Source organism: Aythya marila (assembly GCF_965140915.1).
Source record: "Aythya marila genome assembly, chromosome: 3".
Lineage (NCBI taxonomy): Eukaryota > Metazoa > Chordata > Aves > Anseriformes > Anatidae > Aythya > Aythya marila.
The window spans coordinates 8030356-8155047 of NC_139044.1; the positions used below are offsets into that span (position 1 = coordinate 8030356).

The window sequence follows — 124692 nt, forward strand, 5'->3', positions numbered from 1 at the left end:
TATCACTTAAAGAGTGGGAGCAAAACAATTTAGACTCATGGAGTGCTTACGAAAGAGATGTACAGTAGCATTTACGAGACAAAAAAAATAAAGACTGAAAGATCATGCCATTTCTTGAAAAGCATACTTGGCAAAATGTGAGCGGTGTGGCAGGTGGCTTCCTTTCCTTACCAGCCTGAGACCCAAGAGGAAAAGCAAGTTTGGCGTCTTCTGGGCTGCCTGTCTTCTAAAATCTACTGTACCTCATGGAAGTGGATTAAGATACATCACAAACAAAGAAACTATGAAAAAAGTAAGGAAATTATATGGTTCTCAGCCAAGGTCTTTTCAGAATTCACCACAAAAGACGCATCTGAAAATAATCTTTAGTTACAAAAGTAAATTTATTATTAGTTCACTTTTACACAATTCTTTTTACTCATGTAGCAATTTATAAATAACTCCCCGTCAGTCACCACAGCTGGGGACAAGTTTGAAGTTCGAGTTGTTTATGAAGTTACAAAATTAAGTACATTTTACCTGTATGTTTTTGAATAGCATGGAACAACACACTGGCTGTCATTCAGTAAGCTCGTGTAAAATGAATGCTGCAGACTTCCAGGCCAGTGTAATTACAGCACCATGGACTGCGGATTTCTAAGCAACAGAGGAGCGAGCCTTAGTAACGCACGAACCGGCATGTTCAACTGCTTGAACTTCAAAAGCAGCTCAGAGAAGTTTGTGCTTCCTAAAAAGATCATAGAACGAAAGAAAATTATCGCATACTGGTGTAACACTTGCCCAGTAAAGGAACTAACAAGACAGTAAGAAGAGTCAGCCAGGGTTCATAGTGTATTTCTGGAGATGTGCTACTAATTTTGTTGCAACGCGAGTCAAAAAGTAAGTTTTTATAACAGAATTTTAAGAAATGCTGAATTTGATTAATATGGCCAGGAACTCCCAAAACAGAGGTTTATAACAGGTAGAGAGGACACAAAAAAAACAGGATTTCCATGAAGGCCTTTTGACCTGAACAGATACCCAGTCACTTGACCAGAAAAAATTCAAGAGGAGATGCCTTAGCCTGGATGTTCAGTTTGCCATGGCCTCCACAGGACTCCTGGGCCAGGGGCTGTGGCTTTCAGCAACAGATTCCTTTCACCACTGAGGTAGTGACATTCATTTCACACCCCTGAGCAAGCCACAGAGTTCCCCAAATCAAAGCCCAGCTGCATTTCTTTTGCAACCTGAGAAACCAAGTCACTCCTGAGGCAAGCGGAGGCGGACTGGTATTTCCCCAGGTTGGACTGATGGAGGGCAAAAGAAAAGCTGCCTAAGAAAGGGCCCAGGAGTTCTCTGCATCCCAAAATAGATTACCATTGGAAACCTGGAAGAAAAAGTAATCGCTATAACAAGGTACTTAGAGGAAAGAGATTTAAGGACATTCAGGACATGGCTAGCCTAACAAGAGAAATGCTTTCCCCTGCCACAGGCTGTCTTATCTGGTTCTGCCTGTGAGGATATTGTTTCCTGTAGGCCAGACGAAAGCCAAGACTTCTTCATATTGGCTAGTTCTGGCTCCTCCACTCCTGCATAAAGACTCTACTGTCTATTTTCACATTCAAGGCAATTAACCAAGAGTAAAAATCAACATAGCAGCTTTCAAAGGAAACGCCCACTGTCACCTAACTTACAGAATGTACTCCATTCAGAATACAAGACCAAACCCAAAAGCGTGTGTCTACGTAAGTTCAGAGTGCTGTCTCACACTCTGGCCTTACCTTCCAAGCCTCCAGCTGCCAGCTGTCCTGGTGTTGGGACAGAGTGGTAAATGAGGAAGCAAGCCAGCATGCTCAGCTGAGATTCATCTGTAGGCTGCCCGCTTAAGTAGGAATGCAGGGAGACGTCCCCTCCAGCTATAACACATAAGACATGCTGATGAAATTTAGGGAGCATGTGAGGGTGGTAACAGAAAAGACTGACAACAGTATTTCATCAGGAGGAGCCTGCTGAAAGAATCTCCACCTCCCCACAGAAGGTGGGCTAAGAGTTTGTCTGTAAACCTCTTTCCTTCTGCCATGGCCAGCTTTTATCCTACACCCCCTATGTGCTGTGGTCATCCCTCACTCTTGCTCCCAGAAAACTCTCCCAATGAAATACTAGGAAAGCATTTTCCCTGCATAGCACAATAGACTTCAACAGTAATTAAACCTTCCGTGCAATATAGCCATCATGCATAATTCGTAATATCACTAGATTTTTTTTTTCAAATTGCAGTATCACTAAGCAGCCAGAGAACACTTCAAGCTTTTATGCTTTTTTTTTTTTTTGTGGCAATATTTATGAGAATTAAGGAACAATGGTTTTGAGGGCAGTAACTGAAGCTTATATTAACAATTCTATCTAGCCATCTGTGAGGCAAACAGATTAAAACAATCCAGTATTTCCCTGACTGACTTCCAGTAGCAAGTTAAAGAAAGCCTAAGCAATACATTGGTAGGCAAGATAGGAAAGAGACAGTTACAAAGCAGCAGTACATGAGCATGACTTTAGATCTCTTTCTGTAAACTGTTACTGAAGTCTTCCCCTCAATTCTGAAAACAAAACTTTTGTCTCAGGTACGTGATACATCTTCCTAAGGCTAAAATACAACGCAAAGAAGTTGCTTTATGCTAACATCCATTGGCACTTCAGTTATAATAATTTTTCAGTACTTTTGATGCAAAAGTCAACCTGGGGCTTTGGGAATACAGATCAGTAAGAAGACAAGAATGCTGAATTGTGACCGCAGCTGTAGGATTAAAGTCATCTGCTCTATACCTTGAAGCCACTGATCCAGAGTGTTATCAATAGTGCACTTCATCACAGGCAGAAATTCAGAGTTCATGAACAGTCCTCGGTTTGGATTCCTTCTCATCCTCTCCTGGTGACTTCTGGAACTGAAAAATTCTAACACCAGCTTTATCTGCCACAGCTCAAATGTCTCAGACATTTCTCTTCTTTCTAATCTCCTCACAGCCTAGTAGAGAGGAAATACAAAGTGACTGTGAGAATAGGAACTGGAGGATGAAAGAAATGTTGCTGTCATAAACACAAAAGAAATCCTAAACACCCCTCAACTCCAGGGGCTCCCCTTCTGAGCACCTACTTAGAAGAGCTGCCAGCTAATGTTTCTTGTTTACACAAGAATTACTTATAGTTTTCGCAACCTTAGACTATTTTCCAGTTTGCTTTTAAAATTGCTGCTGTCTCCATGTAAGCTCATTAACATATGCCCTGTTCTTCCTTTCGGTTCTCTGTAAAAATGCACGCAACAAACAATACTCTTATGCCTAAGCATAGTTAAAATAAATAAATAAATAAATAAATAAATAAATAAATAAATAGTATTTACTCCACCTGATCTATTGCTATGTATGTGGGCAGCATCTCTGGATTTTCTTGGGTAACACACTCATAAAGAATTGAAGAGAAAAGATCCAGGATTTCCTGTTTCTGATAAAAGACACATGTTTTACAAAGTGCACATGCTAGGTACAATTTATTTCAGGTTCTTACATTACTTGCATTTCCTTCCATTAAAGTTAACCCATGCACTAACATTCCATAAATTAATGATAGCTAACAATGCGACACAGCTTGCTTTCATTCTCATGCTTATTAAAACTAGGCATAACACAGTTGTATTTTACTCCATCCCTTAAGCCATTTTGTGCAGAGAAATACAGTGCAAACCCCTAACCCTTCTGGAGTGACTCCACCTAAATGCTGCAGGACAGCAAACAGGGCTCTGGGTATTTGTTAAACACATTCTGCAATGAATGCAATACAACTCTTATTTTGTAACTTCATGAACCTAACCAATGGAAAAATAACAACACCTACAAGATTAACACTGTTCTGCATCTTTGAACTGCAAAACATCCCTTAGAATATTCCCCATCCCCACTACCTGAAGGACTAATTTCTGTTCTTCTCATTTAAACACAGATTTTTCCCACCTTTTGTTCATGAAAATGAGAAACTGTGCTAGTCCACATCTAGACATCATACCTGGCCCATGTTCACAGTTGGTTTGCAAAAATAATCAGCGAACGAAAACAAAGCAGGATCAGAAGTGAAAGCTGAAATTGCTTCTGGCTAAAAAATAGATCAAAACATACTCTTAAATTGAACTTTTTGGTTTATCACACAAATGAAATAGCAATTTATACCCATCCTTTCCTTCCCCAGCATTCAGTTGAAAAAACTGCAACCTATGTAAGGCATATCATAGCCAAAATCTGTCCAACACTTCTGTCTGTCCATGACAAAAATACATTTGCATGGTTGCTCTTGGCCTAAGCTCATCCCATGCCCTGTGAAAGACACTAGACTTCCTCTCCCTCAAGCAAAGCAAATAACTTAAGTACTCGTAACCTGGCGGCAGAGCTCTCTGCTGGAAATAAGTAACACAGCATGACCTGGCTGTGCTTTCCTCAGCCTTTCCAGAGGTGGCATTCCCATTTCCCTGCCAGCCTGTCCTCAGAACACACCTCTGAGGTGATATCACTTTACTGCTAGACCTGTTTTTAACAAAGTTTTACCAGCTTTCAGCTGTATGTGCCACGCTGTCTGTGTTAGTAGAGGTCTCAGTGTTGCCCTGCACCAGCCAGAGAACTAATTTGGAAGCCATACCTTGAATGCTCGAGCTTCAGAGTTTCGGTGGGTAACAGTCTGTGCTAAGAGACTACGCCAGCCCATTGGGTCCTCCTTGTACGAGAGTTGCCCAGCTCTCAGCTTCACATATAAGATGCCACCCTTTGAAAGAATCGATCTGAAATAACAAGGGGGTTTACTGTAAACTGACAGATGTACATAATGAGGCAGACCTGCAAAAGAAATATGAACTCCAACAGCCCAAATATGATAATATCCCCATTCATACTTTGCCCTGATTATTTAAACTTGTGTATACACAGAAATTTTGGTATCTTCAGGGGAGGGCTGCTATTAAATTGTGATGTGGTGGCAGGCAATGGTGAAGAAAAACAGGTGAGCCCACTGATAGAAGGAATATAATTTCCTGAAGCCATTGCTGCTTCTTGTTGGACTCTTAAAGGATAAATTTTCAGCACCAAGGAAAACCATGCAAGTTGGCATGCCTTAAGGGCTTTAAGGGCATGCTGTGACAGTGAAGAAGTCCTTCCTCAATGTGAAAAAAACAACAACCACACAAAAATCCCCCCCCACTCACATTCCTGACCAAGCCTACAAATAGAAGCGTGCAGCAGTTCAAAGTTACACTATTGCAAAGCAGCTGCGTGTTCACCTGATTTAGCCTATCAGTTGCACCATTAACTGTAGGCACTGGCATCCCTAAAATAACTGAATTATCTGTATTGAAACTAACTGCTTAGCATAACAACACAGCAGCAACTCACATGTAATAAGATATGAAAAAAAGATTTCTCACACATGCATTTGCCTCCAAAACACTGCTAGTCAGATCCCTACCATTTTAAAGGGCTCAGGACATGACAATACTACCAGTGTGGTGACATGAGAGGACAGCTGACAGATTCAAAGCATCTGGAGACCCAGAGAGCAGATACTCCGAAAATCAGCAAGTTCCTGTCACCCACACTGCTTTCTGCTAGGGCAGTAGAGGCAGGCTCTTTTTGGACACACAAGTGTTCAACCCAGACGGACAAAGCTGACTTTTGCCAGCTCTGGTGCAGTAGATGAGTCAGTATGTGCCCGCTGATCTGGAGGACTCTGCACTCTGCATCAGTTCTGTTTGTTATCTTTAAAGGCACGGACCAACAGCCGCTGCATTGTAGTGCCTAATTTAATCTGAATGGTGGCAGTTAATGTAACTAGAACAACCATGCTGCTGATGAAAGATGCAGCTGGCTTCTTCTGTACTACTCACAGCGACAAGTTACACTGAAGGCTGCTAAAAACACAAACATGAGAATGATTTTACTCACAGATACTGTATTCCGGTAAAATTTCTGTTTTTCACAGTTGCCCAATGGAGAGTTAACATGCAGTAAGCAGCGCTTTGTATACTTCACGTAACATCAGAAAAATAGTATTTCACAAAGCGGTAACTGCTAGCTAATTACTGTATCAACAGTCTGGGAAACATGACATCACATCAACTCAAAACTAAACTAAAACTATGAGATTAAGATGGTTTCTGGTACTGCTCAATCCTGCTACCAATATCTGCGGTTTTTACTATCAGGTTTTCCCCTGCCCTGTTTTTGCATGAATTATTCACATCAACAGGTGAAACCAACTACGCAGTTTCTTTCTTCACTTGTACTGTCAAATGAACAACAGTGAACCGATCAAAACCAGACTTCTTTCCAAACCGTAGGTGTTACAAGTATGGGAGTTTTGTATTTTTTTTTTTTTTAATTACTACAAATCCATTATTCAGTTAAGCATTATAAATAATACTTACTTTAGATGATTCGTTCCCTTGCTTAAATCTATTAGCAATTCCCAGTACCGTGGTCCCTTCACTCTGATCTGTCAACGCAAGCATTTTTATTACTAGGTATAACCAGAATCATAAAAGTAAGGGTTTTCTACATAAGCCTATAGTTCTTTCTCTGCCATTACAAGCGGAAATGCCCTTTTATCGTGCTACCCACCCTGAAAACACAGAAGTAAGAGGACCTAGCTTTGTCTCTCCTACAGTGAGACCTCCCAGCACAGGGAACTCCCTGCTACAACAGATCTTGAAAATGTGATGGTCAAGACTGAAGAGAAGCATGAGGCACAAGACAGCACACGCCCTCCATAGCAACATAATTGTCTTCTGAGCCACTGCTATAGGACAGCTTTGCCCAGAGTCTGGCTATGGTTGGACAGGAAATCAAAGAAAAGCCTCAAAGTGTTCCTGCAGAAACAGTGTGCAGCACAAAAACCAGGTGATTAAATTCCTCATTAAACAGAGACTTTCTTTACCTGCTTCAGTAAGTGAAGCTCTGGAAGAAGTGTGGGTGCCATCAGCTCCTCAGTGGCTTCTGCATACCACTGCGTGCCCTTCAAAATGCCACCAGGATTCATGTATTAGTAAAGATTTTTGCATGAAAAGAAAGAAAATGCAGGTTTCACAACAACTCTGTTGCAGAGGTCAGTCAGTTTCTGTTGCTGAGCTCTGAGTAAATACATGTCTTAGCATTGCCTTTTATGTCACAAAACCTAAGCCTAAATTAAAGATATATTTCCCACGGGTGGATCAATACATAACACCATGCAAATCAGTCACACATCAATTGAAATTCAAAGGTTTGAGAAATAAACTATACTATGAATAGGGGTATCCTACAGCAAGAAGCAGAACCTCAGCATCTCTGTCTGCCCCACAGGGGATCTGCGCTGCAGTTCTAGTGTCAGCAGAATCAGAAGTGGGCTTTTAAAAACACAGATGGCTCCAAACACCTCTGTGCCTTTGAAAGTCCTTCCTCTTTATAAAGATGAGAACTGTGTCCCTGGGTCAGTTATTATACACTTGACTGTTTGAAGACTTTGTGGTGCCTTTTACTTGTCCTGTATTCTGCTCCCAAGATGTCATCAAAGCACATGTAATGCGTGAGTGGGCTGAACACAGCCCTTCAATTATTTGCCTAAAGAATCAGGCTCATCTCCACCACAACTTGAAAACAAACCCAAGACTGCTGGCCACAACAATGAAAATAGCACAGCTTTGGTGTATCAGTTTTCGGTTGTCTCCCACACCTTCTCAAACGCCTTCACTCCTTACCTTGTATGTAACCTCTATCAGTGCATAACAAGGAGTGTTTGAGTCCACATCAACAGGTGTTAAGAGCCTTGGTTCTGCCGCCAGCACGTACAAGTGACGCAAAGCCTGAAGATGATACCTGTGCGTGGGAATAGGCAACTCAACGCTGTACAGTACAGGCATGGAATAATCCCCAAATACCAAACCACACACAGCTCAATAACCCCATACAGCTGTTGAATGAACTAAAGCGAAATTTGAAGTAATTGAGTAGGTTTAAAAAAATTCTTTAACATGGTATGCTTCAGCTAACGGGATGCGATTTCATGAATCTTAACTATTACTTATTAGGCATCATAAATGAACAGATTTTGTGTGATTTATTATTTTTTCTGCTGAGCAAACTAGAAAAGCCAAGTCATAGTAACATTGGGTAGAGGCCTCAGGAAACCTGCCTGCATTTCCTCACTCATCAACAATCACTACCATTGTCTTACATCTTCACTTACCTCTCTTTTTTCAATTTTTATTTTAAACCTCCAAAAATTTATTTACAGACTAAATAATTCTAGAGGATTTCTCCCTGTATAACGTCTATTGTAAGGAGATGATTTTGCTTGAAAATTAAGGAAATATAAACCATAGCAAACCCTTACCGATTGTCTGTGCTGTGAACAGGAAAGTGAGGGTACAGAGCGCAAAGGAGAGCAGCAATTGAAGAATTTGAAGTGCTCAGTGAATATCTGTTGAAAAACATTATTAGTTTTAGTCCTAACAAACACTGGCCAATACCACAGGTGTTCAAAATATTTTCGTCTCCTGCAAGAGGGAAGGACAGTAGCAAAGTGCAGACACGCAAGGAATTCACAAATGTGTTCCCATAGCAGGCAAAATAAACATGTAGCAGTAGGAAATAAACACAAGCCAAAAGCATTCCTATGGCATTTAAGTAATGCAGTATCTAGAAGACAAGAGTTTAATTTGAAATAGAAAATTCTTTACGAATGGGCATATTGTTTAAAGCAAAACAATAAAATACTAAATTGCACATTGCTCCAGCTTCCTCAAGAAAGGTATATTCTTACAGAAGTTCTTGCAGAATCAAGAACTGCCTTTGGAAATGGCAAGTTACCTTCCTCCTCCCAGAAAGAGAAGCCCCAAAGCCATGTGGTGAGCCAAGTGGAATCCATAGTTCATCTCTCCACCCGTCTTCTTGTGCATGAAACGGCAAAGCTGAAGGACTTTCAAGTTTCCAGAGCCAGCCATCACCATTGCAAGAGAGAGCAGCAAGACACTCAGGCATGTTTCAAGATTATAGTGACCTGTCTTCATGTAGAATAAGGAAGGCATTATTACATTTCTGTGGTCAAACGCACACTTCTGGTCCATCTAATATGCTGCTTTCTACCCCAGAGTTCGAAAACCACACTCCACAGAAAGGAGAGCAGAGAACCAGCAAAGTCCTTAACAATAATGATTCATATCCCTGCCACATTCTATAAATAGCCTGTAATACAGAGAAGCAAAAGGGATGTTTTTGTTTGCATTAAGGCTTCAGCCGAATGCAATCAAAGTATGTTATGCAACAAAGCCTTCTTTTAATTGATAGAAAATTTGAAAGAACTTACTATAGAAGCTGTTGGTGCTGACAAACATTTCAGGAAATCTGTTGCATATTTGTACTGGAAAGAAAAGAAATGCTTACTAAATAGAGATACAAAGGATAAGCTACAGCTCTATGGGTTGATGGGAAGAAAAAAACGCTCTTACCAAGCAGTTAAATGCTGCCAGATTTTCTGAACCAGCAAATCGAAATCCCAGTGACAAACATGCACCAGCAATGATGTAGACATGAGCTTGCCTAATAAGCAACATAAACAGGAAATGACTAAATGTTTCTCTTTTTTCTTAATCTGAGTACGCATCACAAACTTATTTTATAATGAGAGGGAGAAAAGAAGAGAGGGAGAAAAGGAGAAAAAAAACAAAGACCCCTGCATTACAGAAAACAGAGAATAAAATTCCCCAAATATCAAGGGAGAGATTTCTTTGATACTGGTATCTCTATAAAAAGTTCAGCTGTGTTTTATCAGAAGTAGAATTTGGCTTTGTACAATCCTCCTCTATCTGCAACTGATCTTTTACATGTTACTTACGCCAGTGTTTCTAAACTCAGGTCTTCAGATGAAGGCAGCTCTGTTGCATGAAGAGATATGCTGTTCTCTCTTATGATCTATAAAAAAGCATAAAAGAGAAAAAACAATTCAGAGGAACCTCTCTAAACACTCTAGGCATTGAGGGTTCATACGTGATACAAAACAGGTTTATTTCAAAGGAATATAAAAGCTAGTTTTTCTGAACCAGCAAATCTTCCAGCTTTTCTTCCACATGCTATTGCTCCATTGGACTGCTGATCCAGAACGGACACCTTTTAATGCTTGTTTATCTGGTTCCTTAGATATTTCTAAAGCAATGGCAAGGTTGTGTCAGAACTGTGATATTGCTCATCACAGGATGAGACCTTGAGAGGCCAGGGAGTCCATCTGCATCCTGTATTTCTGATAGATATTATCTAATTTGCTCTTAAAAACTCCATGCAACCTATCTTGGAATATAGCTGAGCTCCCTATTGAAAAATTTTGCAACTGGCTTCTTGTCCAGTCAATATGGAGTACGGCCCCTTTTTTTGAAGAGCCGCATCCCCTCTGCCATGATGAGACGGGAGTCTCCTATAGTGGTTCAGGAATCCAATGTAACTATCATCTCTGTCATGTTGGTATCAAATTTAAAATGCGTCTCCATTATACTCTTTGGCCAAATAGCACCTGAAACACCTCACAGGATGGGAACTCTGGTAGTCTTTGGTCCAAAGCCACTGCTCAAAGGAAGGCCTTTCAAAGCTAGATCAGGTTTGGTTGGGGCCTTATGTATTTAGCTTTGAATAACCTCAAGGATGGAGATCCCAGGCTTCTCTTCTTATGTCTGACCACCCCCACTGTGAAGGCTTTTTTTCCTTACATATAATCGGAAATTCCCATATTCCAATTTGTGTTTATTACATTCAACCTTTTTGCCTTTGTTCAGTGGCCTATGAAGCTTTATCTGGCCTTAGTTTGATAAGAGAATAATGTGTGGACTGTTAGCCCAGCCCACTCTCTCTTAAACCAAATTAAGCTTCTTATATGAAGGAAATACTGCACATTAACATTCATTTTATTGTGCAGCTCATGTTACTAAAGCAATGTACACATGTAGAACAATTCAGCAAGATGAAAAATCGGGAAGTAAACACTTTAAGTGTAAATACCTACTTGAGGCACGTTGCTGTTAACCCACTTGGAATTGGGCAAGATGTCATCCCACAAAATCAGGCATCGAGCCAAGGTCTAAAAAAAGTGATAAAGCCAAAACATAATACAAATACATGAATATTATTTTTAATGTACTAAATGCATCCAGAAATACAGACAATCCAGCTACCTATTAGCAGCTCCTTCACTGTTTCTCAGCCTTTGTATCAGAAACAACAAAACAGCTTTTATTTTAGAATATAAAAATTCTGCTTGTAGACAAAAGAACCACAAAATAAATCCTTGCAAGTTCTGTTTCTTTAGCTGGCAAAATGAAATAAAAGCACATTATGTACTTATAGCAGATGCTGAAGCCTGACTTGTTTTTTCTATCTGTGAAATTACTTTCGGAAAAGCTACAAAAAGATTTATTAAATGTTTCATTTAACACCATGCATAAAACTTATCCTTCAAATATTTCTCATTAAATTCTGTCTCATTAGCACAGAACGAGAAGTGAGCTGTCTTACTACAAGCAGAGATTGTTTGAACGTGTAACTGGCTGACAAGTAAGAGACTCACTATTTATATAAAGGGTTCCGCATGACAGGCATGTGGGTTGGATTTAAAAATTAAAGACATTAAAATAAGAAACATTTTTAGTATCAGCAGACTGAGAAATGCAAGAAAATAAAATCTCACCCTCAATAAAAGAAACTCTGGTTTTACAAAGTCCAGCAAATACATCGTATCTGGTGCTTGAAGCCAATCAGCAATGGATCTGCAGAGCACAGTAAAGGAACAGGGTTTCCGGATCATATTTCAGCAATGCACAAAACTGAGTGAGCCACACAAAGCAAAGCCAACATTATGGCCCTTTAAACTCCTGTCACAAGTTACTGCAAAATGTTTGAGTAATTCCAAGGTTAATACCTGTTATTAGTCTTTAGGTAGATCATTGCAAGTGCTAGTGTGGCACCAGGACAAGTAACGTCCACATTTATCGTGTCTCCCTCCTGTGAAAACATAATGCATACTTTCAGACTAGTTGATTAGGAAGGCAACAAACAGCCTGCAGGTGATGTGAATAAGCATTCCAAGTCACTTGGTTCACTGAGACATAGACATTTGTAGACTTCTAAGCTACCAATGTTTTCTGTTTAGATGAGCGCAAATCAGCAACACATACCTTAATTTGATAACTGGGAGACTTGTGCTTCTCTCTGTGCATTCCTGCTTGGAACCGCCTGTGGCCCCCAACCATGTACTGGTAAAGCTGCTCGGGCACATTGAGGTCGGACATGCCTATCAAATTACTGCCGTGCTAAGGAGTGAAGAAGAGAAGACATAATATGCAAGTGCCTTCCTATATGAGGTAAAAAAATCCATTCAGCCAGAGCCAGTTGCAGGTCAACGATGAAACAATTCTCATTACCCCTGTCCCAATATATAATGATTCTTCTACTAATTGCAGTTGAAATGAAAAGGAGGCACTTACCCCCAGGCAAACCATGCCTAAGGCTAGCCCAGATGCAAGTGAATAGGACTCTCTGTCTGTGCAGTACTCCATTTCAGGTCCAGGCGGACGTCCTGGAGAAAAACAAAACAATAAAATTCATCTTTTAAAATTCCAGCTAAGTAAACATTGTCTTATTAAGCATTACACTTCTAACAAAAATTAGAAAAAAAAGTCTATCCCTTCAAGAAAATCAGGGAAGTTCTCCGTGGAATTACAAACAATTGCCACTTAACCCATCCATCACCAAATGGCAAACCTCTCCAGAAGCAGTATGTATTGCTAGAGGATATGGTTGGAGTTCAAAGACTGTGAAAATGCCATGTTACAATTACATATACTTTGAAGATCTCTGAACCTATCCAAATGTCGTCAGCGCAGTTCAAAAGCTGTTGCTAGAAAAGACTGCACATATCAGATTACCAAAAACATAACAGATATAATCTCACCCTTAAAATTTATTCAATTCTCTATTTAGTAAACCACACAGTCTCTTAACTAAAGTTACACATAAACATGAACAAGAACATAACTGTTAGAAATAAAATCAGAAAAACTATGCACAGAATGATGACATAATTCAGGTCAGAACTTTACTGAATCAGTTCTCAAAGAATGCTGTTTGGAAAGCCTTAAACAACAAAACTAGGAACAGGAGAATTTATGAAATGACAACTGTACTTTCACCAACCTAGCGAGTCAAAAAGACTGTCCTTACAAGAGGCAAGTGGTTTTTCCCACCCAGTGACTTAATCTGGTTTCTACAGTGACAGTTACTTCATAGCAGACCTGAGAAACATGGGAAGCACCAGATTTGTTGGATGAACAGTGCACAATAGGTCTGCTCAAGTGCTATAGAGGGTCAGGACTTTTGCAGAAATCTATGGCATCGGGATTGGAAGGAATACATAGTTACAGAAGTCCTTCTACCAAATAACTGGCAGCCCCCAGAAGCTCCAAATCAGTTCTATTCAGACAAAACTTCCATATAGAATAAGCATATAGATCCAGAACTAGTACTGTTAGATTTCTTCTACTGAATTCAGTGAGTGCTCTCTGCTGTACCAACACACAATTCACAGTAGCTTCTTTTCCTTTGAAAGAAAAAAATGGAGTTTGGGAAATGGGAGGTGCCTACTGCTGTGGCAAAAGTATAATTAAAAGAAAAAATATGTTAATGCTTTCAGGTCCACAATGCATCGTGGAAATCATGCATGTGTTGTGACTCTCCCAGCCCTCATCTTGTTTTTTTCCAGCGTTAGCACCCACCTATTTCAGCCAGCAGAACTTCAGCTGTGTGCCTGTGAGCAGTGCCCTGATAGACAAGGCCTATTCCTATCACAGCAGCCACCTGCACATTGTGGGGGACATCCAGCTCCGTTGAAGTCGGTGGTAGCAGGGCAGGTATGTGAATACTCAGAAGCCGTGTAATAGCCATGTCCATTGTGCCCAGCTTGGCAGCAGAAACACCAAGCAACAGTCCAATACTTGTCATCTCGTGGCCCTAGAAAGAAAACAATTATCAGCAACCAAAGAAAGCAGGCATGTTCAGAAAAGGAAAGACACTTGTCTCAGTATCTAATACAAGTCTTACATTCTTCAATATACACAGCTGCTGAACTTTCTGAACCAACTCTTCAGGAATAATGAACGCTATCTGCTATGGGTGTAAGGGTATTTCCCAGCTCTAAGATCTTATTACAATCCAAACTGAAATTCTTACACAATGAACTGCTAGGCATGGCTATAATGCAGGTATTTAGTTTCCAAAAAAAATCCCCACAACATTTGGGTTGTTCTAAAAAGCAAAACCTGAGGGTTTTGCTTTAAGAGGACCATATCTCCCTCATAGTCCATTATCAATTCCTCCCAACCACCAACCATATGTAACATTTATTCTTGTTTAAGCTTTAAAGGAAATAGATACAACTTCTAACAATTTAAGGTGAGATTTCAAGAGCACGTATGATTTTCAGCCTTTTAATATATGTAAAATCTCAGATCCCTAACTCTAGCTCATGCACAAAGATTAACAAGAACTTTTTGATACAGACTGAGCAGAGGAAATTCAGACCATTCACCTACCCAATAAGCTGTACATCATCACAATGTGGAAATATTTAGTGACAAAACTACTGAAAAACCTTTAATCAGAAATGAAGTCCCATACTGCTAACATTAACAAAGCAATTTGAATACTCACCCACGCCAGGAAACTTCCATCTCAGTGTTTCAAAGAAATTTGCTGACTCCTTTGTTTGTTTGCTTAAAGAAATCAATAGGTTCAGATATTTCTCTGTTGTTTATGAAAGAATAACTCACCTTTGTTAAATAGTCATGTATATTGAGTGTGGCAAGTTTTGTGAGATGTCCATTGAGACCCAGAGCCATGAGGAAGCCTGCATATTCATTTGCTAGTTCAGCAATTTTGGGCTTGTTATAGACAATCCAAGCGGAGTCTATCTGTGAAGCAGGTGCTATCTTCAGCCCAGCAGCCACCCCATTGTGAAAGCTGGCCCAGCAAGCCATGTTAGGAGGCACGTCGATGTTCCCACTGTTCAGATCTACAGTAGTGTTCCTAGGAGGAGCACGGCCTGCACATAACAGAATCATTAAAAGCAATTAGGTGAATCCAAATCCCTTCAGAAACAGCTCTCAACTTCAGCAGGGTGCCAAGTGAAAAACACTGACAGCTTGAGAAGTAATACTTCTGATCCGAAGACAGCCTTGAATATTTTCGGGCATGTCAGATGATGAAGCACGGTATACTAGATAAACCAGCAATGAGGACTTTGCAGTATCTTCATCCTGTATGACCCCAGCACTAAACAGCTGCACATTCTTGGGCAATTTATTTCCCCTCTCTTCACTTGTCAGAATGTACCTGATTTAAGGTCTGTATTAGAAAATTACATTGCTCTTAACAATTCCAGAAGCAGATACTAAAGAAGTGGCAGATTCAAAACAAAAAGGGCTACTTCTTCACAAAGTTCATTTCTGCTATGAAACTTTTTGTGGAAAAGCACAGAAGGTGCTATAAAATTACAAGAGGTTCAAAAAAACAACGGGGTAGCAACTGACAGACATTCCCTCACATTCTGTTAAATACTGAATTTCTTCAGAAGAAAAGGCTGAGCAACGTACCAGTTAGATTCAGCTTAGGGATGGGCAACTGCTCCGTTGGAACAGGGTGATATGAGAACAAAGTGAACATTCCTCGTCCAACAGGCAGTGCCATCGTTCGCTGGCACAGCTGTAGCAGCCTGTTGGGGAGATCAAAGCAAAACTGAGCCAATTGCTTAGTACATAAAAATACTCCAAATAAATGATATAACATGAACCTACAGACACCAGGCACTGGACAGACTTTTTTTTTTCTGTCTACAAGACAGCATGTTTTCTTCATTTTTTCAGGTTATACTATGGAAGCAAAATCTCTGATCCCTACGAGGTTAATCTAAACGATAAACTTTAGCTGCCATGATTTTGAAATTTGCCTCTGTTTTTTCCATTAAAGCTAGGTGCTAGCTAAACAAGTCCATGCTACAAGTTAGCAGCCATCATCAGAAACGAGGTGAAAGGAGAAAGCAAAACAAAGTTAATTGCCATATGCGATCTTGCTATGACTAGTGATCACATCTAGTAATAACCTGTGTACAGAATTAATAATGTACTTCCAGGAATGCTGACCACAATTTTCTATGACTTACTCTGGAAACACTTTCTAGACTTGTTAGATTACTCAGCTTGTTAAGTCAGAGAATAACTCGATGCATTCCTTTAGTTTTCTACTTCTGTGGAGTGTTTTGCATGTTAATGATATTCTGAAGTTTGTCTTTTGTTGTTGTTGCCTTGTTTTGTTTTTTAAAGAGAATCTTCTAAGACCCCCAAAATAAGTGAATGAAGAACCAGAACAGGATTCATTGTGAGGTGACTTAGCTCCAAAAGGAAATTTCAAGAGAAGGATGAAGCAGTAAACTTGCTTTCTGTAGAATTAATTAGGTCCCCCAACTAAAGTCTTGCTTAGACCTAAGATTAGCTCCAAACAAAGGGCTTTCCAGTTTTACATAGGGGCTGTTTTCTACAGATGCAGGTTATCTACAGAATTGGTCCTGTGCTTATATTTACTACTTTATAGGTGGAGAAAACACCACAGTCTGCTTTCAAACCCCAGCTGATCTCAACATGCTGTCTGGGGTTCGAACTAACAATCTTTTCCTATATGCTGCTCCAATCTCAAGAGCCATCCAAATCAATACAGCACAGTTTTGGTGCACAATGAACTTCAAAGTCCTGGATTATAAAATACAACCCTCTTCTGTATGTCTCTCACTCATGCCTGCCTACTTCAATGCTCAATTCAGACTAAAATACACTGCACCATTTGATTAGACAAACTTAACTTTAAGCCACCAAAAATATTCACCATTTTTCACCTGAGTGAAAACCTGCTAGAAACAGACAGAATTCTTTACCGGTTTTCTTTTTCTTCTATGTATTCATGGTCACTAGATTCTGGCATCTGCACTACGTTGACACGTACAGGACGGGCACTCTGAAGGAGTCTGCGTACTTCCTGCACTCTCAAATCCTCACTCCATATTAGGGACATGACTTCCTCATTCATATCATTCATGCCATCCTCATCTTCTTCTGATTCGGCTCCAGAGGGAATATCAGAGGACAGCACTGGGCCCACAGACTGCAAGGGAAAGAAAAAAAAAGTCATTTTCAGCAGTGCATATGTATATTGCTAACCAGCAGAAAGCCATCAAATACTAGAATAACAACCTGAATGCACTCAGCAAAATTAGCTGCACTGAGCTGGGTGTTATAAATAGAACGGACTGGTATTTGCGCAGTCATGAATGACACTGTTCATACGCTCTTTACACTTATTTAGAAGGCCCCAAGGACTTCTGAACATTGTAATTGGCTATTTTTGCACACTTAAATGGGATAAATAACTATCATGTCAGAAAGCAATGACATCTCAAATATGTCAAAGCTTTAGCAAAGGCTGGCGAGCAAAGAACCAGAAAGTGGAAGCTTGAAGAGGTGACTTAGGAAATTGTGTTCTCTTACTTTCAAAAATATTTCTTGTTTCAGAGCAGTAGTTGTAAAGGGCTTTCCCCTCCCTGCCTACACAGTTATCTATGACGACTGAGAAAACAAGATTTTTTTTTTCTTCAAGTTCAGTAGTGAAAAACAGAAACATGGATGAGTGTTTCAATGTATATTAAAACAGAAGCTAAGCTCCGAAAGGCACAAATGTAGTCCTTGGTAACAACGTCCTTTTTAAAGTTCCACTACCTACTGACCATTAACCTGGCTGTTGTTCTAACTATTCTGTTCAGGCACATGCTTTACTGTTACATGTATAATCACTGATGTCTTCATGAATTAGGTCTCTAATTTGGATTTCCCTATCCTCCCATCCCAATAACTCTGGGAAAAGCAAGCTACTTAATAAAATAAAAATTCTGCATGGCAGTGAATTCCAAATGTTTGCTGCTGTCAGTCAACCTAGTTTTCACTGCAGTACCAGAATGTTTTCTGAATTTGCAAAGCAGGGCTGTATGACTACAAAATACTGAAGCATTTCATCGCTTCAAAGCATCATGGAAAACCCCTTTTTCTCTGCAAGATTTTAAAAATCCTCATTTATGCCTCTGTTCCCACCAGTTTATTCATATCACACAAGCAGTGCACAAGACCACCACCAAGAACAGCAGGGATAGAGTACGTCAGGATGCAACAGTGTATGCCCACAGTCTGCTTGACCTACAGTTGCTCCAAACAAGTCTGTCACTCTGCATAAAGCACAATTCTTTTTTTTTTTTTTTTATCTTCACCATGTTCTGCAGAACTAAGCTTTCCTGCAGAATGTAGTTTCCTGACAAAACAATTTGAATGTCAACCCTAAGATTAGTCAGCCTCTCTTTTCTATCATTTCTATCTTCCATGGATAAAAGATTCGCTTAAAGTAACAAGGCAAGTATCGACACAAATATTGATACCATAAATCTAAAAACAAAATGCAAAATATTTCTCTGAATTGGTTGTTTTTCCCGTTCTATACCTCAGAATTTCAGCAAGCTAAAGACAGAGAATCACATAGACTAGATCAACCATGGGGTCTTCCAAAGGCTCACTGTAACACATGACACCAGGACTGCAAGTAGACTAACAGCTGATGAATGAAAACCAATTTCTTCTGATAAATATGCACTAAATCTCAATACATAACTGCACCACCCATATAGCCAGCGTCCGTTTTGAAACAGGAAACTCCACCCTGCCCTCCTGAGAAATGACAAACAATTTGGTGTTTGAAGATCACTTTATCCTTTTAAGGTAACACATATTCGAGGCATTGTTATAAAGTAAGTGATAAAATCAGATTTATCATCATTTTAAGATTCAGCACTGTTATAGCTGGGCAAAAGTTCACTAGCAGAAAATAAAATGAATTTTTAACGAACTCTGCCACATCAGATTTGAACATATAGCTTGTTTACTTTTCTTCTACATGAGTAAAAGCTTTTAACTTTTCTGATATGCACTTAGTCCAAAATTCCCTGTTAAAAAAAAAGTAATTTTAATATCACTTCCTAAGCTAAGACAGCAAAAATTATCTTGACCAAGATGTACTTAAGAAGGTAAGTCCCTTTACCTGACTTCTGAAAAGACTACGGATAATCTCTTTACTACTATTAAGTGCTTTTATGCATGGCACTAGCCTTTTTTCAAGCAGAGTTTTGGATTCCACACTGTCCTCAACAGCAAACACTTAAGTGAGTTACAACTCCAAAAGATGCTACTGATTCCCACCATCAGAAGAAAATGTTTAAAAGAAAAACAACCAAAGGCACACTTTTTTCAATTTACTTCAGGATACAAGTAACTAAGCCCTTTTTAAGGAAAAAAAAAAAAAAAAAGAAGAAATATGAGAAGTGTATTTCAGAAAGCAATCCAGTTCACCCAGCAAAAAGGGAGACCCCACCTATGCCAACTCAAGAAGGAGCCAGACTGACAAATACACATTTCATTCTCCCTGCACCACCGTTGTTCTGATGGCAGGGTCTCTGGATGTAGGGCCAAAACCTCTCTAACACCTTTTAAAAGGTGCAGCCATTTTGGAAAGGAGGAAGACAAAGAAGCAATCAAATTAGGAGTTAGACTTGACGATCCTTGTGGGTCCCTTCCAGCTCAGGATATTCTATGATTCTAAATTGCTCCGTAGGCAAAACTTTTGAGCACTATGCTTAAATTAAGTTCAAAATCAGTTTTATTGACAGTTACCACAGCTATGCATGTACTCTTCCTGTGCCGGATGCTGTTTTTTATACTGAAACCCTTGTATACGTGTAAACCCTGCACTGCCCTCAATTTTGATTGCTGCACCTTCCACATACCATAACCTACATCCCCAAGCATCAGCAGACGGTGGAGAAGTTTTTGAACAGAGTGCTCTGCCCAATATCTGGTACCACGAAATCCATTTATGCCCATACTCACAGATTTGCCCTTTTGCAAGTTCCCTTCACACGCCTGTTTGGACAGATCCTGGCGCCCAATCAAGAGACAAACTGCTTCTGGCCAGTCCGAGGCAGGCTGCTCCCGACAATAATATATGGCATCTCTAATAGGAAGAGCTACACCAAACGGCAGAGACTCCAGATCTCTTAAGGTGAAACCTTAAAATTAGTGAGAATAAAAAGAAATTGTTTTACCAAAACTAAACAAAATGTTTTTTGTACCTATGCAATCGTGAGACTTATTTACAACTGTTACCATGTCACACAATGAAAAAAGCTGCTCTTACCAACATTTGTCATCCAAATAACTAACTTCTCAGCCAGGCTAGAAACAGATGTGCTGTGTCTGAAACTACATCTGTAAAATAATGGAAAATAAAGGATTAGCCAATAAAAACTAGTCAAAAATTCAGCAGAAAGACAAAAATTCAGAGTTTAAAATAATATTAAAAACCATACCGACTGTCATCCTGTTCTATTTGCTGTTTTCGTTGTCCTAGGAAAGACAAAGCCATATTACTCCCATGTTCTCCAAGCAAAAAGGACAGCATGTAACAAACACAAGACACTAGGAGATATTGTGATGGCATCAAAGCATCTTTACCTGATGTAATCTTGTACAAATAATGGGAGGCTTCATTAGATACAGCGCTCTCATCACCAAGTATGTACAAAGCCACGCTCTGGATAGGAAAAAGACACCATAATACAGAGCCACTTAGTTTGCAGTTATTGCTATACTGCCTATCAAAACAAGCAGAAGTTAACTTTAATCTTAAACAGTGAGATGGGATTATTATGAAAACATCATGAAGTAAAAGGTTGAAATAACAAAGAAACTTCTATGCTTTAGATTTCTAGATTCAAGTTTGGAAACATAAACCTTGAAACAATTAACTGAATTCTCCCTAATAGTTGTTTCTAAGGTAAAAAGAAAAAGATATTCAAAACAGGAAACTATATTCCTAACTGTCTTTCCCATCTTTTTCACACTTCATTTATTTTCTCTTGGAAAATACACACATTTTCTACGAACACCACTCTTCACTTTCAGTTTCCCCCACCTCTTGAGTATTGGGTACTGTGTGGAGGCTCTGAGCAAAAAGTTGCTCCCCTTTCAAAGCAGGGTGCACTTCAGCTATTTAATCAGCAAAATCAAAGTGATCTGTCACCGTTTACTTTTTGAAAAAGCAAGACAAGCTGGCTTGCCAAAGGCAAAATCACATCCAAGTAAAAATCTGTTATGATTATATCCTCAAAGATCTTCTGACAAGCTGCATTACCGACATGCCAGCTCTGACCTCTGCATAGGCAAGTCAGGCAGAAGTAGAAAGAAAGATGGAGTTGGACAGACATGGGTGCTAGGCTGAGGAAAAGGCTCTATTGTTCCCCTGAGTTCGAGGGCAGGGGCAAATTTTAAGTGAAAGCATCAGCACTTTAAACAGTCTTAGTGTTGCTGCTTCCACCCTGCACACTTTGAAGCAGAGGACAGGCTGAATCCTGGAAGCTCAAATTTGAGACTGCAACTAATCCTGGACACTTGGATCACAGCCTCACCACTCTGTTTTTCTCTTCAGCCACCTCAGGCTCAACATCGTTGCTCCAAATCCTGCATTGACAGGTTTTCTCCATAAACACTTAGTGAATAAGCTGTCAAGGCTGTCTAGAAGATAACATCAGCACTAATAACTACTCATGCAGCTAAATATTTATGTTGATACATGCCCAAGAGAAAAGCCGGGAAATTCTCACTTACAAAATACAGTTAACTGAGTTACATTATTACCTTGCACATGCCACTACTGCAAACCACAAAAAAACGTAAGCAGTGAAGCACAGGCCACGCACCCTGCACTCATGAACTCTTCTTCCCAGTCTGAGACACCTCCTCCCACCTGCTAAAACCCATCCACACCCTTCAGTATTAAAGTGATAAAAGAGAAGATGGGACTTGCAGGGAATTCTCTCCACTAAAAGCTTGTTAATCCCCCTAGAGAGAGGCTGACACAGTTATCTTGCAGGGATACTAACAAAATCTCCTGCAGACAGATGAGGTCTACATAGTACAGTGCAGCATCCCTCAGAGATGCTCAGGTGTCCAAACAATACAGCTACAGTCACGATCCTCAGCAGAGTTATTTATCACAGGCTCAATACTGCTCCAGTAGGCTCTAATTGCTTCACGTGGTATGATTAAACCCTTCATTATTTGACTTCCCATTAATGGCACTTCACTCACATAAAATTAAGCAGCTGGGGCAAACTGTGGCCACAGTGCTGCTATGCTGACAAAAGAAAACACATCCTCTTTGCCAAAGTACATACCACTACTACCAGTTTGCTCCTTTCACAGATTCCTGGTAAGTAAGGATAAGGCTGCACTCCTTCTCCCTTCAGACAGGAACTCAGCCACTGAAAGATACTTGGAGGCTCAGCAGAAAAAAATGAGGGATGGTGCATGAAACCTGTTTGGACTTAATCATATGAATAGTAATGACACTGAGTTCGTGGCAAATGCACAGAATTCTCCACTATTCCCAAAGCAAGCCCTACAGTACTTCTTTTGTACAACTAGAGAAACACAGCATTTCACCAAAACACTACAGATCATATCTGCCTCCTGTTAGATGGAAGTTTATAGCTAGACAGTAAAAAAAGCACAAGACACCTTTCTGTCTTTCAAGAAAATAAAATCTCAGCCCATAGTGAAAAGGAATGTAACTTTCAAAAGCCTCAAGGGAACAGTCTTGTAATTCAACAACATTAAATTGCTTAAGTGAGAGAACAACTTAGCTGTAACTTCTTTGCCTTCCCTGTCCACAAATATGAGCAGCAAAGCCTGACCAATATTATGAGATTATATTTAGGTCAGGGAAAAACAGTAGTTTGTCTTACGTGACTAGCAAATTTCAGCTGGTAGTACACTAAACAAATGCAAAAACAATATATGTCCTTATTTTAGCTTTTCTGACTGTGCTTTTAGCTCTGATTAAGTTTTTATGAACTATAAACTGCGAGTCTGCCAGCCTACAGACACTTTTCACAGTGGAGGCACATCTCACTACCAGGCTTTTCTACAGCTCTCTGCTAGCATTTCTCAGCAAGCCTAAGCTAGGAGTTTTCTAGAATAAAAACATCATTCCCTCCCAGGTCTTTGTTCTGTGAAGCATCTCGTGGAGGCACCAGTTTGTGGCTATATTGTTCTAATTTCAAACTCACCTTGATCAATTATGCAAGTCTGTCTGGAGCTTTTTACAAGGGCCGGATAGTCTCTGTAGTAATAATCTATATAAGCTTCAAGTTTTAAGTCCCTGAAATGAAAGAGATGTGAACCACATTAGAAGGAACAACAAAAAAACAAACAAAAAACTGACCTACAAAATCTGTTGAGCATACTTCCTCACTCTCCCTTTCTTGTACCACAGGGATAAAACCCAACTACCAAGAACTAAGATTTGTGAATCATGCTGATGATGGCAAGTAGCAAGAACTATACAAGAGATTTGCTACTGGAAATATCTTTAACCATTATTTATTCATTTTCTTCAAAAATATGAGAAGTCCATCCAATTCCTCTTTTAAAATAAATAAATAAAACATATACAGCCATCATCGAGAGACAATGAACAATATACAATATCTGTGATTTGTCAGTTTGGCATACCTGGCCAGCTGAACCAGAAGAACAACAAGTGAACGAATTCCTTCTCCCATTAGACTATTCAGTTTGAGCTCCTCATAGATCAGGTGAAGAACAAAGAAAATAGCAGGAATATGGGTAAAAAGGAGGGTTGAGGAATCCAGGCTAAGGCTCTGTAAAAAGTCATCCTTTGGAGCTGAAACTTCCAGAGGGTCCAATCTCAAGGCTTTGGCTACAGGATGAGACTCAAAATTCCTATGGTAATCAGAGCTCAAGAGGTATTCCCAGTCCTAGATCAAACAAACAGGAGAAAGAGGCAGAGGTTCAGAGAACAAAAACTTCCAGCAAGTGAACTCCAAAGCACCATTGCAGAAGAAGGTTTTCCCCTAAACCAATACAAATGTAATTGTTCTATGGTGAATGTGCCACACAAACCCTGCAAGCTATGCAGCAGCAAGATTCAAGTGCTAAGTTACATCCTTGTTTGTTTTTTTCCACCTCTAATACATTAAAGAAACAAAGCCTTATACGTAAGAGAACATAAAAACAAAAAGCTGATTTAAAGTGCCTTTTTGCACCAATAATTCTGTTCATGACACATCTTCCTGAGTATTTATGCCATTCACCCAGTGCTCCCAGTCTTCTTTGCACCTCCCCTATCATAGTACATCAGGCATTAGATCTTACCTTTTGTTTCAGGCAGACTGCAGCCTGTAGCCCCATGGGCTCACTGAACTGTCAACACACAAAAAACTAATGGCATGACTGAATCACCGTAGCTTATAAGCCTCTTATAGTGGAATGCTAGTAAGTCTCATCCACTGCCTGCGTAAGAAAACTTCCTATTCCTGCCTAGGCAAAACTCAGTGAATCAATCTTCAACACTCTACTGAATTCAATGAGAATCGGTGCATTCAGTGAAGTATGTAATTTGATGCCCCTAGCTTGCTAAAGGTGCTGAGTGGACAGGAGAGTAAGCCAACTTTATTTTAAAGGCATAAAGAATCTAGGAGACAATTGACATTGTCAGGAGACTGCCCGGGGTTGCTTTGTAATTCATATTACATTCATTACTGAGTCCAACTTCTCTGAAACTGGGACCCTGACAAGCAAGGTCACACGATACAGCCACAGCACAGGGCAAAATAACTTTTCTTCCCCCAAAGGCTTGTAATCTTGGGTGAACTCAGATGAAATGCACTACTCAGGAGTTCCCCTGTTTGCCTTTAAAAAACAAAACAAAAAAAACTCAACCCCCTCACCCCTGCAGCTTTTATTTGTAAAAGAGAACCATTTCTTACTTCATCTGACCCTGTTTCTGACGGCCTAGCCTTCTTTGGAGCAATAACTGGTGAAAGCGATCCTTCAAAGTCAAGCTGTAAGAAATGAGAAGACCAAAAGTAGCTCAATATTAAAACGTCCAAGGTTGCATAGCTAAATCACCAATTGTATTGATACTTTGTTTTCACATAAAACACATATTGCAATTAGATTTTTTTACACAGCTAGTTAGTCTAGTGTATGGTGCATGAACTTCACAGTTTGACTGCCTAACACCTGGTATTTACTAGGACAGATGAAAAGGTAGGGATGAGCCAACGCTAGCCACATGGGTATACTGTAATTCCTTTAATTTCAGCAATATACATATCCCTGCTTTCCCCCCCCTCCACCTCCTGTGAGTGCTGCAAATGTACTTGCTAGCAGAAAACTCACAGAAAATTCCAAATAAATTCAGTGAAACAGCTAGAAAAATAGAACTTTAAATGCTGCCAACTGCTGGGAAATTGCAGGGAGAATCTTCTTTAAGAAACAGGAAACAGGAATTGTGATCTGTGCTTCTAAACAAAATAGATTTAATATGGGTTACTTGAAACAAATGTTTAGTGCATCAGTGTTAGTTATGAAATGGAGTAAAATCTTCATAATTTATTTTCACCTGACCATTTAGTGGTAAGAATCTTACAAGTATCATGATAAGCACAGACTAAAACGTATACCTGAAATTTAGAAATATAGAACTGATTCATCGTTTAAAACAAGATACAATCTACTTTTTACTTCAGTGTCTCTCTAACCATTTCAAACCTTGAAGAATTACCAGTAGTAGTAACCTAAGCTAGGAAAACAAACATACACGCTTGCTTACATTACGCGTCCAGGCCAGTCTCTCTGTGTTATAACCCATCATATTCATGAGACAAGTTACAAATAAATTCCATTCTGAATGATAATTTGGTCCTCCTGGAGCATTATAAGCATTGTACCACTTGACAAGCATCTGTACAGCTATTTCCTTGGGCAGGATAGCTTTGACCCCTTGCAGACATCTTTTCACTGTTGGGACAGAAAAAAAGCAAAAGTTAGGCCAGTTTTCCATCTTACTTCCTGATACTACTCATCCAGTCAGTGCTAAAAATCTCTACAGTTCTTGGACCTACTTTTAACTTTCTGGAAACTGTTTCAATAAAAGCCACACCACACAACCTTCTGTTCCTTCAGTTCAGGTTAAACACAGCCTCTCTAATTCACCACACAAAGCCGGGGGGGAAATGTCTTTTTGCTTATTAATGAAACCAACTCGTGTCTGAACTGACATCTCAGCCTCAAGCAAGAACATAAACAGTAGAGAATAAAGCAACTTAAAGAACACAGGAAGTTCTAAAAGTGTGGCAGGTGAAACACTAGAAGTAACAGAACATAACTAAATAAATAGCAGCAGCTCTACAAGGTAAGCTAACGGTGATTGGAATACATGGTACTGAATCACTGTAGTCTAAGCTATGCATAAACTACTTCAAAAAAGAACCCTCAAAAATTATGCAACATATTTCATGTGACAGATTCTGACTTGTACCTAGTTCCGAAGTGGCAATTTCAGGAATTGTAATCCGAACCATTGTGTTATTGCTAAGTTCCTGAAAAAAAAATAAATGTAAGAGTTGAATTACAAGATGTATCTTTAGATAAAGCTAGGGTCCTTTTTCATCAGCTCAGAACTCATTTATATATTAAGCATATTCCTAACTCTTGGGTATTTGTTACATTTAAGATTTGTGACCTCATATGATAGCTACATGAGACACTTGAAATGAATCTTGACCTGACTCACTTGAAGGAACTGATAAACTTCTGTGCCTTCTAGGGTATTCTGTAGAGTAATATATAACCTTGCTATTGGTCGGGAGCTGCTAGCAATGTCTTACTATACAGTAGAAGTAAGCATACCCCTCATTTTGCTTTGCTAAGCGTTGACTCAAATTACAGAATACCTACTAAAGTTACTCTGTTGTGGACAGGGTCTCGTAGAGAATGAATGAAAGTTCCAAGCTGCTGAAATGTGCAGTCCTCCACATAAGTCGAGTCATGAAGTTTGGAAGAATCCCTTAGCTCTGGAACTGGTGACAAAAGCACACTCTGAAAAGTGGTAAAAGTGATTACATAGAATTGTTAAAACAAGAGCAACTGAACAAAGGACAGCTAAAATGACCATTTTTGAAGTATTAATATGTATTTTGAAAACAACTGTGAGCGTCTTTCCATCCTTTCCATCAGAAATTTTACAAAAATCATAAATAGGTGAACAAACAGGGCAGCACAAAATAGATCACTGTGTATTCAGTGGCTTACAGAAGAAAAATAAACAAATTAGTTCCAAAAGATACCTCAAAAGTTGAAATCAATCAATCATTTGAAGGAAAAATGCCAAACTTTTAATTGCCAAGCATTAAATAAACAAGTACTTAAATTGCCTTTTCAGTTTACTCTGTCAGCTAGTCCCGCATGTTGAACATGGCTTACAAGATTTGTGTCACATACCCAGCTCTGCCCTCAGCCATCACTCTACATTCATTTATCTTAATGTATCAATGCATCCAAATTAAACCAGGCAGAGGAATAGGAAGTGTGGTAGATGAAGAAACTACGGATGGAGTCTGTGGAGAAGGAAGCTGAAAACTAGGGTGGAAAGAAAGAGAGTGTTCTTGATGAACCACGGAGAAATAAGAGAAGTAGAGCCGTAATGAGTCTTTAATGACAGCTACACAAGGTTCAAAGTAACACAGACCTTTTCTGGCAAAATACTTGTGTTCCCAGCCATGTCCAAGCCTCAATTCTGCACTATTAAGCAATGAGAAGGGACTGGAAGCCCCTCTAAAAGAAAACTGATGTGTCTGCCTTCAGATGCCTTGTAATTTAGAAACAGATACGTCTCAGGGATTGTAAAGTTTGTTTTTACATGCTAAAATGTTCACAAGGAAGCTTTTATGTAGAACTACTCAATTTTGAATAAAGACCACTCCCAAATAGAAGATATCAGCATAAAATACCATTCCCACTACATTTTCAATAAATCTGTCTGGGTACAAGTAATGGAATACATATGCTATTTATATTCACAGAATACATTCTAGCAAAAAAAGGTATCCAGTTACTTGATAAATTATGCCAAAGCTGTTACATCTAAAACCTTTTCAAGGCAGGATTTTGTTTCTTCTTACCTCTTCTAAGGGCCCCAGATGTTTATTCAAAGGCTTGGATGGAGTGCTGACACTATCCAATGGAGTGCTGGGCCGAGGCATTTGGTTGGACATTGTCAGGGATGGAGCAGGCAGTCCAGGAATAAAAACCTTTCCCACCTTTTATGAACAATATATAGGAAAATAAATTTCACGCCTATGCTTCCATGAGCTTTCTTAGATATATGGATGTTTTCAGATTTTAACATCTTAAAGGAAAAGTTTTAAGAAAACTGGACGTGTATTTGACCTAAAGCCTCTGAAAATTAAAAAGCTGTCATCAGTTTTAAGCCTTTCTTCAGATCACGATACACTGAAAAAACTACCATATATGGTCAGTATTGTACACTACTGCTTACAGTTCTATTTCCACCAAATGTTTTAAGCAGTTTAATTAGGAAAGCTATACTTTCAGAGTGTTTTTTTCCTCAGTATACTTACTACACACACACACATCTTTATGTGCAGACCCCTGTGTCCAAATCCTCTGCATACATTGAAAGAGCATAGTGCATCTCTATACAATTAAAAAAATGTTTTAATTATTTTGAATGAATTGCATCCATCCTAACAACAACCCTCTGTAAAGCAGAATGATTTGACATCTAAAACTGTCCAGCATCCTACATAGGAGTTTCAGAAGTTTTAGTTTAGGAAAAAATCTTGTTTTCCATATTCTTGACATTCTCTTTGTTTGAAAGAATTGCATTACTTTTGCATTTTACTATTGTAAATAAAAAATAAAAAAATAAAAAAATGCTTAAGAGGTTATTTAGTTGTACCACAAGGAGCCAGTCATTCTTCAGAACCATCTTCCCAGCACTGCACAGAAACTACACTTGGTACATAAGCACAGGCACCTTCTCAATCAAGTCTCAAATCAGAGGCAGTCTGCACTAGCTTAAAATGGTATCATGTAAGGCCAAGATTCCTCTTCGCAGCCTAGTTTGTAACAAAAGATTCAAACATTTGTTTGGGAACAGAAAACACTGTTACTTACCCGAACCACTCCGGAATAAAGCACTAGATTGCCACTGCCTTCCAGAACCAGCAGTGTATCAATGCCCTGCAAGAATCAAACACCACATTCAGCTTCTTGTATTTAAGTAAAATATTACAACTGGATGACACAAATGACAAAGCAGGACACTGAACAGCTAACAGTTTATACAAAGATACGTACCTCCACTGGAGCTGCATCCTTTGCTTGAATATTGGTAACAGAGCCAAAGATCAGCTGTGACTTATCGTTGCTCTCTTGAAACTTTACACACCTAGAGATTTGAGAAAACAACAGGAAACGTAAAAGGACTGTCCTATCTGCTGTTACAGAAAGAAGACAAAAAATTAAAGTTGTGTTACATGGTACAGTTAACTATACTGCGGTATACTTGGTTACTTCCTCCTTCCTTTGCTTGTTTTGCCCTGCTATCATTTTACTTTTACTCTCCTACTCTAATTGAAATCCCCAATGTAATTCTACTGGGTAAAGTTGAGGATAAATAAGAATACCACTCAAAGTACAGCAAACATACTCTTGCAATTTCAGTTTCCTTTAAATAGCCCGAACAATATATGCCAATCTGGTTAAAAACAAGCCATATGAGAGACAGTGATATACTTCGTTTTGTCGTAACAGTTTCCACTACTTGAAGGAGTAAGTACATTAAAACCCATATCTGGCTAGTAATTTTTAGAGTGTTCCCCTTTTTTCACCTGTCCCCAAGACAGGAATGCTCACCGCAGCTGGAGCTGGGATTCCACTAAAAAGCACAAGAACTTCTGCCCACAAAGGTCAGTAGTAATAAACACTTTTGATGCTTGGGAATTCTTCTCTCTGCAAATGAGACACAATGATCAGCACAGCGTTAGGTTTACTATAAAAAAATTAATTAAGAAAACACAATGGCCACAGACTGTAGGGACTCATTGGACTTCAATTAGCAGTGCATCAAGTTGCTAAGAATGTGCTAGTCTCAGTTTTAGTCCTTCCACTATAAGTTAATTTTCTAGCACTCCAGTCTTCACGTTCCCTACTTTTTGGCATGCAGAGCACATGATATTTGGCTTTGCTCTCCCATTCAATCTTAAGTTTTATGGTGTGTTTTGTCCTTTTTGATGGTAACAGGGCAAGAGATATTCCCCCTAAAGAGTTTTACAAAACAACAACAAAAACAAACAAAACTGGACACCTAAATCAATGGTCAGATTTGAACCTGCTTTGCTTGAGAGATCTCATGAAAGCGCTACCCAGTTCAGAGAACTACGAGTAACACAAGAAAGAAAACCATTCCAAGTGCCCAACTCTCTGTTCAAGAGATCTAGGCACTTAGTGAGCATCACTTTTCTGAAAAATTAGGAAGTGCAGGTTCATGCACCTTTTTAAAATCGGTGCTATTTGGAAAAAAGCACACATGGAAAATAAGCTGTCATTTTACTTCCCTTCCCCAGCCCCCATTGGAAATCTCACATTCCAGAAAAAGCACTTAACCTCATGTTTGTGATGGTTTCTGTCCACAGATGATCTATACATAGCTCAGGAATGATTGGTTCGGTTTCTGTTATAAGAAAGGAATCACTGGAAGTGCTGTTCGGAGAATGTATAATACTGTGCCTCCTCGGTGACTGAGTATTGCTGGAAAAGTTGAACCTCTGAACTCCTGAGAACGAATGTACTCCCAGGGCAGGGGAATGAGAGCGGCTGCAAGCAAAGACATAAAACACTACTGAAAAGTGAATTTACAAAACCAGATAGAGAATCCCCATTAAGCCAGGAAGCTCATGCATTGAGACTTTAAAAACAAAATCCTCCTGAAACAGCAGATAGCGCAGTATTGGCTTCCTTTAGCAATACATTGTCGTATGAAAACAATTCTCCATTCTCTTCCAGTCATCTCTGTCAAAATCCAATAAATGAAACTTCAGAAGTAAGAAAACCAACATTTTACTGTGTGTGGTCCAGTATGTAAAAATATATCTCAACCTGTTCCCTCTAAACATGGCTTTCTTTAGAAACTGAAAACACTTCTGGGACTCGGTAACTGTCTCCAGGTCTTTTAACTCCACCAGACTTGCTGTGTGATGACAGAATAGTCTCTTTGTCTCCTACACACCAATTACCCTCCTGTGCTACAAAGGTAATAGCACATAAACGTCACAAGAGCATTCCAAGGGGGCGTTCAGATGGTGTAGCAGAGAAGGCACGTACACCTTAGGCAGACAGACTTGTAAGGGCAGAGAGACAACAATACCAGATGTGCTGCCTGTTCTGTCACTCAAATTCCTTTGGTATCATCTGTTTACACGTTATGTTCAGCACCCACCTCAAAGCAGCCATGTTGGAGATGGACGGCGAGCGGGACTGCATGCTGGGTGATGACACTGATCTGCTCTGGCTGTGGATAGATGAGTAGTTTTGGAAAGGTGAGGCCACAGGCGAGTCTCCTTTTGAAAGGCTCCTGAGATGAGCAGTCAAAGAGCTGCTGGTGGCCACATGCTGTGGTGTGCCCATCTGCTCCGAGAACTTCAGCACCGTGTTCTGCTCCTGGGAGAGAAAAGAGCTCTCTATGTTCAAATCACACATGGGCAGTAACAGCCAGGATGACACTCAAACAGCTTATCTAATCAGTTAGATGTTAAAAACATATGCCTATGTAGGTACTTAGCCTAAAAATTATTCCTTCCAACCATGCTTTCTCCCTTCCAGTCACCATAACTACTCCCATGGTTTTCAGGCAGTAAGCTGTCACTTTTCTTATGGAAAACAACAGTTTGAGCACAGTCCAAACCTTCTGGTACAATGGAAGGAACATCATGATAAGCACAGTATAGTACATAGCCATCGCTATTGTGTGATCTCCATGACTGTGGTACAGTCAAAAACATGAAAGATTTTTTTTTTTAATGTCACCCTATTTTTTGGCATAAATAAATAATCAGCCATTTCTAACCGGCACGGCCATAATGGCATGTAAACACACACACAAATTTTGGAACAGTATTTAGTCAGTAATAAAATTGTACCTCTGGCTTTACTCTACGAAGAGCCCAAACAGTATGTAAACTCTGTATGGTATCATAGGTCATCACAATGGAAGGTTCAGCACTGAGGAACACGATCCTCATGGTGTAATCAGCAACATACTGCACTCTAGCAGAGCCAAACACACCTGCTAAAGAAGTAGTTAACTTCAGTTAAGATGAAAACATTATTTCCACAGCAGTGTTATCATTTACAAGGTTAGCATTTTTCATACTCTTTTATTTTTTCCCTGCAGTCTGGGCTTCTTTCTTGAACAGTTTCCCTGTTCATGAAGCAGCTAAAACAACCCAATCCTGAATTCTTGAATGAGTGATTATTTGCCAATTTTGTAATACAGAAAACGCTTGAGTGATACATTAAGCATTTGACGTCAAATGCATAATGATCTAAACTTACCTCCAGATTTACAGACAAGAGGTGTTATCTCATCTAATGGATGTAGCATGCTGAACATGGTGGGCAAAGGTTCTCTAGAAAGAAATGAAACAAATCATGTTCAAAAAACAAATGCTAACAAGCATAATTGCTCTCTCATGCAACCAGTGCACATGCTGCAATCCCAAAACAACTCTTCAGACCTTAACAAATCTGAGCCCGAAAGCTAACAGCAGAGACGTATATCCCATTAATGTAAGCTTTTCTGGTTAATTGAGCAGAGTCAGACAAAGGCTGGTCTACCAAAAACGATGTCTAGGTTTTTACATTTTCTCAGAGCACTTGAGAATGACCCCACCTGGTGGCCACACGACAAACTTTAGTTGGCTTGACTGAACAGAGCTGGTACCAGGGGAGTTACAAGGAGGACAAAACTCTTTACCCAAACTCCAGCTGAGTCTGAGTTCCACAACTCCCCACCCAGGTTCCAGACCAGCAGACAGCCATCAGGTAATCTGTATCCACCACAGAGCAGCAATAGTGCCAACCGTCTGTGATGGCAGTAAAACTTTTCATGGAAGGCCAGATTACGTAGGATCAACCGTGATTTTTGCAAAGTACCAGAGAGCAGAAAAGCCTGCGACGGGGACATCTTCATCCTGTAGTAATCCAGTAATCCCAAAGGGGTCCAGTGCAGATGGCTGGCCAAGGCCAGCCACTAGACACAAAACATGCAGTAGTAGGCTGGAAGACCTAACACCTTATCAAGGGTTCAGATTCAATGGAACAAATCCCCTAACTCACTGCCTAACTCCATTTGTAAATGGATAAAGACATTTCACTGTCCCCACTGGCAGGGTGGTGAGAGCACACCACAGCAGCACATTAAGTGGGCTCTTTATCTGAGCTAACATTTAAGCTTATATCAAAATTAAAACAGAACATCCATTGCAGTTAGCTCATGGAAACATTTTCTTTTCCAGATTCTTCTCTCTTGAGTCTTTTCCAGACCTCTATTTCTAGCCCCAATTTTAACAAGAACGAGACAATCACAAGTACCTGGAATGTATACATAAAGACCAAGAGAGAGCAAGCAGGCACATTCAGGCTGTAAATATATACAAGCTGCAGATACATTCAAGCCTACCAACTCCTTACTCTTCTCTTCAGCTATATGTCAAGCTACCAAGCACATGGTCTACAAATACAGGGCTGGATGCTCCACACATTCAAAGCATGTTGCAGCTGAGAAAAAAAATCTCAGTGACAATTCTCCCAGTGAATCTCCCCATTGGCTATCACAGACTGAAACCAATTCCCAGGACAAACCTTAATAAAATTAGGTTAGTAATACTCTACTTGCTTCCCAAATCCTGTTCTCAGGATCACCACTCCCAAGTAAAGACAACACAGTATCAGAGGAGGTTATGACTCGACATACAGCCCCTTCCCATGAGTTCTCATTTCACCTGTCCCTGTGATGAACACACAGATCCTTTCATTATTGCTCTTCAACTCTTATATTCCAGTATTAAATTAACAAACGGTCTGTAGCAAAACAATCAAAATCCACTCATCACATACCTGGGTGGACTCGGAGGTACTTCATGTGAAGAACTACTACGCTCAAATAACAAACCAAATTTTGTTGGCCAGACATTTGCAACCTATAACGAATTACAGATATAGTCATGACAAAGGTATCAAGTATTTACTGCATCAATTATGTTTCAAGTTTGGATATCTCATTATAGCAAACTGAGGTGCTTAGGCCTTTTCTTGAGACAAGGGTAACGTCAGTAAGCACAGGTTCTCTGATTACCAAGCTGGCGCTCCCGTACTATCCCACTTCTTACAACTGGTTACACCACCACACTTCCAGAAGTATTCCAACGCCCTAACAACACCACCACACTCATCAGCTTTGCCACGTTCACCCACCAGAATGAAGATTTCAGGCAGCCACCAACAGCAGTGCTTTACGCACGCCTCCCCACCACGGTACAGTGTGCAAACAGATGACAAGCCCATTTATGAAAAAAAAAAGGTGAAGCACTTACCTGAAAGGGTAAAGCAGCAATGTAATCCTTTCCCTCTATGCTATGCACGTTTATACATGAGTTCTGCAATATGCAGATGCATTTCTCTACTATTTCATCAGTGCCCGAAACTGCAGAACAAACAAAAAACATTAACATTCTCTCTTTCCTTAGACATTCACTACACACAAAGCGTAAACTCAAGGGGCAGGGTAGCAGTCTTCATACAGCAGTTCCTGATGAGTAACATCTCATGCTGAGAACTGAACTCAAAGTATTTATTTGGTGTTACAATAAGCATAAAACTCACCATCAGCTTTTTCAGATTTTTCCGGGGCTATGGTAAAGTCACACCACAAGGCCTAAAACCAAATACAGCGGAGTTATGTCTGAAGAACAATCTGATGTTACTATTGAATCTCATCTGTATGTATTTACTAACACAATTCCACCTCAAAACGCTGAAGTACTATTCAAGGTGGCCAGCAGGTATTTAGCTAACGTACGTTCATTCAGTCACCGTTTTTCCATGTTTTCGTACCTGTAGGACAGGGCTGTCAACAGTGAAAGCTTTATAAACGGTAGACGCTTGGTTTTTACTTCCTTTGCTCCAGATGACCATATTGCTGGCCACGTACAACTCTTCGTCGTAGTCCACTTCTTCCCCAACATCGCTGGCACCCTTCCTCAACTGCCAACTTTCCTAAAAAAAAAAATAATAATAATTTTTAGGAAAAGTTACAAGGCATCGCAGGGTGACAGGCTACCAAGGGATCCCAACGGGTGGCAGTTTCCCAGTGATCACTCTGTCAGCTTGATGTGGGCGACGTCCCGAGGAAGCGGGGTTTTTTGGAAAGCACAGGGGGACAAGAGGGATTTGCTTGGCACTTCAGGCGCCTTCCCGCGGACCACCCCTGCTGTTAACAGCACCGGGGGCAGCAGGCGGAGCGGCGGGGACCCCCCGGGGGGCGATTTAACCTCGTAATTTACTAATCTGAGGGCAAATGCCGCCCGTTAGCAGCCGTACCCGCTGCCGCTCGTGGATGGTGACCTCGCGGAGGGACCCCACCAGGCCGGCCGCCCCGTCGGAGGAGCAGAGCTCGGAGGCGGGCTGCAGCCGCCGCAGCTGCAGGGTGAGGGCGCTGGGGTGGCGCCGGCAGTGCTCGCGGCCCCGGGGGGCGAACTCCTGCAGGTCGCCGGCCGCGATCATCGTCGCCCTCTCTTCACAGTGGTCCGACATGGGGGCCCGATATCCTCATTATTTCCGGGCCGCGCAGCTGAGGCCCCGGGGCCCCGCCGGCGGAGCTGCGCTGCGCTGCGCCGCGCTCGGGCAAGGGCGGCGGGGAGAGGCGGGGGAGGCGCCGGCGGCGGCTCTCACACGGGCGCGGCCATCTTGCGGCTCCCGCCCTGCTCCGCGCCGCACGCGCGGGGGCCGGCGGGACGCAAAATGGCGGGCGGGCGGGAAGGGCGGGGAAGGGGTTGATCGACGCCTGCTGAGGGGTGGCGGTGAGCACAGCCCGAGGGGATCCCGTTCAAAGCGCCCTCTGGGGGTTACAGGCACCCCGATCCGTGTTGAATCACAGCGTGGGTTGAATCACAAAATTTCTAGGTTGGAAGAGACCTCAAGATCATCGAGTCCAACCTCTGACCTAACACTAACAGTCCCCACTAAACCATTTCCCTAAGCTCTACATCTAAACGTCTTTTAAAGACTTCCAGGGATGGTGACTCCACCACTTCCCTGGGCAGCCCGTTCCAATGTCTAACAACCCTTTTGGTAAAGAAGTTCTTCCTAACACCCAACCTAAAACTCCCCTGGCGCAACTTAAGCCCATTACCCCTCGTTATGTCACCAGACGCGTGGGAGAACAGGCCACCCCCCACCTCGCTACAGCCTCCTTTAAGGTACCTGTAGAGAGCGATAAGGTCGCCCCTGAGCCTCCTTTTCTCCAGGCTGAACAAGCCCAGCTCCCTCAGCCGCTCCTCGTAGGAGGCAAGGCCGATCTCGAGCCTGGGTTCCTTCAGGGAGAAGTGTGGTACTGCTGTGGGTTATTGCATCGCTTACCCTCGTTTTTGTGGGTTCTCCTCACACCAGCTCATCGAGGCTGGCAGTTTTAGAGAAATCACCACTTTAATTTGCAAGTGAGCAGGTCTACTCCTAGCACTCAAGGACGCAAGCATACAATGGAATATATACATACTGATTTTTGTCTTTTTTTTTTTTTTATTATTATTATTACTATTTTTGATGTTTTGGTTGGTCCTGTGGAGTTGGACTTGATGCGAGTCCCTTCCAACTCAGGGTATTCTATGATTATATCCTGTGTTCCTACACAGAATTATTCAGGTAGGAAAGTTAGTGCCATAGTCTGTGAGCGCTCCGCACTCACAGCTGGACAGAAGGATTTGGGTCTTTCCCCTGCCACCTCAGCCCCCTGCGTGCCTGTCTCTGTGCCACATCCCAAGGGGCCTGTCTCAAAGCTGGAGCTGGATCACCCCTTAGAACCGACTTGCTTTGCTTCTTCTCCACTTCTGCAAGCTCTCCAGGGGCATGCTCCATGGTAAATGCCCCTACACCCTACACACGGGTGGAACAGATGCCTGAAATAACTTTCACTCTGCCCAACATATGCTAGTTAGTGTGTTCTTCTATTTTCTTCTCTCCCCTCAATGGTGCTTTCAGACCTTTTCCTACGAAGTGTGATGAAATGGAGAGCACTCAGTCTGTGCATTTCATGTCAGTTTCATTTTGACAGCCCTGCCCTGTGGATTCTGCAACTTTATGGGAAGCCACTTTCTGAAGGTAGACAGGGCACTTAGAAAATGCAATATACCTTAAACTATTAACTAGGACTGGCAGGGCCTACTAGTGCTCTGTTACTCTGCAGTCATTTATTGGTGTTTTGTACAATTCCTCTTGACAACATTTCAGATACTTGTGTGATATGGATTAGCATAACTTGTTGTAAACCTGGGCTCCACCAGTTTACCCCAGCTCCTGACACTGGTGGTGGGCGCCTGAGGTGGCTGTTCTCTTGTCTCAAGTACTGAAAGGTTGAATCGCCCACTGCAGACAGCCTGCAACGCTCCCAAAGGCTGAGGGTGCTAAAACTCTTGTAGCTGCATCTCTGACTATCAGCACTAGGTGTCAGGGAATTAGACTGGTTTTTCTGATGAGACCAGCCAGATTTTGCTAAAGGAATGATGAGCTGGCATGCATTTATGAATAATTAAATGTCATCCATGTGTAACTAGCTGCTTGGCTTCCAGCATCTGCTGTTTTCCCTTGGTTATGGTGTCACAGCAAAACATGCAGAAATACTGCTCTGGGAGGTACTCAGCTTCCAGAATCTGGAGGGACAATCAGCTTATTTTTATTCCCTTTAAAACAAGCCTTCCTGATGAAGTCAGCAGCACCCATCTTGTGGGCGCTCTGGCACACACAGCCATCTGTACTCTGTGGATGTGTCTGCAGTGAGCAAGCTTATCTTGTGGTATTTTCAAGCATTTGTACACTGTGCTGTGAGCTTTCTTCACCTCTCACCTTTATAATTGCTCACCTAAACAAGAGGGTGTTGCTAGCTACAGCTCACAGTCAATTACTAGCTTTCAGCATATCACCACTGCTGCAGTGGCATACTTTCTCTGTTCACATATAAGTAGCACACCAGATTTTTATTTATTTATTTATTTTTTTCTTAGAACCTGTGGAAACACAAAAGGAAGTGGGAGGAAGATTGATGGGGGTACAGTAACTTTTTCGTAGGTGTGCTCATAGGTGTTGACAGACAATCATCAAAGAACAAGAGATGTATGAAGCACCCTGGTGAGAACTGGAAAGCTAGTGCATTCTGAAACGGATGATTTATTTTAAAGATATCAGTTTCATATGGGAAATCAAAAGAGGGAGAAACAATAGAAGCATCAAAAACTTGTTTGAAATGATGGTTCAACATGTGGTTTGGGGGAATCAAGCCATGACAATAAGCATTATCATTTTCTAAGAAATGGGAAGCAAATGGCCGGGGAAAGCTGGACTTTGGAGAAGTAAGAACTCGCCGAGGTGCAGAGTACTTATTGCAGTTTCTGTCAGGAAGACAACTGAAAGAAATGGTAGCCTGGATCTACAGAGCCAGGGACCAAATTTCCATATGAAGACAAACTGAAGTATTTACACAAATAAGATGGTGAAATGCAAACAGCAATTTTGTGGGCAACAAAAAGTGTCCAGGGCTCAGGAGTAAGGAAGTTCTAGCTACTGTCCAGCCTTGGGAGACAGCTTTCTGCTTTTGCAAAATAACCTACAGACCATGAGAATTGTCCTAGGAAGAAACAGCTGAGCCAAGGGACAGAATGTGCCAAGTGAAAGACAGAGTGTACAGTGTGCCCAAAGAAAACCTCATAAGAAAAAAGGTATTTTAGTAGCACCACAACAGGCTCACTTTTCTTTGCAAATTGTTTGAGGGCTGTATCCGATGGCGGGGATGTAACATTTAACTCAAATGGGACATCTGTCTTGATCTGAAAACAGAGTTTGATATTTAAAAAATCAGGAGAGCTTGCAAATAGGAAGAAAAATATGCGTGAAGAGAAAGCAGAAATATAGGAAACGAGATTTAACAAAATGAAAATACAGAAATGGCAAAGGGGGGGGAGGGGGAATCTCAGCAGATAACATCCTGCAGCCCAATTCCTGAGTGTCATTTCTGCTAAACAAGCTCATTTCCTATATATTACATTGACTCCCAAGTCTTCAATTAGTCTTGCAAAGAAATAATGTCACTGCTCTGAAGGAAAACTGGAAAAAAAATAAAACACAAAAAGCTGAAGGGTCAAGCGTGGTGACACAACTTTTTGAGGGTACCGGAAGAGCTCTCTGAGATGCTGCAAAGAGAAAGCTGAGAATACCTGCAGAGCTGCTGATGCTATCAGAAGGGGATTATAACTTCTTGTAAAGGTGGGAGAAGCCTGTGACGATACAGATAGGTATCTCTGTGCTCACCAACAGGACTCTGCATGCATGTGTGTGCATACACAGGAAAATGTGGGCTCAGAGTGCCCTGGCCCCTGCTCAGTGGCAGGGCCTGAATGATGGGTAGGGAGGACTACCTTTGTGTTGGAAACCCACAGCTGAAAGTGTGATTCAGGAGCTGCTGATACCTGTGTGGTGCCCCAGGCACTCGCTCTGCCCTCCTCCTTTGGGCTGGGGAGAGCTGGGTGCTCCCTCCAGCGTGGCCTGTGCTGAGCTACAGAGCTGCAAGCACAGCAGGTTTGGCTGGTTCACAATCCCCGATCCCCGCACTCAGGCAGACAAGACAGGCAGCCTTTGTTTCCTTCACCTAAGATCTGTCTTCCGTCAATTAAAGATTCTTCCATCATTTCAGTCCTCTTGATGTCAGTTGATTTTTGAGAGGTATTCAGGGTCAAGCCCTGGTTGATGCCCAGGCAGCAGGAGATGCTGTTTGGGGAGAGCTTGTGAGTCTGTGTTCTTTGGGACTGAAAACAGCCTGTTTGCATGCAGCCCCCTGAAAAAAGGTGAATTTGCCATTGAAATGTAGGCAAGGAAATGAAAACCTTGCTGACACTTAGCACTCAATAAGTAAATACATGAATTTATTTGCGTGTAGAGCTAGATGGGGATGACAGGACCTGAAAGCCAAGCTCCTCTTGGGAAGAAGTCATCTTGCCGCATTTGCTGTGGCAGAGGCTGAAGACTGGTACTGTGGAAGAGACTGAGCATGGCAATACATTGGAAGCTTCTTGTCACTGACCTGAGAGTAGCCAAAGAGGCCAGGCTGTGCTTCTCCTGAGAAGCACTGCTCATGCTAGCAGCTTGCAGACCTTTTCTGTCATGACCAGGGTGTGAAAGTTCCTCCTCTGGCTTCTCCTCTCCCTGATTTTTCCTCCCTCTCCACACACCAGCCTCTTCTTCATGTCATGCTGTGCCCAAATGAACTGCAACAAACCCTACTGAGCTGGAGACTAATTTACACCAGCACTGAACAGAAACCAAGCTACTGTAATGGAATGACCCAAATTAGGGGATTTTAAAGAGCTGATCAAATCCTCTTTATGTGCCTGTGTTTTTATTTTTTTTTCCCTTCATTTTTGTAGAAATCGTTCCTGCTTCCTCCCCCTGGTTAGTATTATATACTGCCGTCTCAATGCAAGGGGTCCTTTTCACTCTGCAGCCCACAAAGGCCAGAGGCCCTTCCAGTGCTTTGTTCCCAAAAATTGCAGAGCCAGCAGCAACAGGGAACAGAGCCAGAGGAAAGTGCACACGTGCGGCAAAGGCTGACCCCAAATGACAGGCTCAGACTGTGCTTCCACATTCCCTCGTCTCCTCTAAGTCCTTGAGCAATGCTGGGTGCCTGGTAAATGCACTCAAAATCTGGGGAAAAGCAGCACTGCTGGAGCTGCACAGAAGGCACTGCTGAAGATGCTGAGCCTTCTTGCAGCGGCTTTAGGATGTTTTCCTTCTCCCCTTTAACCTGGGCCTCCAGCGACATGTGCCCTTCCGTAGCTGCTGATCACTTCAAGATGTCAGAAGCTGGACTGGAGTGAAAGAGGCAGCGAGGGGGAAGCTCAGTCTTTGTCACTAGGGCCTGGGAATGTGCAGTGAATAAGTAGCTTTGCAAGTCAAAGGAGTCTGGAATTGATTTATTATTTTTTTTTCACTGAATTTGAGACATTTTTTCTTCCCAATTGGAAAAAAAATCAGACTGGATTTCATGTGTTTCTTTTTTTCTCTAACAGCCTGAGAAAAGCACTGCCCTTCCCAGCTCTCATTATGAGTTACTCACTAAGAGAAATGAGCATCTTCAACACAGAGCTGTCTTCTTGCCACACCTCTGTTTCCATGGTGCACTGATGCTTGCCTAGTGGTAACTGAAAAAAAATCACATCTCTTTTTGCAACTTTATTCTCCTGCAAGGCTTTGAGAAGACTGCAGTAGGTTGCCAGGAAGAAAAGTTACACTTGTGTTGTAGTTTCAACAAATGTTGTGGGCAGGGAGCAGAAGGGTTTCAGCAGTGAAATATACCAAAGTCAGGCTGGTTGCCCGTTCCCCAGGTCCCAGCCCCTTCGGGTTCGTGGTGGATGAAATACTGATGGCCTCAGCGTAGCTTGGTCTCAACCACCTCAAGCATGGCCAGTGTGCAGGTCAGGATGGCCACATGAGGAAATTACACAGGCCAGATGAGAAATTAATTTCATGTTCGACTACCTGTGTGTCATCTTGTCACCCCCTGCTCCTGACCCATCACATCCCCCAAAGGAACAGGAGGCTCTTCTGAAGGCACAGAAACTCCTCATTTCCTCCCAGTGCCATCAGGAGTCATGTTCTGCTTTGCTCCTTACACTAAATCACTAAATGGTTTGTGTCATGTATAGGTTTCATTTGGCTTTTTTTTCTCCTGTTATTTTATTTTATTTTATTTTATTTTATTTTATTTTATTTTATTTTATTTTATTTTATTTTATTTTATTTTATTTTATTTTATTTTATTTTATTTTATTTTATTTTATTTTATTTTATTTTATTTTATTATTTTATTTTTAAATGTCCCTTTCATTCTCTGTCCCCTCTTGCCCTTCTGTTCTGGTTCAAGAAAATACCGGGCGGGTGGCAGGCACCGCGCTGCGCTCAGCGCCCTGTGCTCTCCCCTCCCTGCAGCCCAGCTCCGTGCCTTTCCCCCCGCAGCGATGTCCCGCTCTGCTGCTGTGGGGCTCTGCAGGACGAGGAGGGTGGGAAGACAGGAGCTGCTCCCCAGAACATGCCTGCGCAGCCCTAGTACCTCCCTGCAGACCCAGCCAGTCCCCAAGCACAAAGGAGTTGTCCCTCCACGGACAACGGGAGGACAAGCTCACGTCGTGAGCAGCAGCGACTGCGCCCAGCATCTTGGCCCCACGGGGATCATCGCGTCCCGCTCCCGGCTCCACGCAGGACCACCCCAAAACCAACCCCGATGCCTGAGAGCCGCAGCCTTCGTCCCGCTGCGGGACACCCCGTCCCGCTGCTGTCCCCGCCCCGTGCTCGACGCGGGAGGCGTGCCGAGCCGTGCCAAGCCGTGCCGAGCCGGGCCGGGCCGGGCTGTGCCAAGCCGTGCCGAGCCGTGCCGAGCCGGGCCGGGCTGTGCCAAGCCGAGCGGAGCCGTGCCGAGCCGTGCCGAGCCGGGCAGGGCGCAGCACGGTGCCGGTGGCCGTGCCGGGATGGGTGGCGGGCGCCGGGCGCTGCTCTGGGCGCTGCTCTGGGCGCTGCGCTGCGGGGCCGGTGAGTCTGGGGGGCCCGGTGGGGGGGCTGCGGGGCTGCGGGGCTGCGGCTGCACCCCCCCGGCGCTGGGGATGGGGACGGGGGGCTTCGGGCGGCCCGGCGGGGGCGTCGCTGCGAGCACAGCACTGTCAGCCCCTCCGCGGGGGGGGGCAGCGAGCAGCCGACTCTTTCTGGGGGATGCGTGTGGAGAGAACCGGGTTTGCCCCCCGCTGTGCTGGGCCCTGGGTGCCTCGGTGGGGCTGGGGTCTGTCCCGGTGGCCGTGGGCAGGTTGCGGGGTGATGGTGCCAAAAATCACTGCGAAGCATCGTGGTTCGTAGCACCGGCACGCTCCTCACGGTGCTTGGTTACCTGGAAAAAGCAAGGCAAAAAACTGGAGGTAGTTTGGGGGCTTACAAGCAAAGCGTCCATCAGTAGGGCTGCCCCACGCTTCGCTGCAGCTGGAACTGTTGGGGGTCTGTAGCCCACCCTGAGGGTTGCTGGATGGTCATGGATCGGTGTGAAGACGTGGCTCCTGGCAGGAGCAGCAGTAATGCCAGAGTGTGCTTTGGGCAGGGGAGAGTTAACAGGCTTGGCTGGAGCTGTGGACGTCTGCAGTTCGGTGAACTCCCTGCTGTTTTTGGATTTAAGCAGAAATCCTGGGCTGTATGAATACAAAAGATGTGTGAGCCCCAGAATCTCTTTGGCAGTCAGGTGTGTCCCCAGGGGAAATTCATTCCTGACAGCCTCAGGGGGTGGGTTGGAGGTAGGAGACCCCGCAGGCACTCTGCAGACACTCTGCATCCCTCCTCAGGTCAGGCACTGTCTGAATGTGACGATTCACTTCAACAAGTGCCTGACCAGAAAGCTGTTGTCATCAGGTGAACTATTTCCAGTAATGGGAAATCCAGGGCTACAGATGTACAATGCTTTTTGGCAGACCTGCGTGTTTTCTAATACCTTCTGTACTGGGACCACAGAAGGACAACTTTTTGATTCACTCACGGGGTGTGAGACTCCCTGTTTATTGTTGTCTTCTGTAATAAAGTATCTTGCATCTAAGACAGACAGACTTTATTGTTAAAACACCCTTCTCCTAGTAACTAGTAACTAGTAGGCACGTAGTAACAGAGAAGGCACGTAGGCTAGTAGCAGAGAAGGCACGTGAGACCTGCTGGCTGGATGCTGAGCATCATTATTCCCCTGACACCTGCTTGGTCATCAGGCTTGGTTATTCCGGCGCTAGGTTTGGTCTGTGCAGTGTACTATGGTGTTGCTAGCACTTAGTTTTGCTTCCAATCCAGGTATGTCTAGCGAGCAGCATCATGCCTGCAAGTGGATTTTTTTTCCATGCCAGCTTTTCCCTCGGGCCATGCTGTGGGAAGTGATGGAGTTGCTCCAGCATGGTGGGCACCCACGCATGCCTGCCTCCAGCCCCTGGACTTTGTCTTTTAGGGCCAGCCTGAGCAAATCACTCTGGACATGGGTGAGAGGTGCCCCGTCAGGCAGGACAAATCCCTTGGAGGACACTGCAAAGATATCCACACCCCAAACAGCTGGGGAAGGGGGGTGCTCAAAAGGGAGCCCTTGGTTTGATGAATTCCTGTTGCCAGCATGAGTCAAAGTGGAAAGTATTTAATTCCTGGGCCAGCAAATACCTCTTTCCATTTAATCAGTACCAAAATTGAGGCTAAGATCCCCTCAGCTTTTTGAAGTTTGTCCTTAATGCGGGGAGAGCTGGTGATGGCCAGAAACTGGCCCCGGGGAGCACAACAAAGCCCTGCAACGCAGCGCGAATGCTACTGGTTCGATTTGGCGCCTGCTTTACCTTCATTCAGCAATCTGAAATTCTGCTTGCTTGGATTGTGTTGGGAAGCAAATGCCTCTGGCCTGGCTAACCTCTGCCAGGAGACGGGGAGGGTTTTGTGGGTTGCTCGCTTGTTTGTTTGCTCTTGGAAAATGTTTGTGGGGCTATCTGCCCCTCGCAAAGCCGGTCACCTGCATGCTGTGAGTAAATTTCTGTAGGCTGCCTTTAGCTGCAGTCACATGGACTTTGTTTGTGTTGCGATGGTGGAGATTAGGAAGCATGTTTGGAAAGCTTAGGGTCTTTTTTTTTTTTTTTTTTTCCTGAAAGGGAAACCCATTGTTTTGTGTGTTAACCAGGGAGAGGCTTTCTCTTTCCCTGTACGACCAGGCAAACTTTAAAACTCTTCTCAAGTTTCTAGCTAGAAGTACTATTTCTTGAGGGTTAAAAATAGTGAGCAGTTTAGCGAAGGAATATATCCAGCCTCAAAATTAGGTTGTGTTTCTTGGCTCTGAGTAAAGTACACTGGGCTCATGCTCCATTACTCACAATAGTAATGACGTATCTTTAAAAACCTGGAGCTGTCTGATGTTTCAGGACTGAGACCTGCCTCAAAACAAACTCAGCTGAACTCAGGTTAAATAAAATGATCGTACTTTCTACCTGCAATGTTATTTTTTAAATTGTGAGGGTTTTGTTTTTTTTTGAAGAGGCAAATTAATTGAGATGGAATTCCTGTCTGGCACAATGCCCTTCCTTGCTGAAAGCAGCAAGGAAGATTTACCAGTCCACTTGGGATTTCTGAATGCCTGTAAATTCCCCAAAAAGCTCAGAAGGAGTGTTGTAAAAGCACCTTCTTGTGGTATATTCTCTAGATCTTCCCTCTTGTAAACATACATTTTTGTTTTGGGGGAATTGCTTTCCATGGGGCTGCTCTTGGTTGTGACTGGTGTGGGTTGCATGAGGAGGAAGGAGGAGAATGCAGTTCAAGGACTTTGTGTGTTAAGGGATTTGTAGGTGGGGAGGAGAAGCCCACAGAAAGATCTGGTAAATAGCCTTCTCTTGGGAAAAATGTCTGGAAGATGGTAGTCTGTGGGAGAACAACGCTAAACAGCAGCCAGCTCCTACACACCATCTGAAGGCATGTCGTTGTCGGCCTGCAGTTATTTTCCTTACCAAAGCAGCTCAGCTAGGGCAGTTCTCAGCAGCGGCATTCGTGACTGACTCACAGAAGCCTCCCTGGTCAGGGGCAGCTGTAGATGCACAGGGCGGTCACAGCAGGATTGCCCAGAGCACTGCGTTTGCCCCACGTGTCACCCGGTCCACCAGGCTCTGTCCCCCTGTGGCCGAGCTCACCCTGTGCTGGGAAGGGAGCAGAGAGCCTAAAATCAAACAAATCCCCTGCGGGGACTCTTTCCCAGCTGGAAATGCCTGAGATGAGGCCCCTGAAGGGGGTTTTCTGAATCTGAGTCCCAGATTCCTCCTGCCCACGGTTCCTTTTATGTTCCAGTCCCGAGGGTGCAATTCAGCACAAACGGCTCCTGCCTCTCCCCTCCTAAAAGAGAAGGAGCCCAGCACTTTCTTTAGCTTGGGTCTCTCTGGTTTGCTTAAAGGTGTTTTTGGAGGTGTTGGTTGTATGTGTTCAGTCTTGGAACAGCCCCCAGCTCTGTTTCCTCCCTGGAGCTTCTAGAAGAGCTCCCTTGGAGATGGTGAATGTTTGAAGCATCTGTAAATGAACTACCTTTAATTATTAATGGAAGCAGTGACTCTTGGCAGGGTTTTGGAGGTGGGGGCGTTTTTAGAAGGGTTACTGGATGGTGGTAACAAAACTGAGGTCTCTTGCAGATGATGCTGGCCAAAGGCCGTATCTGTCACTCCCGGCGGCAGCCCCGTTGGCAGAGTCCCACCGCCCCAAGCGAAGCCTTGTCAGTCACCAGCCCCACCAGGGCACAAAGCAGGCCTGGGAGGAGCCTTCAGCCAGCTCCCTGGGACAGATTAAATTTAACCCCACGGTGGGACACATCGTGATTAATGAGCACAAGGATGTCACCTTTAATTGCTCCATCAAAGTACCTCAGTTGCTGCTCCGGCCGGACGCCCCTGGCATTTCCTTGTGGAAGGACGGGAGAGAACTGCACATACTGGACCGCATCGCCACCAGCCACTTCGAGATCTCCGACGAGGATGAGGTGGCCATGACCTCCACCTTCAGGTAACCGGAGCCATCCTCCTGCAGATGGGGAGGAGGGACGTCAGCGTGGCTCTTGAGAAGAGGTGGGGTGCCCCACAGCTATCAGGGGCTTGGGACTGGAACTGGGAACGGGTGACGGTGTTTGGGTGTGGGAGGGCTGGATTTGCTGTCACTGAGTACCCAGGGCAGACTGTGACACCTTGCTGAGAGAGGTCTGCCCATCCTGCCCATGACAACCCATCTGTATTAAAGGCTGTGCCAGCAGAGCAGCCAGCAGCAGAGTTAATCTTCATTCAGGCTCTCCTTAGCCCCCTAAGCCAGGCTTTGCAACCCCAACATGTGTTAGGTGTGTGCTGTGGGGTAGTTGGTACTGATTTAAACGCACATCTAGCCTCTCTGTGTCCTCAGTGGGAGCAGTGTGCAAGGCAGGTCTGCCCCTCAGAGCCCTCAGAACCTCTCCCTTCTCTCTCGTAGCATCCGTGCTGCTCAGCGCTCAGATAATGGGTCCTACGTCTGCAAGCTCAACGTCTCTGGCATGGAGATTGTGTCAGACCCCATCTCGGTGCAGCTGGAAGGTGAGCTGGAAGCAGAAGGGCCAGAAGTGCTGGAGGTATGAGAGCCCTGAGCCCTGGCTGAGAGGCAGCTCCCGGGAGCTGAGAGCTGCCATCTGCCCGCCAGAAATGGGGGGTCCTGCATGGGAAGAGGCAGCCCCAGGTGGGACAGCGTGGGGTTGTTGTTGGAGCTGTGCTGCTGAGCTTGCTGAATCTCTTGTGTCTGTGCAGGGCTCCCACACTTCATTCGGCAGCCTGAGAAGCTGAATGTCACCAAGAACAGTCCCTTCAACCTCACGTGCCAAGCTGTGGGCCCGCCAGAGCCTGTGGAGATCTACTGGTTCCGCAACAATGTTCAGGTTAACAAGAAGCCCCACATCTCCCCTTCAGTCCTGATGGTGCCAGGTGAGCCCAGCAGTGTCCCTGCCATGGCAAACTGGCATGCCTCTGTGTGGCTGTGAGGGATGGAAGGGCAGAAGCATGTCTCGTGCAGTCTTACAGCCCATCACCTTGGCCTCACAGCTCCTGGTAGGCAGGGGAGGTGTTCCCATGTGCTGCCACCCTGCCTCGTTTTTGTTTGGCACTGTGTGTTGCTGGTGCTGGGCTGGAAGGCTGCAATCGTGTCACCAAGCACTGAGTCAATGCTGTGGGGCTGTGATGGCACACGAGGGGACCTGTTCCAGGGGGAGCAGATGCACGATTTGTCAGTCAGAGTAATAGCAGGGAAGCGTGTGGTAAAAAGTATGTGTAGTGACCTCGGAGAGCATTTCTGTGGGCACTGGGTAGCTTTGCTGCCCACACAGCTTGGCTCTTAGGCATCTCTTTGGGGACCTACATCCTTGAATTTTGTTTAGAGCCCTGCAGTTAACAAGGAGCATGCTCTCATGCCACCCCTTCTGGCTGCTGCTGGAGATTTTTTTCCTTGGAAGAGGCAGGGCACTCAAATTCTCTTTCCAAAGCAAGAAGCAGATTTTTCTTGTAGCCTGTGGCCACATCAACCAGCACACTGCTGCTTGCACAGGCTGTTTTACTGGTCATCCCCTTTTAATGTCTCTGGAAGACCTGGAGTTTGCCCCTGCATCACATCTCCCTGCCAGTCTGGTGGAGCATAGGGAGAAAAGTCCTCCATGTAACATAAAACCCAGAGTGGTTTTGCTGCAGAGGCAAAAGAGAGGAAGGGCTTCTTGATTTTGCTCACACGCAGGAGGCCACTAGACTATAACTGACTTGTCTTGGCATCCAGAAGCATGCTTTAAAAGGCAGTGAAAGCCGGAAGAAGTGACTCATTCCTCTTGGATGTTCTTGCATCCGGTTGGCACATGCTGGATTGGGTTATTTGGACAAATCCCTCTGTGTCCAGAAGCTCTCACACAGAAGGGGACTGCTTCAGGTGTGAGTAGATGCTTGACAAGTCCAGGGCACCACAGCGAGCCCCTCATGCTGCAGTGGTGGAAAGGCATTTCACTAAATTCCTCCCTGGTAAGGATGGTTTTAAAATATCGATTACCAGGCTTTTGGTACAGGATTGTGTCCTGGCTCTACTAGATTTGGTGTCCAAAGCTCCTTGATTACTCTGTGGACCCGGGTTAGTTGGGTTTATTTGAGTTGTACAACTACAGAAATCTGTTTTCGTTACACTGGAGAGGAAAAGGCTGTAAAAGCAAGGCTTGGACATTACCCAGACATCAGCAGGACATGTTAATACAGTGGAACAGGCTGGTACACTGTTCCCTGTCCCCAGTTCCATCCAGGGACAGCCACTCTCTCCCCTCTTTGCAGCTGACCTCCCAGCAAACTGCTGTACACTCAGGTTAATGAACTGCCGAGTCAGATAACTGTACTGTGCACTTTAAAGTAGATCTCTGCAGGCTGCCAAGCTGAATTAAAACTTCTGGGAATGCTGTGAACAACTTGAACCTCTCTTTGGGAAGGCAGTAGGTGATGTGCTCCCTGGCACCTGTGCCACCACCTGCCACGAGGGACAGCCTTTTGCCTGCAGTAACATCCTTTGCATGAGACAAAAATCCAGAGCCACTGTTGCTTGCTGGGGTCATCTCGCACAGGCTGTGCTAACGCCCCAGGGGAAACCAGCAGCAGTCTGCATTCGGGTATTTCCAGCGGCCCCCAAAAGCGGTCTTTTTCCACTACCAGCTGGGAGATTTGAGCAATCTTTGAAAAGCAATAGGTCATCTGATTCAAACTGTGGTGGTGGGCTCTTCTGCTTTCTGCCTTTCCCTTTTTGAACACAAAACAAGTGCTTACTCAGAAGGTTGTGCAACGGTGCCGTCGAAATGTACAGTCCTGTCCTGTGTGCGCAGCTCGCACTGACTGCATGCACACGCTTGTGGTGAGGAAGGTGGGCAAGCTGCACCAGTGCGGGTCACCCTCGGCCAGCCAGCTGCCAGTGCAGAAGGGCCACAGTAGGGAGTGTTAAAAAAGAGAGATGGGAAAGAAGGGGTCTTTTGTGGTGTGGGAAAAAACAAAAAACAAAAAACAAAACAAAACAAAAAACAAACAAACAAAAAAAAAAAACAAGCAACAGTAAGACAGAGGAAGCTGCAATGGTCTTCTGTGAGCAGCAGGTGGTGAATTGGTGTGATTTGGACATTTTGTGAAGGTGCAGTCAACAGGTCCTCATTTTTTCCCCTGCAGGTCTCAATGAAACAGCACTGTTCAGTTGTGAGGCTCACAACAGTAAAGGGCTGACTGCTTCAAACCCAGGGCAGGTCAATGTGAAAGGTAAGTGGGAAAAGGCTCTAGCGTTACCTGTTGAGTACAGATCTCTACAAGCAGGAGCTGTCCTGATCTCCACCCTTCCTAGCAATCATTCTACAGAAACTGAAGGTGGTATTGTTAGGTTTTCCATATTTATTTTTCCCTCTTTGAAAACTGTATTTAAAATCAAGCAGGATGCACGTAGTAGCAGGGTCATCCAGTGCTGCTTCGTCATTTGGACTAAGCCTAGTCCCAGTACCGCAGCCATGGGAGGAAGCACCTAAAAGCACATTTGAAAGCAGAACTGTCAAACCCAGGGTAGGTTTCGGAAGGGCTGTATCACTCTTTTCCTTCCTTCACAACCAGGGCGGTGCTCACAATTTTCCATAGGAAATGATGGAAATTCTCGACATTCTTGATGGGACCCACTCCAGCAATGCAAGGAAGGTGTTCCCCAAAATATGTCATTGCCTCTAAGCAACCCAGAGTGCTCTTTCAGCACACAAACATAGAATATGGTCAAAACAAATGACTTCTGCTTCCCTGCCCAGTGGTCTAAAATATCCATGGTATGCTGGTTCAGGATTCGGCCGCGGCTGTAGGGGTGCCCAGAGCAGTTCCTGGATTTCTTGCACAGTTGAACTGAGCCCCAGGAGCTGCCTGGGGAAGCCTGACGTGCCACTTCTGTGCAAGGGCATGAACCAACAGGGCTTGTACCAGGCGTGCGGGTGGTTGTGCTTTTGCACAAGCCTTCCTGCGGCCATGTGCCCTCCAATGCTTGCCTAACCTCCCCAGCACTGCGTGTCCCTACTAACCAGGGTGGGATGAACATCCTGTAGTTCTCCAGCTTAAGGGTGGGCAGGTTTAAGAGCTGACTGGACTCGGATTTTCCTTGCAGGAATGCCATCTGCACCCACCAGCGTTCATGTCCTAAATAGAATGGCCCATGGTATCATGATCTCCTGGGTGCCAGGCTTCGATGCATTCTCTGCCTTGAGCAGCTGCAGTGTCCGGGTAAGTGTGTGGCTCTTGCCTCCGCAACCTTCCTCATGCAGATGCCCAAAGGCAGGTGGAAATCAGTGTTGTTTGGCATGAACCACACAGATTTGACCAGGGCATCAGTTTGGGCAAACTGATCAGGACTTTCACAGTGGGCTAGAAAGGGGAAGCTGTCATGTTGTCTCACCGGTGCCCTGCAGTCCAGGAAGCCAGGGAGTTTGTGGTTGCATGAAGCCAAGAAGTCAGAGCTAAGGAGCGAGCAGAGTCCCCAGGTGCTGGGATTTGGGGCAGCTGGAGCACTGCTGCGGGGCACAGGAGGCTTTACAGGAGCTGCTGCAGACCAGCTGCAGGCCTGGTGTGGGCTGCTCACAAAGTGCAGCTTTGCTCTGCCTGTTGTGGAAGAAGGGAGGAAGGTTGGTGAAAGGGGTCCTGCAGAGAAGATGAAGGAGGAAGGTACCATGCTGGGTGCTATCACCCAGACAGCTGTTTTGGTGGACAAAGGGAACAGGATGCAAATACTGGTTCTCAAGTCGTGAGTCATTAGGGCAGAAGTTCATCTCACTTGAAATAGATAGAAAAGATGATTGAAGAGGGAAACAGGAACCTCTAAATTGAGGTTTTATATCTCTCAATCAAGACAGCCAGGTTGTCATGTCTCTTCATGGAGAGATGCCCAGAGATGCTCTGAGTAGCTCTTTGGGAGAATTAGTGCATCTTGAATTGCTGCTAGCACATACTTGTCCCTACTTTTACCTCCTGATCAATGCTTCCCACACAGGTGGCCTTCCTGATGGGTCTCAGAGATGGAGACTTCTCTCAGCTCTCCACTCCTGACACCTTGTGAGTCCTGGGAAGGAGCTGAGGGGATGTCTGACTCCTGGACAAGTCAGAGAAAGCCATCTTTATAGCATTCATGAAACCCTGCAAACAATTTCTGCCTGCTCCCTCTCTTTGACATTGCTGTGTTTCATGGTCCAAGACCATTGCTTGCTTTCTTCTGGATGTGCTTTTTATAATGGTTATTCTGTATTCTGGTTCAGATAACATACAGTCTACTCTGGGATGAGGAGTGGTCTGCTAGGAGAGACCCTACAAAGAGTGAATTCAGTGTATTGTGACAGCCAAAATTTTGGCATTTACAAACCCTCTGTATTCATTAACTTCCATGTCAGAGCAAACCCTATGTTCTTACCTCAAAGGTCTTATCCCTTTCAGGACATAAAAAGTTGTGTGGTTTAAATATACCGTGTGAACTCTTACTGGTAGGAAGAGAAAACACCCTGAAGTCTGGGTGGCAGCGGTGACAGCGGAGCTCCAGCCCTAGGCAGGGCTGATGCCCTCCTGTAACCCTCAGATATCCTCCTGCAACTCAGAGCTCTGCTAGCGCCCATGCCTGGGCGAAAGGCACTGTGGGGGAAAGAGCTGGAGGACAGACTGTTTCAGCCATCTCCACCATTTCTGTGTGACAGCTTCTCTGACCTCCCAGGAGAGAGAGGATGTTTGAAGGCAGGTAAAAGTGAAAGGAGTTACAGAGGGGAAAGGTACTCGAGCTAATATTAGCACCGTGTCCACTGCTGCGTTCCTAATGGAGCTCAGGAAGCGGGGTGGAGAGCCAAGGAATTTCCTATGACTTAATGTTCATGGTCTGTCATTAGGAAATAGCCTTTCAAATTGGAAAACAAGACATGATATCTGGCAAAAACACAGTTGTGACTAAGCCTTTTTGCTCCTGTCCCCTTTGATAATCCCCCAGGTTGAGTGGTGTGGCCTGCTGACCATGTAACTCATTTTTGAGCATGCTGGTGCTTAAAATGGAAGTTGTTGGTATCACACCCGGCAAGTTCAAGTTAAGTTTATAAGAAGCGTGATTTTTTAAAAACGCTTTAATCTGGTAGGTTCTCTCCAGAACACAGGTATAGGATTGAGATAGTGGATCTGGGTTTGGTGCTCAGAACAGCCAGTCTCAGGGGTGTTCTCAGCAGCTGCTTGCAAGTTTATCTGATGGCAGCTCACCCCCATCAAATCAATTTAATGACAGCCTGGGGGCCTTCTGAGCTTTATGAAGCTGAAGCTGTTTCATTTTTGCTGGAAAATGCATCCACTGTTGATGCTGAGACCGTCTTGCACACACTGAGCTACCTGGTGTTGTTCCTCAAGCCCAAAGGCAGGTCTCTTGCCATCCCCAAAGTATGCATGGAGACTTCTGGAAGGAGTGTACGACTTTCCATTCCTGGTTCATGCTGAAACACATCCTGCCTTGGGTTGTCTTCTGAGCTAGCCTCGCTCGTGTTGTTCCTGCTCTTTCCTCTTTTTGTCCACTCTCCCAGCCCAAGCTGCTGTCGTGGTGCTTGCTGTGTTCCCAGAACTTTGCTGATGCGTGTAGAAAGCAAAACAGAAGAGGTGGCGTTGAGCAAGCGGGTGGCTCTCACGCCTCATCGGAGCTGGAGCTTGGTGTCCCAGCCTCATGTCTGGGGTCGGATCAGCCCCGTTATGGTCTGCGGCACTGCCGGCTGCACTGCACACAGGTCCCAGCACAAAATGAGATGCTTTCCAGAGAGCTGCATGGGCCCTGTGGGCAGTGACATGGCACTCGTGCCAGCCCCTCAGCGAGTTTCTTCAGCCCTGATACGTTGCGAAAAACAGTTCCAAAAATCATGACTTGTTTTTAATGTGTTGAGTTCATCCACTCTGTTACATGTAATGATGGAGTGCAATGAGGTCTGCAATTAGTTCTTCCAGAGGGTTTCATGAGAGGGAAGTCTGTGCTAATAAAGTGAGGTCCCCAAAGGGAGAGAACCTTTAGAGCCTTCCTGAGCCACATGTTGCATCTAGACCTTCATCCTTAATACCCTTGGCAGCCCAGTGTCTCATCAATTTGTCTAATGCTCCTCTGAGGCAGTTTATTCTCTTGGCTCCCACAACATCTGATGACGGTAAGTTCTGTGCTATAATGATGTGCTGCATGAAAAAGGACTTTCTTTTGTTTGTTTGAGATTTGCTGCCTGGTAATTTTATTGGGTGCTCCTTTTGCTTCCAGTCACAAGAAATAGCAAATCATCCCTTCCTCCCCTGTCTACAGCTTCACACATCTCTGCCATGGCCCTGCTGCAGGTCTTTCTTTCCCACATGTGTTTCAGACCTAGTCCTGGGTTCTGTGAATGGCCTGCTGTCAGCTTTCCACTCGGTGGAGATGAGACAGCATCCAAGAATGAGGCCTTGGTGTTGTTTTGATGGAAGAGAGAGCGAGAGAGAGAAGCAGGGCTCTAGATCCTGTTTACAGATGTAAAATCCCGCTGTGTGTCTCACCCTGCAGGTTGTTGCTGACTAATCCTTGTTTCTGGACTGATTTTTCAATTAAGGTCAAGGAAGCTGTTCCACGAAGCAATGTCTCACTTCTGCTCTTCAACACCTCGGTGCCTCCCCATGTGTATCACATCCAGCAGCTGTGGCCCATGGCAGACTATAACATTAGTGTTTCCTGCAAGAATGAAGTTGGCTGGTCAGCATTTAGCCCCTGGATAACTGCCAGTACCACGGAAGGAGGTAGGAAGTGAGTCGCTAGCACTGAGAAGGGTTTCCCTGCCTGAGGCGTGCTACTGCGCTTTGTGCAGGACCATCTGGAGGAGGTGCTGGTTCAGAGTGATGGTTGCTTACAGGTTGGGGCATCCTGACTCCCTTGACTGGAGAAAGGAAGTTTACCCATGGGTGATCAATCACCTGCTGGAAATATTAAAAGCTATTGGAAATACTGCATGCTACCTAGTTGAGCTTATTTTCAGTCTGCCTACTGTGTCCCCAGGGGCTGTGCACATCCACCTGGCCCTCTCACCTTCTTTCTCTTTGATTTCTGCAGCTCCTACAACCCCTCCACTGAATGTTACAGTTTCTTTCAATGAATCCAGCTCACTCCTGGAGATCCGATGGGTGAAGCCACCCCTGGAGAGGATACATGGAGAACTGCAGGGCTATCGCATCTGGCACAGCTGGCAGGACTCCAAGGGGTTGGTAAGTTACCAGGGGAATAGGGATGAAGCTTTGAAGCACAGAAAAAATCCCAGCAGGCATCAAGCAAGGTTGTCTCATTTGCTCTTGGTGCTTCTGTATGTTCTTTCTGAGCCCATTTGTCTGTTGTCTTGCACTTTCACCTGGGCTTCTTATATACAAGTGGTCTCTCTGGTGCATGCTAATGGGGTGTGTAACTCATGGTGATGTCCTGTGTCTTTAATATTGGGAAGAAGCAGGTCTGCCTAAAGGAGATGGGGCTTGTCCACCTTGGCTCCTTGGTGCCAGTCAGAATCTGCTTTAAAATAGAAGGGAGATGCTCTTGGTGACAAAAACCTTTGGTATGATCTTTGGAGCGGCAGTAGGGATGTTGGCAGCATCTCTTGGTGCTTTTAGCAACGAAGTCAATTGTAAGGTGTTTGGGAGAATTTGCTCCCTGAATTTCAAATCATTCCTTACTCAGAAGGGATTTATTCCATGCATTAACTCTTCTGCAAACTCAGTGCAAAAAGGCACAGAGTTTTTTAGCTTGAGGAAAATTTTGGGGCAGGTTGCCTGTCCATAAGTATGTGAAGTTATTTGGCACCGCCTTGCTTGCCTTTCACAGGCTTTGGGGCATCTTAGAAGCAAAGGGTTTTGCTTAGCAGCAAATCTTTTGGGCAAAGCAACACTGGAGATGGGAGACAGCATCCCATCCAGGCTCTGCTTGTGGCTAGGGAGCCTTTGGATAATTGCATGGAAGCATCCAGCCATCGCCTCTGCACTGTGGTTTGGTCTCCCTCTGTCCCAGGCTGAAAGCACAGAGAGGCACTGAAGACCTAAAGCCTGCGTGGAAAGAGTGACTCACGCTCTTTTTTTGTAAGATGCTGCATTTTCTGTTCTCCTTTTATGTTTCTGAAAAAGAGCATGTATAGATCCAGACCGAATGAAGTCAGGGAAACAATATTATGGTCTTGTGACTGGCATGGAAAAAAAATGCTGACACATTTGTCATCTCCAAGCAGTAAGTAAAAAACAAGACTTGCCCTTTAAGCTCTGGGAGCCTTTTTTTTTTTTTTTTTTTATAGATAACGTTTCCAATTCAAATGCTTAAGCGGTGAAATTTCTGCCTATGTCCCTGGTTAATCGGTGTTCTCATTCATGCTGGCTTACAGGAGGCTTGAAAATCCCCTCTGGTGTGGAGTAAGTTCTGAAGGGAGGTAGCTCTGCAAGGGAGGTATTTTCTAGATAACCTTGGCTTTGCAGACCAAAGGGTGCAGTTGTGCTCGTTGCTGATTTGTTTCATCAGCTTATAGGCTTTCTGGAAGGCAAAAAAGCCTGTACAAGCGTCTGGAGGCAGACAGACAAAAGCAGGGGTCAGCACTTGTTTTTGTAAGGGCTGTTTCAGAATTGAGAGGCACGGCAATGGCAGTGGTCCCACATCCTCTCTCCAGAGCACCTCTGGGTTGGCTCCCGAGCTGCTGTGGTCTGTCTGCTGGAGCCGATGGACAAACAAAGTGAAATACAAGAGCAATGTGCTTGCTGTCAAATGGCAAAGCTCTTATTTTCCAGAAATAAATCCCCTGCATTTCCACTCTGGACAGGCTAGATATTAAATGCCAGATACTCCCTACTTCTTTTGTCCTCCTGTACTTTTTTTGTACACAAGCGCAGCAATAATACCTGCCCTTCTCAGGTCAGACTTCCCCCGAATAATGATCATTAAAAAATCCTGGCACAATCAATGCGGTGGGATTCTGTATTTCTGTGTCAGCAGGGCCACCTGCAGGCCTCCTTTGCTCCACAACTAGTTTAAAAACGGTATTAAAAACCTCAAAAACTCTTATTTTATTCTTAAACCAGCAATTCCTGTTTGACCCATGCTTCCAGGAGCTGGGATGTGAAGAAATTCCTCAACCACCACAAGACTCATAAAAATCATTAAATTTGGCAGTTCTGTCCTGCCGGAATTGCTGTCTGCATTGAAAATGTGCTCATGTTCTCCACAGTCTGTTTGATATCTGCGTGACGCTGTCCTCAGATGACACAGCAGGGCTGCGTGAGATATTAAGGGATCTCTGCGGCTTTTTGGACTGGTGGCAGGGAAATGATCTTGTGTGGATTTCCACCGAAGGATGCTGTTAAAGCAAGTGGTTGGAAAAGAGGAGTGTGGGAGCGTGCATCAGTCCAGTCCTGGTCTGACCGTGCGTGTTCCTCAGGGCAGTGCCTTCTGCTAGAGCCTGTGGAGCTCTGCCTGGTGCTTGTACACGTTTCACATCCGTTTCTGTGGCTTCTTTATGACTGGGAACAGGAACTGATTCCCTCTGGGCAGTACTGATTTCCTCCTCCTTGCCCACCTCTGCCGCTGTTTTTGCCGGGCAGCGTGAGGTTGGGCACAGCTCGGAGCCAGGCTCAGCGGCATGCAGCAGCCCGCCAGGTGCTTTGCACATCGCAGGGCGGTTGTGTGGCAGCTGTTGGTTTGCGAGGAGTAGAAGCAGGCACTTTCTCAGCCACTTGGCTGAGTCACGAGATTGGGAAACAACAGGGAATTTGCAGGGATGGGGATCGCTTGGGTTTTTATCAAGGAAAAAAGCCTGTGTCATGAAATGCGCCAACTTCTGTGATGTTACCATGCAAGGAAAGATGCTGCTAGAGCTGGAAATCCTCTTAGCTTGGTGCAAACCCACAGTCGGAAAATACCTGCCCTAAGAGCTACTCCTTGCAGCAGGGTGCTTTAATGCCAAAGCCAGGAGCCAGTGGAGAGGTGCATGCGAAGGAGTGGTGGCGTTGTGTCACTGCCGCTGGCAAACACAAGCTCTGCCAGCGTGGAGGCTCTCGGCACTGACCAGCAGAGCCCACGCTGTCCCCTCCTGTGTCAGACCCCCCGTGCTGCATAACAGGCATGGGGAAGATGTCATTCCTTGCACTGTAGGAATGCAGGTTGGCATTTAGAAGCAGGGAACTGAGTTGACAACATGTTGAAGGGAGAAGGCTCTGGCAGAGAGGTGTTTCAGACCCCAGAGCATGCAATGCCTTTCCTCCTCCCTTGCAAGATGGCTTTCGTGCCTTTTTCTGGCTTGGGCTGCTGGTCCCGTTGCTGTTGACAAGCAAAGAGCAACAGAGGCACAAGGCTGAGGCGGGAAACACTACACAGCTCCTTGCCAGATCTCATCCGGTCCTTTCAGGGCTATTATTCTCCATAAATAACTTGCTGTTTCCGCTCCATTTCCTCTGGGCTTTTAGAAGCAAAGCAATGCAGGACTTTTAATGAGGGGACAATTCTCAGTAAATCGCTGGGTTTCACTCCTGCCATGCCCAGCTGGTGGGGATGGGCTGCCGTCTGCCCCAGCCCAGGCTTGTCTCCTCTCTCCTCCAGCAGAACATCTCCTCCGAAGCCCAGCAGAACAGCAGCATGGCCCTCCTGCCCGTGGTGGCCACCAATGCTACGTGCTCCGTACGGGTGGCGGCCGTCACCAAGGGGGGAGTGGGGCCCTTCAGCAGCCCAGTGGAGGTCTTCATCCCTGACAGCGGTAAGGGGACGCCCCTCTCTGCATGTGTGGCCCGGGTGTGGGTGGAGGATGGCATGGGAGCCTTGGGCATGCTTTGGTAGCCAGGAGAGCTCCCCATGTGCCACTCCAGTCCTTGCACCCTGCTCTCCTGTGTAACCCCTGGGGTTTTACTGGGCCTTTGGAAATGATCTCTGCAGTCTGACTCCTTCAGCAGCTCTGTTAATGGGATGTTTCCTTAGGGTTAATAACCTCAGCTCCCTCTTCGACTCCAGCCTCTGGGAACGCAGACTCCTTTATCATAGCCCTGGGCTTCATCTGCGGGACAATTGCTGTCGGGCTGATCCTCTGCTTGTCTGTGGTCATTCAGAAAAGATGCATGGAGACCAAGTATGGGTAAGCAGAAGGGAGAGCAGTGGCGGTGGTGCTCCGAGCTGGGCTGGTCCCAGGCACACAGGGCAGGGCCCGGCAGGGGAGCTTTGCGAGCAGCCCCCACTGGATCCAGAAGGCTTCTGCTTCCAGCACTGGCGTTGTTCCCCCAAGTGGCATGTTTTATGCCAGGGGTGAGGGACCTCTGAGTGTATTTTTACTGCAACAACAGTATTTCCCCTCCCTTCCTCAGTCTAGCAGTTCACCTTTCGCTCGCTATTCCTATTTTTAAAGGGAAGTGAACTTGTGCAGCTTGGTGTAGGGGTTGGCCTTGGCATTTTGACACGGTGGTAAGAGAACAAAGTTGTATAATATCCTGTGTCCTGTGACCTAGAGAAACCCCTCCTGCCTCATCACACACTAAACATATCTTGGTCCAAAGGCTAAGTGCAACACCAGCGTCCCTGAGCAGACAGCCTGCCGCTGGACTGCACTGTGACGTTTTTGGTAATGTGGACAAAGGACTGTTATCTACAACAATAAGCCAGTGCTACTCACCCACCCTCATGACTTTCTAAGTGGCATTTAATTGCCCTGTCGTATTATTTGTGTTAAATAATTGTGGTGGTGTTAGCAGCTTTTCTTACAATTGCTGCCACTTGGGTGTCTGCTGCCAAACAGAAATATGATAAAATTAGCTCCTTTGGAAGAGCATCATTTCAGCAAGGGAGTATGTTGAGCTGCTTAGGGAACCACATCTGCTTCAGTCTCCCACAGCATCACCCCAATCCCAGTCTGGAAAATGGCTGCGTGTAAGAATCTCTTTTCTAACTGGTGTAACATTATGGGAACCTCTCTGTCCTTGCAGTGCTAGCTCTGTGGAGCCTTTTGTGTTCTTGTTTCCCAGAGCTGAATCTCTGCATGGCCCTGCTCTAGAGAGGTTGCATGGCACCTCCCAACCGCCTACCATCATTTCAGGGCGGTGGTGTACAGCTCCCATAGTTTCTTTTTGGTTAAAGGGTTGTGGTGGCCACGTGCTAATGCGGAGCTGGAGCATTGACACGTATCACACAAGAGGAGGGATCGCTTTAGGAAGCAGTGGGTCTGGGCACCATACTCCTACCAGCCCAGACTGCTGTCTGACTAGGAAATGAGTATCCCATTTCCTCCCCAAAATACCTCTGTGACTCAGTCCTTTGTAGATCAGCCGTGTTTATCAAGTGGCTGTTTTGATCGGATGTTGTAGGCAATGGCACTGATCCAGTGAGAGGGAAATGAAAAAGATTAGAGCAAATGTACATTTCCTCCTTTGCTGCTGATATTATGGGTAGCTCTGTGGTCACCCATGCCTGCAGCTGCAGTTCCTTGAACAGAGGAAAACCAGCTGAAGTGGCCTAGCACACTCTCTTTCTGTCCCACCAGGAATGCCTTCAGCAGAAATGACTCAGAGCTGGTGGTGAGTTACACGGCGAAGAAGTCCTACTGCCGGAGAGCTGTCGAACTAACATGTGAGCATTCTCTTTATCCCTCCACGAGGAGGTGAGGGGCAGCAGCAGGGCAAGCCAGCAGTGAATGTGTGCATCCAGCTAGGGGCTTGATTATTCTGTTTTTTCACATGTCTGCCAAGCTGGCCACTCTCACCTGGTGCTCTGTGAAACGTCGATGCTCTGTCTCTAGCTGGATGGCCTACGGGTGTCAGGGGAAGCTCCTTTGCTACAAAGCTACAAAATCCCAGCCCTTGGCCATGTCCCTCTGTTTGTACCACGCAACACCGCGATGTTGTAAATGGTTAGCTCATGGCTGAGGTGTGTGTGGGAGATGACCTGAGCTCCTTTTCCACCCTCTCACAGTGGGCAGCCTGGGTGTCAGCAGCGAGCTCCAGCAGAAGCTGCAGGACGTTGTCATTGACAGAAATGCTCTCAGCCTGGGGAAGGTCCTAGGAGAAGGTGAGTGGTGGTTCTGCTGGGGGCTGGGGATGGACACACGCCCAGACTGATGGGGCAGGGGCTGCTGCTGCTGCTTGTGCCATCGCCTGGACCCAGGGGATGTGGAGGAGATGGTGGGTCAAGATAACCACATGTCAGGCTGGGAATTCGGACCCCTGCATTCCTGTCCTTGTTCTGCCACTGATGAGAAGCAAGTCTGCCCCCTCAGCCTTTCAGGGACAAGGTCTCCATCTTAGAGCATTTCCGATTTTTGAGGAGATAGGGATGTCCCAACTGGTGGGGCTTCAGGATGTGGATAAAGTGCTTGCTTCTTTCTAACGGTGCAGGGGAGTTCGGGTCAGTGATGGAGGGACGTCTCAGCCAGCCTGAAGGCACCCCACAGAAGGTGGCTGTCAAGACCATGAAGAGTAAGTTGCCCCAGCCTTGCAGACCTTGGCGTAGTTCATCCAAGCGGGTGCTGGCACTCTGACCACAGCTCCTAGTGCCAGATGGAGAGAGACTGAACTGGGGCAGTTGGGTGGAAGCTGGGCAGCAGAAGGGAAAGCATGGTGGGATGCGGGGTACAGGGTGTGGGTTGTCTCAGACCCTTTTCCAAACAATGACCAAGGCTGTGATCTTTGCTGATTTCCACCCAAAGCCTTGCTGGGAAGTGACGCTCATCTTACTTCCAAGTTTGCCTTGGAGAACTGGGAGGTGACAGTACCTGTCTCCATCCAGATAAGAGATCCCTGGCTTTTTGGGATCCCCAAACAAATCTAACCTTTCCTCATGCTCTCATGCTGCAGTCTCCATCCACCCTGGGCCTGGTGCTTCTGCACAAATGGCACAGGGCTGTTCCCTGCTTGCATGTGCTGAATAACCCGATGCTGGTGTGAGCCTCTGATGTGAGGTCTTCCCAGCCTGTCTCTGTCATACTGTCCCTTCACCCTCACCCCCGCAGGCACTGTGCTGTGAAGGGATGTGGCAGCAGTGATTAAAGCGTTAAAGCTCTCAGGGTTTTACAGTTCCTTCCTTTTCTCCGCTTCCCAGTGGATAACTTTTCCCAAAGAGAGATCGAAGAGTTCCTCAGCGAAGCAGCGTGCATGAAGGACTTTGACCATCCCAACGTCATCAAGCTGCTAGGTACGGGCTGTCACTGCCCGCCCTCCAGCTGGGCTGGGGAGCGGGGCTGGGGAGCTCAGGTCCCACATGTCTGTAGGACACCGTGGTGCCTCTGCCCATGGGGCTGTGCAAACTGTGTTTTCCAGGTGTGTGCATCGAGCTGAGCTCCCTGCAGGTCCCCAAGCCCATGGTGATCCTCCCGTTCATGAAATATGGTGACCTGCACAGCTTCCTGCTGCGGTCCCGGCTGGAGATGGCCCCACAGGTAATGAATGCAGGGAGCAGAAGGCCCTGTGCCTGCAGGAGCGAGGGGTAACTGTGCCTCTCTTGGGAACAGGAGGCAAAACCTGTCTTAGCTTTTGGAGAACATCGAGAGGACTTGGTTGTAGTCATGCTCCCTGCCTTGTCAGGTGTGGTGGCGGGATATGGCTCCAGAAAAGCCTGTGGGATTTTTGCCTTCCCTCTCCAGGCTGAACAAGCCCAACTATCCCAGCTTCTCCTTGTCCACCATCTTATCCAGTCCCACCTTAGATGTCTCCTCTGGACTTGCTCCAACACGTCAGTATCTTTTCATTCTGAGGAGCCCCAACTGGTATCCAGATGTGGCCTCACCAGTGCCAAATAAAGGGGAAGAATATCTTCTCCTGACCTGCTGGCTGAACTCTGGCTAATGCAGCTGGGTACGAGGTTGGCTTTCATCAGCGCAAAGGTTCATGGCTGAGTCGTGGTCAGCTTCCTTCACACCAGGACCCCAGGGTCCTTTTCTGCAGAGCTGCTTTCTAGTCAGAAATACATGATGTTAAGGCAGCTAGTGGGATCGGCAACAAGGAAACTATCTAGTTGCATTCAAGAGATGTGAAAGGAGGAAGCAAAGGTGTGAAGGGTAAACTACACTGCTACAACAAACCACAGAGATATATGGTTTGCCAGGATGGGCTCTTGTGGCCAGTGGAGGCATTTCAGGTCAGACCATACGTGCTTCCCAAAGCACTCGGGCCACCTAACCCACATCCTCCCTTCCCAGTTCGTGCCCCTGCAGACGCTGCTGAAATTCATGGTGGATATTGCCCTGGGGATGGAGTACCTGAGCAGTCGGCAGTTTCTCCACAGGGATTTGGCAGCTCGGAACTGCATGTGAGTCTGCTTTCTTCTGTTTTGGCCTGGCAGGGTGAGTATCAGTGGAAGCCCTGTGGCTTTGTAGCACTACGAATGAGCGTGCAGCTTGGGTTTCCTTAAGCAAAACCTCCCTTGGTTTGGAGAGGCACAGGCAAGGAGATCAATCTCAGGTTTCTAGTTCAGAATTTGGTGCATCAAGCTTTTCTTTCTTGTCGTTCTTTGATCTGTAGAAGCGAGAGGCAGTCATATACAATGTGTTTCAAGGGCCAGCCTGCAGAAGGCATGTGCATCAGCCTTCACATGTCTGTCAGTAATGCAAACTGTGCCTCTCCAGGCCTTTCTGACCCTGTTTCCACCTGGCAGGCTACGGGACGACATGACGGTATGCGTGGCAGACTTTGGCTTGTCCAAGAAGATTTACAGCGGCGATTACTACCGTCAGGGCCGAATAGCAAAAATGCCAGTGAAGTGGATTGCAATAGAGTCTCTGGCAGACCGCGTCTACACCACCAAGAGTGACGTGGTAGGTACCCACGGCTGGGCGGCCAGAAAGCAGGAGTCAAGAGCTGGAGACTGATCCGTGGGTTGAGTCTTCCATGCTTGCGGCACTTTGTTGTGGTTGTTCTTGTACCTTGCAAGTGCAAAAGCCAGGGGAGCGGGAGGCTGTCAGTAACAAGCTGTGCTGACCTTTCATTGCCTGTCCAGCATCCTGGAATAAGTTTCCTGAGTGGGTCACTCGCCTGTTCTATGGCATTGCTTATTATTTCCAATTTTGGGGAAGGCAGGACTGAAGATACAACCATTAGCATTGTGCGAGAGTCCAGTGGATGAAAGGAAGTGACCTTTCCCCATGAAAAGACTCATTCATTCCTCCTGGAAATGTCCTTTTAGCACGCTTTCCCTTTGTTCTCGCAGTGGGCATTTGGCGTTACCATGTGGGAGATAGCGACCCGAGGGATGACTCCGTACCCAGGAGTCCAGAACCATGAGATCTATGAGTATCTCTTCCATGGACAGCGGCTGAAAAAGCCCGAGGACTGCTTAGATGAGCTGTGAGTATTATGCTTCTGTGTCAGGGCTGCAGCATGGCCTGTTTACCTTGTCTAGCTGCAAACTACCTGTGCACTGCTCATCCTTGGCTGATTTTGTTTCTGTGGGGTGTTGCTCCTCGTGCTCCGTGGTTCTCAGTTGCTGACGTCCTTTAAAGGCATAACAATTACTTGTGCATTTGTGACTCAGCCCTGAATTTGGCTGAGAGCCCACAAAGCTGTATCTGACAGCACAACTGGAGACTGTTCTGCTTGCCTGGGTTCCCACCTGCAGCAAACCTGCTTTTTGTTGCCAGGAATCACCTCCCAGCTCACCCCCTCAATTCTCTGACAGTCCCCAGAAACACAAGTTATTAAAGACTGAATTTAAGTTGAAATGATGAGGATTTAACCTTTCCTTCCTTGTGGGATTGACAGGCAGGGAGTGTGCAAGAACACACACACAGGTTTCCTCTTAGAAGACGGCTGGCCAGAATAATGGTGTGGGTCAAATTTTAAATGAAAGTATGACATAAACCAAAAGCTCAGAACCTTTGATATTTTCCTAATCTCCTGACTTTTGACGTGTCTAATAAGAGCCAGATTCCAGAGCAGAGCAGGGTATGACTCAGGAATGGAAAAGCATCTTAACCCCAGGGCAAACCCTAACAAATACCCCAAAAGAAGGCAATGGGTTTGTGGGCCTCACACAGAAGGCTGATGAGCTGGGCTGTTTGCATGGGGTGGGTGGGAAGTGCCAGAGGTCACCTCGCCAGCTCCTGCAGAGATGGCAGCAGTGCCCTCTGCAGTTTGTGGTGAAGGAAGGAATCAGACTTCTTATTACTATTTTTTTTTTAAGGATAGTATGTTTTGGCTGCAAGGTCTTGCCTAGGGGATGCAGATCTGTGCCCCACAAAATGCCCTGAAGTTACTCAGGGCCTTACAGTGCCTAAAATGTATGAATCTGGGGAGGGAAAACATGGCCATTGGAAACCTCAAAACCTGGCACTCCTGAGCAGCCAGGTGAGGGTTCTTGTCTGAAGCTGCCCGCGTGGCCTTTGGTCCCCAAGATTTTCAGCTGTAATGTTTGAACCCCCCCTGGCTAAGAGCTGCAAATACAAACCTGTAAGCTAGCAAAGCTGCAAGGAGCTGCACAGCGAGCCCTAACCCCCCCGCTTTTGAGGCAGCAGCCACAAGCCCACAGCCCCGTATGGAGTGCACTTGTCAGAGGCTCAAGCTGCATCCTGCTTGGTGCATTTCATGCCTGCCATGGCCCACAACAAACCACGGTTCCCTGTGGCACTGGGCTGATCACAGGGCTGTGCCTCCATGTGTCAGGCAGTGAGAGAGACTGCAGCAGCTGGTAGCAGCTGCTTGGGCCGATGCGGCCCTGCATCGGGCAGCTGCACCAAGTGGGGGAGCTGCTTTTGCTTTGCTTTAGTGCAAAGTGGCTCAGCACTTACTCAGTTTCCAGCTGTCGGGGAGAGTTAGCTCACGTACATCCCATAGCCAAGTGGTTGCGATATGTGGATGGATGGATAGTGGATGGATGCCAAGTGGTAGCCCTGTGATAGCCGCATCCCTCTCCTCATTTCCAGGTATGAAATCATGTCTGCATGCTGGAGAGCCGACCCTGCTGACCGGCCGACATTCTCACAGCTGAAAGTCCACCTGGAGAAGCTGCTGGAAAGCCTGCCTGCCCTGCAGGGGCCCGGGGAAGTCATCTACATCAACACCAGCCTGCCGAAGGACAGCCCGGACTCCACCCAGGATTCGGGGTTCCCCCAGGCGGACTCTGACTTGGACCCCGGGGACATTGCCGAGCCCTGCTGCTCCCAAGCGCAGGCAGCCCTGGTGGCCGTGGACGTCCACGGCAGTGAACAATGGGGGTCAAGGTACGTCCTCGAGGGCGAGGAGCAGCTGGGCAGCCCCACGGAGGATGCCTACGTCCCACTGCTGCCCCACGGGGCGGCCCCCGAGGGCTCGGCGTGGACCCAGGCCAGCACCTTGCCCGTTGGCAGCTCCCTTGTGCCCGAGCCACGGTGTGCTGATAGCTCCGAGGACTCCGCAGTGCTGCTGTGAACAGGACTCCTGCACAGAGCAGGGCTCAGAAAGAAGGACAGAGAGATTATATTTTAATAAACAGTCTTATTTCTTCTTGCGTTATTTTCACAGGGGAGCCCGGCCCTTCTTGGGCTGAAGTCACAGGGGTTTGTGCTTATTTGGTAATTAAATGCCATAACTATTTTTTATGTATCGAGAGGCTGGGCTGGCACCAAAAAGGCGATGCAGCCATGCAGCTGGCCTCAGGTGGCTTTTTCTTTCCTTTTATTTTCTTCCTCTTCTTCTTCTCTCTCTCTCTCTCTCTTTTTTTTTTTTTTTTTAACTTTTCTCAGCATTTTCCAGGGCTTTTTCAACAGGCAGCCCTGTGGGTGGTCAGCGCTGGCATACAGTCCTCTGGGGGGCTTTCATGCTGCGGGACATCTCCACTGAAAATCGCAAAGTGGATGCCAAGCAGGTGCTCCAGGTGCTTCAAAATCCCCCCTTACAGACCACAGGTTTTGGTTTGTCCCTGGTGCATCCCAGTGGGGCCAGTGGCAGGCTGCAGGGGTGGCCCTGCCACCTGTGCCAGTCGCCGAGCATCCTGCCCGTCTGAGCGCCAAGAAAACCATCACTCCTCCACCAGGACGGGGAGATGAGAGGCTGTAATGTGGAGGCCCAGGAGGGATGGAGTAGCCCTGTGATGCCCTCCTCTGTTTGGGGGGGTGGGTGGATTTCTTCTCTCCCCATAGCATGGGCTCATTAGCATGAGCACCCTGCTGCAGGGAGGGGAGACACCCCCACAAAAAAAAATCTGCCCTAAGAGCCTCCTCAGTCCTGCCCTGAGCCCTGAGCCTTCCAGCCCCAGCTCTCATTTCTGTGCCGTGCCCAGCAGATGGTGCAGGGACCCCGCGTAGTGCAGCATTTATTAAATATTGCTGTGAGTGGTGGTGTGCTGGGCTGGGACAGGGGACACAGCGGGGGACACGGGCTTGGGGAAGGGGCTGCAGCCTGGGGCTGGTGGGCGAGGGGCTGCACAGTGCTCGCTTGCCCCAGCAGCTGCAGGAATGGCCTTTCTGCAAAAAAAAAAAAAAGGGGGTGCTGCAGAAGAGGATCACGCCAGGTGGATCTGGCCACAAAGATCTGCGTTGCGCGGGGATACCTGGGGCTGACAACATGGGCTTCGCCAAAGAGGGGGCACGGCAACGGAGTTTCGTCCAAGTCAAGGCAGCCAGCACGATAAGGTGACAGCAAGTGTGACTAACCACAGACAGCCCACCCCTTAGAAAGCAGGCCTGGCGCTGCTGGGGGGTGTCTGGCAGGCAGAAGGGGGGCACTCAGCCAGCTCCCCCAGGCAGCATTTGGGGTGACCGTGGCTGGAGCCGGGGCGCAGGGAGCGCCTGGCATCCGCCTGTGCCGCTCGCCAGGGCTCGGCTTCCCCGGCCGCGGTGCGCGGGGCTGGCGTGGGAGGGATAACTCATCCCAGCCAGGAGGCAGAGGTGCCGGGCGGAGGGAGCTCGCAGCCTTTCCTCGCCGCCGAGAGCCCTGCTCGACCTGCGGGACCATGACTTGGGGGCTTCGCCGCAGCCTCCCGCTGCTGCCGCTGCTGCTGCTGCTGCTGTGCCTGGCGGCGCGGCCGGCAGCGCGGGCGTCCCAGGTGAGCAGTGCTGGGCGTGGGAGCCCGTTCTCGCGTGGGGCCAGGGCTGTCCGCAGGCGTCTCCCTGTGTGGCTCTATCCTTCTGCCTCCCATGGGATGGGAGTGCCACAGGGTCCTGGGGGTGCCTCCTGGGGGTGTTGGGGGGTCTCTTTCCTCTTTTTCCTCTCGCCTGAAGCAGGAAGCTTAAAGCGTGCAAATGCATTGTATGTTCCCAGCCCTTAAAAGCCTCCTTCCCAGCTTCAGGCAACTTGTTAGCACCTCGCCCCGGCTCCCGAGCCGGCAGGTGAGCGATCGGGGAGCGTGTCCCGGTGCCGCTCTGCTCCCCTCTCCCGGAGCCCGGCGGGAGGAGAGGTTTCCCTGCACCCACAGCTGCGGGAGGGAGGTGTGAGCAAGGAGGCTGTCAGTGTCTGGCAAGGCTTAAACAGAGCTTGTGTATTTATTTTTTAAATCATTTTATTTTATTTTCCCCACACCTGAGATCACGACCAAGTACACTGGGAGCAAAAAATACCACTATTTTTACAGGGCAGTGGGGGTTTGTTACGGTTCAGTGTCCCGCAGGGAGCTCTGCTGGCTCTTGAAGCTAAAACCAGCCCTAACAAAGAGCTGTTTATTAAAGCGAGCTGAATGCCAGGCATCTATTTGCTTTTTCCTCCCTCCTCCTGTGTGGTGCACCCCAGAGCTGCAGGCAGGACCCGGCTTATCCCCCACGACCCCGAAAGGCACCGAGCACGCGCAGGGGATGGTTGCGGAGCAGTCTGAGTCTGCCACTTCAGGCTGGCTTCTCTTTTTCCTCTGCACCTTCTTGGTCGCTGTTTGCAGAGGCAGAAAACTCCTTCCAATGTGTTGTGGCTGGGGAGCCACAAATCCCCCCCCCTCCTTCCCTCCCTCCCTCCACCAGCTCTGCTTGCCCCTGGCCTCATGCTGCACAGACCCTGGCCCTTTCCCCATCAGCAAAAAAGGGGCTGTGGGCTCCCCAGGGAGTGTTCATCCCCCACCCTGCATGCTCTGTAAGTCTCTGAGCTCCAGAACTGACTTTGCTTTGCTCAGCTCTTGCTCTTTTCCTTCGGTTTGCAGTCAATTCCACAGGAAACCTATAATAACGATGCCCGTCGCCTGCATGAGTCAGTCCCTCGGTAACCATTAGCTTGCAGGCAGAAGTCCCACAAGTGTTTCTGGCCCCAGAAGAACTCGCAAGACATCTGTTTTCCTATTATTTTGTAATATGGAAGTGGGACACGGTTCTCGCTCCAGCAGGACGAAACATGACTTACAGCGTCTCTCCCAGGGCTAACGAAACGATTACAGCCTGGCTGGGAGCACCGTGCTGCCCTCTTAGATGTAGGACACTGTGCCCAGGCTAGGGATTTCCTACACCGCGTGCAAAACTCCCCAGTGTGGTCACAAACCGCAGAATGGGACCGTGGGGAGCCACATGGGCGGTGGGGCTGGGGCTGGGGCCGCGGGGCGCCATGCACCCCACTGAGTGGCCGCTGCGCCTGCAGAGCTGCCTGGGCAGGCAGCAGCTCCTGGCCGCCGTGCGGCAGATGCAGCAGCTGCTGAAGGGGCAGGAGACGCGCTTCACCGAGGGCCTGCGCCTGATGAGGAGCCGGCTGAGCGCCCTGCACGCCACCCTGAGCAAGGCTGCCCCGGAGCCACCAGCTGGTGAGTCCTGCGGTGGGCAGGGGCCTTGGAGGGCTCCGCTCCAAGCCTTGGCTTGGGATGCCGAGGGCCAAAGCACGGGCAGTGGTGTGGGCATCTCTGCGGATGGAGCCACAAGGCGCGGGTGGGCTGGGAAGGCATGAGAAACCTGCAGCTGCAGGGGGAGCAACTTGTGGCTCCCCCGTTCCTGATCCCTTCCCCGCAGCTCCCGCAGTGTTCTGTCCCGCCCTGCAAGCCCCCGCTGGTGGACGCAAGTTCGGCACGAAGTACCTGGTGGAGCACGAGGTGCACTTCGCCTGCAACCCCGGCTTCGAGCTGCTGGGCTCCAGCACACGGACGTGCCAGGCCAACGGCAGCTGGAGCGGGCAGGAGCCGCGCTGCACAGGTACTGCTGTGGTGCCCTCGCTGGGGGCTGGATGGGGTCACCGCCACTGGAAGCGTTTCCTAGGGTAAAATTGGTACCAGGCGGGCTGGCTGGTGAGGCCAGGGTGGTGTGGAGAAGCGTGGTTTGGTCTTGCTTAAGGGTTCTCCAAACCAGCAAGGCAGAGTGAAGCTGCATCACCACCTACAGCCCTTCTTGTCGCCCCTCATGCATTTCAGTGCTCCAGGTCCCGATCCCAGCTCTATGCAGCTGTGGGAAGAGCCTCTGGTCCCAGGCTTGCCGAGGGGATGGGAAGGGGTGGCAAAGCCTCCCAAATGGGGTTTCTGGTCATGGCATCCTTCACTGCAAGCAGCAACAAGACACGTTTTGTTTGCAGGTTCTGTTCCCTGAGCAGGGCTATGGGGCAGCAGTGCTTGTGGGGCTGCTTTGTGTTCATCTGCTTGGGCTTGCTGGGTCCAGCTGCAAGAGTGGGGACAATCCTGGCTTCCTGATGCAAGAGGGACTATTGGAGTCCACCAAAGGGGTGGTATCGCAGCTGTCCCTGGCCACTGCAGCCTGCACGGCAGTGGTTTGGCTCTTCTCATTGAGAAAAACAGGAGAAAAGGAGCCCAGCAGCAGAGATGGGGGGCAAAAAGAGCATCTGAAGGCTCCCTCCATTGCAGCAAAGCCATTGCCCTGGGGCAGCACCACCGCGTTGCAAACAGCTGGCATCTGGGCTCGGTGAATGTGCCATGGGGTGGCTAAATGTGCCTGAAAAGAAGAAAAAGGAGAAAAGAAAAAAAAGAAAAAAGAAAGAAATGAAATGTGTGTTTTTTTGCATGGCAGAGATCAGCGTGTGCTCCAGCAGCCCCTGCCAGAACGGCGGGACGTGTGTGGAAGGGCCAAGCCAGCAGCGCTGCCTCTGCCCACCGGCATGGAGTGGGGCTGCCTGCCAGCACCGCACACAGACGGGTGGGTGGCTCCGAGATTCGGGGCTGGCACCCCGGGCTAGCCCATGGGGCATCGGGTGGCACGAACAGCCTCGGGGATGGGAGCCGAGCAGGGACGCTCCGTGCTCACCATCGCCCCGTGGTGCCCCCCAGTGCCCCCACCCTTGAGCGCCACGGCTGACCCTGCCTTCAGCCGCAAGCCGCGCTGCGCCCAGGTGGAGCGGACCCAGCAGTGCCGCTGCGAGCCCGGCTTCCACATGAGTGGCACGGCCGCCGCCAGCCTCTGCCAGGGTAAGAGGTGGCGGGGCCGCCGGTGGGGCCGCTGCCACCCAGGCAGGCTGTGGCTGAGCAGGGGCGCCTCGTGTCCCCGCAGACGTCGACGAGTGCGAGGTGTACCAGGCCGAGGGGGCCCCGCGGCTCTGCGCCCACGCCTGCGTCAACCTCCCCGGCTCCTACCGCTGCGCCTGCCCCGGAGGGTACAGCCTCCTGGCCGATGGCAAGAGCTGCGAAGGTGAGGCCCCCTGCTTCTCCACACGGAAAATGCCATCTTTACTTCCTTTTCCAACCCCTTTCTTTTCCCCTGTCTTGCTTGTAAGCGTCTTGGCTCGCAAAAATCTCCGTGGGTTTGTATGGAGAGGTGGTTTCCCTGCTGGGCATGGAGAGGAGGGCAGGGAGGTGGTTGCAGCATATACAAGTGGTGCGCGATGCTCTGGGGCTGCGCCTCGCTGGCAGAGAGCAGGGAGAGCATCGCCGAGTCACGGAGCTGCCCCACATGAACGGGGTGGTCCCAAGAGGAGATGCAACCTAAAAACGAGCCTACAAGTGGCGATGCCTGATCCGTTTCAAATTGCTCACCTGTTTTCTGCCAAAATGAGCCTTGCGAGGAGGATGTTTAGGTCCCGTGGGAGGGTGACCTGCTGTCTGTTTTGCAGACATCGATGAGTGTGCCCTGTCACAGGACAACTGCACGCAGGGGACGACGTGCATCAACACAGGAGGGGGCTTCCAGTGCGTCCGCCCTGAGTGCCCGCAGCCCGGCGGCAACGTCACCTATGTGAAAACATCGCCCTTGTAAGTGTGGCGGGGGCCCTGTCCCCTAAATAACTCTGTAGCCACCAAGCTGGTCCAACGCCACCTCCCTCCTTGGGCAGGGAGGGGGACACTGACCTCCGTGTCCACTTGGGCTCCCTCAAAACCTCCTTCTCCATCACCTCCACAGCCAGTGCGAGCGCAACCCCTGCCCGATGGACAGCAGGTCGTGCCACCAGGCGCCCAAGACCATCTCCTTCCACTACCTGCCCCTGCCCTCCAACCTGCTGACCCCCACCCCGCTCTTCCGCATGGCTACGGCGGCTGCGCCCGGCCGGCCGGGACCCGACAGCCTCCGCTTCGGCATCGTGGGCGGCAACAACCGGGGCCACTTTGTGATGCAGCGCTCGGACCGGCAGACCGGGGAGCTCATCCTCGTGCAGAGCCTGAAGGGCCCCCAGACCATCCAGGTGGATGTGGACATGTCCGAGTACCTGGACCGCACCTTCCAGGCCAAGCACCTCTCCAAAATCACCGTCTTTGTCTCTGCCTACGAGTTTTAGGGGGGGCTGGGGGGCGGCTGCGGGGTTTGGGTGGTCTCATGTGCACATGGCCAGACCCACAGTGACGATCCCTCCTCAGCATCCCCCACCTGGAGCGCTGCAGGTGGTGGCCTGTGCTGAAGCCCCGCAGCCAGCTGTCCTCCCCTCTGCATCACAAGCCTCCAGGTGGCTTTTACACTTGCCTATGTGGAAAAAAACAGCAAATGAGGTGCAAAAGAAGTTGGGTGCATGGGCTATCTGCTAGCTGGGCTGCGAGAGCTGAGCATCATCTTCACCCGAGGCTCCAGCAGGACGGCCCATAGCCTCTACACATACGTGGTGCAAGGCAGTGGACAGAAACCAAGTTCCTTACTCCCTTTTTAATTCCTTTTTGTAGGAAAGAAGCTAAGCTGGTGCTGTCAGCCCTCTGTGCTGGCCTGGGCTTGCTCACCTGAACACTCCCTGCTGATGCCAAGACCCCCAGCCTGCAGGGCAGGGGCTGCTCCCGGTGTTTCAGTGCTGGGCTTCCCCCACAGCTGGGAAAATCCCAGTCAGGGCTCGCAGGGCAGAGCTCAAGCACTTGGTGCTGCTCAGGGCAGCAGAGGCTGTGCCCAGTGAGCCCTAGGGCAGCATAGGAACCTCGTGTGGTGTAATGCACATCACTGCTCATAGCTCTCGGCATGCGTTGAGAAGCCGCAAGTTCTCCCCAGCCTCTGCTCACAGCCTGTTTCCGAAGCAGTGAGGTTGAGACTGTCTAAAACTGAAGCCACTGCATGGGTGCCTGCATCGTGTCCCACAGCTCGAGGGAAAAGGTGCTGCCCTACAGTTCCTGCTCCCTGCCTCCTGCACCCCCGGGTACCAGCTGGGGTCGGTTACCTTCAGCTCACCAGAGGGGCGCAGGGAGGACCTCACCTGGTGCTTTTTTGAAGTAGTTGGGGGGAAGCTGCAAGTGCTTCTTGCCACCTCCCCTGTGCCATGCTGGCCTGCCAGCACGCTGTCCCTGCGGTACCATCTCCTCTGCCACCACCCAGCTGGCTCTCGTCTGCATGAGGGACGTCGCCAGCAGGCAGAGGATGAGCCCCAGAGGGATGAGTGAGCCCTCAGCATCATATTGTGTGAGGAGCAGAGGGGAGGGATGGGTGGAAGGACCTAAGGGCTGTCCCATGCTTCAGATGGTGAGCAGCAGCTCCTTAAACCCCTGGCACATGTGCTCACGCACCTGCATCCATCTGCAACCACGTGGAAGCCCTGGGTAAGCCTGCATGAATGTGACACAGGGACAGTGACTGCTTTGGCTGCATGTGGTGCTCATGTTGCAGGAGGTCGAGGTGTGAATATTTCACTGTGTAACACCCCCCTGCCTCCACTGTCAGTGCAGCTGCAGGAATAGCTCGGGTGCGGTGGCCGCTCCTGTCCTGACGCAGCTGTACAAGCCGTGGGGAGGCACCACTGTGCTCTCCCACCTTGCCCCATTCCTCAGTGCAGTGCTTCCGCATGTAAAGCACACCAACATTATGCATGTTTCTTCATTATGCTGGTTTTAATACAATTAAAGGATGATATAGCCTCTGAGCAGGTGCAGAGTGGAATGAAATACCCGATGTGCGTGTGGCCAGCGTGCCTGGGGGGGATGCTCATCCCAAGCCATCTGGGGATGGGTCCTGGCTTTATGTGGCACTAACCTGCCCTGGTTATTTTCCTTTTTTCTGCTTTATGCTGCTTGAGAGGGCAGGCAGGAGGTGCTGGGATGTACCAGCATGGGGGTCTTGCAGCTGGTGGCATGGGCAGTCCCTAAAGCGGCTGGGGACAGCAGGCACTGCCTGGCCAAAGCACCCCAAGCAGGACTATGTGGAAGCAGGGTTTGTTCCAGCAGGACGAAAACACCTTCATAGAGGAAAGCTGAGTGCTCTGTGATGACACCTGGTAGTCCTCCAAAAAGCAGCTTTCTGATTTCCCTTGAACTCAGCCCAGATTTGAAGAAATCCTGCTCCTGGGAGAAAGGGGATGTCCACCTGACAAGGGGAAAGAGGCTGAGCAGCATGGCTGTTAGGCAAATAAACCATTTTGAGGCACCCTTTGATCCTTTACAAGGAGCTTTCCCTGTGTAGGGAGCTGGCCTCTTTCCTTCCCCCCTCTCATATCCCAGCACAAGACACCTGCACTGCTCCATGCCCTGTGTGAACCAGGGGAAATGTCCCTTGAAAAGGGACTGCTGGATTGAGAGGCCTTGAGAAGAGTGAAAACTCTTTGCAAAACCCCAAATCCTACCCATTGCAAGAAAAAGCTACCAGTTTCTTACCAGCTCAGAGAAGAAACTTCCAGTAAAGGAGCTGGGCTGAGATGAGAGGGGGCTTTTCATTTTTTTATATTTTTGGAAAAGCTGAAGGTGGGCAGCTTTGGGGAAAGAAAACACAGTTGTGAGCAAGAAGATGACGGATGGGGCAGCTCAGAGCCTGTGGTTTGCTGGGGCAGGGTCTGGCCTGCTGCAGCTGCACAGCCTGCTGTGGGATGCTTCTGCAGTGCCCCACTGCTGCGTTTAGGGACGGTGCCGAAACCCCTGTGCCTGGGGATGCGCTTCCCACAGCGCCTGGGCATGGCTGGGCTTGGGGCTGCCAGGAGGAGCTGTATGTTTTTGGCTTTTCTTCTTTTATGCAGGGCTTTTCCCTGCATGGCAGAGCCCGAATCCTGCTTGCAGCCAGGTGGGATGGATGATACGCACCGCTGCAAAAGTGTGCTTGCTGCCCGAGAAGCAGGAGAGGATGACTTTCTGAATAGTTTCCATCTGATGCTTTAGCTGGCTCATGGGGCTGGAGATGGGTGTTTGGACCTTCAGGTTGGCTTTCCTTGCAGCGTAATCCTTAACTGACAGCATTTTCCCAGTTCCCGAGGCCAGGGTGAACTGGCTTCCCCTCTCCGAGATGGGACGGGACACTGAGGACTGGCACAGAGATGTGGAGGGGCATCTCTGCCACCAGGGCTCACGAAGCAGTGCCCGTCCTTCCAGGTGCTCCTGACCTGCCCTGAGGGCCAGGATCAGAGCTGGGAAGCTCAGATATCTCTCAGCCTTAGCTGGCTGCGCCATCTCTCATTCAGCCCCAGAAATGTTTAAGGTTGGCTCCGCAGTGCCTGGGCTGGGCTGGAAGCCTCTGGCCAGCATTTGAGCTGACTGCAGGAGATTTTTCCCCTTCCCAGAGAAGTGACTGCAGCATCTTGCAGCCTGGAATGTGCAGCGAGAAGCTCTTCTGGTCCCAGTAAATACAACTTTGCGTTGGGATAATAACATTTCAGAGCCCAAGAAATAGCTAGGTTTGCCTATGCTCCCCTTACAGGCACTGAAAGCAAGCGGTCCCCATGCAGCTGGCTCCAGATGTGCTCTGCATGCCCTGGGAGAGCCCCAAAGCCACCGAGGAGGGTGGCTGGGGACACAGTAGCAATGTGGAGTGTCTGGTGGCAGGGTGAACCTCCATCCCCCTCCAGCACAGGGTCCCCAAGCTGGAGCTGTGGAAAAGCAGGAGGAGGTGGCTCCACCATCAGCGTGGTGGTGTCAAAAGGGGACACCCCGGCACAGCCACTGTGCCTGATGTCTAGCAGCCCGAACCCACACCTGCTGGGGACCACGGACCACCTGCATCCCAATCACCGCAGGTCAAAATCCCTGCCCTGCAAAGGCTCTGGCCATGGGGGAGCCTGCAAGCAGAGCAGAGTGCTGGCAGAGGCCCAGTAGCAGCAGGGAAAGGAAGGTGTGCCGTGACTCAGGAGCGAATCACGGGCTCCACAAGACACAGGGATTCCTCTTGGGGCTCGTGGGCATGAGTCAAGCCCAGGACAAACCTTGGATGCCCCCTTAGGTGTGGAGCAGCTAAAGGCCTCACATAGAGGTGGAGGTGGGATGCACAGAGCCATGCAGGGCCATGTGGTGTGGTCCTGACGGGGTGAGAAGCAGCAAAGAATCAGGGAAGAAGTGTAGGTGTAATTAACAGAGGGTGAAGAGCCCTCATGTGTGGCAGACATACTTTAGTGCTCTTGGCAAGTGGGGCCGAGAAACAGCTTAGATAGTTGAAGTCCAGCACTAAGTCCCCAGCATTGCCTGGAAGGCAATAATCCCCAAATCTAAATACATAGAGAAATGCCTGGAATGTCTACAAGGCCCACAAAGCACATAAAAGGAGAGGGGAACCAAAATGAGAAACTGCTCCAAGAGAAGTCATTAAGACTTAACTGTGGCTGTGGCCTGGGACCTCCTGAATATTCTACCAAGTGACCCGCACCGACCTGGTCCCACTCCGGGAGGGAATGGGAGTCACCTTGCTGTGCTCTGTGCCTGCTCGTGGGGCCTGAAGAGAGGACCAGACGCTCCTGACCACCTGCCCTGCTCAGTGACTCTTCTATCCAGCCCAGAGCAAAGCCAAAGGAACAAAGCGGAGCCGGCACTGCCTGCCCGAGCACATCCCAGCCCATCCCAAAGGGCTGTGATGGAGGAGGAAACAACACCTCATTTCAACTGTTTCCCACTTGGCAGCCCATGAAAATGCAGAGCACGTGGGGCATGCGCTCAGCTAAGGACCATCCGGACTTTCCAACAGCTAAAGTAGGCATGGTTGGCATATCCCACCGGGGAAGGACTGGGGGTATTTCTTTCCTTGAGGTACATGAGAACGGGGCGCTGGAGCCCCTGCAGGCATCCCTCCTGCTCACCCGCGAGCCTATGTGGTCACACAGGACATCTCAACATCGGAGAGCCCAGGAACAGGGTCTTGAAGCTTTCTGCACAACTTTGGGCAACCTAGTGATTGGCCAAGCCTTGTATGTACCGCAGGTACCATCACTCACCCACCAAACAGACCCTCAGCCGAATGAGACAGATCCCTACAAGCAGCAGTGACAATTCTCTTGCTAAACACAGAAGAGAACACCAGCAAAGCTATTTTTAAGATCTGAATTTTATTGCAGCAGCGCCAGGCCAGCAGCTCCAAGAAGGCCATGCTGGCGCGCAGCACATACATTAGCGCTGTGCCATCTCCTCCCACCCCACAGATTTATATCACGCTTTGAATCCTCGCTAAAGTGAAAGCACGAGCACACATTCCACACCACTTATTAATCCTGTTACGGGCCTTAATGAGGAGCTGAACCATGACATTTTTATTTGTTATGGTTGCTAGGTATGTTGCTAAGCCCTACACACCATACCCCAGATCCCAGTATATCTGTGATATCTGAGAGAGCGTACTGGGGAATTTGTTTAGCTGATATTGCCAAATTTAGTTATACTTTGAAAAGGCTGAAAAAAAAGAGCCATTCAGGAACTTCTCACAGGCATACCTTTTTCCTTGACAACGCAAACACACACGTAAGGATATTTAAATAAACAGTTTTACCCTGCTTGTGCTGACACATTTTTCTGCCCATTTAAAATTAATTTTGTGGGTATGCCTGAGGAGCACACACAGCTCTTGTGCCAACCCACAAGGTGAAAGAGGAGTTGTCCACCCGAGCAGGGAGCAGACCCAGTGCTACAGTCCCAAAGGGGTCCTGACACCAATAAGTGCCAGGATCATCCTGGGGCTGCACGGAGAGGGCTCCACGTGCCCCACGCTGGAGAAGACCTGTGTGTGCTGCAAGAAAAGTGGGACCCAGACTATTATTTTAAATCTTAAGTTCTCTTCTTTCTCTATTGCCTGGGGAGATGGTGCTGACAAACAGCACATGGGGATGCTCACATACCAAGGACACTAATTAGGCTTAATGGCCCTGATCAGCCCCACTTGGAGCCACCACCCATGCCTCTGCCCATGCTTCCTGGAGCCCCATTTCAGTCCCTGCCTGAGTTGTGCTGTGGCAGCACTGGTCTCCAGCTCAGATTGCTTTGCTGGTTTGACCTAGGACCTGCCTCCTCTCCATGAATGTGTGTGTTGGCCTGGATGCTTGGTTGAACCTGGCCGTGATCTCCAGCTCTGCTTGCCTAGCTGGAAACTAGCCTGGCATGCAGCACTGCAGCAGCAGGGATCCTAAGGTCCTGGTGCCTGGCTGCCGTGGCACGGAGGTGTGGCTGTGGGGAGATGGCTCCTCCACAGCCTGGAGCACAGCCAGGCTGCCCGATGGCAAAAGAACCAGAGATGGGAAATGGGAAACTGCAGGGACAGGAACTGTCCCAGCTGCAATACCTGGGGGATCAAGAGGAGCTGGCTTCTCTGGGCATTTCTGCTTTCCAGAGGTGACTCGGTGGGGAACAGCATTGCCTGTAGCTACTTGCGGAAGAGCCCTTCTGGAGGGCAGGGGCAGGAGGATGCCCTGGAGGTAAGGAGCCACCTCAGGCTGCTGGAAGCAAAACAGACAGGGAGAGGAATTCTCTGCAGTGCCAAACGGAAAGCTGCAGCGTGAGTCAAGCCATTGCACAAGTGAAACTCTAATGGGATAATGGGAATGCTTCTGCTATGGGAAGCGCTTTGTTTGCAGAATGCACTTCAGCAAGCTCGGCCAGCAGTGCAGAAGGCAGGCTTCATTAGCTTTTCTGTGCGCTCAACTATGTCTTCTGCTGGACTTTGTAACGAGCCTCGGTGGTAAGGCACTGTAGGTGATCAGGCATAGGAAATGGGAAAAGACACCCTTTTGTTTGTAAGGGGAAAAACGTTCTATGTCAGAGCAGAGCAACTGCAGGATCACCCCTCCCAAATGGGGACCAACGTGGGTGTTCTCATCTTTTATTTTTGTGTTAGGATTGCTGGCACTGGAAAAAGAGAGTCATATGTCCTGAAAAGCCCTGTAAGCCAAGGAGACTAGCCTGTAAAGGAAAATAAGTTGATGTAACTTACTTGGTTTTATTCCAGCAAGTTTTGACAAAGTCCCTCAAAAGACAATGTTAAAAGAAATAACATTAAAATTGTTAGAGAACAACAAACAAGGCTCTCTCAGGGACTATGAACTGCCGAGAGTCAGCAGAACCAGGGCAGGGATGAACGGCCAGCTCTCAGCATGCAGTGGTCTGGCAGGTGGGATGTCTCTGTGTTGGTGCCAGTGTTGTTGTAAATAGATATGTAGGAATAAGTTTATGGAAGAAACGATGAGCAGTGAAGTGACAACATTTGCAGCTGATGCTATTTATTTGAGTTGGACAAGACTATCCTAAGGTTAAGGCACATAACTTAGAGACACAGTACGGCAGAAGAGGATGAAATTCATTGAAAATGCAAAGCAACATGCACGGAAAGAGATGCTGAGGAGAGTTACCATCCACGTTGATAGACTACAGAGTAATAAGAGCATGGGGAACATTGGATTGTGGCCATCTGAGCTGTGTGAGCCAGCAAGTGCTGCTGAAGAGAGGTGGGACCTGCCCCAACCATCGCATGAGATAAAGCACAAGGCTTCCATTTGTCTTTTGTTGCATTATTGATTTCAGTGCAGCTCTTCAGCGTCCTGCTCCATGGCTTTATTATGGATTTCTGAATGAGTGTTGAATGTCCTCCCTTTTAACACACACACACAAAATCACTGAGGTGATGATAAAAGCATCTGGATTGCCTTTTCAGTAGAGATTTTAATCCTGTGCTGGCCAATAATTTCTTCTCTAAGTAACAATTTTATTATCAGTCTGAATTAACATGCATACTTCTATAGGCCCCGGTCATGCTGATTTTAAATACTCTTATTTCGAGAAGTGTAGTGGGAGGCTAGGAGGATGACATAGGGCTTTTTTTTCTTTTCTCCTTTTTCTGTTGTATCAGAGAATAAGGCTGTTTCTGAAGCTGTTGGTCATCATGGTTGGGTCTCTCATTTTTGCGATCTGGTGCAGCTCAGCTGTGGATGGCAGTCTCCACAGTTGTGTTAGAGAGGAACTGCCAACACGGTCACCAAAAGGCCTGAATTTCCCATGTAGCCTGAAAATTAGGGCTATTGCCTATGTCATGTCTAGATATTAATCCTTATGATGGCTTGAAGGTGTTCTCCAGTAAGTACATCCTTGAGATGATAAGATACGTTGGTCTTCTGTGGTTTCACTGAGTGGAAAGGACCCCCCCCCCACACCCCCAGTTTGGTTGCCCTAGGGATTTGGGACTAAACAACTCCAAAGTGCCTTGGTCTGGCTGAAAGGAGTCAAACTTGAACCAGATTTGGGGGGGGGGGGGGGGGGGAAGAGCAATATTTATTTATTTATTTATTTATTTATTTAGAAATACTGGAGCCGGTGAAGCTGGTTGCCTGGAAGCTCAGCTTGGTACATAGGCTGAGCAGATTAATAGCTCTTTCAAATAATGATCCTTTAATTCTGGTACAGGAGCCAGCCGCAACCTCTGTGCGCAGGCTGCTCGGAGGAGAGGAAGGCAGGGGCTGTTTTAACAGTATAATGTAGTTTATCGAAACACACAGCCGTGCTTTCTAGAGAACAGGGGTGGAAATGAGGGCTAAATGAGGTGCTGCTTGGCAGTGCTGCTTTACAAAGTGTCCGAGCGGCTGTGATGCTGCGAGGACACCTCAGACCTGCGAGGTGAGCAGCAGGCCCGTGCCCAGGGAGGATTTCTCTGGGGAAACCCATGGCCCTCAGAGGGCTGAGGCTGTACCTCCATCCCGTGGGGCTTGGGGCTGCTTCCTCAGCCATCCTAGCGATGGCCCAGAGAGAAAGGGGAGTCTTTACTTTTATTATTATTATTTTTGACTCTGTTGGGATATGCTGGTAGGTGCTCGGTACCCACAGTTGTTTTTTTTTGTTGTTGTTCGTGTTGTTTTTTTTTTAATACATATGATTTTTATTTTTTTTTTAACTTCTAGAAGCGTTTTTCTCTCTTTAAAAACTCGGGAGAAGGGGACAGCAGAAGCCCGGGACTCCTACAAGCTGCGGCACGGCGGGAGGCCTGCAGCCAGCCGCTCCCAGGTGCTTAAAACAAAACAAAAAAAAAAGAAGAAGAAAAAGAAAAAAAGAAAAAAAAAAAAAAAAGAAACCCAGGCCCGGGGCAGCCCCTCAGACCGCCTCGCCCCTGAGGCGGCGGCGGGGCCCCGCAACTCTCGCGAGAGGGCGCGGGGCCGCCATGGCGGGCGGTGGGGCGCGCACATGACGCCAGCCCGCCCGCGGCGCGGCGGGGCCCCGCCCCCCTGCTGGCAGGCGCGCGCACACGTCGCCCGCGCAGGGCGGCGGCGGCAGCCGGGCGGGGAGGGGAGGGGAGGGGAGGGAAGGGGGGGGGCGGGTCCCGACGTCACGGGCGCGTGACGAGCGGCGCGCCGCCGCCAATGGGCGCCGCGTGCGGCGCGGTGACGCGCGGCGGCGGAGGAGGGGCCCGGGGCTGAGGCGCAGCCGGAGCCGAGCCGGAGCCGGATCCGGAGCGTGCCGCGGGCGGCGGCGGCGGCCAGCGCCGGGCGACGCCGTCTCGGCCCCGACGGGCGCGGAGGACGCGGTGGTGGCGGCGGGCCCGCGGGCCGGGGTTGCCGAGCGAGCTGGGGGCGGCGCCGGGGCCGCCGCTGCCGCCGCCGTCGCCGCCGCCGCCGCCGGGGTCGCTGCTGCTGCCGCCGCCGCCGCCGCCGCTGCCGCCATTTTGTGAGAGTGCCTCGAGCGGGCGCCATGTTTGTAAGGAAGCAGTAGGGCAGCCATCTCCGGCCACCAGCACCTCCCCGCCCCGTGTGTGTGTCCTCTCCTTCTCCTGTGCCCCGGGCCTGCTCCTCCGAGCCGCCGCCGGCTCCTCCGAGCCGCCGCCGCCGCCGCCTCCGCCTCCTCCCGCCCGCGCGGGGCGGCCGGGCGCAGCCTGGGCGGCCTCGCCCTGCGCTGAGTGCCCGTTAGTGTCCCACTAGGTAACCGTGAGTGCGACCTTCATCGTCTCTCCTCACTGGGGGACCGGCCCTCCTCCTCCTCCTCCTCGCCGAGCCGCCCCCAGAGCGGCCGTGCGCGCCGCCGCCGCCGCCTCCTCCCTCGGCACCACGGGCAGCGGCAGTGTCCTGCCTTCCTTCACCTCCCTCCTCCTCCTCACCACACCACGGCCAGCACCATGGCCTTTGAAAGCCTGTTCTCCAAACCCCCAAACCCAGTTCTTGACCCAAACATGCCCGACTCTGACAGGCAACATGCAGGGGACGAAAGGTCGAGTAACATTCTTCTCTCTCTCTCCGCTTCTCATAATGGTGATAGTAGTGGGGTGATGGTGGTGATGATGATGATGATGATGCTGATGATGCCGGGGGTTAACGTGCCGAGGGGGTTAACGGTGGCGGTAGGTTTGCGGGACAGGTCACCTCCAGGCTGCGAGGCTGGGGTGAGGGGGGCGGGGGGCCGGGGGGCTCACGGGGCTGCAGGGGCATTGTTAGCAGGGTTTTATTTTCTCGAATGCATGCCTTTTATACATCTTCATTTATTTATTCTGCCTGGGAAGGGGGGCCGTTTTCCATTTCTTTCCATAAATTGCACTTTCCAGCGGGTGTCTGTTGAATGTCACCATTGTTCTTTTTCTCTCTTGCCCTGGTGCTGCTAGTCAGGTAGGAAAGGGTGTTCTGAGTTGCTTTTTTTTTTTTTCTTCTTCTTTTTTTCCACATTGTTTTTGTTTATAAAGAATCTCACCAGGTCCATGTTTAACGTCATTTTCTTGCCAGATTACACCTTACACGTTTAACTGGATCTTCTTTTTTATGCAGATTAAGGTCTGACTGACGTTATCTTTGCCATCTCTCAGTCCCCATGCGCAGAAAGCCAGAGTCCTGTTCCTGGTGAAAGGACCTCTGTTCCTCCCTCCCTCCCTCTCTTTCCTGCAGCTGCTGGAAATTCAAATCCTTTCTCCAGGCAGCTCTGGCCTTCCTAACTAGTTCCAAAAATACTGTTTCAGGGTGACAGCTACCAGTCCTTCAGTGTACATCTACTCACAGCATTTGTAACACGAGTGCAGGAGTTAAAATGACGGTTTGTGACAGCCGCCTTTCAGTTCTGTCCGCTCCACACAGCTCCACAACCATGCTTGGTAGTTGTTTCAGAGGACTGAAAAACACCTGAGGGTCTGTGAGCGAATGAAACAGTTCCCTCGCTGGAGGAAGAGTCATAAATTCTGCGTTATAAAAGGGGAAACAGAGGGCCGTACAAATTGACCAACTGGTCCAAAAATCATACTGGGATTTAGCGACTGGTTCAGGGCAGACCTCAGAGCTCCTGATTCCTGCTCCCAGCTTCCTGTGTTTAATTTTGAAATAGCGTAAGCTGTGTCTCACTGTGTGTTCCAAAAGTGATATGTGAAAAGCAAAAGAGTGATACACTGTGATGGCTGAAGATCCAGCATATCCTTGTTATGTCGTTTCAGCAGTAGCAGCAGAGATGTGTTAGGGTGTAGGCATTCCTAGGTCTGTGACTTTTTACTGCAGATGCTGTTTCAGGGTTTTAAGATGCTTTGTGTTTTAAAGTTCTCATTGAGGACAAGCACAAAAAAGCTTCATCTGCTCTTCTGCTGGAAGCATATTTTTTCTAGTTTAGAGTTCCTCATGTGATGTTGACAAACAGAGTTCCTCTTACCAGCTGTTCTCACCAGTGCACTTGTCCTTACACTGGTAAATTATGAAATAGAATAAATAAGTGCTACTTAGTAGCCTGATGTACTTCTAACACGTTTGTTTATAAACATGGCTTTACAATGCTTTAGTTTCAGAAGAGCAGAAGAATGACAAAAACAAATACCTTTTAAGTAATACTTTTTATCAGCAAGACTTCTGGAAAACTTCTGTCCTTTGACCTGAGATGCGTATAGTAAACCAGACTCTTAATACAACTAGAGTGTTATCAAAAAAAAAAAAAAAAGGCCCTAAATATAAGTACTGGTATTGTATTAGATATGTACATGTAATCCTGTCAAAATGTAATATTTATCTAGCTGAAATTTACACAATTTCCCCAGGAGCTGCTTACTTGTGAGGCCCAGACAGAACCAGGGTCTTTCCCTGCCCCAGAAGACAGGGTTGGCTGGGGGTTACAGGACAGCTGTCAGTGGGAGCGTGCTTGTAGTGCTGAATTGGTTGGTCAAGTCTCCTGTGTAGTAAGTTGAGAGCGAGGTATAATGTTCTGGGTCAGTTCTGTAGAAAAGATGCAAGAGCCTGATACGCTCGTTTTCTAAGCTAATGTGAGCTGGAGTTTTACTCTAGTGCTAGTTTGGTGTTTTGAAAGTCGTATGTCTAGTTTCATTATGTTTTATCTTGCATTCAGGTTTTTTGCTGCATTGGTAGCTCAGCCAGACCAGTTTACTACAGATGCAGACCGTAATAGGAAGGTGGTGAGATCACGTAACAGATCAGATCAATGTGTGCAGCATGAATTAATAGCATTTCTCTGAACATTTAGGAGTTTGGTTTTGAACCGAGCTGTGAGGAAGTTGGTTGGTGCTGTGAGCAGTAGGAAATAGTGAAAAACCTTGCCTGGCTGCACTCAGGGCATTGTAAGATGGAAGTGCTGTTCTGATCCAGGGTCTTTGTTGTCCTGCTTTATAGATGGGGCAGCTGGTTACGTAAGGAAGGGTTTTCATTCTTGAAATATTTTTAGTTAACTCGTTGTGGGGACGTGCCCTCTCCTGGTGTGCTTGAGACTTTGTGTATGCCCAGGTAGCAGCTATCTTGTCTCTTTGTCCTGTCAGGCTACGTTTCATTATGGATTGCTTGTTATGTAGGTAATTTTTCACGAGTGAGAAAGAACTCGGAGGCAGGGTGCAGGCAAACTCAGCAACAGCAAATAAATTCACAGGAACCAAGTCCCCTTGGGACACACACGAACTCGGCTCCGGCTTGCCATCAGCAAGGCGAGACTGTGGCAAAAAGGAGCGCAGCTTTAAGCAAGGAGCCCTGGTGTAGAAACTGCCGTGTGTGCAATGCGTGCATTCTTCCGGCCATCAGCACGGCCTGCTCGGCGTGATAGTCTGCGGGTACTGGCACGCCTGCTTGCTGTTCCTGAGCTCTTGCTTTGTAGGCATTGTCCCGTCCTGCATGCGGCCGGTGGGGCTCCCGCTTGAATGCCTTTGTGCCTCAGATAAGACCAAAGGCTTGCTGCAAACCCAAGAGTTCAGTGTTCCTGCAGACTTTGATTTTCTGACTAATATTGAGCTGTTACAGACAATACAAGGACTTGGTTGCTACAAATAGTTCTGTGTTTGAAACCAGTGCCAGGTTTACAATTGCCAGAAATGCTAGAAGGTATCTTCTGCTGTGAGTTGGAGGGTGGCTTTTTTGTCTCTATGTATGTAATTAGATATAAAATGTCCTGTTGGTATTGGTTCTTTCTGTTTGCCATTTCTGCTTTGCTGTCATTTAATCTCCATACGCAGAGTTTTCCTACAGTACTAACTGCTTTAAAAATAGCAGTGACCTAATGGTAGGGCTGAGCAGTGAGATGTGAGCAGCGAGATGCTAACTCGCAGGTCACGGAGGTGCAAGCAATGCCTCCATAGCCAGCCTGGTCTTGGGAGCTGCATTTAACATGTAAGTCTCAGGCCCCTTTTTACTTGTTTGTGGCGCAACAAAGTAAATTCTGCATCTAAGACAGCTCTCTGATGGACACCCAAATGTCCTGTTCAAAGTTTTCTTGAGAAAATTGTCCTGATTTTTGGCAATGCCACTGCAAAGTCACGCTTTTCTATATTTTAGGTTCTTTTTCCAAGAACTATACAAACCCCCATTGCACACTTCTTTGTTATCCATTGAATATCATTTTTATGTTTTGAAATTCAGTTGATGGTCGCTTTCTTGTTCAAGATAAACCAATTTACGTTTTAGAAAGTGGCCAAAGTGCTTGATTAGGAGCTTGCCTGCTTCTAGCTGTGTGCTGCCCTTCAGAGCCCTCCTTCGCCAGCTACATGTACCCTGGGAATGTCCAGACAAACCAGGTGAACAGAGACTTCACCCAGTTGCTCCTTTGTATTTATTTTATTTTCCCAGTTTCTTCTTCCAGTGCCCTTAGGCATTCCCTGTTCCCTTTCAGTGATCCAGTTCTCCACTCCTGTCCTTGGTTAACACGATTTCAAACTGCTGATACGACAGGCTGGGCTGGGTCACCCTAATGGAGAACTGCTCTGGGAAGTCAGTCCGTGGGAGGCAGAGGGAAAATGCAAGTGGCTGGCTGCAGACGGGATGGGTAACAGTAAATTCAAGTCCGTGTTGTACACCCGAGTTACATGCTTCCTCTGTTGCTGCTCAGCCAGCACTGTTTTGCAGGCTGCTTGGCTGGTGTCTTGTCTTCGTCCTTGTGGATCATCAGCTCCCTGAAGCATCGCAGCAGCACAGATTGGGCGGCGTTTGTGGAGCTGAAGGGCTCAAGCTCTTGTATAATCCATCACCGTACCGTCCAGCCCACCTGGCTGCAAGGCTCCCATCCGGATTTAATGTCACAGTGGACCACTTGCATGTCTTTTATTCTGCCCGTTCATAAATGCCCTCTGTGGACGTGTGCATAGTTTGATTTGAAAATGCTTACTTGTAGCTGGATTCGGAGACTTTTTTTTAGTAATAGTTAATCACCAAAGAATGCATTCATGCTAACTTGAAGTTGTTTGTGATCCCTGAGTGCAGCCTTGTAGTGATTTATTGGTTCTGAACATGCTTTCAGAACTGGCTTTGACATTAGGAAAATAGGAAACGAAGAGAAAACCACTCCCAAATATGCCCGATGGGCAAACAAGGCTTACTTACTGTCCAGCAAACACTGCAGGAGTGGCAGAAATGCATCTGACTTGTGTGGCTGTCAGTCCTCGTCCTCCTGGGGTGGAGGAGGTAGTCTGTGTGAATCTCTGTCACTTCTTGTGCAGCGAGAAGCGCCTGCAGCTGGAGGTGGGAGAACGCGGGCCTTCTGGCGGGCTGGTTGGCCTCCACTGGCACCGCCACTGCCACCGCAGCAACCTGGCTTTTGTCTTCTGCCTCCTGCGTCTCCCCCGTTGTATGGGAACACGCTATCTGTCAACGCCAGCCTAGGGATAAAAGATTAAAAACCCAAGCAAGCCGCTCTGTAACTTTTCCCAGTAACAATTTCACTTCCTGGCTGTAGATTCAAGTAGCTGTGCGTTTGCAGAGGGGTCAGACCTGAAGGACACCTGCAGGCTGCTGGATGTAACCAGCCTAACGCTGTGGAAAAGGCCAGCATCAGTTGCCACTGGACACTGGCTGCCTGACGGCAGGAACAGCTTCTGCTCTTTGTAGTTCTTCCCTTACTCAGTCAGAAAAACCTAGTGTAGCAGATCACTGGGGCAAATTCAGGTAATGAATTTTAGACCTCTGATGTCTTACTTGAGACGTGTAACTGTTGTGCCGTGGGATGCAGCTGAGTTCTTGTGCTCGTGAGGATTTTCTAGCAGCACCGTGTTAGCTATGAGGGCGCTGCAGGTTGATCGCGTGGCAGCAGCAGGAGAGAGCAAGCACATGGATGTGAGCTGCAGGGCTGTGCAGTCACCTCGCTGAGGGGGGCGTCATTTCACTGAATGGCTCCTGAGCAGCACCAAAAACACCCGTGTTTTCTCTCTCTTGCATCATACAGCCTTACTGCAGAGGTCAGCAGCATAGGTGCATGATGCTGTTAGCAGCTCCTGGGAACTGAGGGCTGTTAATGTGCTGTTGCTATGTGAGAAGATGAGATTTGGGACATCCTGGGTGTTTTATGATACCCTATCTCTTTTAGAATTAATTGGAGGAAGAAGAGGTGAAGGTTTAACAATGCACTTATTTTAGGAAGAAATAGACTTGTGTGTACATACATTTATTTGGACAGTAAAATTCAGGTGTCACCAGAAATTAGTAGCTGCTTAAAAATAATTTCTTGCTTAATGTGCTAGAGTTTTGATCATTGGTAATGTTTGCAGTCTTGTTACTGGGCCCTTTCTCTACAGCAATTCTCTGTGTACAGGAAGTAAAAGGGAGAGGTTTGCAACTTACACTGTTTTGTTCTATTTGCTTTTTCTAGTGTTGGTAATGCTTTTGGACGTTCTTGGTTATTAATGTTCTCTTTAAGGCTTATTCTAATAAGCAAAGTCAAGGGCATCACATTGTAAAACAAAACTAAATTTCTAAAGGAGACCTTTCCTCAGCTGTGAATCGAACCTACCAAAAATGAACTGAACAGAAAATAATGTTTGATGATAAAATTTCCCATTTTGGCTGTACGATGTTGTTCCTGGAAGTTCTTAAAGCATGCAGGAGTATTCTTTAGATTCTCACGTGGCACCTACTGTATTTGCATGTATGCCAAGTAATCGCATTGGGAGGATTGAAAAAACAGTCCCTACAGGGGAAAAACAACTTCCAGTTTCCTCAGAATACTTCAGGGCTCCGACCGTTAGCATACTGAGAAGATGCAGCTACTTTTGTGTATCTTGGGCTTCAGGAGCCCAGGTCATAAATCTTTGAAAACAGAGGATGCTGTTTGTAAAACTGAGGGGGGTAAGGGTCAGAAAGGTAAGTTAAAGCCAAGTCTGAATGTTAAGTGTTACACTGGAAGTACCGGAGTGGTGGTGAGTTACTGTACGTGTGGATTTCTGTTTTCCATAACCACAGAATTGTCTAACTGGTCTTTCAGAGATTTTACCAGAGATTTTACCAGAGATTTGAGAGATTTTCTCCTCTAAAAATTACTTGGCTTCTGTGCCTGTCTAATACATTTTGGAGATGTGCTAGAAATACACTTGGGGCAGTGGAAATGCTGTTTAGGTTTATTCCACATATCCATCAACTTCCAAGTGTCTGGGGATCGTGGAAGAGGGCGTGATCCATCAGCAAGTTTGGTTCTTTCCCTGGCCTTTGGAGGCGAACCAGCTTCTGTTGTGGAGGGCTCATAGGACAGGATCGGTGCCAGCGTGCTGCCTTCAGCCAGCCTTTGTTTAGCTCGTGGTGTTTGGGTGATGGTAGCTTTGCACCGCCTGTGTTTTGGACAGTAAGATTGCCTTTGCTGTCCCGTGGCTTAGGAGGAAATTGCAGCACCATTTGGCACTGTGCCTTCTCCGCAAGTCGGGCTGCGGTGCTCAGAGGGGTTCACAGCATAAGGAACACAAAAATACTTGGTGTCCCCTTTTAAGGTGGTACACTGTCACTAGGAGAATGGTGTAGTTTTTCCACCCTTACAAGTTGGATCCTGTATTCCAGGTGTCCTTTGTGGGAACTGATGAGGAGAATCTGTGTTACCTGTTGCTTTTCATTAATGCTTTGTCTTGCAGCTTCCGAATGTGTGTAGGGGCAGTATCAAACAGCCTGGGAATCCCGCTGTTTTTAATGTATGGCTGCATTGTGAAAAACACATACAGCACTGCCTGTTCGGTTTGGAGCAGTATCTGTGGAGTCTAGCTAAGTGTGACTCTGATAGCGACAGTCATTGCCCCTTCCCTGCAAAATCCTTCTTTGCTCTGATTTTCTTCTTTCCCTAGGGAGTCTAGAAGAATATCAAATAAAGAGACAGAAGATGTGTCAGGTTTAGCTCAGCCTTCGCAAATACAAGTATAGAATCCAGGGAACTAACACATGGCAGAAGTGTAAAAAAAACAAATAAAATGCCAGTGTGTATTCCCTCAGCGCAGAGGCTGTCTTTGTGACTCCTAAGGTATGCATTGTGTAGGAAGCGCATCCTGAACTGGTCCCCCCACAAGCTGTTGGCATTATTTCAGTGAAGGATCTTTCTCTGCTGTATTGCTCCGTAGGGTTGGGTAGTTGAAAGAGAAATTAAATCTTGAAAAAAAAAAAGAAGATAAGGTGACAGTTCCTTGCTTTTCTACATTAAGAAAATTTGGGTTTTATGTCAGATGTCTCCAGCAATAACAAAAGCATTCTAAGATGTTGTGTAAATCCAGAATATTCTGTAAGCAAGCACTGTATGGTATGAACCAGAAGTTGATACCGACTCTTGTTACATCAGTGGTGTGACTGTAGTTATCTGCCAAAGGGAAAACCGCATAAAGCTAGGACCCATTTCCTAGAAAATCATCTACTGGCTATGTATTTTCCAGATGACATCTGTTTGTTGACTTTTATTACTCAATAGTGGAAAAGGAGGTAGTCTTGCTTCACATCACTGAAAGCCCTTCATAAGCTATTTGCTACAGCCAAGGCCGTGGAACAAATGTAGGAAGGGAACTTCTGGAAGGGGGAGGTTCTGCACTCACTTCCTAGCGTCCAGCTTCAGTTTGGATTTTCAGTGAAAAAGGAAGCCTGAGCTGAGGGTAGTTTCTGCCCTATAGCTTCCTTCAAGCTTTCTCTGAAGAAGAATTAAATCATTTCCTGGAAATATGTTTTAGGCCAGTATCTTTTCAAATTATATTTATCCAGTGATTTTATTTTATTTTTTTAACATTCTTGCAGTTCAGTCCTTGGAAAATTCTAGGATTTTGTGGAGATAATTCAGGCATTTGGGGAGTAGAGAACAACTTCTGTAAACCATACCTCTGAAATCCAATCCAAAGGATGGTATTCCTGAGATTCTGCACAGTTGTTTTTCCTAGAAAGATGAGTCGTGCACGCATCCCTGAAGTGTAAATGTATGATGGCAGTTCCCAGAGGAACTGGTAACTGGCAAGTGCCTTATTTCCCAGAGAGCATTTTCAGTGGCTGTTTCACCGAAGAGGATGTTTTAACTGAGTAGATGTCCTTGAACAAGCGGGTTTAGCTCGCTTCGTCAAAATAGGAAAGACTGGTTTTTGTTTGTTTTTCCTAATAGTGGCAGGTGTTTCATAAATATTTGCATTTCAGTTATGCATGCTTTGTCACATCTCTCCAGGAGATACCTGACTAATAAATGCTTTCATGGGTTATTAAACGATGTACTTCGGAACTTGTCAGGGAATGCCTGAGATAACGGACCCTGTGGTGTTTGAAACCAGGATTTGTTTTGTGCTTGGGATAGATGTTCTGCTGTATTGTATCCTCCCTGGCCTTGGTGCGGTGCAGTGGGCTGGCCCCAGGTGCTGGGAGAGCACAGCGTTGGCTGCAGGACCCCGGGAGCTGGGAGGTAGGGGTGGGCAGAGAGCCACCCCCAATAGATTGCCTTCCTTTTTTCCAGGGCCTTTATGGGGTTGTGTGAGCCAGTACCTGCATGTGTTTTCTTTGTTCCTTTTCCTATTTCTTTTCCCTAGTGCATCCATTTACTCAGCTTACAAAATCAGTACTATGGCTTGCTTCTAGGTTTGTAACCACTGTCTATTTTCATTTTTTTAATCTATTTATTTATTGATCCACCCATTTATGCAAGGGGGTGAATGGAATGAGGCAGATGGAAAGACCAGATGCCGATTTCATTCCTAAAAGAGAGGAATCTGAACCTGAGACTTCAGCTCAAAAGAGAGGGAGATCTTCCTGCTCAGGAAATTTCTCCTATTTATTCTCCCCATCTGCTCTTATTGTAGTTATGTAATTTCAATTTAAGGAGAATTCTTAATTCTTTTCTCTATCGTTAAGTATTATTGTGGCTTGTCTAATGTGGATTTATTCTTGCTGCTCTAACATTATTCAAATTGGTGTAGCTCCAGTGCCACTATTTAGTATTTACATCATACTACTGGACCAACAACAAGTCATAATTTCCTTCCTGGGCCTCGCTGGAAGACTTTCTGTTGCCTTCAGGATCAGTGTGCTGGAGTACTGCCACTCTGGTTTCAGAGTGGCCAGGCCTGCATGTTTCTAGGTCAGCAGTGACTGGTACATACATGTTTATACGTATAACTACCACTGCTAATTTATTTTTTCTTAATAGGTACAAAGTGATTTTAAAGCACTATTGGCCTGAGGTTACCAGAAATATCTCTGGGCCCTGCTTTCATTTAATTTCTGCTGCTGCTTTCTTTTACACCAGGAACAACTGTCGAGCAGAAGCACGTTGTTTCAGTCACGGTCCCTCAAGATCATTCTAGAGCACGGAGCATCAGACGTGGTGGACCATAAATCCTGTTAGGTAGCTACCCCAGGCAGACTGCAAGCAAAATGGGTTTAATTTAGGCGTCTTTTGGTTTGTATGTCAAATCATTTGCCTCTTTCGTCTAGCTCTGTTTGCAAGTGAGAGCAACGAGGCCTGTGCCCATCTTCCCTTTCACAGCAGCAAGGCATGGCACGTAAAGTCAATGTCATCTTTTTCCAATGATAGCTGTGTTCACATCTTGACTTTAAGTTCCTTCTGTTTCAGGAAGGCAGATCTTTATGCGAATGCCACAGGGCCTGACAAGTTACAGCTTTGCCAGGCTTACCGGTCTGTTGTGTCTGAGGTCTTTTTAATGCTTTGTCACTTCTTGCTACTCTGAGAGACCAAATTTCAACAGCTTTAAGTTTTTTGTTGTCAAGTCCAGTTTCCATTCAGAGACCAGAAGTTATCCTCAGCAGGTGCACACCGAAAGGTTGGAGCACTGTGCCTCTCTCTGCACTTTAGGATCTTTTGTTACTGCTTATAGACAACCTTGTCCTTAACAAAGATTAAGCCTTGGTATGAAATCTTCAATCTTCAGTTTACGAAGCTGTTAAGCTAATAATTCTAGTAGTTTTTGTTGGCTGTTGTACTGAGAGACATCCCAGTGCAATCGTGATGAATGATTTTTTTTTTTTTTTTTAAATCCTGTAATGCATTTTCAGTATGTGTTTATGGTAGCAAGTCAGTCAGAATGCATCACAATAAAGAGCTGATTTTGCAGTTGCTCCTTTTAAACGTGCAGCAGTGCCTCAGTCCAGAATGTGGACACATATGTAGAACAGTTTTCTACTTCAACTCTGTGCTTTAGGGAAAAAAAAAAAGTGTGTATGTGATTCTAATGTAAGTGCTCTGAGCTGCTGCATAACAGAGATGTGAGCAGATCAGAGATGGGGAGGGCTGGCTACATTGTTCCTTAGGTACAGAAGGCTTTGAAAGCCTCTGATGCCCAGTTTCTTAGTTGTTTGAAATGTAGAGAGGCGTAGATCACAACCAGTGTAATATGACTCTGGGTTTACTTGTCTTCCCTGCCTCCCACTACTCCTGCATTTCCAGGGACATCAGAAAATATTCTGCAAGGAACTCAGCGTCATTGACTAGGCAAAAACTTCAAAGCTTTATTAACAGACATTGTTGCATTCCTGTTTCATACGGGATAAAGCCTTTGACTCTTCCAGACTAGCAGTACGCAAGGAATATTACCGTTTTAACACTCTCCCCATCAAGTGGAAGATTGTTTTGTCTTATTTTTTTCTGTCTTCATTAAAAACTGTATTTTACTCTGTACTATTTTCCTCAAATAGTGTCTAGATCAGCAGATATTTGCATTCCAAATAACAAATTCCTTCCCAGACAATTTCCATTAATCTTAGGGTTTTCTCAGTATTTCATCATTTTGTAAGTAATTTGGTTGATATTAAATATACTACATTGTTTGTCTAAATGTCATTAAATGTCATACTAAGGTTTTTGTTTGTTTGTTTGTTTGTTTTTTTACTGTTTTGTGTAAAGATGAGAGAATAGTAGTCTCGAATCTAAGCATACGGCAGTGATTGTCTGTTGGCAGAGAGGAGCAGAAGTTACCCACCGGTAGCAAAGAACAGTATATGCAAGAGTAGTTCTAGGACCACCAAGTGATCCTGCATAGTAAGAAATACAAGTTAGAAAAAAGCAAAAACAATACATAGATTTATTTAACTACCTTTTTCACAGTGTTGATTTCACAGCTGGTTTTGCCAGCTGTTGTTGGCAGTGCCCACTTCAAGATTTATGACGTCTGTTCACTAGTAAATGAGCATTCTGACTGTTACAGGGTAGAGATTTGTGACGAAAACCTCAATTTCCTATTTTGAACTTGTATATGGTTCCGTAGTATCTGTGGGCTTCTCCCCTTGTTGCCCCCCCCAGCAGCTTTTCTGTTAAGTACCTGCTGAATCTGGTACGTTCGCAGGGTGGTGGTTGCAGGCACCACAGGGCTTCACACCATTTTCAGGTAGTCTCCATGCAAAAATACAGCGTTGTGTTTGTGTAAGGTTCTGTGATGTCTACAGAGTCTGAATTCCTGACGCAGTGGAAAGTAATGTAGAAAGAGTTCTATAGAGCCAGTAAGTTTGAAAGTAGTGTGTTCTTCCACAACCAAAACCCAGCAAATAACAGAAAGGGGATTGGGATTGCTTCAGCCGTCTCACAAAATAGGCTAGAAACAGGGATTGGGCAGAGGTTAGCTGGTGTTTTGTTGGATGTATTTCTTTTATATATCTATATATAGACTCTTTTCTCCCTGTACAGGTAAAGATGAGCACTAACCTTTCTAGTCAGCAAGCACTTGAAGTGACGCGTTTTGTGTTAATACTTATATGTTTGTTGGTTTTTGAATCATCCTTTGGTGTTAATTCCAATTTAAAGACTTTTGACACTGTCATGTTCATCTGCGCAAGTTAATGGTTCCATCTACAATGATTATTGTATCAGTTATTGCTGTGTTGTGTGAAAAGAACCCCTGCAAAAGTCAGTGCTAGAAATTTGGAAAAACAAGCAAACAAAAACAAAGGCATCTTAGAAAAATAGCGTAATCTGTGTGTTTAGATTCCAGCAAATGGACTTCAAATGTTAACTGCTCCCTTCTTTTCATCCACTACCATTAATTTATTTTAAAGATTCAGTTTAACCACCAAAGTAATTTCCTTTTTGGAACTGCTCAGGCCATTGGCCATTGCACACTAGTTAGCACAGACGCATCTGAAGTTCCAGGAAACAGTGTGTTGAAGGAAAGGTGTGCACAGGATGGTGCATTGTTTATCCTGCAGTGCCCAACTGCTTGATTTTCTTCCTACTACTCCTACCTGTATGGTTTTCACAGAGTTTTAATTGCCTTTAAATTTGACTAAATCTGTTCTGCAAGTACAGCAACAGAAAGAGAAGTAATAGCATTGTAGTTAAGTATTTCTAGAAATGGTCAAACTACGTTTTCAGTTTGAAATGGGATTAACTGCAGCAGTGGGTTTTGGTGTTGTGGGTATTGAAGCTGTGTTTTAGCTGTGTTGGAGGAAATTATGGAAGAAGGGAAGGCGTTTGTTCTGAGAAGTCAAAGCAAAAAACACACCATAGTTGTATTATTATTATTATTATTATTATTATTATTATTATTATTATTATTATTATTATTATTATTATTATTATTATTTTGCAGTGCAATTCAAGTGCGTATAATGACTTTTATTCAATTTTTCTTCACAAGAAAATCCTAGTAGTTTTTGGGGTGTTAAGTGTACTATAATATGTATATGCTTGTGTATGAAAATGTAACTGGTGGAAAGAAATATTGTGTGGCTTTGTTTTTATTGTGCTGTTGGACAGACAAGGGAGATAATATTATGTAATTTTATTGTATTGATATTTTTTCCTCCTACAGAGAAGATGGGGAGCTTGAAGATGGTGAAATAGATGATGCAGCTTATGAAGATGTGAAAGAACATGGTTCAAAAGGTGATGATAAACAGAAAAATGAGAAAGGACATAGAAAATCACGGAAGAAACGCAAAAAAGAAAAAGAAAAGAAAAAGTCAAAAAGGAGAAGACGGGATAAGCATAAGGTTAGAAAATGCAAACCAGAGTATTGAAAGTGCTTGTTTTAGTTCCAGGTTTCCGGATTTAGACGAGAATCCAGGAAACGAGAGAAGTCTAAAAACGGTATTATTACTATTTAGGCAGTTTTTGGACTTAAGTGCATTTTTTGAGTTTCCTATCTTATCAATGCATTTCAGTATTAAAGAATTTAAGTAGACCTTGACATGTGGCAGTGCATATTCATGTATTTCAGTGATAGTTTGTGTGGAGTAAGAGGTCATAAATCATTAAGTAATCCAGCCGTAGCACATTCCAAATGATAGCGTAGAAACTTACTTGTTAGCTTTGACTAAGTGCATTTCATAAACTTGGTTTTCGTCAGCTTGTCTTTAAAAGAAATGCATAATCAGATTGGGGGTTTAACTATATTATTTGTGATACACATTTTCATTGGATGTTTATTTATTTCAACATTTCTCTTAATTGCAGTTTACAAAACACATTTGGGAGCCTTTTGCACTTTGACATTGTCAGTGGTTGTGGCAGTTCTGACATAAAAGACCAAAGTGTTAAACCACTTCTGAAATTGTTTATATCTTAAGCAGCAATATAACATAAGCACTGGCCACTAACAAAGGTCGTCATGGCAGCACAGGGAGTGAGAACTTCTTTACAATAACAAGCATACTGTAAATTTCTCAATTTCATTTGTTCGTTTTCTTAGCACACTTATGGAAAGAAAAGATTTCGTGCCAGTTGAGTGAATTCTTCAGTACACTTAACCTTAAGATAATGCATAGAACATATTTTAGTTGACTCTTAAGTAGATGCAAGAGATTCACAAAACTTTCTCCTAAAAAATGAAACTTGATTGCCATTTTCTACAAATCACAGAACTATAGTGTTCTGGTATGGTTTTGAGAAGGGGAGCAGAAGAATTACAATTGATTTGTTTGCAGCTAGTTTCCCCTCTAAATCTTCTACAAACCAATACTTCTAAATGCTCTTGTAATGGAATAATGTTGAGTTTTCTCCCAGCAGAAACTGACGGGATGCCAATCTATTCTATAGTCATAGGCAAGTTTCTAGATGTCTCCCAGATTTTGTAGCCTTCCAGCAGCATCTCTGCTATGTTGCAAAGAAGAAGGTCTCAGAGAGAGAAACCCAAGGGAAACTGATAGAACCTAGAGTAACCACATAACCCTCAAGGTTTTCATTCGAAAGCCTTATTGGATCAAATCTCTTTCTCTGATAAAGAGAGTGGGTCGTCACACTGTGCTTTCTTTGGTCTCACCTAGAGGCGGATGTTTGTTAGAGTTAAGAAAATAACTGCCATATTTTGGGCTAGGGGTCCGTTTAAGTTCACATGCAGCAAACCAGTTACATAGTAAATTATGTAACAGCATTTTAGAGAATTATTTTCTTCTGTTTCTTTTTTTTTTTCCTCCAGCATAACTCCCCTTCCAGTGATGACAGTTCAGACTACAGCCATGACTCTGATATTGAACGTACAGAAAGATCACATAAAAAGAGTAGCAGTTCTTCATACAGAGATTATGATTCTTCATTCAGTCAGGTAGTATTTTTTTTAAACTTGATTTCCCGTGTATTTATTTGGGTGCAATTTTAAAAATGTAAATGTTTTGTTTTTCGAAGGCTGACTTGATCAAAGAGCCTGTTCTCACAGATTTCAGGAAGTACGTATAGTTCTCATCTCCTGTGGGTAGATTTCCAAATGTAAAGTGTTATCTGTAGCATGAGTATAGGTGTTGTAAACAAGGTTTATGCTATTTTTCTTCTATCAGGTGATTATTAAGATATCTTTACTGTTGCCTACCTCGGATTTAGACGGTACTAAGGAAACAGCTCTTGAAAAGTCACCTTTAAATATCTAGAATTGCTGCTGCTTTCTGATAGCTCAATTTGTCCTGGCTTTTCTCAGTCTGTGCAGCTCAATAGCCCTTCTGAGACCACTGGGTGAAATAGAATGCTATTCTCTAAAGGTGAGATAGAGTAGTTAGAGGCTTGTTGGAACCGTATTACTTTGGAGGAGGGGAGACTTTCCTTTTAGCCTGAAACCATTCCAGAAAGCTCTAAGCCAGCCTGATTTATTAGCGAACTGAAGATCTTGTCTGCAGAAACTGGAGAAGGGACAGTGCTGGCTTAGGAGGGGTCAAAAGAAATATTTCATCCTGACTGTCAGAGACAGGGCAGATTGCATCATCTGTGTCCAAGATTATCAGGATATGGAGATCATGAGGGAAAGATTCTATTTTAATCATAGTTCTAATTAACCTTTCGGATATTGGATATAACAAGTTAAATTTTAATTCTGCCTGCTGTTACTAAGAGAGAACTCTGTTATTAATGTAAACATAGGATTCTTGTTTCAGTCCTGCTGACTTTCCCTGAATGGATACTCTTCAAACTGTTGAACACTGTACACCAAAGTAGCCTGAGTTCCAAGAAGCAGCTCAGTTGCAGACTCCACAAGTTAATCAGCTTTGCTTCTTGACAAATGTCCAGTAACTTCTCAAATTCCAGCAAAACAAGCATTAAAGAATCTTGTTGACATGCAGTATCAGCACAAAGTCTCCCAACTAAGTGTGAAAGTCTTGTATTTAAAATTGTTTGCATATTATATTGCCTATTGTAATATAAAGTAAATATCTAAACATAGGAATGCCACTATGCATTCTTATATATGTGATCTAAGCTCAACTGTGAAGGATCTGAATATATTTGTATGTGATTCGAACATGTTCTAATCAGTACTTTATTTTTTACTCACGCTGTTTGTTTTTAGAAGAACGTCTTTACAGATTAGAAGTAGTACTTAGAAATGCTTAGGACTGCATACATTAAAATTCTTTGTCAGCCTCTCTGAGAAGCTTTCTGGAGAATAAATCCTGATGCTGTTCTTTTGTTTAAAACAAAAACAAAAAAACTTTTTTTTCCCTATTTTGATGCACTCAGAGTCAAATGTATTAATTTCTACTGAATAACTGATTTCTGTTGTTTATTATTAATGCTTGTTTATGCAGATCTGTAGACAGCATGACAATAAGAGTAAAAACAATTGGTTTTGTAGAGCAGTTTGGAGGGGTGGTGTTTGAAATATTGAGTTGCTTCTAAACAATACAATCCCTTTCATACAGCATGGACACGTATCAGGAAATTACATGAGTTCACAGAAAATGCAACATAAAAAAAATGTAAAAAGTAAGGAGTATGATGACTATAGTCATTACAGTGATGAAAACTTTGGTAATTATAACGAGGAAGAAAAAGATGAAGATTTTGCCGATCAGCTTAAACAATACAGGCAAGCTAAAGAGACCTCCAGTAGTGATTTAGGACCTCCATTTCCGAAAGAACCAGTGAAAAAACAGGGGATGAAAGGGATCCAGAAAGGTAAGATAATTTGAATTGTTAGCTGTAGTAATGGATGGCAGTAGCAGTTATATCATGCACCATTTCAGGATGTTTGTGTTGAGAGCTGAATGAGGAGAGCTGCAAGCAGTGGCTTTCCTGTGAGGTAGCAGCTTCTCATCAGCAATGGTATGCTGTTTATTGGGAAGGAAGAACATCATAGGGTTGCACTGATGCATTTATCGAGGAAAAGATCAAATATTGGGTATTGTCTGTGTAGTAAAAAAATAAATAAAACCTTACAAAAAAAAAAAAAAAAAGCTCTTGATTATGTAACCGACTAAGGAATCATAGGGCTGTGTCATAAAGTGTTTTTCTGGGGCATTTCATGAAAGTCTGAAATGGAACTTGATGCAGGGGAGGGGAAGGAGTATGTATTAGGTGAATTCCAATATCCAGTTTAGGCCCTGTGTTTGTGTGTATGTGTGTGTATATATGTATATAAAATTATATAAAGTACCTAGAAGTTTTGATAGGTGCCTGAATACATTGATCAGCTTGCCCTGTAAGTATGCTAAGATCCTTTTATTTTTCTTTTCACAACTTTTATTTCATTCAAAGCTGGACTGATACAAATTTTGATGAAAAAGTATTCTGAAAGAGTCCTGCTGGCCTTTGTTCATGCCCTAGTTACATAAACTTAGTTATGTAAGCAGTCTTGTTTGCACCTTTCATTTGGTGTCTGATCATTTCCTTAACATGGCAGTGCAACTCGTTAAGCTAGCTTACATCTCTGGTTTCTGTATTATGAAGGGACTTCTGACTTCCCCCATCTTCTTATATTGCTACCTGTTAGGGTGTGGAAGGTTAGACACAGGAGACAGTGCATACTGGTTTCAGAGGTATCCTGATCTGCCATCTAGAAATACTTCACTTATTCTCTTTGCTTTTTCTATTGAGATACAAGGTTGGCATCAAAGTTCATATTTCAGAAACTGTTGATTCAGTCAGTTTGCAAAATTGTCTCCCTTTAACTGTGGCTAAAGGTTTGTCTGACAAACAAAATTTGAGTAGGATATTGTATGACATAACTATTGGAATAGTTCTCAAGAAAATGCGGTGTTACACAAAGCTAGTAAGCTTTCTTTCATTTACTACTGGGGTGATCTTTTGTGTTCTGTTTTGGTTCAGAACAAAATAAATTGGCAAAAGATTGTTAGAATCTACTTAGCTGAGACAAAAGTGTTCCTTCATGTGCTGCTTGGTAATGCTGCTTCAAGAGCTGTCTGCAAGTCATCTGGAATCAGCCTTGCTGTTGTGGGGTGGCTACCACCTGAAGCAGATGTGATGATGTCTGCAGAGCTTTGTTTTTATTTGGTTTTAAGTTAATGAGAAAGCAGATGGATACCCCGTCTCCATGCTTTTAGTTGAGGCCATGCCTACTGGCATGCTGATAGCTATAAAAGTACGGCCTTGAGGCTTCTAAACAGTTGCCATTAAATATTATTGCATTCAGAGTTGTTCTGTTATATTCCTTAGGTTATGATCTCTAGTTTCTGGGATGTTGTGATGCATGTGTGTGCGCCTGGGTGCCAATTGTACCGGTTAGTTCTGTGTTCAGAAAGTGTCCACACAGCACACACATATTTTAAGTGTTTGGGCTAGTTAGTCACATGTCTGCACTTCTAATTGTGAGAAGCTGCTTTGAATGAGATTAATTTTATATTCAGTTTATCAGTCTGCTACTGATTTTGAAGAGCTTTTCAAAGAGGAGGCAGTTGCATAGAACTATAACTGGTTGGCGTAGTTCTACTTGCCAAGTCATGATTCAAGACAGTATTTGGGAATTCAGACTGCAAAAAGATATTTAGCTTTATATTTGTCTGCATTTGTTGTCACAAGGTAACTGTACTTTCTGAGGTCATTTAAAAAGGTCATTGCTGTTTTTCAGGTATTTCTCAAAGAGGTAATAATTACAATGTTGGTCGAGGGCGTGGAATGCAGAAGAAATTGAAGCGTAAAGATCGTGGAAGGGGAAGAGGCAATAAAGGATCTGATGGCTTCCATGAGGTATGTGGAATTAAAGTTGACTTTCTAATGCAGTTGTTTCAAATGACTGGACATCTTGTTTTAACAGAAGACTATTTAAAAGTACATGGTTTTTCGCTTTTTGTTCTTGTCTCTAGAAAAGTCAGTTTCCCCTTAAAAGAATTTTACTGCACTTGATGTACAAAGTACAGTTGATAACTTAAACTAATAGATCATTTTCTTGTTTTTCTTGGAAATAAAAAAAAAATAACAGAAGTGGTTTATGAGCTTTGATTTTGAATAGCTTATGAGCTTCCATGTTAACTGTTTCTAAAAGATGACATTTTGCTACTACCAATCCACCTCAGTTTTTTCAGTGGAGAAACTGGATGGCTTCACATGTTTTGCTAATTTTCTTCTGAATCATGAAGGATTCTGCTTCTTTCCAGAGCTATGGTGGTGGAAATGGAAATGTATATGACCTTGGTTTTGGCTTAGTAATTATTTATTACAGGAATTACCAATTATTGTTATAGGAATTAGAGAAAACTTGGTGTTTGATATTGCCATGGTATTAATAAATTTGTCACACCAATCTTCAACTATCTAAATGAAAAAAAAAAAAACAACAAACAAACCAAACCAAAACAAAACAGAATTGCTGATTAAAAGATCAAACCCATCCATGGCTGAAAAACATCGTTTAAGCAAACTCACATTTAAATGTATACAGCGCATTGAGATCAGATTCTGAGGCAGTGGTAGTTTATCTTTCTCCCTAAAATATCTGCGGCTCTCCTCCCTCCTGCACTGAAGAATACACGTGGCTGGCTTCTTGCTGACGCAGTAATGCGTGGTTCAGCCATGGTAATTTATCTTTGTGCTCTGCAGATGGCCCAGCTCTCGTGGGCTCCCGGGTGGTCCAGATCAGATTTTCCTTTCCCTGCCCTGTATGTGGTAGGGAGAAGGGCAGCTGTTGGATCAGTTAGGATGATGCTTGTTCATAGGACTCCTCCTTACTGGTGCTGCCGAACATGCCCTGTCATCCAGCTCTGTCTCCAAGCTGTGGGGAAGGGTGGAGACGAGGAGGCAGCTGCAGGCAGGCCCCAGCAGGGCTAGGAGACAGAAAACAAAAAGCTGGGCTCCTGGCTGCAGCGAAGTTATGAGTTCTGCCACGCAGATGCCGAGTTGTGTGGTGGGGTGACTGATGAGATTCTTCTGCCATGCAGCTGCACCCCCGGGACTCTCAGTGACACAACTGGAGCATTTCAACCTTCCTTGAGCTGTTGTTTCAAGTGCTTTGAGGTGTGGGATGGTAACTGACTTTCAGTGCTCTCAGAAAGGCTCAGGGCATTGTTTTTGTTTGGTATTTGAATTAATCTTGAATAGGATCAAGTACTGGATTCAGAACTTCTTTGTTTGGGGCAGCTGAGATTTCTCTGGATTTAATGTGTTCCAAGTAGAGATGGGATCTCCACTGACCCAGGAGTGGTGTTCCTAGCCCGAAGCAATGTTCAAGACGTTGCTTCTCAATGTCAACAAAATCCGCTAATTGTTCTTCGTTTTAATGTTTTGTGACATTGCTTAATTTGCCAAGCAAACTGAGTGCAGACACAAGATGTGCTGATGCTCATGTTTTCAGTTTGATTGCTGTGAGGAACCACATCCATTCCATTTCAGAAGTTCCTACTCAGCAGTCAGAGCCCTGCTCATTCCTGTGGAAATCAGAAATTGGAAAAGCTTAATTTCCCTCTATTGGCAGATCAGTAGGCGACCACCTACCATTGCAAATAAGGCATAAAAATCATGTGAGAAGCAGGTAGAGGGGGAGGTTAGATTAAATATAGCTTTATAGCTGAGGTGGTAGCCTAGATATCTGGATGATTGTTCAGCTTCCGACTCTGCTACAGGCATTACTCCTATATTCATGTACAAATTTATTAAAATAGTAAAAACAGGAATTTGTTTGAACTGAACACCACGCGTGGTGGTAACATGGGGTGATAAGGTTTGATTACAGTATATTTATGAAGGAAATGCAAAGATGAGGTGGTTGATCGTTCAGGATTTTCTCAGCAACAAGAGCTCCTGCACCACCAGTGCTGCTGCTCAGTGCCCTCTGCTGCTCTCTTCCCAGAAGCACTGGTGAATCGCCATTCCCAGCCACGTGCCTCAACTCTCCCCACTCATCACATGGGGAAGCAGCAGCTCTGTCACAAAGGGCAGTGCAGTTTGGGTAGAGAACAGCAGAAAAAGGTGGACCCTGGGGGAGGCATTCTGGCCAGGGTACCTGGTGCTGGAACAGGGTGTTGTCTTTGAAAATGCCAGGCATTAATCAATGTGCTTACCGAGCTGACTGATGAGGATTAAAGGCTGACTCCTGGTGGCCAACAAGCTGCTAGCACTGCATAGTTCAAGGAAAAACTAGGAAATGCTGTGTTTGGGCTCTTCTGTAACTGAATGTTATTTTACGTTAAGGCTTGCAGGGGTGGCACGTCGCAGGGGTAGTTACCAAAGCCCATGTTCAGAGGTGCCCTCAGTTAGGGAGGTGGGAGCTGGCTTGCTGGGTGCCTGTGAGCCAGCCCTGCCTTTGAGCATTTCCAAATGAAGTGTAAGAGGTAAATAAGTTCACTGAATGGACAGAACATCTGTTGTAGTGTGAGAAGTTTCTGATTTGATTGCATTTATAGCAAATGTAGCATTAAAGCAGCTAAGTTTTCTAATGTGCAAGTTTTCTTATGTACAAGTGTGTGTGTTTACCTTTATTTTGATCTGTGAGTATAATATTAAGAACTTAATCATGGTGTAGTTAATCACATTTAGGGGTAACTACTGCACTAAATATGCTCTAACACTGTTGCAGCTGGACTTAATAAGTAAGCATCAACAGGATGTTCATTTTCCTTACAGGATGGCAAACCAGTGAAGAAATGGGTTAACATGAGTCAGGAATTCATAAATCAGCATACAGTGGAACACAAAGGCAAACAAATTTGTAAATATTTCCTTGAAGGGAGATGTATCAAGGTAAATATGCGTGGTGTCTGTCGGTATACTTCTTTGGTGTGAGGAAAGGGAGAAGATTTTTGTTTTGTTTTGTTTTACTTAGCTGGTATAAGAAAAACTTAATGGGTTGAAACTCAGAGTTTTTACTTCTTATGTTTGACATATTTATAGATAAATGCCAACAGAAAATTTTGTGGAAAAATATTCCCTCTGTTACACTTCTACGATTATAACCAATTCTATTAAAAATGGTTGTGTTTGCTAACTAGCGTGTTTACAGTAAAAACCTCTGTGATAGTATTATAAACTTAGACTGACAATGTGTCGTGCAAATCTGTAACGAATCTTAGGTGTGGAATCTGTAGATAGGCAATGATTCCTGAAAGTATTAGATCATTTATCTGTTTTATGGTACTAGAATTTTGAAACATTGAAGGAATTGCTTAATTATGCTGAATTATTTCTCTCTCTGAAGTAAAAAGTGGGGTTGTAGTAATAGTTCCCCTGCCAAAGAACTGAAGTCATCTTCCTTCAGCCAGCAAGTGGAAGGCAACAGAAAGAAGAGAATACTATTCAGAGCAGTCAGCTGGCAAGCAAAAACCCTAGCAAGACAGTCTGTTATTGCATTAAAAAATTGCTGTTGCTTCATTTTGAAGCTAATGCTGCTGTGAAGTTGAATCCTCTGATGTCAGAATAGTTCAGTCAGTTAGAAAATACATTTAAGAAAAACTCCATCCTTCTCAAATAAGTGAGTGCGCCATTTATATTCAGTTCTTCTGTGTGTTTCATGATAGAACATTCTCTGTTTCTTTTTCAGATGGTGAAAGTGAGGGTGAAAATTAGTGTGCTTTTCTGCCTAAACCAAGGGGGCAAATTGAAAGGAATGCATTTTTTGCTGGCTTTATATATTTTAGTATGTTATGCTCCAGTAAGATGAGGATTTGCTGCCACCTTCAGTTTTAAAACCAGTAGTTGAAAGAGCATTTAGTATATTTTTCCTGAGAATAATTACAAAGAAGTAAAAAAATAACTTCTCCAGCAACCAAATCCTGATGTATAACATGATGTGGTTGACAACTTGATGTTGATTGGACTCCATTTTTCCTACATGGAATAGTTTAATACTTCGTTGGACTTATTTTGGTTCTACCACATGATGTTAAAAGAGAATCAGATTTTCTGATTAAGTGCACAATAGTTTGTATGGGAAAAAAAAAAAAAACAGTAAACTATTTAAATATTTGTTTAAATGTCTTTTTAATGTTAATTGCTAAACAGAAACAGAGAAGAGAACTGGTGCCATAAGACCAGCTTGTTTTCTTTAACCATTGCATATATTCTTTTGAACTTAGATTCAGGAATTCTTTTTCCATGTCTAACCCCCCCCCCCTCCCCTCCCCATTAATAGGAACGTACTTACATTATAATGCTGTGTTAGTAATGATAAAAAGTTTAAATTCAGCTAAGGAGGATGCTTTTCTTTAAATGTAAAATGGAATTAATCAGCATTTCAGATTGATAATGTATTTCTCCTCTTTTCTTATTTATAGGGAGAGCAGTGTAAATTTGATCATGATGCAGAGATAGAAAAGAAAAAGGAAATCTGCAAGTTTTACATACAGGGTTACTGCACCAAAGGAGAGAACTGCATTTACTTGCACAATATCCTTAAAAAAATACTTGAATCAAACTGACTGTTGATATTTACTCCTAATTCATGTAAATGAGTTCAGAGGGTGTCTATGTCTTTTCTTAAGAGACTATACAAAAGTATATATGGATTTACTAGAGGAAGATAATTATTCTACTCCAGTAGGAGGAGAAAATATGTATGAAATTACTGGTTTTGTTTAGCTTAGGAAGATGTTTAATGTCTTAGAAGATAAAAAGCATGAAGTTACATGCTTTTGTCCTTACACTTTTAAAATCCTGATATCCATGTACTTTTTAAACCCTGATTTGTTCTTTTTTTTTTTTTTTTTTTTTTTTTTGTATTTGGAAATGAGACACTGATCTTTTTAATCACAGTTTTAGTATCTAGTAAGAAATAATGTTCAAGCTACAGTAACGTAATTATTAGTAGAATGGTAAGTGAAACTAAGAGGTAAGTTGGTTATTAGCTTTCAAAATTGTTAAGATACTGCTGTGAAAAGATAAAAGGATTTGGGAAAAATTGAAGGATAGCTGATAACTGAATTTAATAAACTTGCCAAACAGTGCAGACTAACAATCAGCCTTTGTTAGGAATCCTTAACATTTTGCTTACATGAATTCCCTTGCAAGTTTTACCATACAGGAGCAAAATGCTATCAAGGAGATAAGTGCAAATTTTCTCATGCTCCTTTGACTGCGGAAACAAAAGAGTTGTTGGATAAGGTGAGCAATTTGTAGTCTGAAAGTGAGTTTCCCCGAAAAGAATGGAGGGTGCTGCTAGAAATTTCCACGGCGCTTGGGTGCTAAACTCTAACAATGCTATTATTTCCTGTTGCTCTTTAGCACTGCAGGTCTGTGACTTGGTTCCATACATCAAATTCCCTTTGCCACCCATTATTTTTCAGTCATATCTGACTCACTTATTTTCACAGCTAGTAATTCTGCCCATGGACTTTTGGACTCCCTTTCCGTGCAAGTCTCCGTGCACTCCATAACAAGAAGTGTAGCTTTGGTTGTCTTGATGTTAGATATCATCTGACTTCTGAACTCAGGGTGGAGAAAGGAATGAGTTGCCTCCTCTGAATGATTCATGAAATTCTGACCTTTGTGTTAAGTAGTATATTCACATCTCCCCCCAGTTACTATACAACAGGTCTTAAAAGAAAGGTGATGTAGGTTTAACACTAAAAGCATTATGAATTTTAGAATTTAGAATTCCATTTCTGTCATTTTCTTTCTGGATGTAAATTGGTGTCCTATGGAACAAATAATAATAGCTTTCTAATTTTCCTGAGTTTGATGCCAATATATACTAGTACTGCAGCAGGTAATTACATTTAAATGGAAAATGCAAGACTAAATGGAATTGCATATACTGTAAAAATAATGGACTCTTTGCTATATTGCTTCATTCTAGGTTTTGAATAATGAAGAGGAACCACAAAATGAAGATGAGAAAGAACTGGAGGAACTCAGAAAGCGTGGCATAGTTCCTCTCCCTAAGCCACCACCAGGTGTTGGGCTTCTGCCAACCCCACCAGAGCAATATCCGTTTTCTGAGTCTGATATAGAGAATTATCAAGATCCTTCAGGAGAATATAAGAAAATACCATCTCTCTTTGAAATTGTTGTGAAGCCTACTGTGGATTTAGCACACAAAATTGGAAAAAAGTAGGTTTTAGATTTTTCTGTAGAATTCCTAGAACATGGCTACATAAATGCATAAAATATTCTCTTAGTTTATGTCAGTATATGCCTCTGAGTGTACTGTTAAATTAATGATCCGTCAAATAGTGGCTATCAATTATTTATTCATTTAATGCTTTCCTTAAAAGGATTACTTACTGAGCCTTGACCTTCCAGAAAGCCACTCCTTTGGCTCTTGTTTTGGCTCTGTGCCTGTCTTGTCTATCTCCATTTGCAGGCTGAGCAAAGTTCATTTTCCTTCTAAAGTCTTTTTATGGTTGGATCTTTCCATACCAAAGACAATGGAACCTCCTCATGGAGATTGTTGGCTGTGACATGTCTAAAACTCGTAGTTGCATCAAATGTTCAGTTTTGGATGTGTTCATTAAAAAAAAAAAAAGTTCTACTTGTAGACAAGCTCAGTAATGTGTTATGAGCTATTTGTAACATACGCAGTTATTTGTTTTGAAAATTATTTTTCTTTCAGATTTTTATCCAACTTGAAAACAAATATATATGAAACAGGCATCTGTAGGAGTGAAGATGGGGAAGAGATAGCTAGTAGGCTGTTTGTAAGTGAAAAATTTTTGCAAGTGATTTATTAATTTTCTTTTGCCTATAGGCCACCAACCTTTTATAACAGCTCATCGCCACCAAGACCACCGTTTCAGGGAAATGACCCCCATTCTCAGCATATGTATAATCCAGGTTCAAGTCCAGGGCCAGGACCTGGCATGTCGCAAGGACATAATGGACCGCCAATGCACCCAGGTTCTCCTGGACATCATCCATGTGGAGGGCCTCAAGGCCCAGGAATGCCGCAAAGTCCTCCTATGCAGGGTGTTCCACCAGGCTTTCTAGGACCACAGAACCAGTCTGGCATGCCTATGCAAGGACAGCAAGGTGGTCCACCTCTGACACCACCAGGTCTTGGTGGATCTTACAGTGGCCCAGGAGTTCAAGGACATATGGTGAATATGCCGAGAGATAATCATTGTCCTCCAGGGCCACAGTACCAGCAGATGCCTGGTGAGCGGCAGCCGAATATGAATTACGAGCCTATTCAGAACCCAGCTGATTTCTACGACAATTATTATTCTCATCAAGCTGTACATAACTTCCAGCCAGCTAATAACTCTGGTGGTAAGGACATTTAATAATTGTTGTTTCATATCGTGGTTTGTAGTTGTACAGTGTTAAAACATGGCTTGGAAACTGAGCAGCTGAAAGAATATTGGAGAGAAAACCACACCTGTTGTGATGCCTTCACCATATGCACATTTTCAGATGATGATTTCTGTTTGTGTAATATGTTGTGCTAGTTTTGCTAGATTGTGTTTTGTGTCTTACTGCCTTTGCTCTAAAAGCTTGTATGGGGTAGCTGCTGACTGTTTATTTTTTTTTTTTACTGCAGATGGAACGTGGCATGGAGAATTTACAGACCACCAAGCTCACCTTATGGCTCAAGAGTCTCATCAAGGTGGAAGCGAGTCAGACTGCATGAGTAGTCATATGGGCCATAAACCATCCATTAATGTACCAGATTTTCTTCCAGCAATGCAGAAAGCCCTTTATGTAAGACTTAGTCAAAAGCATCAAAGAGATGGAGACTCTGTCAGCAGCCAGGGTCAGAGGGCAATGAGCAAAGATGAAGGTAAAGTTAATTTTGTTAATGTCCAGAATTTACTTACTGACCATATATTATCCTGGAACAAATCCGTTGATTTGAATTTTTCATCATATTGCCATTCATAATTACTGTGAGTGCACAAGTACCAGCTCGGTATTTTCAGCTCAAGGTACTTGCTTTTCTTTCCAGCTTATTCTAGGATTTTAGTATAGGTTTAGTTTCTGCATTTCAGTTCGAAGTAGAAAGATAGAATCATAGAATCATTTAGGTTGGAAAAGATGTCTGAGATCATCTAGTCCAACCGTAGATCTGTGGATAATTTTTGATGTAGTCTGCACTTTTAAAAGGTTCTCTTGCTGATAACTCAATTGCTTCTTAAAACCCCTGATTGAAACAGGGTTATTATTTCTAACTCCAATACTGCAAGAGCCTCTTAGATTCTGTTTATTCAGTTGTGTCTCTTGATCTTTTTTGCATATTCTATTTCTCTAGAGCAGTTTTTTTCCCCTCTGCAATATCTGAAATTTGCAGTGTTTAATTTGAGTGTTTCTGTAAGCTATAGCCAGTAGAGAACAGTAAACCTGCAGATCAGCTTGAGCAGCACAGAGTATGTTTGTCCCTTGGCCTGCTTGCTGCTGCACCCTTTTCTGTGGCTTCTGGAAGTACTTCTGTTACCTGTGTAATGAAGCAGCAAATTCCACATTTGTAACATATCTGTTTTTAAGACAACTGAAAGGTGTTGTTATACTTCACATATTCTTCAACGCAAGGTCACTTTCATCCAGACTCAGTTTTAAAATGTTGTCTTTTACCAGTACTAGTAGAAATAATTGTTTGGAAGTAGGTTATTTTCCCAAATTAATATCAAGAGAGAGAGATGTGGAGAGAATGCAGCAGAGTTTGGGAGTACCTCAGCTAACTACATTTATTTTTGTTTCAGTTCCTTATTTAATTTGTTTTTTTTTTTGTTTTTTTTTTTGTGTGTCATATGGTGGTTGTAATACAGTGAGTGAGGACTTGATGTCAGGCCTTAGTATTATTACTCAGTTCCATTATTTTACTGAGAAGTTACCCCTTTATATGAGTAAATCCACTGTTTTATTCCCCAGTGATCATTTACTTGAATCCTCTTTTCTCAGATGACAATGTCAACTGGTACTCCAGTAGTGAAGAAGAAGAGGGGAGCAGTGTTAAATCAATACTAAAAACCTTGAAGAAGCAAAGTGAAAACTTCAGGAATCGGCAACAGCATTCCACAGAGCAGCACATGCTTGGTATTCCTACTGATCCGAGGCTGGCAAAAGACAAAGGTGCAGGGCCTCAGGCTGCAGACCCAAGACTTAGGGCCTCACCAAGGTCGACCCCCAGAAAGCCTTCAGAATCCGCAGCCTTGGACCCCCGGCTTGCACGAGACCCCAGGATGCACAAGGTTAATGAGGGCGGGCATGCCAGCTCATCTCTTGGGGGAGCAAAGCTAGACTTACACCACCCTCACACCGGTGTAAAAGTCAAGCAAAAAGGGATGGATGATGATGAAGAGGACTCAGAAAGAGAACTGAGAGAACGAGCTTTTCTCATACCATTGGAACCTTTGCCTGGTGTAACACTGAGGGATCCCCGATCGCAGCTTAGGCAGTTCAGCCACATTAAAATGGACGTTACCCTGATGAAACCAAACTTTGCTAAGCATATTGTATGGGCACCCGAAGACTTGCTCCCAGTACCTTTGCCTAAGCCCGACCCTGTCTCCTCAATTAATTTACCTCTTCCTCCACTCATTGCTGACCAGAGACTTAATAAACTGCGGAATCTGAAAAACGATCCCCATCCAAATGCAATGCCAGCTGACCCAAGACTAGCTGCGAAAGCAAAGAACAACTTAGCGGGCAGGAGCAGCTATCTGGATCAGTCTGCGGATTCGCACACCAGTAGCTCAAGCAAATTAGGAGACCCTCGCTTACAAAAAAACGTTGATCCCAGGCTCCACAGACTGTCTAGTGCAGATTCACATCATGGAGTTGCAAAAGATTCGCACCCTTCCAAATTTGACCCCCGCCTTGCCAGATCTGCTGCCAGTTCCTCGCAGACCTCGGAAGCTGCGACTGCTAAGCCTGACCCCGATGCTCTGCCTCCCTACGCGCCCAAGTTGTCGTCAAGTGGTGTCAGGCTGGGAACTCCGGGCTCGATACTGAGCGGTATTAGCTTGTATGATCCGAGAGACCACAGCTCATCATCGTTGGACACAGCTCCAGCTACTTCAGGAGAGAACGGGGAGAACCAGAAAAAAAGTATTTTGAAAAATTCTGGCAAAAATGAACCCAGTCTCTCGGAAGATGCATCACTGCCGAAGCCTGCCTTGAACGTGGAAAAAAATACGGAAGGATCAGGAGAAGCCACTTCAGATAAAGCAAATAGCACCAGTAAATCTCAGGCTAAACACTCCAGCGCTGCACCTGCGGTGCATAATCTTCCTATCCAAGCTTTATCAGGATTAATCAGACCGCAGTACAACGATCCAAGGCAGGTTAGACAGCCTGGACAGGTAACTCAGACACAGGATAACGATCCGAATGGGGAATCAGATGATAAGTCGCTAAAAGATGTTTTCAAGACTTTCGATCCAACTGCTTCACCATTTTGTTAGCAATTGATTTTAAGTCTTTTTACTGTTGTGAATATTGCAGTTTTCTGCTGTTTTGTAACTGGTTTACCTCTTTGCTTTATTTATTTTTAAATTATAATTATCAACACTTTTCAGCTGCTAATCTCAGAACCACATGCAGTTATACAGTATGCTATAGTGTTTGCAAAGCTGTGGTATTTTCTATATAATACTTTTTCCAATTTCAGGGAGACTAATAATTGACATGTAGAAAAAAACAAACCTGTATCGTGTTAGAGCTGATAAAAGCACTTTCATTGTAAATAAGTCATTAAGAAAGTCTGAAGACCTGTATATGTGTGAGCTGTCTCTTTCCTAAACAACATTTAGATATGATTGCCACATTTGTATGATTGTATAGATACAAGCAATATTATGTACATTACTGTGAGAGACACTGTTTGACAAGGATTGTCTGACGCATCAAGCCAAACTTACTAACGGAAGTATGCATAAATGATTTAAAAGGAAAATGTTGATCCTCCTTTTCAGATCAGTTGATGTAAGACATTGGTTTTTATTCATGCAGTCAATATTCTTAGTGTAAAAGAGACCTATATCACATATTGAGGAGTAAAAATGTCATATCTTTTAAAAGTATTTTATTCTATGCTGTATATAGAAGAAATTGTGAAGTACATAACTAGAAGAAAGTTACTGTTAAAAGTGGAGAATACCTAAGTTGTCTAATACAAAAAAGGTTTTTATTTAATTTTTTCACGCATACACAATTCTGATTAGTGATATAAGTTACATTGTGGTGTTCATGTATTTCAATGTATTTTTGTATTCAGCTGCTTAATTTGTATTGCTTTTTTTGTATTGATGTAACTGCAGTACTTGTATTCATTGTGTCTTTATGACATTTTTAACAAAAAATTAAAAAGGGTACAGCTAAAGTCTGGTAATGACTGTGATGTTGATGTGATGGCAGCTAGCTGATGGCTGGAGTAACAGCAGAGGGGGTGTCTGAAGGATGAAGGTGATTAAAGTTGCCTGTAGCTCAGCCGCTTGGCCACTTGCCAGTCAGATGGCAGTGGGGTTTGAAGCAGACCTTGCGCTGAGTCCCAGTGAGTTAGCTTGCTGTGTGGTGCCAGGATCACACTCGTGTCGTCATTGTTCCCTTACTACAAAAATCATCGTCACTATGGGAAATGTCGAGCATGTTCTTTAATTTCTGAAGATGTTGCATGCCCAGAGCACAACTGTCCTCAAAGCCTCTCTTGTTTTACCTTTTGGTTTGTTTTTTATCTAGCGGAAATGTAGTTATACCTAGCTAGCTACACTGAAAATAAAAATTTGCGTTCTGCTCAATTGCCACCTAGTTCCCGCCCACGTGGAATGGTTCTTTGCGTTAAGTCTCTTCCTCGGTGGACCTTTTCCTCTTTCTTCTTCTTTGTTGGCCCAGGGAACACTTGTGACCGGGACAGCATGATGGTTATCACAACTTCTGTGGTTTTGTTTTTTTGAGCCTTTGAGACACACAGCGATGCAGGCAGGAACGGGAGCTGTCTCCTGCATTGCTGAGCAGAGCTTGGATGAGCTCAGGGAAGCTGTTGGTTTCTGTGTGCAAAACGTGGCAGGGGAGACGTTGCTGAAGGCAATCATGGTTTCAATTTGCCTTCCCAATTTTTCAGAGTATAAACTGTATTAATTAAATGGTATTTTAAATAGCACTTGCAATAATTGAGAACTGGATAATGGAGAACTAGACACAAAATGTCAACGTTATTTTGGAGTAATCCACTAGTCCTACTTAATTACTTATTGCTTCTTCATCTGATGACAAGTTTGGTTGTTGAAGAATTTCAGTAAAAAATGAGCCAGCATTGAACAGCAGGGAAAAATAGGAATAGTTTGGAAAGAGCACATGGATTGATTAGGGGAATAAAGAGAAAAAGGAGTAAGTCCATGTTGAAGCCAAATGTGTGGTTTCACGTTCAGATGTGGAAGGTAATTAGTCCATGCTTGCAGGATGGGTGGCTGTAACCTCAAGTTACAGCTTCCGCAGGGCAGTGGGGATATCGTCACTAAACTGAACTCACTTTTGTTATTGTTGTTTTGTTTGCTTGTTGTTTGTTTGTCTGTTTCTCTTTCCTTTTGAATGTATTGGGAAAAGAAGGGGTAAAGGAAAGCCTAAGACCAAAGACAAAATGATACCAGTTGAAATAATTGAAGGACCTTGGGTGGCGGATCCATTTTGGAGCTGCAGATGAAATCGGAATGTGTTCTGACAGGGGGCTGTGGTGTGCTAGTTTCTAACCTTAGAGATCCACTGCCATCTCAGTGCCTTTAATACAATGCAGATCTTTATTTTGGGCAAGAAGGGGTACAAGGTAAGAAGGAAATGTGATCTGAAAGGAGCTAGCTTGTCCCTGCAGCCTGTCATCTCCCTGTGTAACCCCTTCCTTCCTTGCTCCAGCCATGCCTGGCCAGCAGTTCCCACTGGGCAGCACAAGCGTCCATGGGCTGCTGCTCAGCTCTCCTGCCCACCCATGCTCACTGGTTTATTCCTTGCAGGTTTCTTCCCTGAATCCAAGGCTGATCTGGTGTGCCTGCTGCTACTCTCGTGAGACGCGGAGGAGATTCATTGCTGCGATGCCAGTGCTGCCCTACCTGATAAGTGAAAGGGAAGGTGCTGGGGGGTGACTGAGCCCAGCAGAAGGGGCAGGAAAGTGTGTGGGGACAGTCCTGCCCCACTGAGGTTGGCTGGAATGAGCGGCAGCCACTAAGCAAGTCAAGTCTGGTCTGCTGTGTGAACTGACTGTGTCTTTCGCAGGGGAGGCTTGCTTCCATCACTTCCACAAACACAGCATGCTGCCAGAGTGGCATCTCCCTTGGACACTTGCAACTGCTGTCTGAGGCTGTGAAGTGGAGAGCAGCAGCGGGAGCAGCCGGTATCGTTGATCCTGGATCCTCCAGAAGCTCCTAGTTGCAAGGTCGGTGATCATCAGCACTGAATGTTTTGGCTGCAGCAGCGTGCCCTAGAGTTCTAGGGCTGAAAGGGATCTTGGAGAAAAGTCTAATTTCTCCGCAGGCTGTAGGATGTGCTGAGTCAGGGGCAGCAGGAGTGACAAAATGCTCCTGCTGGCCCTGCGGATGTGAAGGAGTGAAAAGATTCTTTCATCTTGTCTGTTCTCTGCATTTCAGATAGGCTGCGTGTTCTTAGATTGGCAGCTGGTGTTTGCTGCCCCATGATAACAGGACCCGTAAGGAGATTTTTACCCTCCCTTGGTAGGCTGTTTTTCTACTATGATGAAAAGACTTTGATATGAATCCTTCATAACAATAATCAAGTCATTTTATTCTTGCAAAGTGTAGAATATTTAATTACACGCTTGTTTTGAATTTCAGAAGTCAGTGACCCTATCCCTTAGTCTTCCTTCTCGTTCAGTTCTTGTTTCCTCCAGGTTTTGTAGTACCTTTGTTCTCATTACCTTCTGAATCTGTGTTTTGCCTGTGAGTTCCCCACTGTGCAGTGACTCTTTTGCAGGATCGTGTATCTCAGGCTGCACTTCTGTGCAGCACTTAGGATTGTTACCCCTAGAAGAAAAGGTGATGGTTGTTGAAAATCCCCTTCAGCTGCCCTTGATAGGATGGTGTCTGGTAGAATTACACAACAGTGCTAGTTGAAGAGGAATTCGATAGTGTGCTAAAGATCAGGGTGCTGCAAAAGGCCTCCAAGCTGTGAAGCTTTCTTGTGCAGGGGATGAGCAAAACAGGCATTTAGAGAACCCCTCAATCCTTCCTACCAGCCAGATTTGCCGGTGCTGCTACAGGTATGTTCCTACATCCTTCTGTTCATCTCAGGTGCTGGAAAACACAGCAGACTGGCAGTTACTGAAAGAAATGTAATAAAGGTACCTCATCCAATGATGTTTTCCTTCCATAACGTTCCCCCTGGCCCTGGCCCCAAAAGCCTGACTGACTAGGTAAGAGCCCCAGCCATCTCACGCCCGCAGGGAGTAAGCAGTATGTGAATATAAAGAATGGGATTCCCGGGTGGCCTGTTGGTGGCCACTGGTTTACGGTTTTAGAATGGCTCACATGCCACATAACAAAGATCTGTGAATGCTGACGTTCTCCTCAACAGGAAACCCTCTGGTTTCCCTGTCCCTGCATAAAGCTCCTCTGATGGCTCTTCCCCAGCTCCCTTGTCCTCTATGGCTCAGTAGCACATTGTGTTACCCAACTTCAAACACCAGCTGGAGGAGAGGCCTCTTAGGAAATAACAGCAGCATGTGGCATCGTTTTATTCCTCTTGCCATACAGTTGCCAAAAGGATGCAGTGTCTGCAGGGTGGGGTTTGCCATAGGCAGAGCAGCCAGCACACAAAAGCCTCGTCAGGCCTTGTGCTTTCAGTCCTATGAGCACAGCGCTAGCAGAAGAGCCAGGAGCTGGGCGAGTCCAGCACTGGCTGTGCTCTTTCTGCCAAGGCCAGCCGGCGATGCAGCTCATCCGCAGCACACGTCCCTTCCTGCTTTTAGGGGTGACTGCCCGTAAGTGCATGGCCTTGAACAGGTTTCAGACTCTTGGGGTTGTTCTTGGTCAGGGGTGGTTGTTCTTGTACCATAGCTGTGAGGGTAGGCTCAGCCCTTGCCTGAGTCTTGCGGAGGCCTAGTTCGTCCCTCTCTGAGTTTAAACACTCCTCGGCTCTATGCCGCAACAGTTTTTTTCTCCACTGAATGCAAAAAGCAGCTACTTCCCCTTCTTCAGAGTCAGGTGGGGGCTGGTGCAAGCCCTAGTAGGAGACAAAATGTTTGAATGCTTTAACATCTTGTTGTGCATGAACTGGTTTAAAATGTCTTGTATGATATACAAGCCTGAATGTAATGATGTGCGTGCAATCAATGTGGCATTTCTAACAGTTAATGCTTGAAAAAGTACTTAAAATGCTTCAAAACCTGCTTACAGACAGTGGGAAAAAATGCCATCTAGTTAGCATATTGGTAAGTAGATCCATGCATTTCTAAAGAGAAAAAGCTGGGTCATGAAGGACTTTGTAATCTAGACAATCAAGATAAAAGAATGGCTGCTTAGCTCAGGCTGGCATCAGCAGAGTAAAAAATGGATGTACCTAGTATGCTTCTACCAGTATGGGCAGGTGAGCACAGGAGGAGCTTTTCAGTGCCTGCTGATTCTCCATCCAATAAAATTCCAATCAAAACTGCCTCTCAAAATGACATGCTGGGGCTCAGCAAAAGTTGTAGGATTATACAGGAGGTTAAGCCACAAAGAAAAACTGCATCAGTGCAGTGTTGTTGTATTTGTACTTGTTTTCTAAGTGCTTTCAGATAGAGTCTGCTCTCACAAACTATTTACAATTGGATCAGTCAGCCGCCGTTGGCAGCTGCAAGGCGAGCTCTTGGGACTTCTGATCAAAGCTCATCTTGAGACAACAGAAAGGCTAAGGCTGACATGGAATATTTCCAGATAAAGGCCTCCAGTGAGATGCTGCTGCTCTCCTGTCCAAAAATGAAATGGGAAGTGGACCAGCTTGGTAGCAGTGACAGCGCAGATTTGATGCCTGGAAAGAGGCATGGGAGGCTTTGGAAATGAGACACAAAGGTGTGAAACAGAAACATCACAGTAACAATCTTTGCCCCTAGCTGGAGTTGACAGAGGTCCCACAGCAGCCAGTTGCCACCTCCCTGTAACCTGACGTGGCTGTAGGAGCTCCCCGTGTCATGGGCTTACCTTGTGAAACCTATTTAGTGTCATCAGCATTAACTTACTTTGATGCATGCTGCCTCGGCTGCCCTCAGAACGTGCAAAATGGCCTGAAGGAGGTTCTGCGCGTTGCTCACGAGCAGCTCCGAAGCAGACCTGCTCTCTGCAGTGACTGCTTTTACCCTGAAAGAAATTTTAAAGTATTTTACTACTGGAGAAGAATCAGACAGCGGGCTTCTCCTGCGTGGCCAGGTACTCCAAAGCCCAGAGAGGTGTCCCCTGCACTATTGTGGCAGGTTTCCAGCTTTGGAGTGCAGGGGAAAGAGAGGCAGACAAGATGGGGGAGCAAAGGGCTGCTTACGGCAACCAAAGGAGGAGAGGGAGCGCTGTCGGTTGTAGCTGAGCTTTAAGGGCTACCCCTGGGTCCGACAAGGACCTCTGGAGATCGCCACGCACATCCCTTTGAGGAGGGGCTACCAGCCTTGGGGGTGGCTGTCCCTGTCTGCAGCAACCCACCTGGCCACAATGCCGAGCTGGCTGCTGATGGTGTGGGTCTGCTCTGCAGCGCACAGCAGCTCCGAGGAGCAGCTCTTGTCCGGGCAGTTCTTCGCAACGAGGCGGCCAAATCTGACAAACACCTGCCCGTCAGAGGCCATGTGCCTGGCACAGGCGACAAGCTGCTCCTTGCTCTAAAACAAAACAAAAATGTGGTGCGGGAGAGAAGGAGAAAACAGACCCCTTTCTTGTAAGACAGGAGCACGTGGAAAGGCCAGGTGTGCTCTGAAATGAGGAAAGGACTCGACACAGGACTTGCATCTCCTTTCAGGAAAGTAATTCCCAGTACTTTGTTCACTTCCCAGTGTAATTCTTGGAGGCACCCAGTGCCACTCTTAGAAGGGTGGGATAATGCTGGTGTTTCAGCAGGCACTGGGCAGCTTTGTCACGGGGTTTGACCACACTCTTGAGGAAAAAATCTTTTCTTTATGCCTATTAAAGTGCTGGGGCAGGGGGGGTGAAACACTTCATACCGTGATGGGGCCCTGCTTCCTCAGAAACTGAGTCATGTGAAGCATCCTTGTTGCCATGTCCTTGGTGACCTGGGACATCCTTCTGGGGCCACTCCACAGCGTGTCACTGTCTTCTCCCTCATGCCTCCTAGGGCTGCTGGCAAGGGAGATGCTGAGAGCACCGCTCTGCTGCTGTCGAGACAAGAACTGAACAGATTTCAAGTCTGGAGCGTGCAGATGCATCGATGCTGAGAAGTCTCTGCCTGCATGTTTCCGACGCAGTTTTGGGTGAGTAAAGGAGGCAGCACAGCTGCCTGCCACCTCACTGAGCCTGCTGCGCCCTCCCACCCAGCCCCTTTCTCCCCTGCCTTCACCCACAGTGGGACTATTAAGTCCAAATGCCCCATGCCATCATCTCCTGGAGCTATTTCCAAACAAGCGAGAGCTGTCCTGCAAGCTGACAGTGTTTGTGGTAGAGAAATGAGCACTCTAACCTGCTTTGCAGAGTGATTTGGGTCATGCTGCTGAGGCTTTTGCCAGCTTCTTGCAACTGGCAGCAGTTGTGGTGGGAACAGAGTGGCTAGTACTCCCAAGGAAAGCCTGTGGGGAGGTGAGAAGCTGAGCAGAGACGGGCAGTATTTTAGGGAAAGGAAGGACAGTACAGCTACCAGTTCCTCGGAAACAGAGTGTTGGAGATGGGTTTATTTATGCCAGGCTCTCTGTCAGGCCGGATACCCAGGGCTCAGCGGTATGGGGTACCCAGCAGCTTGATTAACTCGGACGTTGGCCTTGCTCAGTGCAGGGGGCTGGACTGCTGACTCCCAGGAGGTCCCTGCCCACCTCAATTACCCCAGTACTCCCCAGTGAGGGTAACTGGGCTGACTGACAGCCCTGACAATTATGCTGCACTAAGACTCGATAGGGGAAAAATTCCTGTACCGTTTCATGTGCCTCTCTGGCCATTCTGTTTGCGCGTGCACCCCCAGTCAGGTGAGTTTCTGCTGATGTTGTGTGGCTCACAGCACCAAGCTCTTGGGCTGCAGAGAGCTTGGCTACGCTGCTGTGCTGTCTCGGAGAGCAGCAGTTCCCTGCCCTCTGCAAGCATTGTCTCATGAGCTCCAGGACGTGCCCACCAATGCCCTGGACAGCCTGAAGCCGTGTGACAAGGTAGTGTGCTTGTGCTGACCAGTACCAGACAATGCTGTCGAGGTGGAGATGCCCTCGGTCCCGGTGGCTTTGGAAGAGCTGGCTGGCGCTGCTCACCGCATCAGACGTCAGGATCAGGAGGTGGTCTGCGACGGAGAGCAGGTCTGCCTGCGACTGCAGTTGAGCGGTGGTCTCCAGGACATTGTGGAGGGTAGTTCTGACCCACTGAATGTTGGCCATTAGCTGATTTGCCTTCTGTTCAAAAGCCTGTTTGCTCTTCTCCCTTTCTTCCTCGGAGAGGGGAGACAGGGCTGGGCTAAGGACATCTCGGATGATCCGTAGGTGTTCGGTGTTGGCCTCCTCCAGGTGGAGCAGCAGCGCCTTGACCCTGAGGGCCAAGTCTGTCTGCAGGAGCTCAAAGCGAATGTACAAGCTGGCAGTAGACAGCGGGGAGACCAAGAGTGTGTTGGAGGCATCCAGCAGTGCTTCCACTAGCACCTTTATCTCCTCCTTGAGGGCTAGGATTTCACTGCGACCACAGTCTTCAGGGCAGGACAAGTAAGAGAGCCAGGCAGCCTCCTGCAGCCTGAGGGAGTTCTCAGACACAGCAGCCAAGAGGCTCTGAGAACAAAGCTTGTTCTTCATGGCACTTCTCAGCTCCCTCAGGAACAGAACGTCCCTGCCTATGAACTGATCCATAGCACCCAGGAGAACACGCGTGCTGACAGCCCACTGGACGCAGTGCATCTCCAGGCTGGCCTCTCCCAACCTGCCGGAGCCCTCAAAGGACATTGCTTTCCCAAGTAACGCTTTGGTGCTCATCTGAGCATGTGAAAATTTGGCCTGGACCTGTAGAAAGTTCTCCCAGACTGCAGGGAAAACGGGATTTTGCTTACTACCACACATGCTGGCAATGTCCCCTGCTAACTGAACTGCCCCTGCTAAGCCCATCATGGTCTCGTCCAAAGCCTGTTTGCCGCTCATGAAGTCAGCAGACAAGATAAAGCTGAGTACTTGTTGGGACAGGCTGTACCAAGAGCCTGCCACAGCTGCTAGGCACTCTTTGGTCTCACAGATCCTTTCGGAGAGTGAGAGTGCCATTTGGAGAAGTTTGCCTGGATGACGGAGCTGCCCTGGGGCTGTTTCCCTGGCCAAGCTAATAACACACGGCGTCAGTGAGACAATCTTCGGGTACTGCCCCAGCGTCTCCGCCAGGGGAGACTCAGCCACAGGCAGCGCCTCCTTTGCTGCCTCGATGCAGCAGGTGGAGAGCTCACGCAAGGCAGAGCAAGCTGCATCCACAGCTGCCGTATCGCATGCTCTCGTTGCTGCTAGGAGTGCTGCAATGACAGGGAGCGTATCTCCTTTCCTTGGAGCAACATCAGGGTGTAAGTTACCTGCTTGTGAAGGTGGGCGCCTTCGGGCATCTTCCTGAAATGTAGCTTCAGCAGCGGTGGTTTTTAGCCCAGCACACGATGGGCTGAGCTCCAGCTCCCTCATAACACCAGTGCTCCGTACTCGTTCCCGGAGAGGGCTGAGGATGTCTGGGTGGTTGGACCCATCCAGCCCGTCTTGGACGCGGCAAGCAGTATCCATCAGACAGCTCAGTGCCTTTGAAAAGACATCCCTAGTTTGGAGGCAGGAGAGGCTCTCTGGACAAAAGGCTGCAGCTGCTTTCAGCTCAAGAATGGAGCTGGCCAGCTGTTCAACCCGAACCAGCAAGCCGTTCCTGAAAATGGGGTCTGTGGCACTATCCACGTACCTGCCAGCAGCTTCAGCGACCCAGCGAGCCCAGCGGGTGAGGTTAGCTGCATGCCAGGAGAGCCTGTCGGGGTCCTGACTATCTAGGGCCTCTTCACACCATTCCCTGAGCTTGGCCATCTCCTGGATGGATAGCTTAAGAAATTCACACATGCCGACTGTCTCCTCAAAACACCGCAAGAGGCTTTCTGTTGCTCCAGCCCATGCATGGTACAGGGACTGTAGCTGCTCAGCACCGCTCCTCGGGGCTGCATTTCTGCTCATTTCTGTGAGCAGTGGAGGGAGACTGGCAAGGAGTCTCTTTAAATACTCTACCTCGTCTTGGATTTCTCTAGCAGTTTGTGTTTTGGTGCACCTGGCCAGAACAAAGTCTGCCACTCTGAGCATCTGCTGGGCGTGTGTGAAGAAGGTGGCGGTGAGGGGCTGAAGCTTTTTAAAAAGTCCTTGCACTGCTGGAAAACACCCTGCACCTGCAAGGCTACAGGCTTCTTCGACTAACTGCCTCAGGGGCTCTTTAGCCTCAAAGAAGGTGTCGAGGATTTGGTGCAGGGTAGCTGTAAGCACTGCCTGGTCAAGATTCTCCACCTCCTCTCTCATGGTGTGACATTTCTCCTCCAGGCTGCTTTTTCCCCAGCTTGGCCTTGTCTGTCCATCTGGTTTGCTTACGTGACAGCAGATACTTTTCCTCAGCTGCAGGAGAACCCAGCAGTGTTTTATCAGATCCTGCTTGAGATCTGGCCTGGACATGTCTGCTAGAAGCATGCAATAGAAAATAACTGCCTCCACGTGAGCACTGAACTCGCTGTCAGACAGGTACGCTGGGTCTGGGTGAGAGAGGAGAGCCAGCAGCCTGCACACATGCTGGGAGAAGATCCCATTTCTGTCCTGTAGCTCCTTGCTGCCTGGGTTGTCGACAAGCAGGGAAACAAGCTCTTTGATGGTCCTCTCCATCAGCTGGAAGGAGTAGTCCTTGGAGAGGCTGACTTGCTGATCCCAGGAGCATTTAAGCTGGCTGTGCTTGGCTGCGTGGAGCAAAGGAATGCATTTGTGAAGGAGCTGCAAAGCTTGGACCAAGCTGGTCCTTCGAGGAGAATCTCTGAGTTCCTCGAGGTGCTTTGCTGTCAGACTGTTCAGTAGAAGGAAGGCCTCAGAAAAGTTCTGGAAAGCAGCCAGCAGTGCTGGCACGTTCTCTGCATCCCGCAGCATGCTCAGGCACTCCAAAAGCCGGTTGGCAGCCTGAACTATCCTCCTCACCCCGGCAGCGTCTTCAATCTGAAGGATCTAACCAGCACAGCAGAAAACATGGTCAGAGTGGGAAGAGCAGAGGTGTTTTGTGCAGCAGACCTCCCCTAGTGAGAGCAAAAAGTGAGGAAACACCCACGGCTCCAACTAGAGCTTCCCCAGCCCCTGCCCTGTGCAGGGGAGATCGCATTCCTCCTGCAGCCTTCCCACTGCTATCTCCTAGCCCAGCCTCCCCCACTGCTCGCCTCAGCACCGTCCCCATCACGTGCTACCTTCCCGGCCTGTGTGAGGACCCTCTTTGCAGACGCAGCCAGCCCCTCCATGTGGCTAGGGATGTCCGGGTGTGCGCAGAGCTCGCGGGCCGCCAGCAGCACGTGTCTCCCTGCCAGGACGAGGGACTCGGCTGCAGGATGCATCTCCTCCTTGTACATCTCATCGCTGGCCTCCTCAGCCAACCTGGAGGAGAAGCCACGGGGCTCAACTCGTCTGTCCCGTGAGTAGTGCCCGCACCGTGTTTCCTCTGCCCACCATCCCTTCCTCCTCATCCCTTCCTCCCACCTCCCCTCTCTCCAGCAGGATGCAGGCAGAGAGCACAGGAGAGCCAGGCGCTGTGCCCTGTGCATGCCCCCAACTCACAGTTTCTTTGCTGTCCCTTTCTCCGCATTCCCAGCCCCCAAATCTGCCTGGGAGACACCCAGCAAAATTACCTTTTTGCAACAGAAGCGAGTTCTTCAGTGGCTTTGGCTAATTTTTCTGCATTCTCCTCTAAATTGGGAAAGGCCTGATGCATCCCATCTTCCCATTCCAGGGTGAGGATTAGATGACAGAGCTGTGCAGCCATGGGGCAAAGGATCTTTTGAATAGCTTTGTTTTCTGTTAGTATCCCAAGGTCATAGAGACAAAAAGGCTCCATTGTGTCCTGCCCAGAGAAGGGAAACAACACCTGGGATTGTTCAGATTCTTTGTGGTGTGTAACAGTGATCACTTTTAATAACGACCTCGGTTTTGTCTGGCAGTTCTGGCTTTGGATCCCAAGGGGATATTGGAAACGTTACTGGATCTAATTTCTCCCAGTCTTGCAATGAGGTCAGCAGCCTGCATTTACCCCAGCTGGGAACTTCTGCCCCAGCTTTCCCAGCATGCCCCCCCCCATTCTGTTAATTGTTCAATACGGATCTATTAATTATTCAGTATTTCTCTTTCAATAGAAATAATTAACGGCACCTCCTGTATTCGCTGTGCAATCACACCGTCAGCCAGCACGGTGAACATCCCGCAGCAAACCTTAGAATGTGCCATGAGGCGGACCCCTTCGTGCTGGGGGAGGCCTGCCCAGCTCGCTCCCCCGCACCAGGATCCTGGCAAGGCGCAGAAATTCGGGTGCCCCCGCTGAAGGAAGCACCTCAGGGGCTGTGGGGAGTGGAGCACAGCACAAACCTGCCGGAGAGGCCATGCGGAGACCCTGCGGGTGGCGGTGACGTTCTCCCGGGGCTGGGGGGCACCAGGAGCATGCGTCCGCACTGGCCCCTTCCCAGCCAGCTCTGAAGGATGCCATCAGCGTTGCATTGTGCACATGCAAATAGCTCTAGGGGCAGGGATACAGACCCACATAAGCGAATTAATTATATATTAATTAATTCCTGCTGCAGGCGCTTTGAAAAACAGGTGGAGAAGAAACACATGCTGTCAGTACAGCGAAAGCCTCCTCCAGATGGCAGGTTTGGGGGGTTGCAGCCCTGTTTTGGAGCTGCCAATCAAAACGGGGTGTATTTTTAACCGGGGAGTCAACACCATGATTTTCTGGCTTTGCAGAAGCACCATGATGTCACCTTTAACAGCACACGGGGCTGTATTTTGGGCAAGGAGGGGACAAGGCGAGGAGGCAACATGATCCGAGTGTTTCCATGGAGAAGCAGTGACGGCACAGCGC

The 124692-nt window shown here is 46.1% G+C and overlaps 4 protein-coding genes across 9 annotated transcripts; 3 read left to right on the forward strand and 1 right to left on the reverse strand.

The window, feature by feature from the left end:
• Positions 1 to 341: 341 nt before the first annotated feature.
• On the reverse strand, positions 342 to 36072 carry ANAPC1 (anaphase promoting complex subunit 1). Of its 3 annotated transcripts, none has more exons than XM_082756010.1 (47): positions 35708 to 36072; positions 35222 to 35383; positions 34991 to 35042; positions 34702 to 34811; positions 34226 to 34308; positions 32663 to 32736; positions 32248 to 32393; positions 31548 to 31768; positions 30716 to 30925; positions 29966 to 30061; positions 29408 to 29498; positions 29225 to 29290; positions 28207 to 28344; positions 26984 to 27124; positions 26565 to 26625; positions 25857 to 26044; positions 25009 to 25083; positions 23732 to 23997; positions 23287 to 23378; positions 22393 to 22541; positions 20672 to 20750; positions 20527 to 20563; positions 20355 to 20425; positions 20048 to 20226; positions 17002 to 17228; positions 15671 to 15789; positions 14849 to 15120; positions 13796 to 14030; positions 12509 to 12600; positions 12200 to 12334; positions 11944 to 12026; positions 11713 to 11791; positions 11032 to 11106; positions 9877 to 9953; positions 9491 to 9581; positions 9349 to 9402; positions 8853 to 9046; positions 8377 to 8463; positions 7742 to 7859; positions 6943 to 7020; positions 6434 to 6501; positions 4657 to 4795; positions 4033 to 4119; positions 3379 to 3474; positions 2800 to 2998; positions 1761 to 1895; positions 342 to 727 (listed from the first exon to the last, which is right to left on the reverse strand). In XM_082756010.1, exons 1-47 carry the CDS (start codon positions 35918 to 35920, stop codon positions 612 to 614), a joined length of 5856 nt encoding a protein of 1951 aa, XP_082612136.1. In that variant the 5' UTR covers positions 35921 to 36072; the 3' UTR covers positions 342 to 611. The 3 variants fall into 3 exon arrangements, with proteins under 3 accessions (XP_082612136.1, XP_082612137.1, XP_082612135.1); XM_082756011.1 differs by having other exon boundaries at positions 22393 to 22532; positions 32248 to 32396; XM_082756009.1 differs by having other exon boundaries at positions 32248 to 32396.
• A 6497-nt stretch (positions 36073 to 42569) lies between these two features.
• Positions 42570 to 66381, forward strand: MERTK (MER proto-oncogene, tyrosine kinase). Of its 3 annotated transcripts, none has more exons than XM_082756875.1 (19): positions 42570 to 42952; positions 46579 to 46945; positions 47399 to 47499; positions 47707 to 47880; positions 50128 to 50214; positions 51089 to 51204; positions 54549 to 54732; positions 55043 to 55194; positions 58547 to 58700; positions 58952 to 59072; positions 60468 to 60553; positions 60896 to 60991; positions 61318 to 61398; positions 62021 to 62113; positions 62239 to 62357; positions 63117 to 63226; positions 63572 to 63731; positions 64124 to 64260; positions 65835 to 66381. In XM_082756875.1, the coding sequence occupies exons 1-19, from the start codon at positions 42892 to 42894 to the stop codon at positions 66316 to 66318; spliced, it is 2883 nt and encodes a 960-aa protein (XP_082613001.1). In that variant the 5' UTR covers positions 42570 to 42891; the 3' UTR covers positions 66319 to 66381. The 3 variants fall into 3 exon arrangements, with proteins under 3 accessions (XP_082613001.1, XP_082613000.1, XP_082612999.1); XM_082756874.1 differs by having other exon boundaries at positions 42571 to 42952; positions 58550 to 58700; positions 58919 to 59072; XM_082756873.1 differs by having other exon boundaries at positions 42572 to 42952; positions 58919 to 59072.
• Positions 66382 to 67450: 1069 nt separating this feature from the next.
• FBLN7 (fibulin 7) lies at positions 67451 to 72498 on the forward strand (the record flags this gene model as incomplete). The annotated part of the gene is made up of 8 exons (XM_082755935.1): positions 67451 to 67933; positions 69439 to 69598; positions 69801 to 69980; positions 70803 to 70928; positions 71060 to 71197; positions 71280 to 71417; positions 71839 to 71977; positions 72126 to 72498. Exons 1-8 carry the CDS (start codon positions 67841 to 67843, stop codon positions 72496 to 72498), a joined length of 1347 nt encoding a protein of 448 aa, XP_082612061.1. The 5' UTR covers positions 67451 to 67840.
• A 9254-nt stretch (positions 72499 to 81752) lies between these two features.
• On the forward strand, positions 81753 to 113246 carry ZC3H6 (zinc finger CCCH-type containing 6). 2 transcript variants are annotated; one of them, XM_082756740.1, is made up of 12 exons: positions 81753 to 82540; positions 95745 to 95925; positions 97350 to 97475; positions 99058 to 99313; positions 101223 to 101341; positions 104210 to 104326; positions 105856 to 105967; positions 106572 to 106681; positions 107376 to 107629; positions 108267 to 108787; positions 109059 to 109298; positions 110414 to 113240. In XM_082756740.1, the coding sequence occupies exons 1-12, from the start codon at positions 82449 to 82451 to the stop codon at positions 111916 to 111918; spliced, it is 3633 nt and encodes a 1210-aa protein (XP_082612866.1). In that variant the 5' UTR covers positions 81753 to 82448; the 3' UTR covers positions 111919 to 113240. The 2 variants fall into 2 exon arrangements, with proteins under 2 accessions (XP_082612866.1, XP_082612867.1); XM_082756741.1 differs by lacking the exons at positions 81753 to 82540; positions 95745 to 95925; positions 99058 to 99313 and having other exon boundaries at positions 97352 to 97475; positions 110414 to 113246.
• Positions 113247 to 124692: the final 11446 nt, after the last annotated feature.

Bases quoted from the DNA above. Each gene is read 5' to 3' on its own strand.
- ZC3H6 (XM_082756740.1), top strand. From the start codon at position 82,449: ATGGCCTTTGAAAGCCTGTTCTCCAAACCCCCAAACCCAGTTCTTGAC. The intron at 106,682-107,375 runs GTGAGCAATTTG...GCTTCATTCTAG, and splicing joins CAAAAGAGTTGTTGGATAAG to GTTTTGAATAATGAAGAGGA. The intron at 107,630-108,266 runs GTAGGTTTTAGA...TTTTGCCTATAG, and splicing joins GCACACAAAATTGGAAAAAA to GCCACCAACCTTTTATAACA.
- ANAPC1 (XM_082756009.1), bottom strand. From the start codon at position 35,920: ATGTCGGACCACTGTGAAGAGAGGGCGACGATGATCGCGGCCGGCGAC. The intron at 26,045-26,564 runs GTACAAGTCAGA...CTGTCCCAACAG, and splicing joins AATTGCCACTTCGGAACTAG to TGAAAAGATGTCTGCAAGGG. The intron at 20,564-20,671 runs GTAAAGATGCTT...TGTCTTTCCTAG, and splicing joins TTTGTACAAGATTACATCAG to GACAACGAAAACAGCAAATA.
- MERTK (XM_082756873.1), top strand. From the start codon at position 42,892: ATGGGTGGCGGGCGCCGGGCGCTGCTCTGGGCGCTGCTCTGGGCGCTG. The intron at 62,114-62,238 runs GTACGGGCTGTC...TGTGTTTTCCAG, and splicing joins CAACGTCATCAAGCTGCTAG to GTGTGTGCATCGAGCTGAGC. The intron at 63,227-63,571 runs GTGAGTCTGCTT...TCCACCTGGCAG, and splicing joins TTGGCAGCTCGGAACTGCAT to GCTACGGGACGACATGACGG.